We start from the raw sequence: 141,761 nt of genomic DNA on the forward strand, positions 1-141,761 counted from the left end.
CGCTAAATCGAGACGTTACAATACACTTTGACTTTACGTTCTATTGTACTTTAGCCGGGAGTTTGGTTACCGAAAGTCTTCCACAGAAGTTGGACAAGGTATACATACTATAAATACTTATTCCTGTCAAGCAGCTAGAGGCTATTGTGCTTTTCACCTTACCTACCGAAGTTTTGTCTTCTCCTCCATTCAGTGGCTGCCTAAAACTCCTCGAGCACCACGAGCGGAACTCAAACCCTTGGTACTTGGTCAACTGTTCGCCCGGAAGCCAGGCGCACCTGCGTCTACTTTTGTATTGTAATTTGTAGGTTTGAGAAGAATTATACCGCCCACTATCAATAACGCATGCCTGTCGCGAGAGCGAGCCAAATTTCCTGATTTATTTCCGAGTGTGCTCGCGGTGAACCGTGAATGAGTAAAATTAACCGTCTCGTACAACAGAATTTAGTGTTAATGACCCTTGACACTTGCACCCTGGGATTTACCTTGGCCAATATAACTCACCGCGAACGTACTCGGCTTAATAATAAATAAATTGATACGAGATAAATCCGTATTCCAGCATCTGATGGTATAGGTACAATGTTGGATTCACGAGTCTAACCGAGTTGGCCAAACGTGCTAATTAATTCAGCTATATTTACAGTATCTACACCATTTCTGTAGCTTTACAGTAAATGAATCCCACTCACGCGATCGGTAGTTAAACATATATATATATAGAATAAAATTCCGTTTCTTTATTGTTTATTTTATTTAATTTTTTTTATGAAAAAAACTTCTAACCAATGTTCTAAATTATACCGTGCGTCGTATATTTTGTTCTGCATTTGTTTAACCCGTGCGTTTAAAGTTGCATGACGCTGGCGGAAACCTTTTCCATTTTCGAGGCAGTGAATGGAAATCAAAGTCCGACCGAGGAGTTTTCGTCAAACAATGTATAATGATGATTAGAAAAAAAAAAAAAACGAATTACAGTTACAATTTAATAATTTTGGAACCATTTTCTTAACCAAGTTAAGGAAGTACAAGAACAAAAAGGTGTAGTAGGCAATCAGTTTTAAGAGTGAGGTAAAGAGTGCAGTGATGTATGTTCTTTATCGTTTGAAGGTGAAAAAAAAACACAAGGGTAAAAAGTTTGTTACACGAAGTTCTCTTTATCTTGGTCCAAATTTTCCGAATTCTCTCGTACTCCGATCATTATTTCTTTTCGTGTACTTCAATTACATACGAAATAATTTAAACTTTAATCTCCAGAGTCTGGAGGTATAAGACGGGGTAGAATAAAATGAAATCCAGGGGGGATTTGTAGTATTTCACTCTAAAATCAATAGCACAAAATACTACCCTACCGTCAACGACATTTATTAATATTTACATCAAGTTGTCGGTGTTTCGTTTCTCCTTTTCCCGGGTAACCTGGCATGCCGGTTGCGTTTTCCATACTTCGTGCGGTATAAAATTCCAGTCGACGAAATGAATTTTTCCTTGTCACGCGAGCAATCAGGGCAAGGTATTCGAGATATAGGATATGGAAATGAAGAAGTCAAGGTTGATCGGTGATTGCTCCTGCAGATATATCGCTTCGCCCGTACGCGCATTAAAGGTATACACACACACGTACATACATGCACACATACGACAGCCGTAGGAGTCGACGATCGGCGCTGGCAGCGATAGCCGCGAAATTGAGTAAAATAAAATTCGGGCCCACGGGACGACGGTAAGAATGTATGTGATCTCGACCTGCGGGCTTCCACCGCTCGGCTCCCAGGGAACGGAGATAAAATAAAAGGAGAGGAATAAAAATCAGAAAAATGGTCACAGAAGAGTTAGGGAGAGTCCGATGGTCGAGAGTCCCTCCTCTACGTCCCCTCGCATTCTCCGGCTCGCGGTCAAGCGAACGAACACGGCGGTCCGGTTGTCTGAGTTGGGAAAATATACGACGCCGTTGGCAAAATGTGGAAGCATCGGCTTGGTCTTCATTCCACACCTACACCTACGCCGTGCTCCACCTTGGAGACCGACCAGGTCGGCGGTACCAAGTCGCCGGAATGAGTAAATAGCGTAAGTCATACCCGCACAGAGTCGTTCAATGGTAACGTCGGGTCAGTCGATCTTCTTTGTCCGGAATAATACGTGCCTGACCGCCTGGGGCTTCCGCCATTTCGGTATCTCCATATGTACCCGTGTACACTGGTCCGCAGTGATTCTATACCCGCTAATTTTTCGGACGAGTTGGCTACGTTGGCAATGCAAAATCAGCCCGCATCACCGTTGAATTTTGTACTAGTGGGTTAGATTCAACGGTCATGGTTTACGTTACGTTTACAAAGATCAGGAAGTAAGAGAGAAGGAGATTAAAGTCAAGCCTGCTTGCCAGAAAAAATTGCGCCTATTTTTGGCGCAGATTTGGTAGTACCGATTTCCTCCAATAGCTGCGTTCCTGTTTTTCGTTTGTTCGAAATATGTTAACCAGGCAGCTGTCGACACCTGGTCAGCACTTAATAATCATAATATTTGAACGACCAAAGAACACAGACGGAATGAGTGGCAAAAATCTTCACTACTAAGTCTGTGCTGAAGTTTGGCCTAACTTTCTATTCCGGAGTTTTGTCTCCGGATAAGTAAGTTTTCTCTTACTTCCTGACACAGATTGAGACTGTTTTGCGGCCGGCCGGCGTTGGCGCTGCGGGCTGATTCGGTATTGCCAACGTAACCGACTTGTCCAAAAAATAAAGCGTCCCAGAATTACTACAGACAAGTGTACACGCCTATATGTAGAAGCCTCGTCAGGATCGCTAGAAAAACCGAAAGACCTTTGTGGTGGAATTTTTTTCTATGAAGGGACGATGTATGCCACAAAAATACGTTTTCTCAGCGGGTAAACAACCTTTGAAGCTTTGAAATATACGCTATTTTGCAATGTTAATTTGGGAAGCGATAAATGAAGGTAGAAAGATTTTTTCTTTCAGTCTTATTTATTATTTTGTTGCCGTTGATTCTAACAAAAAGAAACATCACAGACACTGACGTTATAGCAGTAAACTTTAAGCTGTAATTTGCGGTACGCTTGCATCCATCATTACTCGAAGGCCAAGATTCCGAAACCAATGACCGAAGGGTTTTACAAATCAAAGGATAATATCTTCAATGTGATCGAGCAAAATTTGTAAGTAACAAAAATCAGACAAGTCATGCCTATAAAAGTGCAATTTTGCCATTCTTTCACATAAAATGTTGAAAACTTTGGCTTGACAACAAAAATCACAAATCGGCTCAAACACATGGTAAATAATAGTTTTGTGTACCACTCCTTCAATTTTGATAAAAATTTGTCAGTCAGTTACCAAATGTCGTGGACGCAGTCTCGAAAAATGTAGCTTGTTGGAAATCGTATTCAGTCTAACGAGTCAAGTCTCGCGAGTCGTGCGTTCAACGTTCACATTTTATCTTACTTTACTTATCGAAAGTACTATCAGCGAAAATCCGCACACCTTTACACTTTTCGTTGCTATTTCATCAATTTTAAGAATTTCTGAACGACCGACCTCTCGAAACATATGGTAAGGATGCAATATTCCCAAAATCAAATTTTTACAAATTTTGAAATTTTTTTGTGTCTACCCCCTTAAACGGATGCCATATTGGAAAACATTTTTGAATATCAGAAATTCCTCGCGTTATGAGACGTCCTTTCATCGATATTGACGCGGTCCTAACGTTTATTTTATACCTCGTGGCTACGAAGATTTTCTGAAATTTCGTTATTCAATCATCTATGCGATTAGAATTTCATGCATAATCGAAGTGTCAACAAGTATTTGTACTCCCGATGTAAAAGTTTAGACTTTATTGACGCAACACAAAGTTACTGTTAGTATACGCTAGGAAAAATTGGATACGGTATAGTTACTAGAAAATCATAGTAAAATGGGTATCGTTACAATAACAATTTAAATATTCTCAGAATTATACATGAAAATGTGGTACGTGCAAGTAACTATATAGTATAATTACAATTATCAATGCTAAATTTTGTGGATATTGTTAAATTAAAACTGTTTGCTTAGCTTACTATATTTTGTTGGTTAAATCAGATCTCACAAAAGCAAATTGTAACAATGGTTAAAAAAAAAATGTTACGCGGTAACCGTGATCAAAAAAAATAGTGATCAGATGACGCTAAAAGCTAAACGCTTCCGTGACGAACAGGGTTGGAACTGAAGTCTGACCCATGGCGAATATGGTCTCGAAGTCACTTCGGGTTATCTAGACCCAATATCTATTTCACATTTTAGTACGCCGTTGTCTGTTCAGTTCCAGATCAATGATGAATAAATTTTTCCTGTCATGCGTTCGTTTTATATCCCCTCGCCAAATGACGTTGAGTATAATTCCTGCACGCTTTTCGAAGTGCTAGTGATCCAATGAATACATGATGAACTGTCGTAAAGTTTTTAATATGCCAATTGACACCACGAGAGGATAATGTAACCTTGTCAACCTGAACCTGCTGTACTTTGGCCGTCGATACTTGACAAAGATCACAACCAAGTGACCCAGAGACTGAGATATTGGATTTCATGCCGATCACGTCAGATCAGAATCGTCGCGTGAGAAAAATATTAAAACGCCGGTGTATAGATAAAACGAAGATGTGAGCGAACCGGTGAATAACGGCGATCGTGAGTCGGATCATTTTCATTCAAAGTCAAACTGTGGAGTTATGGGTGGAAATTTTTCAGTCAAAGAGTTGACTCCAAAATCCGTGAACAAAATAAAAATACCGTGTGGTTAACATTTCTGCGCACGTATGTATCGGCACGTTTCCGTTCAATTTTATTCACTTCTTTCCCTTTAGTGTGTCCCACCTTTTCTCGTCGTTTTTCTCTCCCTAACTAAGTCAAAGTCAATAGGTTCGTAAAAAGATGTTAAGTGGGGCAATAAAATCTGATGGAATCGCAATTGAAAATACCCGGCGGGGGAGATAAAAGCCAGAATTCCGAGACACCGTATACGGAGAACCGGCTCCACACATTCATTCTCTCTGCAAAATGATCCCTGCGGCAGGTTATTCAGCTCTTTCAAAGTTTTCTCCGGCAAATTCCGAGCGTGACAGATCTGAAGAACCCCAATCTCCGTTATCCTCGACTGAGTTGTGTTAGATTAGATTCTCGTTATCGTAATTCGCGGGCACTAAACTGTAAGATTTTACTACTCGAGAGCCTTTTTCGGTGTCCGAGTGAACAATGAGGAGAAGGTTCCGTCCTGCGTCGATTTACTCGAACTAGCGAAAATTTGCAGCGGGAGTATCGACTCTGTTTGTACAACATTAATAGACGGATGAAAGACAAAATGTGTCAGTAGAAACAGAACTCTTGTTTGGCCGCGGGTCCTTGAAAGCTCTCTCAAACCCTTTTCAACGGAACCTTTTCCTCCGAGCTCTTGTCGGTCACCCCTTCAAGCCAAAGACATTCGGCAATCTCACTCTCATTCTGCCGCCTGGCGAAAGGGGCGACATGAGACCATTGCGGGCTCAGCATTGTGACTTGAATAGCAATTCCACCTCGAGTAGTTTGCAGGACGCCTTCCGCATGGTTCCGTATCGCGAATGTATTGCGTTCTTCGGTTATCCGATATTTGAGACGTTGATTACCGAGCTGCGAGGAAACGAGGAGAAACATACTCTCGGTGACTGTTATTCAAGTTTAAATATCGGAATACGTCTTGCCGTTTAAGCCACGAGTCGAAAGTTTTCGATTAATTTTTTCGTGCGGAACGATGATTGAAAATCTCAGCGTTCAATTAACTTCCGGAATAACGTTGACGACGTTTTTAATTAACCTTTGGATTGCTCGGGGGATAATATTTAAGACGAAATTAAGGCGATAAAAAATGTGTTTTTGCGAGCTCCTCGTCTCTCCAAATCCGCCACCCTAATGTCCTAATGTCCGGTTGGGCCCTCCCCATTAATACATGTTGTCATACCGTCGCGCCATCCATTCATCACTGCTAAGTCTATATTTGACGCACAAAAACTCCGACGTGTCGGGTAACCCGGCCCCGGGTGGCATCGCACGCTGCTTAAATTCAAGGGAAAAACATTTTTCAAATGGTAAATATTATGGTGGTCAGCGCAGGGTGGAATGTCCCGTATGAAATATGTAAATAGGTTTAATTCGGCGGGGGTGAAGCCGACACTTCCACCCCGATTCGGGGTTGTGAACGCCTGTCAGACGAACTCGATCTGAAAAATTAAAAATAAAACGTTTGATCGATCGCATGTTTGTTTGGCGAGATGCCACCCTCGTCACCGAACCACCACTTTATTGATCGCCCCATCCATGCATACCACAAACAGACCTCGACCCGATGGTGACACATCGACTTGTGTATCATTCTCGAAGTTTAACTTACGTATCTACATAGGTATAGATATGATTTCGATTCAACCTAGCCCGATTTGTTAAAAGCCAACCATTATACACGTTTAGCTTCGCTATGCATTTACAATTGAGTTTTGCATGTACCTACTAGATGAATCCTCTGGAGCAGAAGTGAAAGGGTATTTATCAAACCTTGTACTCGATGTAAGAATTATGTGTCTTTGATAAAATTTGATGAGTTGCTGATGTATATTTGTGAATTGTTGAATTTTGAGTCGTGTTTTGAATTAACTGGCAGGAAGTAACTTATTTTAATAGTTCGTGACGGTCTGTAACTAATTGTTTCAGCAGGCATGATCGGCGTATTTGTAATGGGACCAGTATAAATTAAATATTTTTTCGCAGTATCAATTTTCCACGCAAACGAAGAAAACTTATCGATATGAATAGTGATTTAGATTTTCCGAGATTAAATATCGCAGTTCAGTGATAATCACAACAATCTATTTTAATTTTAAAACTACAATCATTCAATAAAATGCTTGTAACGATATTCATTGGTTATCAATTAACATCGACCTGCAATTAAACATCTCAGACTAACAATGTTCTAATTTTTGATGTGAAAAATGATTGGACTAAACGTACAGTCAGTATTTGCTCAAATTTTTTAAGTAAACCCTTACGGATCGTTCGCGAACAAGTTTTAATGGCCGGAATTCAATTGAGGATAAGTTATACGTTCCAATTTGAAATAACTTATTTGCAAAACTTGGTTCTAGGATTCTGTTAATCTGCACTTACAGTTCGTATCCTTTTACTTGTCTCTGCACATTCGGAGATTGGCACTCCTCCCATTCTGTAAAAAAATCATTGATTCGAGTGCCTTCGACATGTTTACACGGGCACTATTTTGCCTGTAAACACTTCATACATTTATAACAGTATGGAATTCAGTACAGTCGAAAACGACTGAGCGGAAGTACGCGGTATACAGAGGATGCTGACCCGCCACAGTCTGCGTCACGGAATAATTCAAGTAGCTCGAGTATAGCCTGCAAAGCTGTACTCTAGACTCAGACAAAGCCTAACGAAGCTTCTATTCAGCAACAGTAGGTACTGCAAGCCCAACTTCACTTCCATTATGCTTACTCACAACTCGGAATGTGCCTCAACGTTGAGGATGAATTGCAATGTGGGGCAGGGGGCGTCGCTTATAACGGCTACCCCCTTTTATCCCCGGTTTCCCCCTATTCCTGTCAAACAATTCGACAGTTTTTCAGGCCACAGCATTTCGGCCCACTGGCCGCAAGACCCGAGGGAGTATTCGAGCCGTGTGCGGGAAGGTATTTACCGCCCACGCTGTTAAATAGGTGCAAAAACCTGTGCAGGGTCGCTTGTTTCTCCTTTTTCATTTTACACGTGAAATGTGTATGTAACTCCGAAACTTTTTCTCACTTTTATAGTCGAACGGGTACAATATCCGTAGCGAGCATTCTTTGGAGGCGTTACATCGTTTAAAGGAGGCATCGCACCAATGTGTTCAACATCACCTGTATTCCTCGTTATGATATCTAATTGTAAGTGTACCGGGTAAGTCTACCCAAACGAAGGAAAGGCGCAAAAGAGGCTCTACGCAAAGAGAAGAATATCGAGGCACATCCCTGAGAGGCTTCCATTCTCGGAGGTACCGAGACTCCAGATGACGGCTTTTTATTCACGAATTATATTTCGTCGCGCGAGCAGTTGAGAGTCGAGACCCAAGAAATCGCACCCCACGAAAATAAATACTGAAATAACAACGTCGAACCGTGTATAAACATCTCCGTGAATCGTGTACGTATATATGCGATTCAATAACAAAACCAAACGTTTTTCGTTTTCCCTGTACCGATTGTATTTGCCTGGTACCTTTGGCGCTGTGTTAACAATACCTTGTGCTCTATATTTCAACTTTTTCTACACGAATATATTCGAAATGGTTGCTGACTCTGTAATCGCATACATGTTACAGGTACCTACCCACATATGTGTCTCTCATCGAGTACATATATGGCAGGGGTACTCCACTGCCGATTGTATCGTAGTGATTGCTTCTTGGTACGCATCATAAAACCCTTATATGGCTCAATAACGAGGGTTTGGTAAGACTTGGCTTCAACGAGAAATATTTACGACATCACCCTGATCGGGTGTTTCCCTTTTTTTGCTTTATCTCTCGGCCATCCATGGCGGAAATTAGCTGACCATATAGTTGACTTTGACATGTAACCGTTACTAAAAACAAGATATCTAGATGAACCCACGTATACAATGTAATAAAGAAAAGAGCGAAAAAAATTATCGATAAACATAAAAAGAACAAGTGAAATTCTACGATTAACGTAATAAAATCGGGCGGATGGAAGGAGAGGGGCGTTTTAGGAGGCTGATTGGCTCGGTCTAAGCACCCAATTAGAGCTGCTATTAACCCCGTAACTGTGCCCATCGTTTTACCACACCTTAAACGAAACCTGATCGTCCCAACGTCCGAGGCTGTATTAAGGCCTAACTGTAGTATCCTTAATGCCTTGGACGTATGTCGTTAAATCTTACGTGTTCCAAAATTGCTCCTGGAAATTGAAGGTAACGCGTTGTTTTATTTTTTAACACGCTTGTCGATACGACTAAAATTGAACAACTTGTAATACTACGTGACAATTAGCGTCTCGCGTACTTTTTGCTTCACAATCTTCAGGACATTACTTCTGCATCGAATCGAGGAATCAATTTGACTCAGTATTCTAATTAAAGTATATTCTAATATTGTTACCGTAAATTTATACGAATCTGTTGAAAAAGTATAACAAGTCATCTTTGCCGACGATCATCGTGTGACACAATGTCTGAAAATGCCTTTATTCCTCAGGTGTTGTGCATCATATCCCAGTAGTAAAAATCGATCGAACATCGCAATACGGGACGAAGGAAGAAGGGTACGGGAAATCCGAAGATCGTGAAGTGCAAACGAAGAAGTCTGTCAGCCATAGTAAAAGCAGTATAGAAACAGTAGGCAGAAATTGCATCAGCCGTTTTAAAGTTCTCTCAACGACCACGACAGCGACCCAGTCATTACATCGTACGCGAATCGTATATAAATTGCACGATCAAGCCAACCGTTCTCCAGTCTTCTTTTCCACCACCATCGTAAAAGTATATATATCGAGGGTACATAAGAAATCGACATGAGAAATAAAACAGCTGCACGTAGGACGGATGAGCAGCTATTTTTATTAGCAAGTATTCACCAGTTCACCAACTACCAACGTGGCCCAGCATCGAGCATCGAGGATACTTTTCTCTCTGCCTCCGGCGTCTCTCTTTTGTTGGAATTGTCAGAAAGCAGGAATCTGACGACCAAGGCCTCTGCCCGTTGATCTCGTTCCGGGTTTCGTTGTCCCTGGTCCCTTAGGAAACGGGGCAGCGACACCCGAATGTCGTCTAGAGTTGCTACGCGGGCGTAAAAATCGCACAACTGCTCCACTGGGCGATACACACGCGGAGGCAAGTGTCAACTTACGAGTGAGTTTCAGCAAAACTTTATCTTTTCTTTTATCATCGTATTGGCCAACTGTACTAACTTTCCACCGTGCCGTCATAACTTGTTACCTTCATAAATCATATTAATATAACAGCAACCGTACTGGCGACGTTGTTTTCGTACACTTTGTATAGTCATGGTTGGGACAATCTCAAGCCTGATCGTAATGGCTTCGGATAGTTTGGCAGTAAATTGTGTTTCATTTGTCACGAGCACTCTTGTTATACACTTGCAGTTATTATTGTATCAAACACTAAGGTAGTGCCGTGAAGAATCGGATATTATATCTTAAACAAATCAACCCACTGTTCAAAAGTGAAAAGATTTCGGCAAAGCACTGATAAGGATTAAGGCAGATTGATTTTCCCTCAAACTGAATTCTTTCCAACGTGAAGTAGGAAAATTGAAATTGAGCGATTCGTTTCACTTTAATGAGATGATTGGTCGCGTCAACTGATGCTCATTGGTATGATTGATAATCAGAGTTGCAATGAATCAAGGTTTGACATGAATTGAGCAGCCGGCCTTCTCGTTACAAAAGTTACGGGGCTGGCACAATGACTGATAGGGTGTTATTCAAGTTACGCAGAAATATGAGACCCATTCTCTGAAAAATCGGGATTTGAATTCGCTGTATTCGTTTGAAACCATTATACTTAGTTACAGGAATTGAAATTTGATGTACATGAAATTATGACTTGTCATATGTGGATGTTCAGGCGTAGAATAATTCATACGGTCACAATTTTTCAGAACCGATGTGCAAATTAAAAATCTCCATCGTGGTACAGCGGCGACTATTTACCACTGCATCGTACGATTTTACACACCAACGATACTTGCAGTCATCGGTAAGTGTAACACACTCCTGCCAGCTGCGCCCGTGCATTATCGAATGCCATAAAACCGTCAGGGCACGTCTCGAGTTTCATGGTGCAGAGGGGGTAAGTCTTATGCTAAATACGTGAGGTACTAACTCGCGTAACGGCTGTATCGTATTTTATCATGAACTCGTTCGCAGGTTCGTTCCCGTCGGCTCACACCGAGGGGGTGGTAATCATCTCGTGCACCCTGGAGGATTTCTTGAAGTATGAGGTATTAGATACAGCCACGTGGCACCGCAAGTCTAAAATTAATATTTCAGCAATTCAGCTTTAGTCAAACAACCTCTGATAGTTTTCATCATTGCGGATTCGCCACATGTACACGTTCAAGTATCCGAAGCCTGTAATATTTTGTCTTGTAACATAAATTTGGTACGCAGTGGGTAAGTTGTAATAATCCTTCCGCCATTGCCGCCTTGCCAAATCGAATCCTGCAGCTCGCGTTACATTCGAAGCGCATTGTACCGGGGAGACCGAAAATTGTTTCACACTGTAACAAGTCTGTTACTCGACGATGGAGCTCTGGAGAGGTCTGGAAGTCACTGCATGCGCGTACTGACTTTAAGGCCAAGAGTATTAAACTTAGAGGAGGCAAATACGAGCGATACAAGGATCACATACATAGCGACGGAGAAGATTTTAGCATGCAGGACGTGGAGCCCCTAATGCTAAAATATCGTCTGTACACCCGCGGCCAACCCTCCGCATTCCAAAAGCATGAAAGCTCGGATGGTTCTGTGAGAGCTGCCCAGTAAAAATTCGCATGCCAAAGGCGGTATTTCTTTGGTAACCGAACACTCACGTGTCAGTTGATTACAGACAACACGTCGTTCGCCATTACATGTGCTTATTCATTTTCGATCTCGTACGCGTGCTTATATTGTATATATATATATATATATATATATATATATATATATATGTACATCTGTCGATCTTTCAATTACGCAAGTAAATAGAAATCTTTTTCACCCGATACCGAACAATTCATGCCCATATTTCGGCCAGAGTATGAAACCAAATGTGAAGACTTCAACGTCAATGTTACCACTCGACTATGTATTACGGAGGTACAATCATCAAACGTCAGATGTGTCGGTTCAATATTTACTCCGTCCGAAGACTTCAAGGTAATTATTTGACGGCTGACCTGACAGCAACCAATATTTGATTACTCAACCAAAGCTAACGCGAGTTGTTACTATGAACCGTTTGCTAACTGGTTTCTTTTATTCTTTTACACGAAATTGTTTCTAGGGAATGCCTCGTTAGGTAAGATAGAGGTATATTATCTAGTCAATAAACTATGTCAACTTAATATTGTCTCGCTTGTTACATTTCTACTTTAAATAATTCACGGAGCATATACTAGCCATAAAAGAGACAGACAGGCATTTGAATGCCACGATCTTCACCTCATGTCGAGATTCATGTTAGTTTACAAATATCTTCCAGTCAACAAATGGATAGCAATTATCACCCTAATTCATCCTTGACAACCTAAAATTATAATAGCTGGATCGTGAACATGTGATTTCATTAGATTACTGTGTTACTTGAATTAAAAAAACCGTTACACGGTGCTATTACCTGTACGTCGTCATACTCGTAAAATCTATCACCCTGAAATTACCGATTCTGATCAAGCTGCGTGCATTGCGAGGGTATAATGGCGCGTTATGAAGATAGAAATTAGGACCTTGAATGCTGTACCGATCCATCATTGAATTTATACGGCTTATTAATCAAATATGTGAATGCAGTACACCATTAATTCTCGTGTTTGAAATAGCAATAAGCTCGCGAGACGAAACTAATCGCGTACCGCAGCATCCGTTGAATGTTTATACAGACAGGGAACCATGAAACTTAGCAGTTTGACGGACCGACTCAATCATGCACTTATATCAGTGAACGCACCAGCTTTACCGGATATTCATGCAGGCTGAACAACTCAAGCTTCAGCTGTTAAACTGGGCTTTGTGATTCGAGAAGGCTTGGTGAACTTTTCTATTTTCTTTTTTTTTTTTATTTGTCAACTGTTATCATAAAACATTATTTTCTTGGAACTAAAAATATTAAAACGGTACTATCGCGCCGACCAATAGAGTTGAATTGTTTTTCAGATGCGCAGTTGATCACTCAGCTTACCGAGTTTCACAGTTTGATTTCGCCCCATGGAAAAGTTGCAAAAAAACAGATCAAGCGCATTCACTTGCAGCTGTTTCTGTTGAACTTCGTCCGTATGTTAAAGTTTATTGTAATTAACGGCTAGACGTCTACCGATAGAAAATCTCCGTGGAGTGTCCGCGGAGAAAACACCAATAGCTGACCACAATCCCCGGTAAAGTTGAAATTGTTTTTACTAGGACGAGTCTAACTGCGAACGTCACAGCGATCTATTTGCAAAGTCAGGGAAGTCCCGGGGCGGAGGGTTTGCAGTGGCGGATGAAGACTCGGTTGGTACATGGGCTACCTACCCCTCTTAATCCCCTTTCGTGACAGTCGCTTGTTTTTCCCGGCAACCCCTCGCATGTCTCTCGTTTCACAAACGGCAATGCTGTTTGGTCTTTCACCAGCCCTAGCCTCGCGGTTATTCATGCTCTGTTGCACCGCGGCGCAATACACGAGCCTCAATTTGTACTGCGTTTCCGATAAAAACGCTCATGGCAAATTGGAAAGCAAATTACGCGACGCGTGACCATCTATTAAATGCTCGCCCGTCACTTTTTAGCTGCCGACCATAAATCAGACCCGCATTATTAGTCGCCAGCCATTGGACCACGGATTATTCTCGAGCTACGCATACGCCCGAAAATAAGTATTGGCGATTTCCACTTATGGTTAGGGTTGGTGTAAATAGCCTTGATATAAAAAGGTGTAACGAATGATAACATTAAAACTCGTAATCGAGGCTATGCCTTATGTGTCTGAGAGGAGCGAGAAAAAAATATTATATTCTATCACAGCCTTAAGCGCTGTGGGGGTGCGAGCGATAAATTAGACCTATTCTCTACGAAAAATGCTTTATTTCGCCAGTGGTCGGCCGCAATTTATATTTGTTATTTAGAGCTTCTGGATAGAACGCGTCTGTATCTTTGCACGACTTGAAAAATTATTGGCTGCTATTCTATTGTGTAGATCTGATTTTCTCACTATAAGACGAAGAGTATAAATAATTATTCATCTTTCGGAGTTTTCTCTTGACATCATTCATACTCTTTAATCAATTGACACCGTTGCATATGCAAACCAAACTTTCAAATCTCTCTTGATAATCAGCTGCTTTTATCAAATTATTTCCCTATAGTTGCAGGCATACCTATTTTAGCCACCGATTTTATCTAATATTTCGTATCCACAATAGTAGACCGTAAATCGATGTAATAATCAAGACAGTGACTAAATTTTTGTTATCGCGATATATTCATTGTATTTAGTAAAAAATATTGAAGAGTATTTGGTGGTTTTTTTTTGTCTTATTCGAAACAGATTATAGTTTCATTGTGACGTCACAACCCTATAAAATTACGCATTGCAATGCCATAACTCGGTAACCTTTAAACTGCAATATCTTCGTCAATTTTTAATATATTTAAATGAGAACCAATTTCACAATCTAAGAAGATAGATAATTCATTAAAATATGCAATTTAATTCTTTCGTGATACTTCCGAATTATGGCAATAAAATCGGTTTATTCATGAGGATAACGTGTAACGATGTACTATGATTGCGAATTCAATATGACGAAATTGATTTCCAATATTACGAATTTAAACGTGAGAATTACACAAAGTCCAATCAGAGACTTCGACGTGATAATTTGATTTCTTCTAGCATGTTTCCACGATCACGCTACAGGGCGCTTCGATCACATTTCAAACCAGTGCGTGACACTATGTACATATCGGTTTACCGGTGCGGTAATTCTACCTCACGTTTTCACGAGGGTTCTCTTCGAGTATAAAACAGTGAAAAGAGTGCTTTACAGAGCAATTTGTTAGTGAAATTATTCGAGTGAAAACTCGAACGCGGACCTTCAGCAAGTGTGCCAAACTCTATTGTTCGTCCCATCTGTGCAGCCTAACGAACCCGCCGGCGAACTCGATTCGCTAACGAAACGTTCGAAATTTGAAAACGCCGTTCGGACAGACGCGACGGTCGCGAGGCGTACAGTACAGCTGGCACCCGAAGAGCCATTATTCCGTGCACTATGGCCAGCTATTAGTGCAGTAGTAGGGCCGCTGGCGGCTGACCACGTGATCGAACTCTTCTGGCGGCCAAATTGAACGTCCCTAACCCCATAGCCGCCGACCAATTGGGTCATGACCTTTCCGAACCCGTACGCTGCAGCCGGACGGAACGAAAAATATCAATGGACGGATTTCACGTCGACCTCAAACATTTACCGGATATAAAATTAACCTTTAGTTGGACGGAAATATTCGCTAGTTTCGTTGGCGACTGGCAACCGTCTCAAGCTCGAATACAGAAACTGGTACCAATGGGAATCCCCTGGGACTCGGAGGAACGCCGAGCAATCGAATATTTTGTCGCGCTACGCTGCCGAACATCCCCACCCTTTCCAACTCGTGTACTCTGCGTACAAATGCACATGTCAGTCTCAGCGTGCCGTTTGTGGGTACCGTATCACTTGCAAGTTCATATGCTTGGGTGATGTTTTTGTCGAAACTACCCACGATCGGTGGGGAAAAAAGATGAGAGCCTGGTTCCGGTTTTCGTTTCGAAAGATCCCCATTATTGACTCTAGAAAAACCTGTGAAATATCGTTGAAATTAAGATTCCATCACATCGCAGAGAGATTTGCAGGACAAACTATCTTCGGCGGTTTTTTTTTCCATTAAAACACGATTCAGTACATTTTATAGGTACTTTGCCATGTCCTAGCTTGCTTGAATAATAAGAAGAAAAGGACGCCAGTCTTCCGTATGAAAATTTAATTTGAAAACTGTCTGATTCAAGACCACTTTGGCAGTATACGACGTATAGTTAAAATTAGCAAGCCAAGTATTCTTGATCTAATCCTGCAGCTAATTTGAATTTTAATATTTTATAATTAAATTAGATCGGTCGTTTCGGAGCTCGGTTATAACCTCAAAAATTGAAATATTTACCAGACAGCGGGGCTGGCTCTATAATGGCTTAAGATAGCGAATCTCTTTCGGTGACTTCGTATAAACCGTCTTCAACCGTAATATCGAACGCCTGGCCGATAACTCGGTGCGATATCGTCGCCTGTTGGTACGTATACAATATTTACAGTGTACGAGCACGGGTAATCTGAACATGAAACCCCCACCACGATTTTAACGGGTCATCGAACGTTAGCAACGAAATCGTTGTAATGATATTCGTTTCTGATGAAATTTATAAATATCGTAAGATAAGCCGCTCTAGAAACATGGGAACCGGGGAGAATCGTCTACGAAAAATACGAACTGTAGCAATTTTATGTTGTTGTAGAAACACGCCCTACTGAAAACCTTCAGTTTTAGATCATAAAATGTCTTTGAATAATTCAGCGTGTAAGGCATTACATGGTTTATCTTGTAAATTCGATAAAATGTGTAAGAAATCACATAATAAGTTACAAAAACACGAATCATCAGATATACTAGACCAAAATTCACATAGTTCACTGTTTGTGCATTTGTACTTTATTGCGTAATTTCTTATATATTTTATCGAATTTACAAAATAAATGATATAATAAATTGCATGTCAGATTTTTTTAAAACTTTATATGATTTGACATATGAACAATTTCAATAGGGCGTGCTTATTTTGACTCAGCCAATGCATTGGTACTTTTATGAGCTACTGACGGATAACGGAATTCAATGCAACTTTGTATTACTGTAATTATGTAATGAGTATCTATTATACAGACTCGAAAAGGTTTCGAATTAAAATACTTAAAAATCACCGTTTTTTCAAAACCATTTGCATACTGGTTTCCTACAGATTACATTAAATGTATATACAGTCATGTATTCGTTGCCGGTATATTTTTCAATTCTACACTGGTATATGGCTGGTATTCAGCAACGAATAAATAACCCTGTATGTATATATTATATACATTAACCAATGTAATTTAGAATGTATCCATCAAAACTCGCGAGGGTCTTAGATACATACAACATGCTTGAATTCCCCCCTTTGATTGGAGGGCGCAGACGGTCTTATTCCAACAATAAGGCAGGTTCTCTCTGTTAATTAGACATCCGACAAGTGTGGGTAAGTATGTCTTTAACCCAATTGAGTTGGGGTGAAAACGATATTGAATGAACGATTAAACAGATGACAAATCCCAGCGTTTGAACAGTTGACTTGCTCTGAGCAGCGAGTATTGAAATATTAATTACGAGACCGTTGACTCCTGTAAGATGGCAGGGAAGTAATTTTACAGAAGTCTAAGGAATGCATCTTAACTTCCATCTCATTTCGGGAGCTGTGCTTATAATTGTGTAATACTATTAGAATAGCCACTTATATGTAACGCCCTTGAAGAATTTCGAGATTCGGACGTAAGTGTAAAACTTGTACGTTCCAAAATTCAAGGCTTATTGACGTTCAGCTGAAGCTTCTTAACACCCAGAAGAACAGAAGTAAAAAATAAACCCGACGGACTTCTGGCTGTGCTTGAGTGGAGGGTAGGTATCGAATGTTCGCTCTGTATTTTTAATCCAACAATTTTCAGGTCTGGAAAATCCTCTCACGTGGTACTTATCCACTAAAAAGGCGGTAGGATGTCACCAGCTTGACCTACTGGATGTCCGAAAAATCGAAATCCAATCAATCGAGGCATCTCAAATAAGTACATACGTTTTGTAAATAATTGTTTTTATTTATTGTGTTTTTGCCTATTATGATTGATGTGGGCGGTCAAAAACATGTATCAATAGGATATATAAATAAGGGGACGGTGAAGAATTTGAATCTTTTGTCAAAATAAAAGAAAAGACGTGAAATCGATGCACAGACTTAGAAAAAGAAAATGACGAGAACGATAGTAAATATGACATTGATTATAACTGGGAAAAATTAAATATAAATAAAATATAAATGAAATATAAATAACACGTAATGCCTCGTTAAATACCGTCCATCGTCACAATAATTAAAATCACACATTCATTCCAAACATTCACAAATAAATTAAGATAAAATACGCCAAAATTCACACTGGGATTATAAAATTGTCTATAGTGATGAGGTAAAAAGTTGACCATCCATAAATATATTAAAAATCACTTATCCCTTTATTTAAATATTTGACAGCAGCTCCGTCGTGTAATCGTCCGTGTGATATGCGAGTCTTTTTATAAGCTTTGGAATCCACTATCTTTTTAACTTTTCTTCGTGGCGATTCCGGAATAAGGTTCAAATTTGTATGGATATTAACTGGCGAAGTCGATGTGTGAATTTTACTTTAATTCCCGTTTGCAATGAATGAATAATCGCTATTGGAAATTATAAACCAGTTGGTTGGGCGTCTTCCCGTAGACTCTTCAAAATGTTCAGCCGTTTCTCCCGCCTGACGCCTGGATCGAGATGGTTGTGTCAAGCAATGCGTCGCGGGCACTTTGAATTTAAAATATCGTTACAGTTTGAATTACAGGCTCGCATAGAAACAGACTCATTGTGAGAGTCGAAAGCTAAACCCCGCGTAATTTCTCATTTTGGTTTTATGTTCAGCAGCTAGTCTTATTTTAGGCAAGTGTACAAATCCTGGTGGATATAAGTTGCTAATGGTAAAGATGCGATAATTTGCTTTTCACCAAAGACCCGAAGAAAAGTCAGCTGCAGTGCTTTTCCCTGTTGCAGCATTCCCGCCAATGGTTATCTGTGCTACGTAGAGCGACAGCCTACAGCGGGAAAAAGATAAATTATAGTATTTACGTGAATCCCAGCAAGATGAAATTCCGCTCCCACTTTCCGTTGACTAATTGCAGTCTTTCTCCCCAACCCCTTTCCTCGTTCACCTCGACCTCCTTGAAGCCATCCAACGAACCCAACCGAGTTATACTTACCTCTGCTTACTTGGCACTCCCTGCGAACCTTAGTATATAGTTTATATAGCTACGTATGTAGGTACCAAAGCCGGTGTAAAGAATGGCCAAGGACTGAGTCAAGAAAATATTTCATTTTTATATGCATTTCTACTGCAGGAAATTAACGCCGGCAATACTTAGAACGAGAGAACGTGCTTTGTAGTCGAGAAATAAAATTAAGGAAACGCTGTAAAGCTGCACTGACTGCATTTGTTCAAGTTACTGTACTATGGTAGACATAGACGAACATAAGTGACATGAATTTTTTACGCGATTCAAATGGAAAATTATTAATCCATCTCTTTGTAAGACTATCACAAATACCATGTTTATTAATATAACGCTTTCGGTTATTTCTTTATTATATCCGTCGCTATAATTCAATGTCTTCTCCCAAGTATGCATCAGTATATTTTAAATCGAAGTAATTTCAAGTACAACATTTTTCTTGGGAACGCAGTAAGCTTCGAAATGTTCAATCACTTTGTGTTCATTCGTTTTGTCAGCGTCACTTAAATTGAACGTGTTGAACAGCTCAACCGCATCTTCACCAATTAAATTTAAAAATATCGCGACTTTCATTTCCGATTCGACACTTGTTTTTCCTGACACTTTCATATAAATGTCACAGCTTTGTTTAAATTTGCGCCAATTTTCACTGAGATTTCCTCCTACACTCATACACTTGGGGGGCTTCAAACAGTCCATCTTGCTTATCGCGTATCGTACGATTTTTTTTTTTTTTATATAGGTTATAAAACTATAACTCCAGAATATTTCTTATTCTTCACTTTTCACCATCATTTTATTTATTATTCGACTGCGCCATGTATTGTTTGAAAGGTTATTCAGCTTTAATCTTTGATATTTTATTGAAGATGTATTTATTTCGTACGTGTGTACATCTAGTGACATGCACAATTGATAGTATCTCTTAATGGCCGTACACGCACCTGACATTCTTAACGATGCCGCCGGTTTATCCACGGTTTACCAGCTATCAACCAGTGTTGCCAACTTACATACACTGCACAGCCACAAGCTCAAAAGAGATATTCTACCTAAGAATTCTACTATCAAGTTGGTAACTCAAGTATGTGGTCTTACAAAATACAACTTTCGACGCTAAATTATCATTTTCATCACTATAAATACTGAAGTTTTGGTTATCCCACACCTTAAAATGAGCGGCGGTTTTTCGTGAAAATATGAATGCAGCATTTGAAATATTTTACACACGAAGTAACACTACTTCGTGGTTTTATAATTCACTCTTTGGTTGGAGGCATCTTCCGACCATATGATTAAATCGCATGTTTCTTCAGAATCAAATCAATTACACAAGAATCAAAATGGAATTCATAGAGTGCTTTGTTCGATCTACGACGATACACAAAACTCAAAACGTTAAGTATATTTATGACATCGACTCATTCAAGAGGATAGCGATTTAGGGATACATTTTATTGGTAAAAATCAACCCGCATGGTTAATAAATTGATACTCAATTAATGAGACTGATGTTAATAACGTTAACGTAACTAAATATTGTGAGAAAAATCATTATTTTGCAATATTATGTAGTGACTGAAGTGGTCGTGTTTTCAAAATATGAGGATGCTTGGCTTTATTGTGGTTTACTACTTTTCAGACATGCGTAAAACTGTAAAATAACGATTTTTTAGAAACATGGAAATTTAATAACGTTACTAGTTTCAGCTTTATCCAAAAATCCAATGCAAAAAAAAAATCTCGATTTTTCAAATTTAATTCTCACTCCCAGCAGATGAAACTTACAATGAGTATTAAGCAATTAATGCCGCTTATACAACATCTTTGGAAACTTGCATGATATTCGACTCACGGTTTAATAATTAGTGACATACTGAGATTAAATTATAAATACATGACACACATACTTTCACAATTGGGAGGGTGGCCACGAATACCAAGAAAAAATATCTCTGTCTTGTTCCAGGTTTTCCAATAGTTTCTACTCGCAATCAGTTCTTTAATTAAGATGGACTACTTCTCCAGATTTTTTCTAACAATGGGGTAAAAAGTTCAGTTGTTCACATCCCTATAGTTATTGACAAGACGAAGGGATTGAGACAGGCAAACCTATGTGTGAAAACATGTTTAGAAATGTATTAGTACCAATGTAAATTATTCATAGTGCGTCAACAATCGTACCTTTTATCATATGTGAATATACAAATTTAATTGCGAAGTGTATTCAGATTTATTCTGAAAATTATTTCTAATTTTATAATCTGAATCATGACGTCACAATCAAACTCTAACACCTGTAACTTGAAATTTCACTAACAGTGCTTCATAAAAATGTGAAAAATTACTACAAAAGTTACATATTATCCATCATTTTGCAAAATTTTTGTGGAAGAACTCTTTAAACGTTACATTTTTGGATGATTCATTATCCTCATATCCTACAGCGGAATCAGTGGATGATTTCAATTTTCATGAATTAGAAAAACTAGTATTTTTATTTTTCTCTAATTACAATTTATATTCTATATCCTTCTCAAAATTCCACGACTTTTCTAGATTTTCTAGGTTTTTCCGAAGTATGGCCACCTTGATTATACTAACTCAATCTTCTTAGATTTAAATTGAATTTCATACTTTTGATTGAATGGCAAGTGAGAAAATATTATATGCTTGTACATGCAAAATTCATACTGAGATTATTTTCAATCATGTACCTTCAGTCATTATTTGTTGTTGATAATCCATATCACATTTCGTAATTTGTTCTTTCGCGTGAATTTTCTGGTGCCTTACTAATTTCGGTTTGGTTACAAAAGCCTTATTACAAACAGTACAGATGTAAGGCTTTTCGCCCGTATGCACCCGTTCGTGTATTTTCAAATGACCTGATTCGAAATAAGATTTGAAGCAAATTTTGCATCGAAATGTTTTTTCTCCGATATGATATCGTAGGTGTCTATTCAATTCTGGACGTGAAAGAAACGAAGTTTCGCAGAGATGGCAAGGATATTCACGTTTGCCTGAATGCATCTGTACATGCCTGGCAAGTTCGGAATTAGTATAATAACTTTTGCCACATGTCTCACAGACGTACCTACTACCTAAAATATGTCGTTTAGTATGCATCTTTAGAGATTGGACATTGGTAAATTCTTTGTTGCAAATATTACAAGTTGACGGAGTATCAGTATGTACGCCTTCGTGATATTTTAATTCAGACTTCTTAACAAAGCTTTTACCACAAATGACACATACAAAACCTTTTTCTCCAGTGTGACCTCGTTCGTGTTCTTTTCTCAAAGCATTTGTTATGAAAGTTTCATCACACGAAGTACACTTAAAAGGTTTAACACTGAGATGTCTCCTTAGATGTAAAGTTTGTTCATGCTTTTGCGTAAACGTTTTATCACATTGTGTACAGGGAAAATTACCGGTAGATCGTACCTTTACAAGGTCAGGCAAATACTCTCCAACGCAATAAAAAATGTCAGACTGATATTCAGTATTATTATCTAAGTCTAACTCTAATTCTACATCTAATGAATCACCATCCTTGTGACTATTTGTTTGAGAACCATGTTCACTAATGTTATCAATACTGATTTGAATCAATCCATCTTCGGCAGTGGATCCTGTAATCTCGTTTTCATAATGATTCTGTGTTCTTACTTCTGCTTCCTCGCTCTTTGGTACTCCCAATACATAGTCAGGATCATTGTCAATAATTGTTTCAATTTCGTCACTCACTTCTTCCCCTGCACTAGGTATATATGTCTCTGATTTAACACTATTAAGTCTTCTGCCGTTGGCGAAATGTTCAGTAATGTGATTTTTCAAATCCTCCAATGACTCAAATGCCTCAAAACACAATTCGCATCTGATTTCAATACTCGATGTGTTGAGATATTCGCTATCCTCAACATGTTCAATTGTGAAATGAGTATCCAAATCTTTATCAGTTGAAAAAAATTTGTCACATTTATTGCAAGGGTGAACTGATTGCAGCTGAGGTTCTAAATCTTGAAGATAAATTTCTTTAGGGCTCAGTATACGTTGATTATCTTCTAAATCATTTGGCTCCAATCTACCTTTATCCTGTTCCAAGACTTGGGACTTGGGACTTGGGACTTGTTCCGAGCTTATTAAATACTCGTTTTTAACAGATGTCGTCTCTTCCAAGTTGTCAGTATCTTCAGAATCATTGATACTGCATATATTTAACACTCTAGTGCCATCTTCAGACTGTACTAGAAGAACATTAATTGCTGTTGGATCTATATCAGATTCAGTTAAATTGGTGTCTAAGAAAAAATGCTCCAGACCGACATTTTCCTCATCTGCAGAGTCTACATTCGGATCAGACAATTCTTGCTTTATCATCTGTTCCGATGTCTCAACCTGAGGACTTTCCAAACAGCTGCGTAGTGTGCGATCAGAGATTTCGACGAGCAGGCGAAAGTTGTACGACTTCTCGACCTGATGACGACACGTGCAACAAATGAGCATGGGTAATCCATCATCTTCGTGAACCTGAGAAATACATCAATTTCTTACTCGTGCATAAGTTGGCTCAGCTGTAAAAATGTAATCACATTGTTCTATGAACACTGAGGCTCATCAGAGGTTGCATTTTAGATGAGATAACCTCCAAAAAGTACGGCAAGTTTCATACATTGCTAGAATTAGTATAATGTGGACTAATATTTTGGTAATAATCCTGACTTGTGTTAAGTACAGATTCATTAATAGTACTAATATTTACATATGCTTGTACGTAAATCCGATCGAATAAAAATGATTTCGAGTCTCTCGTTTTCGGTACAAACGCATCCCGCGGGACGCGTGCAGCTCACGATAGTCGCGATAAGATGCGTTTGCTCGATGAAGTGAACGTGGCCACACCCACCTGCACCCGTGCAATGGTAGATATTCTTTGAGCGAGTGAAAATTCTGTATCTTCCCCATCAATCGTTTGAAAAATTGATTCCATAACATCCTCCTGCTTTAAGCAAAGCCTGCATATTTCACTGAATTCTTGCGTGAACTCTTCTCTCCTCGTCGCCATAATATGCGGAAAACTAAATATATCTACGTTCTACATACTCTATGCTGAACTACGGAAGCCACCATTGGATAATTTTACATACCAGTTCAGAGTGCGAAGTGAGCCAAGTGCTAGTCGGTACTTTCAGTAGTTTGGCAGTCCGGTAAAAGCATACATCGAGTAGATGGTTTCGTCGGTAACTCTAGGTTTTTGTCTTCGTCTACAGCATGAGATAGAAAAGGACGAATCACTGATGTCGGTGTTTCAGTTGACCATATTGGCATTGCGATTTGCGTACTTTTTGCGATTTGGTTGGTTACTCTTTGAAATGCTGGCAACTTCAAGAACCGGAGATTTTAGTCTCAGCGAACGGTAACTTGTACGAACCAGCGTGACAAATTGTTTCATTCTAAACCCATGAACAGCCCAACGGAATCCGATCAAGGACTCAATAAGGGTGTAATTTACTTTCGTTGTTGTTCAACCGTTATACGTATTATCATTAGCACAGAAATACCGGTTAGTTACAAGGACTGGATTCAAAACTGAGAAAAACGCACGTGTAAACGGACCGTTAATGACGAAACACAGCTAACAAACATCGTTTCAAAATCAGCGGCCTCTCACTCGGGGGATCCCATCTTATTGGTATATACAGGGATATAGCGACAAAGAATTCAACGAATATGATTGGCCACAGTCCCCTGATTCTGACTTATTTGACACTCATGGAAATAAAATGTTCAATTTAAAGCCACCTTCTGATTGGTCTAGATGGCGCTTATCACGGCTTTCACGGGTGAAAAATAAGTTAGAATCAGGCTGTCATAATATGAAAGTATACTTTCACATGACGACACAATAAAGTCAACAAGACCTGCGTATTATGATTCAGACAATATTTATCTTCAATAATACGGCTATATTATGAAAATGGAAGAATTATTCATTTCGGAATGGGATTCTATTCGACACGCGCTCGATGACTTCCATAACATTAATATTCATAATTATTCCAACAACTTTTCACTAGCTCGCTCGGTCTTGAATTTTCGTAGGCATAGAATCGGAACGCTGTTTTAGCTAGTCGCAGGTAAAGTATCTACGTTGGGTGGGGAAGCAGAATTGTTTTCGAAAAGTGTTCGGATAGAAAAAAATTCAGAGTAATTGTAATACATCACGAAAGCGCTAATTGTGGTAAAGATGAAATGGATGCTCCGTATATAATACAGTATTTAACGCAGTGTCCTGATTTAAAGACCTAAATAGATGATTGTCGGCGATTTTTTTTTTTACAAGGAGAGAAAGAACGAAGCTTCTTTAAACATCAAGTGTATTTTAACACACATTTGAAAGGTACGAGCAAAAATTTTTATCATCCAACTGTCGCAGAACGGCAGCGTTATTAGCTGACCCGTTAACTGAAGAATATATCTTGAGTCAAAGGCTGACAATCGAACGGCCTAGCCGCTTAAATCAGCTAGAAAAATAACGTGCGTATTTCTTGTCTGTGATATGAAAACTAAAATCATTATACGTCTTCTCATATCATACATCGTACATCATACATGATGTATTGTATTAATGTTCGAAACCACAGTTTGGATGTTCGGATGTTCAGAAAGTGACGTCATCCAAAGTTTTTTTTTCTGGTAATCAGCTAGCCGAATTCCTCAGTCTGGAAACAACCGCGCAGTAGAGCGGGCGTATGAAAATCGCGCTCCGCAGATTTTGAGTGCCGGGTTCTCTACCTCCTGGATCCTGCGCTCCGGGTCCGCTTCCTCGTGCACCTGGAGTTCCAGGACGAGCGCTCCGTAGTTTCGGCGCTCCAGGTCCGCTACCTGGCGAAACTCGACTTCTAGGACGAGCGCTCCGTAGCTTTGGCGCTCCAGATCCGCTACCTGGCGAAACTCGACTTCTAGGACAAATGCTCCGTGGTTGCTGCGCTCCAGGTCCGCTACCAGGTGACACTCGACTTCAGGGACAAGAGGTGGATAAGGAGGAGAAGAACGAGGAAAACGAGGAGGTCAAGGTGGACTAGGAGAACGACGATTTCTGCACGGTGAGTAAAACATTTTTATAATATTTAATGGCAATTGTAATTACATTTTATATAAAATTTGTTAAACCTTTCATATTTTCAATGAATTATTTCAATTCATTTTTCGCGCAAGTCCAAATTCAGTAGCTATCAATGCGCTGATAAAATGTATTATATTATTAATTAATTAATTAACTATACTCATCCTTACATAATATTTTTGATGTGTTCTTATACTGAAAATATTTATTACCATTCAAGGTATAAACCGACGTGATTGTCGGTGGTTATGGGAGGTGGTTGGCGGTGGTTGGAGGTGGTCGGAGGTGGACGAGGAGAAGGACGAGGAAGATGAGGAGAACAAGGTGAACCAGGAGGACGAGGATTTGTGCTCGGTGAGTTTATCATTTTTACAATATTTAATGGCAATTGTAATTATATTTCATCTGAAATTTTTCAAACTTGTCGCGTTTACAATAAATTATTTAGATTCACTTCTCGTGCAAGCACAAATTCAGTTGCTATAAATGCGATAATAAAATGTATTATATTATTGATTAATTGATCTATTATACTCATCCTTACACAATATTTTTGACGTGTTCTTATACTGAAAATATTTATCACTATTCCAGGAATAACCTGAGGTGGTTATCGGTGGTTGTTGGAGGTGGTAGGCGGTGGTCCGAGGTGGACGAGGAAGACTAGGAGAACAAGGTGGACAAGGAAGGCAAGGATTTGTGCTCGGTGAGTTCAACATTTTTATAATATTTGATGAAGTAGGATCAGGATCAGGAGTAGGATCAGGAGTAGGAATAGGAGTAGGATTAGAAGGAGGAGTAGGAGTAGGATCAGGAGTGGTAGTAGGAGTAGGAGTAGGATGAGAAGTGGGATCAGGAGTAGGAGTAGGAGTAGCAGTAGAAGTACAAATAGGAGAAGGATCAAGAGTAGGTGTAGGATCAGGAGAAGAATTAGTATCAGAAGTAGTCCACCACCTCCTCCCACCTCCGACCACCTTCGTCCTCTTCGTCCACCTCGTCCCCGTCCTCTTCTTCCTCTGCCGCCTCGTTGTCCTCGTCGTTCTCGACTTCCCCGACCACCGCCGCTCACTTCCAACCACCGCCAAACACTTCCTACCCCCTCCTGCCCCCACCAAACACCGCCAACCATCTCCGTTCACCTCCTACCACACCCTGCCGCCTCTTTCTGCTCTTTTTAAATCATATTATTTACTCAGAGTAATTTTAGTCAGGAACTTTCTTAACTGGCGCTTATATCTTAATCATTTTTCTTCAACGTTGTAATTGCAAGATATAACTAATTTTTAATATTCCGCATTGCAGGAAAGTCCGTCAATGGAACGGTCTGCTAACTCCGAAGGATCTCTACTGAATGTGGATGAAACTTTGGAAAGAAGTAAGGGGGTTCTAGGATCACCATTCTACGAAGAAAGTAATAAAATCAAGAATTTTTAACTTGTATACTAATATCACCTTGTCTTCATTTGTATCAAAACATCTATGTTTGCACGGTCTTGATTGAAGTTGGAATTTCATGTTGACAATTGATTTCAGAACTGCGTCCGCTGTCAACTGGCCAATTAACAGAGCTTCTCGGTGAAATGGAATCCTTGGTCGGAGCGCTCAGCGAAACTTTAATGGCTGAGTATTATTATTATTAATATTAGCTTACTTTTGTAAGTATTTATGAATATAGCCTCCATGAATATTCATTGTTGGTATATAAGGTCTGGCAACGTACCAACTTTCTGTAAGAGATGTTAAAGATTTTCAACACAATTATGTTTCAATTCTGTGCCCCACCTAGTGATCCACTAGTACATATCCTCCGACGTGACATAGCTGTGCTACGTATAAAGAAGAAAAGATTTATTAAGATGCAAATTGCTCCTCTCTTCTTGCCATTGTGCTTTCAGCCATTATTGTGCTGTATGTTGAAAATATAGAACAGTTTATAATATAGAATAACAGGTACAGCTACGAATACAGCACTACAATAAATCTTGTAGAAATGAGCTCTCATTGAGATTTCTCTGTATTTATAACTCGACGCGAGAAGGCAAAAATCAATGTGATGCCATCTGTAAGGTGATTGAACTCGTATTTGCACTACGAGAACTCGTTGGGCATTTTGCGGTGAAATTTCAAAAATTGTTGTACAAGAAATTAAATAACTATAAAAATGGATAAAAAATATCATCTCCAATAGTGACTGTAGCTAATACAGCTTTAACCGTATAATGATTATGTTAATGATCTATTGTGACAAGATCGGAATTAGATAAGCTCTCTAAATACTCTTTTCCAGACTATTAATTTATATAATATATATGTAAATGTATATTTCTTCGGTTTATACAATCACTGCACTAGGATTACCCTTGCCATGTTTTATGGTGCGCTTGTGTAATTTGTATATTATTAACCTTACGTTTTACTCTATTTGCGACAAGTTGCGAGTGTTTCTAATTTCTTGGCAATTATTTATGTACATGTATGTGTATATATGTATATATATATACTTATGCATGTGTATATACATTTATGCACATGTTTAAAACTAGATTTTTACAATAAACACAGAGGTTTTAGTATATTCTCATACGGATTTCTGTGTATAGATATACTTAAACTAAAATATCCTTATCTCTAATACAGAGTTCTTCGTAATTCGCATTTGTTCTTGTAACCCAATGTCCTACATACGATGGCAAAAATCGAGATCCAACTTGACTGAGTCTCAAAGCCCTGTTAACATAAAAGCAGCTATTCGATAGAAATTATAGTTTATAGTTTACACAGCCCATTGCATGATATTTCGTTATAAATACATATGTTTCAATGTATTTAGGAATAATTTATCAAATATATAGAGGTGATGTGCAAATAATAAATGAATTGTTTCGACCGCAGTTTGATGTATTCATTAGAGCTTTGATAATAAATTTAAGCTTTGTTACTTCTTTTATTTTATTATGGATAATCAAAAACATTTCCGACTATTCGTGCTGTAGAAGCATGGGGATTCAACCAAATGTAGCAAAAGATTAGAAACAGTGTATGTAGAGTACGGCTATTTTTCTAATAATGCAAATAGAATAGAATACCACGCCTTGCGAATTAGCTTTCCAGACAGAGATGAATGATGAATTTTAAGGACTGCATTATCGTTGTTGAATACTTTATGGCTCATGGGAAAAGAAAATCTGTAACGATAAAATTGATGCACCGGATCATCGTCGACTTTAACTTTTGAAATGTCCTACCATTTTCGAACGCCTCCTACCTCCCCCTGCCACCTCCGACCATCAATGGCCACTTTCGACCATCCCCTATCACCTTCTGCCAGCGCCGACCACCTCCTACCATTTCCGAACACCTCCAACCATCCTATTTAGCTATATTACTAGATTAGCTATGATATGAAAAGAGAAGAATTATTCATTTCGAAATGGGATTCTATTCGACGCGCGCTCGATGTATTCCATAACATCAGTATTCATAATTATTTCAACAACTTTTCATTTGCTCTCTCGATCTTGAATTTTCATAGGCATAGAATCGAAACGCTGTTTTAGCTGGTCGCAAGTGAAGCATCTGCGTTGGGTGGAGGAGCGGAATTGTTTTTCGAAAAGTATTCTGATGGAAAAAAATTCAGAGTAACTGCAATACATAACGGATGCGCTAATTCTGAACGAGATGAAATGGATGCTTCGTATATGAGACAGTATTTAACACTGCGTAGTGATTTAAAGACCTAGAAAGGTGATAGGGAGAGAAAGAACGACGCTTCTCAACACTTCGAGTGTATTTTAACACACATTTGAAAGATACGAGCGAAATTTTTCATCATCCAACTGTCGCAGAACGGCAGCGTTATTAGTCAACGGCTGACCATCGAAGGGCCTGGCCGCTTGAGTCTGGAATCGGCAGGAGAGATAAAGTGCGTATTTCTTGTATGAAATGTGAAAGCTAAAATCATTATACATCATATCATATCATCATACATCATACATCATACATCATACATCGTACATCATACATCATCATACATAGTATCAAAGTTCGAAACCATAGTTTGGATGTCGGATGTTCAGAAAGTGACGTCACCAATTCAAAATCAGCTAGCCGAATTCCTCAGTCGGGAAACAACCGCGCAGTAGAGCGGACGTATCAGAGTCGCGCTCCGCAAATTTCGAGTACCGGGTTCTCAACCTCCCGGATCCCGCGCTTCGGGTCCGCTACGATTTCGAGTACCGGGTTCTCAACCTCCCGGATCCCGCGCTTCGGGTCCGCTACGCGGTGAAACTCGACTTCCAGGATAAGCGCTCCGTGGTTTCTGGTTCATGTTTACAATAAATTATTTCAATTCGTTTTTCGCGCAACCCCAAATTCGGTAGCTGTCAGTCCGCTAATAAAATTTCTCGACTTCCAGGATAAGCGCTCCGTGGTTCCTGGTTCACGTTTACAATAAATTATTTCAATTCGTTTTTCGCGCAACCCCAATTTCGGTAGCTGTCAGTCCGCTGATAAAATTTCTCGACTTCCAGGATAAGCGCTCCGTGGTTCCTGGTTCACGTTTACAATAAATTATTTCAATTCGTTTTTCGCGCAACCCCAAATTCGGTAGCTGTCAGTCCGCTAATGAAATTTCTCGACTTCCAGGATAAGCGCTCCGTGGTTCCTGGTTCACGTTTACAATAAATTATTTCAATTCGTTTTTCGCGCAACCCCAAATTCGGTAGCTGTCAGTCCGCTAATAAAATTTCTCGACTTCCAGGATAAGCGCTCCGTGGTTCCTGGTTCACGTTTACAATAAATTATTTCAATTCGTTTTTCGCGCAACCCCAAATTCGGTAGCTGTCAGTCCGCTAATGAAATTTCTCGACTTCCAGGATAAGCGCTCCGTGGTTCCTGGTTCACGTTTACAATAAATTATTTCAATTCGTTTTTCGCGCAACCCCAAATTCGGTAGCTGTCAGTCCGCTAATAAAATTTCTCGACTTCCAGGATAAGCGCTCCGTGGTTCCTGGTTCACGTTTACAATAAATTATTTCAATTCGTTTTTCGCGCAACCCCAAATTCGGTAGCTGTCAGTCCGCTAATGAAATTTCTCGACTTCCAGGATAAGCGCTCCGTGGTTCCTGGTTCACGTTTACAATAAATTATTTCAATTCGTTTTTCGCGCAACCCCAAATTCGGTAGCTGTCAGTCCGCTAATAAAATTTCTCGACTTCCAGGATAAGCGCTCCGTGGTTCCTGGTTCACGTTTACAATAAATTATTTCAATTCGTTTTTCGCGCAACCCCAAATTCGGTAGCTGTCAGTCCGCTGATAAAATTTCTCGACTTCCAGGATAAGCGCTCCGTGGTTCCTGGTTCACGTTTACAATAAATTATTTCAATTCGTTTTTCGCGCAACCCCAAATTCGGTAGCTGTCAGTCCGCTAATAAAATTTCTCGACTTCCAGGATAAGCGCTCCGTGGTTCCTGGTTCACGTTTACAATAAATTATTTCAATTCGTTTTTCGCGCAACCCCAAATTCGGTAGCTGTCAGTCCGCTAATGAAATTTCTCGACTTCCAGGATAAGCGCTCCGTGGTTCCTGGTTCACGTTTACAATAAATTATTTCAATTCGTTTTTCGCGCAACCCCAAATTCGGTAGCTGTCAGTCCGCTAATAAAATTTCTCGACTTCCAGGATAAGCGCTCCGTGGTTCCTGGTTCACGTTTACAATAAATTATTTCAATTCGTTTTTCGCGCAACCCCAAATTCGGTAGCTGTCAGTCCGCTAATAAAATTTCTCGACTTCCAGGATAAGCGCTCCGTGGTTCCTGGTTCACGTTTACAATAAATTATTTCAATTCGTTTTTCGCGCAACCCCAAATTCGGTAGCTGTCAGTCCGCTGATAAAATTTCTCGACTTCCAGGATAAGCGCTCCGTGGTTCCTGGTTCACGTTTACAATAAATTATTTCAATTCGTTTTTCGCGCAACCCCAAATTCGGTAGCTGTCAGTCCGCTGATAAAATTTCTCGACTTCCAGGATAAGCGCTCCGTGGTTCCTGGTTCACGTTTACAATAAATTATTTCAATTCGTTTTTCGCGCAACCCCAAATTCAGTAGCTGTCAGTGCGCTAATAAAATTTCTATAACTTTACAATCTTCTCATAATCTTTTCGGTAAAATATATCGATAACAAAATTATATTAAACCTCACACAGTATTTTTGATTTGTTCTTATGCTGAGAATATTTATTAGCATTCAAGGTATAACTCGAGGTGGTTGGCGGTGGTCGTTGGGGGTGGTTAGGGGTGGTTGCGGGTAATCGCGGTGATTCAGGAGGAGAGGGACGAGGATTTGTGCTCGGTGAGTAAAACACTTTTATAATATTTGCTGGCAATTGTAATTTTATTTATCCAAAATATTTCAAACTAGTCATGTTTACATTAAATTATTTCAATTCATTTTTCGAGCAAGCACATATTCAGTAGCTATGAATAAGCTTATACAATTTATTATATTATCAATTAATAAATTAATCAATTACTCAATTACTCAATTATATTAATCCTTACACAATGTTTTCGATATGTTCTTATACTGAAAATATTTATTACTATTCAAGGTATAACCTGAGGTGGTTGAAGGTGGTCGGAGGTGGACGAGGAGGAGGACGAGGAGGACGAGGATTTGTGCTGGGTGAGTAAAACACTTTCATAATATTTGATGGCAATTGTAATTATATTTCATCTGAAATATTACAAACTTGTCACATTTACAATAAATTATTTCAATTCATTTTTCGTGCAAGCACATATTCAGTAGCTATGAATAATCTTGTACAATTCATTATATTATTAATTGATTGATTAATTACATTATTCCTTACACAATATTTTTGATGTGTTCCTATACTAAAAATATTCATTACTATTCCAGGTATCACCCGAGGTGGTCGGAGGTGGACGAGGAGGAGGACGAGCTGGACGAGGAGGAGGACCAGGCGGACGAGGAGGAGGCGGGGTGGGTCGTGGGAGAGGACCTCTCCTCTCCTCAGAGGAGGGGATGGGGAGGGGCAGCGAAGGGGGAGAGGTGGGCGGGGAGGGGGAAGGGACGGGGCGGGAAGGGAAGGGAAGGGGTGGGATGGGGCGGGGAGGGGCGGTGGGCGGGAGGGGGGGGAGGGTGGCGGGAGGGGGGAGGGGGGAGGGCGGGAGGGAGGGAGGGAGGGAGGGCGGGCGCGGGAGGGGGGGGAGGCATACTGCTCCATTAACTCTAATGGGCTCACATCGACATCCGTCCTCCACTCTTTCCCTCCCTCCCTCCCACCCTCCCTCCCGCCCTCCCCCCCTCCCCCCTCCCCCCCTCCCGCCACCCTCCCCCCTCCCGCCACCCTCCCCCCTCCCCTCCCCGCCCCTCCCCTTCCCTTCCCTTCCCTTCCCATCCCTTCCCTTCCCGCCCCGTCCCTTCCCCCTCCCCTCCCACCTCTCCCCCTTCCCTGCCCCTCCCCCTCCCCTCCTCTGAGGAGAGGAGAGGTCCTCTCCCACGACCCACCCCGCCTCCTCCTCGTCCGCCTGGTCCTCCTCCTCGTCCAGCTCGTCCTCCTCCTCGTCCACCTCCGACCACCTCGGGTGATACCTGGAATAGTAATGAATATTTTTAGTATAGGAACACATCAAAAATATTGTGTAAGGATTAATGTAATTAATCAATTAATTAATAATATGCTAAATTGTACAAGATTATTCATAGCTAGTGAATATGTGCTTGCACGAAGAATGAATTGAAATAATTTATTGTAGACGTGACAAGTTTGTAATATTTCAGATGAAATATAATTACAATTGCCATTAAATATTATAAGAATATTAATTAATTACTTAATAATATAATAAATTGTATAAGATTATTCATAGCTAGTGAATATGTGCTTGCACGAAGAATGAATTGAAATAATTTATTGTAGACGTGACAAGTTTGTAATATTTCAGATGAAATATAATTACAATTGCCATTAAATATTATAAGAATATTAATTAATTACTTAATAATATAATAAATTGTATAAGATTATTCATAGCTAGTGAATATGTGCTTGCACGAAGAATGAATTGAAATAATTTATTGTAGACGTGACAAGTTTGTAATATTTCAGATGAAATATAATTACAATTGCCATTAAATATTATAAGAATATTAATTAATTACTTAATAATATAATAAATTGTATAAGATTATTCATAGCTAGTGAATATGTGCTGGCACGAGAAATGAATTGAAATAATTTATTGTAAACGTGACAAGTTTGTAATATTTCAGATGAAATATAATTACAATTGCCATGAAATATTATAAAAGTGTTTTACTCACCCAGCACAAATCCTCGTCCTCCTCGTCCTCCTTCTCGTCCACCTCCGACCACCTTCAACCACCTCAGGTTATACCTTGAATGATAATAAATATTTTCAGTATAAGAACACATTGAAAATATTGTGTAAGGATTAATATAATTGAGTAATTGATTCAATAATTAATTAATAATATAATAAATTGTATGAGATTATTCGTAGCTACTGAATATGTGCTTGCACGAAAAATGAATTGAAGTAATTTATTGTAAACGTGACAAGTTTGTAATATTTCAGATGAAATATAATTACAATTGCCATGAAATATTATAAAAGTGTTTTACTCACCGAGCACAAATCCTCGTCCCCCTCCTCCTGAATCACCGAGATTACCCGCAACCACCCCTAACCACCCCCAACGACCACCGCCAACCACCTCGAGTTATACCTCGAATACTAATAAATATTTTCAGCGTGAGAACAAATCAAAAATAATGTGTAAGGTTTGATATAATTTTTTTATCGACATATTTTACCAAAAAGATTATGAGAAGATTATAAAGTTATGGAAATTTTATTAGCGGACTGACAGCTACCGAATTTGGGGTTGCGCGAAAAACGAATTGAAATAATTAATTGTAAACATGAACCTGGAACCACGGAGCGCTTATCCTGGCAGTCGAGAAATTTTATTAGCGGACTGACAGCTACCGAATTTGGGGTTGCGCGAAAAACGAATTGAAATAATTTATTGTAAACGTGAACCAGGAACCACGGAGCGCTTATCCTGGCAGTCGAGAAATTTTATTAGCGGACTGACAGCTACCGAATTTGGGGTTGCGCGAAAAACGAATTGAAATAATTTATTGTAAACGTGAACCAGGAACCACGGAGCGCTTATCCTGGAAGTCGAGAAATTTTATTAGCGGACTGACAGCTACCGAATTTGGGGTTGCGCGAAAAACGAATTGAAATAATTTATTGTAAACGTGAACCAGGAACCACGGAGCGCTTATCCTGGAAGTCGAGAAATTTTATTAGCGGACTGACAGCTACCGAATTTGGGGTTGCGCGAAAAACGAATTGAAATAATTTATTGTAAACGTGAACCAGGAACCACGGAGCGCTTATCCTGGAAGTCGAGAAATTTCATTAGCGGACTGACAGCTACCGAATTTGGGGTTGCGCGAAAAACGAATTGAAATAATTTATTGTAAACGTGAACCAGGAACCACGGAGCGCTTATCCTGGAAGTCGAGAAATTTTATTAGCGGACTGACAGCTACCGAATTTGGGGTTGCGCGAAAAACGAATTGAAATAATTTATTGTAAACGTGAACCAGGAACCACGGAGCGCTTATCCTGGAAGTCGAGAAATTTCATTAGCGGACTGACAGCTACCGAATTTGGGGTTGCGCGAAAAACGAATTGAAATAATTTATTGTAAACGTGAACCAGGAACCACGGAGCGCTTATCCTGGAAGTCGAGAAATTTTATTAGCGGACTGACAGCTACCGAATTTGGGGTTGCGCGAAAAACGAATTGAAATAATTTATTGTAAACGTGAACCAGGAACCACGGAGCGCTTATCCTGGAAGTCGAGAAATTTCATTAGCGGACTGACAGCTACCGAATTTGGGGTTGCGCGAAAAACGAATTGAAATAATTTATTGTAAACGTGAACCAGGAACCACGGAGCGCTTATCCTGGAAGTCGAGAAATTTTATCAGCGGACTGACAGCTACCGAAATTGGGGTTGCGCGAAAAACGAATTGAAATAATTTATTGTAAACGTGAACCAGGAACCACGGAGCGCTTATCCTGGAAGTCGAGAAATTTTATTAGCGGACTGACAGCTACCGAATTTGGGGTTGCGCGAAAAACGAATTGAAATAATTTATTGTAAACATGAACCAGAAACCACGGAGCGCTTATCCTGGAAGTCGAGTTTCACCGCGTAGCGGACCCGAAGCGCGGGATCCGGGAGGTTGAGAACCCGGTACTCGAAATCGTAGCGGACCCGAAGCGCGGGATCCGGGAGGTTGAGAACCCGGTACTCGAAATTTGCGGAGCGCGACTCTGATACGTCCGCTCTACTGCGCGGTTGTTTCCCGACTGAGGAATTCGGCTAGCTGATTTTGAATTGGTGACGTCACTTTCTGAACATCCGACATCCAAACTATGGTTTCGAACTTTGATACTATGTATGATGATGTATGATGTACGATGTATGATGTATGATGTATGATGTATGATGATATGATATGATGTATAATGATTTTAGCTTTCACATTTCATACAAGAAATACGCACTTTATCTCTCCTGCCGATTCCAGACTCAAGCGGCCAGGCCCTTCGATGGTCAGCCGTTGACTAATAACGCTGCCGTTCTGCGACAGTTGGATGATGAAAAATTTCGCTCGTATCTTTCAAATGTGTGTTAAAATACACTCGAAGTGTTGAGAAGCGTCGTTCTTTCTCTCCCTATCACCTTTCTAGGTCTTTAAATCACTACGCAGTGTTAAATACTGTCTCATATACGAAGCATCCATTTCATCTCGTTCAGAATTAGCGCATCCGTTATGTATTGCAGTTACTCTGAATTTTTGACGTGACAACGTCTTAAATTAGGTTGGGGCTGGGAGTCACTTATGAAAAAGTGTAACGCCCGGTAACGTTACGATGAGTCACCGAACGAGAGAGAGGCCCGCCGAATGCCTTGCGTCTCTCTCCCACTCAACTATGATCGGTCTGCCGCGCGCGCAGCACTAGAGAATTAGGCGCATTGAATCGGCGCATGCTTGTGTCTCTGTCTTTTTTTAGTAAACAAAATATATTTCTATAGTTAAAATTTGTGCAATTCTTATTTTCATTCAATTCCTTGTTCCTATTGTGCAATTTAATTATATTCATATCAATAAATATTCTACCGAGAAAAAGACGTTGTCACGTAAAATCTTCGCCCGTAAAACCGACTTTACAGGCAACCATTTTTTTTCCATCAGAATACTTTTCGAAAAACAATTCCGCTCCTCCATCCAACGCAGATGCTTCACTTGCGACCAGCTAAAACAGCGTTTCGATTCTATGCCTATGAAAATTCAAGATCGAGAGAGCAAATGAAAAGTTGTTGAAATAATTATGAATACTGATGTTATGGAATACATCGAGCGCGCGTCGAATAGAATCCCATTTCGAAATGAATAATTCTTCTCTTTTCATATCATAGCTAATCTAGTAATATAGCTAAATAGGATGGTTGGAGGTGTTCGGAAATGGTAGGAGGTGGTCGGCGCTGGCAGAAGGTGATAGGGGATGGTCGAAAGTGGCCATTGATGGTCGGAGGTGGCAGGGGGAGGTAGGAGGCGTTCGAAAATGGTAGGACATTTCAAAAGTTAAAGTCGACGATGATCCGGTGCATCAATTTTATCGTTACAGATTTTCTTTTCCCATGAGCCATAAAGTATTCAACAACGATAATGCAGTCCTTAAAATTCATCATTCATCTCTGTCTGGAAAGCTAATTCGCAAGGCGTGGTATTCTATTCTATTTGCATTATTAGAAAAATAGCCGTACTCTACATACACTGTTTCTAATCTTTTGCTACATTTGGTTGAATCCCCATGCTTCTACAGCACGAATAGTCGGAAATGTTTTTGATTATCCATAATAAAATAAAAGAAGTAACAAAGCTTAAATTTATTATCAAAGCTCTAATGAATACATCAAACTGCGGTCGAAACAATTCATTTATTATTTGCACATCACCTCTATATATTTGATAAATTATTCCTAAATACATTGAAACATATGTATTTATAACGAAATATCATGCAATGGGCTGTGTAAACTATAAACTATAATTTCTATCGAATAGCTGCTTTTATGTCAACAGGGCTTTGAGACTCAGTTCAGTTCGTCCTCCTCCTCGTCTACCTCCGACCACCTCCAACAATTGCCAACCACCTCGAACAACCACCGATAACCACCTCGGGTTGTACCTGGAATAGCGATAAATATTTTCAGTATGAGAACACATCAAAAACATTACGTAAGGATTCATATAATCATAGGTTTTGTCTTTTGGCTGTAACTTCAGATGCGTTGATCGCAGCGTATTGGGACTGCGCCCAATCGATTTCTCTCGCAAAATTACGTCGGAATAGTGCCTAAAAGAATTGATTCCCGCACTTTTCAAAATCGCGAAAATTTTCGCCAAAAATACAAATGGGTTAACCTTCCTTTTTTTTTTACCAAAAAATTTTTCGTCTCAGAATTGATTCGTATGACTCTTTTCCGAACAATTGGACCCCAAGGAACTCAGAAAACGCAACGAAAAGAGCGTGGGATCAATAGAAAAGAAATGGCGAGCAAGAAAGCACCTGCTGAAAAATGTCGAAAACAAAGGTTCTAGTTTTTTGGCTGTAACTTCAGATGCGTTGATCGCAGCGCATTGGGACTGCGCCCAATCGATTTCTCTCGCAAAATTACGTCGGAATAGTGCATGAAAGAATTTATTCCAGCACTTTTCAGAATCGCGAAAATTTTCGCCAAAAATGCAAAGGGGTCAGCCTTACTTTTTCTCCATTTTTGGAGCCGAAAGTTTTTGGTCTCAGATTCGATTTGAATGACCCTTACCCGACTAATTTATGTTACGGGCTCTGATGTGATAACCGAAAATTGCTCCGTGAGATGTTCCAACGGTACAGTTGAGAACTCGTTGCAGAACATCAGAGAGTTTCCGATTTCGACATGATGCTGGCTGCATTCACTTTCTGAGTAACACAGTTTTCGCAATGGTGAGCCCGAGCCAGTACTTGGCCTGAGTGTACTTACCGACTTGTCGGCGATACAAGAAATTCATAATGAGAATAAATATCTTTCAAAATTCGTCCGAAAACAGTGATTCAATTAAAGTATAGGTACCCGAGAGAAGAATGTATACATAGATCACGAATAAAAATGGATTAGATGTAATAATGATGCAGAGACCAAAAAGTATAAATGTATATGCGGTTCACGTACGACATTGATATAGGTATATGATTCATTTATGAGTAATACGTGATGCATACTATAAATCTTATAATTTTCTAGGAAACATACTAGATTATCTACTATAATCAGCTATATTATGACAATAAAAGAATTGTTCGTTTTGATATGGGATTCAATTCGACATGCAGTCTACATATTCCATAACATTAATATTCAGAATTAGGAGTAGGAATAGGAGTGGGATCAGGAGTAGGTTCAAATGTGAGAGTAGGAATATGAGTAGGATCAGGAGTTGGAGTAAGATCGTAGTAGAAGTAGGAGTAAGATTGGAGTAGAAGTAGGAGTAAGATTGAAGTAGAAGTAGGAGTAGGAGTAGAAGTAGTAGTATAGGAGGGGGGTAGAGGCGGGAAGGCTTGGGGAGTGTAGGGTAGGGTACCTACTTCTACTACTACTCCTACTCTTACTCCTACTCATACTCCTACCCCTACTCTTACTCGTACTCCTACTACCACCCCTACTTTTACTCCTACTTCCACTTCTACTCCCACTCCTACCTATCAACCTCTACAACCTCCGACCACCTCCATCCTCCTCGATCGCTAAGTCCTCCTCCTTGTCTTTGTCCTTGTCCTCTTCGTATTCCTTCTCCGCCTTCTCCTTCGTCTCCAAGCCACCTTCTATCACCGTTAACCACCTGTGACCACCTTCTACCACCTCGAAGCACCGCCAACCACCTAAGGTCATACCTTGAGTAGTAATAAATATTCTCAGTATGAGAACACATCAAAAATATTACGTGAGGGTCAATATAATTAATTAATTAAATAATAAGATAATAAATCTGATTACCGCATCCATAGATACTGAATTTGTGCTTGCGCGAAAAATGAATTCAAATAATTTATTGTTAACATGACAAGTTTAAAAATTTTCAGAATAAATATAATGACCAACTGTTATTGAATATTATAAAATTCTTGAACTCTCCAAGTACAAATCCTCGTCCTCCTGTTAGACCTTCTCCTCCTTGTCTTTCTCGTCCTCCTCTTCGTCCACCTCCGATCACCGCCAACCACTTCCAGCAACCACCGATAACCACCTTGGGTTATACCTGGAGTAGTGATAAATATTTTCAGTATAAGAACACATCAAAAATATTGTGCAAGGATTAATAAAATTAATTAATTAATCAATTAGCCGTATAATAAATTTAATTAGCCCATTTACAGCTACTGAATTTGTGCTTGCGCGAAAAATGAATTGAAACAATTTATTGTAAACATGACAAGTTTGAACAATTTCAGATGAAATATAATTACAATTGCCACTAAATATTATAAAAATGTTATACTTCCCGTGCAGAAATCCTTGTCCTCCTCGTCCACCCTGTTCTCCTCGTCTTCCTGGTCCTCCGAGAGTCGAGATTCACCAGGTAGCGGACCTTGAGCGTAGAAACTACGGAGCGCTCATCCCTGAAATCGAGTTTATTCATGTAGTTGACCTTGAGCTCAGAAACTACGGAGCGCTTGTCCTGGAAATCGAGTTGCGCCAGGAAGAGAACCCGGAGCGCAGGATCCAGGAGGTAGAGAACCCGGTACTCGAAATCTGTGGAGCGCGATTCTCATCCGTCCGCTCTATTGCGCGGTTGTTTCTAGACTGAGGAATTCGGCTAGCTGATCACTATAGGTCGATGACGTCAGAAGAAAAAAAATGTTGGGTGACGTCACTTTCTGAACATCCGAACATTCGATTACCCAAACTTTAGTTTCGAACTTCAATACTATGATGATGTATGATGTATGATGTATGATATGATGTATAATGATTTCAGTTTTTACATTTCAGACAAGAAATACCCACTTCATCTTGCCTGCCGATTGCAAACTGAAGCGGCTAGGCTCTCTGATCGTCAGCTTTTGACTAAAGATATATTCTTCTGTTATCGGGTCAGCAGATGCTCCGTTCTTTCTCTCCATATCAAAAAAAAAAAATCGCCGACAATCACCTTTTCAGGTCTTTCAATCAGAACACTGCGTTAAATACTGTCTCATACACGGAGCATCCATTTCATCTTGACCACAATTAGCGCTTTCGTGATGCGTTGCAATAAGTCGGAATTTTTTTTCATCCGAACACTTTCGAAAACAATTCTGCTTCTCTACCCAACGTAGATACTTTACCTGCGACTAGCTAAAACAGCGTTCCGATTCTATGCCTACGAAAATTCAAGATCGAGCGAGCAAATGAAAGGTTATTGGAATAATTGTGAATATTAATGTTATGGAATACATTGAGCGCGTGTCGAATAGAACCCCATTTCGAAATGAATAATTTTTCTATTTTCATATTATAACCGTATTATTATAGATAATCTAATTTGCCTCCGGGAAAATTATAAAATTTATAGTATGCATCGCGTATTAATCGTAAGTGGATCACATATATTAATATCGTACAAGGACCGCATATTCATTTCGTATGCATATGTCAAAGGCTTGCAGTTTCATAAAGATCACAAACATAATGATTTGCGACCATCACGTCTAAGAGGTGGAAGGAAACTGAAACAACTCTACATGTTTTGGAGTTTGGTTGTAATTAAAACCGAGCACCCACCAGTCGAGTTTTCTCGGTTTCAATTGCAACAGTTTTCAATTTACAATTTATTGCAGCTAAAGACAATAGTTACACGACAAGTTATTTTCATGTATGGGTTGTTATATATTTTTACCTATTTTTTTTCGTCTCATACCACTTTCGTGATTATGTAATTGTGGATATTATTATACAATTTATATTGAGCTTAAAAATTACTAGATACGTGGGTTTCCGGTGGGTTAAATTTTGTATGTATTCTTACGTAACATTTCGATTCTTATAATTTTTCAAAAGCTACTACCGATCGATCTCAACCAGCTATTGTACCCATGATACTTACGCGGAAAGTAATCACGCATACGAAAAATAAAAAACGACGAAAGATCTTATGAACTGAAAATAATTGTAACACAAAGTAACAGGAATGCTATGCCCGATAGGTAACTTAATCAAAAAATTGCCATGTTACAATACACTTTGGAAATATTAAAGCGATATCCTTGTACAGTCACAAACATTAGTTCACAGAATCTCAAACAGTATTATGAAACCTTTTTTTAAATGCGAAATGTTATCGAAATGGACCCCAAGATTTTAAATTTTGATTGTGAATTTACCAAGGGTACTTCCCACCCAATTTCATGGACACAAAATGCAACTTTCACACCCTTATAATTGCTCAAATTTTATGTATGACTTAGCAATATGAAGATAGGAATATCCAAAAAACAACTACGAATCATTGAGTACCTTTCTATCTTTTCAAATTTTAAAGTACCTCATATTCCTACTATCTTTCGTATCCTGGAATATATTATGGTGCACTGTGTAATGATACCAATGCTTTTTATTACGATAATTTTACTTCATTTTTCGTAAGTCGCAGCTATCGTTTCTTATTAATTAGTATATTTTATAATAGTAATCTACATTTTTTCGCATAGATAATCGAATATAGAAAGAATGAACTATCACTGTTGTTACAAACTTAACGAATTGTGTACAGTAACGGCACGTGGTTATTGTACCTGTTTCTTTCAGCATATATACGAATAATGGTACACAATTGACGTATATTGTAAATGTAGAGAAAAAAAGCGCTCATTATATTTGCTACTATAACATTGCAAAAAAATAAACGTCATTTAGTAAACCGCAATGATTTTCAAAAACGATAAATCACAAATTATGACCCACTGTAAATACGGATATGTGAAGAGACCTATTATTTACTGAATACACCTTAGTTTTGGAGTAGAAAAAAATAACTACAAAATTGTATTCTTTCAATGCACAATTATTATACAGCTGTACTGAAATGAGATAAATTTTTGTTTTTAATATGTTTTGTTTCGAAGATCAATCTTACAGAAATTCAGACTCGTTTTTCACCCCATATATCATGGAACATAAAGTTTACAGCGCGTTCATATTCATTTATTATATGTGTATAGTAAATATTCATACATGCGTTTAGCGGTTTCTGTTTGGAGGCTTGCTTTATTTTCACCTAAAGTATCGTTAGCAACGACGTTCATGTACAATTTCTTCGTTATTACAATCTACAAATTAATAATAGTTTTTTGCTTTCAGTTACTTTATTATCATTAATTGGGTAAATATATAAATTACTGTTGTCATGTCACTAACTACAAGTAGATAAAAGTACAGACGCTTAGGGAAAGATCGGGAGTCTGTTGAGAATAAAAATATATTTTCCTCTTACTCAAATACTATTTCGTTTTTCCTTTCTATACCACTAAAAATCGTGAGATCCCACATAGCCAACACTTTCATAATTTCCAAGAGACACACATCAAAGTTACACGTACGTTCAGTCTTTGAAATAAAACAATATCTACAGGTCGCGTATTGTCAGTCAATAATATAACATCATTTTTTCGATTTATCTACTGCCATAAATTTTTCTTCTTTTCACACTCTATTTATTTGTTCAATCAAACCATCGACATCAAACATAATACTACAACTCACTGCGCACGGACTTCTGACTATGAATTATCGAGTGCAGTTTTGACCAAAGATTATTGGTACACTTCACTGGTACACAATTTAATTCGTATAGAGTCGTTATCAAATCATAAAGAAATAACGGTGTTATTCTCCCGAAATTTGTAATGTAATCATATACCATATACAATATATATGTAATATAATCACAGGCCCCTACACCAATCCCTTAGCGCCTCAGAGACACGATTCAAATAGTACCACTTCACATGTAAGCATTAAATGTGATTTAACAGATGTCTTAAATATCTGTAATAAATCGCTGATGAAGTTTACCACCACAAAAGATTTCTCTTTCGCTATTCCCAATATTCTTCATCTGCTGAGTGTATACGTGCAGTAGTACAATAAATTTAAGAAAATAATAATGATCATCGCGATGATAGTAATAATAATTATTGTAGTAACTAAAAATAATAAAATAGTGTGAGAAATGACCTTTACTAGGTTCAATCAACGCCAACAACATTTTCGCTAAAATATCATCATTCCGTATCATGTTGAAACACGCCGATTATATTTTGTGCAGTGGGCACAGTAAGACACACTAAACACAGCGTGTTCCCTTTGTAATTCATCATATTTTGAGAATCATCAAGTTATAGAAAGACATATCAAGGCTAAGAATAAGTAATTACATTACAATATTTTAATAGGTAATTACTCGACACATCAAACTATATTATTTGAGTTTTCACAATTATGAAGTACACAAAAAAGTTCTGGTTGTTATCGACACAACTGGCAGTAGTTAAATATTTTTTTCTTTTTTTTTTTCATATATGTTCATCGATTTCTTAAACAACCCTTATCAAATCTTGTATTGTCTCACAGTTCGATACAAGACATTGAATGATGTTATTTCAATAAATTTTCAACGACGGAGACATTCTGTAATTACTAGCGTTTATTATTTTAATAGATTTATTTTTATAATAATTAACGAACTGCAACAAAAAGCATAGCATATACAATTTATCCACGATTCGTATTCTTTTTTTCATTCTTTTCATTTCTTGTAATACAGCAGGAAATTGTGTGTATAATCCAATGGAAAAGAGGGGGAGGGAGAGGCGGGGAAGGGTCAGAGGATTCAACACGAGCGAAATAACCCCTAATATCTACGTTAACTTATGCAGATAAGGGGCGACCAGCTCACAAACAATATCTTATGTTATTTATCAATTATCAATGCGTACAAACTTTTCACTTCTTTCCCCTCAGAAGTAGCACTGATTTCTATGATAGTATTAATATTCGTTTCTCTCATAACATTCTCATCATAGCCCTGTGTGACTGTTTCCGTAACATGTTACATGAATAATAATCAATCATAATCATTGCATATGCGAGTTCCACAGGGCAAGCAAATTACACAACTTCGTGTGACTTCAGAAACAATTGTTTTTCACTACCATATTAGGTACGTAATAAAACAGACTGTAACTACCTGGTTCGATTTATACGTCTCATTTCGTATTCACATTCAATGTATGTACAGCAGAGGCTTAATTATTTTGCCATTATTTCTGCAAGATTTGATTAATTGAAAGATTCATTCCATATGTATAGTATGGAAATATTATAACAGCATAGTTCAGTCGGAATACCTCGTACACAAAAAACGTCTCTTATTATGGTATTTAACATTAAATGCATTCATTTTGCGTAATTGAATTATGAATTCGTCCACGAAAACACTTTACACATGGTCGTTCCTCTTAACATAGCCGAATATAGTCAATTCATAGCCGTTTTGTCTTTTTTCTCCATATCGAGTTTTAATACAATCCTATCAATATGTATATGTGTCGACTTTCTTGAATATGTGGAATCTATGTATCATTATGGTATATATGAAATACAAATTTACGAAAAGTCAGCCATATTGGGACAACATGATGAACAACTGCTGTTTATATGATTTTGCGCGAAAACTTTAGGATTTCATCAACAGTGAGTTCAAACTAATCTCGAAATTAAAGTCCGAGACATATTTTTCTCCCAATCATGAACCTAGAATCATGTAAAAAAAAAAATTTTCACGCGTGAAATCAAGTCACCATATTTCTAATCGAGAGCGCCAAATTCTTCCGTTTTGGTTCATCTTACTTTTTTTTCTCGTTTCGTCTGTCACATCCAAGATTATATGAATCCATAATTTCATCTTTATATTAAAGTTTAACTTTCATTCTAATCAAGCTAATCTTAAAAAATACAGTTCACAGTTTAGATTAATTAGAAAAAGAACTAAGTTCATTTATCTACTCATTTTGTTGGTTAACTTCCTCTTTATTCTCACCATCTTGCTGATTCACGTTGGCCTTGTTACCAGGTTGAGTGCCATTACTGCTCTCAGACAGTTTCTCATTGTGCGAATCTTGTTTGTCATTAGAGTCCATTTTCACATTGCCTGAAACAAAATAAACCTACAATTCTAAAGAGTAACTACGTTATTCAAAACTGAACATAACCACTGAACGACCTAGTACAGAAAGAGCAATTTGATGCTCTTTATGACCACAAAATACAAATTAAAGAAAATAACAAACCTTGATTACTGTAGTATTGTTGCGACATTTTCATATTACGTTGTTGCTGCTGTTGCTGTTGTTGCTGCTGCTGTTGCTGGTGAATGTTTGGCCTGTGACGATTCATTTGCGCCTGTTGTTGCTGCTGAGTAGGCATACAGTTTGGTTGTTGTTGACCTGGGTTGGGGTTTGGGCCAGGAGGAAAAGGAGTTGGCCGTTGTATTGGCGCTGGATAACGTTGTTGGGACGGTTGGATTCCCGGACGTGGCGGCGGCATGCCCATTCCACGTACATTCTGTTGTAATACCTGGGCATTTAGAGGAGGAAGAGGCCAATTTACATAAAAATTTTCGAAAAATGATCAATTCACATTATTTTACCATCATAAGTGTATATACTTCATAGTTTGGCTTATACACCAACAAAGTGATTAAGTCAGAGAAATATTGCTGCGTTAAGAAGTGGAATATCTGAGCCAAGAAAGGGTTGCAATTCAAAGATCCATAGTCTCGCGATATTCAACGGTTCAAGAAACTGTTCAAAGAAGGTGAAGTCTACTTTTCGAACTTTCAAAGTATGTACAGAAAGAACGATACAATTTTCGTTTTTATATTTAACAGAAAATTAAGCTATGGACTTACGGTGATCATATTGCAGGTAGTCATGTTTATTTAATTATATTTCAACTACCGAACATTCAAATGTCTGATGGTTGAGTTATTCATTAGGCAAATTTTAAGAAAAACGCATTGTATACAATATGATTTACCGGCATTGTGTATTCAATAATAATGCACCATAATATGATTAATGTATATACCGTGATGATTTGTGAAATGAACAATCCTGTTATTGAACATTCTAATATTATAAATCTAATCTAGAATTGATATTCATCGTTAGAACTCCCGATTTCTTGATTTGTTCAATAATCATTTCTGACGACACAGCTTGCAATCGTGAATTGATAGGTAGACTAAAAATAAATGAAGTAATGAATGGTACATACATAGTTACTGTAGCTGCTTACCAGAGCAGACTGAGTGGCGCCCTGATATTGCTGATACTTATGAATTTGAGTTGGACTTGGTTGCGGTTGTTGAGTCGGTGTTTGTTGCTTGCAATTCCGCGATTTTGGCGAAGGAATTTGAGAAGCTGAAATATTAAATCAGCAACACGTTAAAATCAAGGACATGAAACATTTATTTGCTTTTGTGAACTGGGTATATTTCCAAAACCAAATCCCCATTGACACACAACTGTTTTCCATAAATAAGCTGCAAATTGACTAAATTAAACTGAAATTAGCTTATATACTGGTGATATCAAGATTTAAAGAAACTCACTAGAGCTGAAAACGGAGGCCAAAACATCTTGTTGATTACCCGACGGGCTCTTCAATTGTCTAGACTGTTCTTGTTGCTGGTGTTTTCCAAGAAATGTAGCAGCAGCATTACCAGGTCCCGGCAAACCTCCAGTAGGGTTTCTATACTGCTGAGCAGCAGCTGCAGCAGCCATTTGTATTCCAGATCCAGAAAGGAACTGAGATCCGAAATTCTGAAGACCAACTGGCGTGGCACTACCAGTTGCAAGACTCTGACTATGTTGGCCAAACCCCTGCAGCCCGTAATGAGTCCCAGTTTGTTGTCCCGCACCACCCGGTTGGTAGAAGCCTGTTTGTGAACCAGGAAATACATCTGAAATCAGATGTATCAATCATGAAGTGTTTTACCTTTGAATACAAGCTGGAGAGTAAGTGTAAAACAAGAGCTCAATTTTTCTACAATTTGTGTTTGGGAAGCGCACAGATCTACAGGTAAACAAATCTACAATTGCAGGGTTCATGGAGTAGAATAAGATATTAAATATTTTTTTGCTATTATATGAAGCAAAATTATTCTGTTAGCAAAAAAAAAAAAAAAAAGTTCTAAAAATGAAGTATTAGTTTTGATTATAAAATATCCCACATTCATTTATTAAAACTGAGATAAATCGTTGGATAAAAAAAAAAATGTAGTAATCCTATAACAGGATAACATTATTTTCAGCTATATTTCATAAACCATCTCAGGATTTTCATATTGTACTGGAAAAAACCGTTCATACTGAAATTCACATTACACCTTGAATATATACATAGCCAAGACAGACCATTTTATAATAGTTTTCGATAAATGTAATAAAAAAATGTTCAAGTGCCATTTCTTAGCATGTGTGTTCTTTTTATCGAATAAGTCGTGTGAAATGACAAGCAAAATGTTAGAAGTACTGGAATGATTAAAATATGATAAGTAAGGAGGTAAGGCCAGTCAAGCTTACACAGAAGCGTGTTAGGTTTACCGGCGGAGGTAGCGCTGTAGTAACTGTTTGCAGACGGTTGAACGGTTGGTCCAGGTCGCTGCACCAATTGTGAGTTACCCATGTAGTTACCACTTACACCTAAAACCTGGTTCGGATCATACGGTATATAGGTTACCTGTAAGAAAATGATTATATTGTCATTAATGATGAGAATGATACTTTGCTATTACTTTCAATTATAATAATGGGTCTTACCTGATTCGGCTGTGCTGATGGAGCTTGAAAATGTGGTGCTTTGGTCCCAATGGCACCAATTGGTTGGGTAGACGGTTTTACACTGGCGGACATGAGAGAGTTTGACGACGAGCTGATCAACACTGTATTTGGGTTATTGCTCAGTTGTTGATTTTGACCAAAAGGCGGTGCTGCCGCAGTTGTCTATAACAATATGGAATTTTCGTTTTTCACATCTTGCTTCACATCTCTTCAAAAAATGAGAGGTCCCAATAAAATCATACTTACGATTCTGTACTGTGACATGTTATTCTGATACATGTCAGGAGTTGCACTAGGTGCATGCGGAGGCGGTGGAGGTTGTTGCAAGTAGACACTCTGTTGATTAAACGAGCTCTGAAGCGATTGTCCATAAGGAGCATATTGAGTAAAAGGAGATCGACTTTGATCTAGCTGGAATGCTCCATATAACCCACCAGCCTGCGCTGGTAATTGACCTGATCCAGTGTTGAATAAGACTGCTGGTGGTGAAGGTATAGCAGACATTCCTCCATATTGTGCAGCTTGGGAGCCCGGATACTGAGGAAACTCCTGATGAAACGAAACAAAAAATTGAAACCACTTTTTTTTACCACTATTAACATCTATTCGGAAATTGCTATTAATTGCTTTTCAATAATTATTCCAATTATATCAATTAAGTGATAAATGAATTTTGTTCAATCAGGTTATACTGTTATATAAAACAATAGATCAAAGTCAGGATTATATTGAATAAGAAGTGAATGAATAGTGATACAGTTTTCTAAAATGAGAAATGATTGCAATGCAATATTACAAATGTGATAAAACTGTTCCAGGGTATGAACCATTCTTATTCTATGCTTATTCTTGCAAATCTTACTGGATAGTTAATGTGGGATGGTTGTCCAGTTGTGTTAAATGGAGGGGGGCTTAGCTGACCCTGTAAACTGGCCGAAGGATGACCAATGGGACTTTGACCAGGCCGGATTGGACTTGGGCCAGGAACTGTAGATCCAGGTTGGGCGCCAGTACTTCCAGAGGACTGTTGCTGCGGCTTCACCTGCGGGGGAACCAGCTGCGCATCAGGCAAAGAGTCAGCATCTTCCCACAGGGGACTTAAATTTCACTATATTTACATCTAGGGAAAAGCAAGGCAAGTTGACAAACAAAGCAGGATGATGACATACATTTTCTTTGAAAATAAATTTTCAAATCAGAGATTATTACAATTGTCATTTCAATGAAGCATAATCAAATGCAATGCACTTTCCAACTAACCACTTTGAAATATTTGTCAAGTTGCCCCAATATGCTCATCATATTTTGTTATTCATAATTCATATGTCATATAATATGTAAAATTTACTGAATCACTTTTTCTTAAAAAGCTAGCATCGCATACAAATACGATTAGAGAAAAATTAATAGAGATAGCACAGTGCTCTCAATTTTCCTCTGAGTTCTCTCCCACAAGTTTACTATGACAGGGTGTCTACTTTTATCAGCGGCCAGGAAACCATGACATTTAAGGTCTTTTCAGGAATAATATAAGAATTTTTTCATGGCCTATTTGACGATCCACAACTACATTACAAACCTTAACAATACACGCAATAAATATAACACTATGTTCCATACACAGAAAGAAAAATATCAAATTTTCTTTAAATCGATCTATGTATGCCAGACTCAACATTAAAAAGAAAAATGCAAATGAGTATGAATATTCCGTATATTACTGATATGTGAGTTAATAATTAACCTAAACATAAAATTTTCAGGTTCATTAGTAAAATCTCGTGCCATTTCATGACTTTTCAAGGGTTGCATTGAATTTCATGATATTTAAGAATATTCAAATTCTTTCAGATCGTTAGACACCTTGTATGATTTTCAAACGTTCTATTCAGCTTGCCAAATCAATTAACGAAACTGAGGCATGGAAAGTGAGATATAACACCTTAAATAAGATCAACAAACTATGTATTACCTTAAAATCAAATTAGTGAATCAGTGTCAGGTTGCAAAATGGATAAATTTTTAACTGTACAATGAATACTTATGCATCGAAAATTAATATTATTATAATTAGTATACCAGATTATTTTGAGTATGTGCACCATACGTTCATGAAATAAATTGATGATCGTACGAGAGCTTCGAATTTTTTTGAAATGAATAACCCAATAATCCTTCTGATGTTTTTTCTTGTGTACCAAAACGTTTTTCTACGTTGCATTAGTGTTTTAGTACAAGTTCTGGTGAAATACCCAGCAATATGTGGAAAATTAACAAATGCACAATTCAATTATCATAAAACAAGAAACTCACCTTGCATACATTTGTCGAAGTTGCTATTTCGTTTTTCATATTGCTCTGGTTGTATTGCTGGTGAGGACTGTAGCTGTCGTCGACATCATTGCTCTCAAAGGGTTGAGGGAAACTATTTGCAGTGGCAACAACGCTTCCATCTTCATGTTCGACCACTGTTGGCATTGGGGGTGCATTTTCCCATACTTTCTTCACAGATGCAATTTTTAGATTAAGTTCTGCTGTCGAAGGAGAAATAGTACTTTGACCCCCGGTCATGTGAATCGATCGTGGCATTCCCAAAGATTTACTCTTAGCATCTTCCGTCAGTTGTGACAGTTCAGAATCAAATGTAAAGTCCAATTTCATATCAGCATTGTCCTCGTTTTTGCTAAAAGTCAATGGCATCTGAATTGGTTCTTGCGATTTATCTTTCATAAGTTCGTTAGATTTGTTGGAAAAGACAGCAGACAGAGCTTGTTGCTGATGCTGTTGCAGCTGACCATCATCTTCGATTTCGCCGCGTTTATCTACTCGCTGTTGAGTTTTCATATGGTTTGAAAACTTTGATTTCAACGTCAGATCCGATGGTCCAGATTTTGTGGTTTTAGAATAGTTTGTATTTTCGAAAATCAACGTTTGGACAGGGGGTGAAGTTCCGTCCGAAACATTTTTTTCAACAATAATATCCTTCGCTGTTTTATTAACAGTTTTTTCTGTGTTTGGTGAATTCCGTTGACTACTACCTCTAGAATTGACCTGTTCATTGGTCTCATGATTATGTTCATTTTGACCAGTTATTCCAGACATAAGTTGAATGTCTGCAGGAACTGTTGATGGTGAATTGGACCTTATTTGACTGGTAAATGGTTTATCCCAAGCATTGACTGATGGTGGTGGAGCTGGCCCAGCAGCTGAGTCTTTTGAAACATAGATATTATTAGAATTCACTTTATTTGTGTCGTTACTTTCGCCGATTCCCATCTGTTGTTGCTGTTTAGCTAAACGTGCTTTCTGGAATCGAGGGGCCAATGTTTGCCGATTAGAATTTCTTTCTCTGTCAAATTGTTTCTGTGGCAAGTTGGCAGGCTGAGGAATTGGTTGTCCCAACAATGGTGGAATATTTTGAATCTGCTGTGGGGTGGGCTGAGGTCCGTTAGACTTTGATTTTGAACGATCTCGTTCTCTTTCCTTTTCTTTTTCACGTCTCATGGGTTTGGCTTCTTCTTTCTGATTATGCCTAGACTCCTTTACATTCTTCTTGGACCTAACCTCTTGAAAGCCATCCGCATCTATTTTATCTTCGTTACTGTTCGCCCCATCGTCTCCACCGCCAGAATAATTGTTTACTTCCAACTCACTGTCGATAACTTTCTTCTCTTTTGAGACAGATTTTTTATTTATATCATTCAAAGCTTGATTTACCAGATTTAAATCATTTAACTTTATTTCATCAACACGATTAACCGTGCTTTCTTTTATTATGGCTTTATTGGAAGGCCCGCTATTTGCTGATCCTTGACTTCTAGGGCGGCCATTTTGTTGAGTATTTTGCATCAACGGCGGGATGGCTCCAGAGTGGTTCCGTTGATTGTAAGAAGCGTTCTGCGCATTCCTTTTCTCAGCTCCAGGAGCACGAGATGCCGTACTGCTGGGTTTGGTTACATTTCGTTCTCTTTGTTCCCTGTTGTTTATTGATTGATCATTTCTTCGAGATTGTTGGTTGTTGCCGGTCGGATTCTGGTGAGAGCTTTGATTTCCTCGACTTCCATATGATTTATTACGTGTGTTTCGAGATTCTTTCCGATCTTCAATGTGTTCTTCACTGTTATCTGAAGTTGTTTCCCAGTCGTCGTTACCAATATCTGATGAATTTTGCTTCGGTGCATTGCTGGGGTTGCCACGGAAACGTCCGTCACGATGTTCTCTCCCCTATTGGCACAAAGTATAATATTAGTGGCTTTGACCAAGTATGTAAATAATAGTGTTGTGTGATTAAAAAAAACATAGATTTTCTTATTACTATCGAGTAATTGTTTCTTTCATTGCGGTATTATTAATGATTCGTCTTTGTTATTAAACGAACAACACTAACTAGCCGCGTGATTGTCAAAGTACTTCATATTTTCCTTTTATTTCCGACAAACTCTTATAGATGTACGCGTAAGTGTCAGAGAAGGTAAAAAAAAAATTAAAAGTTTTAATTAGTTTTTGCGATAACTACTTTGTTGTAAATATTATACCGTATTGAAACTTACTTGTGTTCGTCTACTGCTGCTGTGATTTCTCTTAGTCCTCCCTTCATCTTTTCTGACTTGTGACCTCTGTGGCACTGTGTTCTGATTCTGAAGTGAATCTTGCTTATTATTACCTTGCTGCTGACTTTGCTGACTTGGGGATTTAGTATGTCTTCCAGTAATACCAGCAGTCAGCGCTTGCTGTTTGGCTATGATCTTGTCATCAGTGGACTCAGACAACTGAGGACCACTAGCTGGTAATTCACTTTCTGGCGTAGGTGATGAGGGCTTCTGTTGGTTAGGTTCTTTGTCATCTGCATTCCGTTCAGTTGAAAAAGGGCTTTTACTCGGTGGTGGACCATAATTGGTATTCATTCGTCCGCCTGTAGTAGGACCACGGTTCCGAAACCCCCCTCGACCCCGTCTTGAAGGTTCCCCGGATGGTGCAAACCCTTCACGACCGGATCTACTGTCATAGCTTCTTTTGTCACTGCGAACTTGAGTATAATCACCGCGTTTATCATCGCGCCTGGATACTTCCCGATTGCGATCGTCTTTGTCCAATTTTTGAGAAGACTTGGGAGAGCGAGCTGGACGCCTCTCTTCCTTTCCAGATTCAGTGGATCCGGAGATTTCGTCTCCGCTAAGTTCGGAATCTGTGTGACCATAAGAACCACTTCTTGCAGAACCAGGTCTGCCCAGGGACCTTGGTCCTCCTCTTCTCCCTCTCTGATCCGCGCCACGCCACCCACGAGTAGTGTACACGCTATAACCTCCGTACTGCCTAGCACTACGACCAGATTCTCGACCTCTTGAACTTCCACTATTGGTTCTATTTCTCACATTTTTATCCCGCTTCTCATCTTTCACATCTTCTTTAACTTCGATGCATAGGGCATCGTCCCGTTTGTTGTCGACACTTAGTTTTTCCATACTTTGTTTCATTTCATCAATCTCTTTTTCATCCTTCATAGGTTCAAGAAAAACCTTCTCATCTTCCATCTCCAAAGTTGGAGATATTGCATCAGCCCACGCTTTCGGCGAGTTATCACCTCCTCTTTCCACGTTTCTACTGTTTTCTGAGCTCAGTTCCAATTTCCTATTCCACATGTCGAGTTCCTTCTTAGCCTCGGTAGGGCTATCTTTGCTGCTGTCTTTTTTATCCAGCTCAGATCCAGAACGCTTCAGCTGCGTCAAATTACGTTTTTCACCTTTAAGCTCGTCAGCTTCCAGTTTTTCCCTGGTTACAGGTCCAGGCGGTTGCCGGCGATCTCTGTTATCTTCGCGGTAAGGATCTCGTTTCTTTTCTTCATAATCTGGTATATCATTCACCCAGGATCCGCAATCTCGTGACTTATGCATGTCGTCGTCGCGAAGAGAAGTTCTCGATTCTCGAGATGCGCGACTGTCACGAGAATCCGGTCTTTGAGGACGCTCACTACGATCAATACGATCATCTCTGGGTGGATCACGACGACTATCAGTTTGCCTTTCTTGGGTTATCCGATCATCGCGCATGTCCCGTCTATCATCTCGCCACTCGGGATTCTCTGGGCGCTCCCGAGTGGGTTCACGTTCGTCAAACGGATCTTGTTGTGGCGAACTCTGTATCAAAAAATGAAGAAAATTCTATTCCACTCAATTATGTGTTAATCAGAAAAATACAGCTACATTTGAATAAATTACCAAAGATAGTATTGACAAGATGAATATTGTTTAAAAAAAAAATTCTGTTTTGCAAGTACACCTCTTTCTGAATTATTAGATTTTGTTCTACTATGTTGAAACTTGAAAGCTCATTGTGCTAACAAGCTGTGTGTAGTAGATTCTTTATTTTCCTGGTTATAAGATATTTGCAATGCAACTAATCGAATGGCATGCGATGCGTATACCAGGATTTGAATTGAATAATTATTGCACTCATCTGTTCGAGCCAAAAATTTAAAAACCCTGTCTCGATTAATCAATATGCTCTCTAGGTCATCTTACCTTGGAATAATTGTCGTAATCTTTCTTTTCTCTTTCTCGATTATCTCTGTCTCTATCATCGTAATGCCTTTCACGTTCCCAAGAATCACGAGAATGTCTATCATCATATTCGTATTCTCTATAGCGTGCATGATCATCATAATAACTACCGCTAGATGGTTTGCGACCATCGTACGATCTGTGGGACGAATGTCGGTAACGATCGTCTCTCGGTAGTCCTCGATGATCTCTTGAAGGAGGTCTATCGTCCTCGATTGGACCAGACAATTCTGAATCAGTTCGATTTCTACGTTGGGGCAGTGGCATGGAATGAGATTGCTTCTTGACACTGTCTGCAATTGCCAATTAACATTATATATGAATACAGTGTAAAGGCCACAATGTGTATATTTTATTATTACCTATCTCTGTAAGACTCAAGAGACGCTCCAGTTACGCGCAAATGTAAGATCAAATACTATATGTCAGTGAAAAATTGCAATTTCTTTTTACAATTATAGAAAAAAACTAACGACTTTCTAGCAAGCGTTAAACAATATTCACAGATTGCTTCATGCTAAACAACTTACAAATTTAAAATTATTTCTGGCTCTAGTGGGAAGCTCGATTACATGAAAAAGTAAAAATAACGTCAAACATACTCGGCACGTTAGGGTGACTGCTGTGCACCCATCTGCTAGGATCATATTGTTGAGAGAAAGGTATTGCTTGAGGAGCGGGCCGCTGCTCTGCATTCGGTGATACCCTGTTATAGGCTCCACCAGTTCTCTCAGCCTGTTGTTTCTGGAACCTTGGGGGTAAGTCGTTCTGAAAGTGCTTAGAAAATGCCGGTTGCTCCCTTTCTCTAATCTCTCGTTGGTCGCGATCGCGTTCCCGCTCGTTACGCGACATGTCTTGAGACCGCATGAAGTTCGGACGCTCAATTTGAGTAATTTGTCGAAATTCTGAGACTGGCTGGTCTCGAGAATCCCGAGAATCTCGAGTATCACGTACATCTCTAACATCTCGAGTATCACGAGCGTCTCGGGTATCCCGGACATCCCTCGTATCCCTCGTATCCCTCGTATCACGAGTTTCTCGAGTATCTCTTGTATCACGAGTTTCTCGTGTGTCGCGAATATCCCGAGTATCACGACTATCGCGAGAGTCTCGGCTCACAGGCTTTTCATCTTTGCCCTCGGATGAAGTACGAGATCTGTCTCTTTCGCGACTTTCTCGATTTTCCCTGTCTCGCTCCCAGTCGGGTACTGGAATAATAGACGAAGGTACACTGATTAAAGATTTCGGTTCGGATGAAGATCCTGAATCGTCATCTTTTTGCTTGACGTATTTTTCCTTAATTTTTTGCTCCAAGTCCTGTAGTTTTTTATCTGCAGCTTGTTTAATGGACTCTCGGAATCTTTTTTCTTCTTCTTCTTTACGCTGGCGGGCCCGCTCCACAGTCGAGGCCACCCATTCTCCTTGTTCTCTGCGTCTCTGATTCCATAATTCGTCTTCCTCGAGACCTGTCGGAATTTTTTTTTACCAATGAATTCTATGAGAACTAAATTAAAATGTTGTTTCAATTGAAACTAATTCTAGGACCTAACTTTAGTTCAAAGTGTTTTCACGAGATGTCTATTTTGCTGCTAAAGTCGCGTTTATCAGTTAATAGTTTTTATAATTTTTATAAACATCACCATTGAAATCATCAATCGTTTCCTAATTTCAATAAGATGATATTACGCATGTACTATCTGGTAGATCAGCGCTCACTCTTTTCAGAATGGCATGCTCAGAACACCTCAAGTAAAAAAGTTTCATCATACCCCGAGGTGGATGTGGAGTTCGCATTTGCTGTTGCGGAGGATGATTGACAGGACCATTTGTACCACGGAAATCACGAGATAACGGTGGAGGTCCTTGATTCCATCCACGATGAGACTGGGACTGTTCACGATTATCCCTAGGCTCCCGTTCACGTTCTCTTGACTTCTCTTTTTCCTCGGGTTGACTTTCCTCGCGTTTGTCATCTTTGAAGTCTTTTTTTTCATCTTTTTTATGGTGTTCATGTTCTGTTTCGTCATCGCTGAAAGCTAACTTTTGGTTGTAATCGATATCGTCGTGGGCTGCCCACCCAGCATCACGTGAAATGTCGTCCATTCTTGACAAATCTTCCTCTTTAATTATTGGACGGGTGATTATTTCTTCATCTGCTGGGGGAGGAGGACGTTCACGTTCTTGCTGGCGCGGGGGAGCTGGGAATCGTTCCTGGGGATGGGTGAATCGTTGTCGAGGGCCATTCGCACCCATATTTGGTGGGAATTGTGAAGGAAATCCTCCAGGAAAGCTGCCTCGGTACATCTGTAAAGAAATACGTATATATATATATCAATTGCATAAATGCTGAGATCTGAAATTTGTTGATCTTGCCATATTATGAAGTATTGCAATTCATTTTGCTCACAAAAACTGATGTGTAAAAATTTTATTAATATTTAATATCGTAAATCAAAATATCTTAGCTCTTTTTATTTGATGAATAATCATTTGTCAAGGAATCAGACCAGTAGATTGAAAAAAATCTTTTAAAAATATAATCTATTTCTATTTTCACGAATAAAAATTATATTTGATATTTGATACAGAAAAACTATATGAGACTAGTCAATTACTGGAAAATAGTGCTGGATTTGACTAATTTATGTGAATCTTTATAATAACCTCATGAAGTATCTCTGTTGTGTACATACCAAAAGGCGGCGTAAGTATATCCAATCTAAATCTTTATAACTGAATATTGAATCAATTCAAAGTCAATATAATGAAGTTCTTCAATATATAATCTTATGTTTTGAATATGATGAATGAGATGAAGCTGAAACATATTGCCATATAAAAATACGAAGTACATCATGCAGAAGGAAAAAAAAAAAAAAAAAAAAAACCCCAACAACATGCAATACTTCATTCATCTTCTAGTACTGAATTCTTATCCCCCAACAAGTGGAAAAAGAAAATCTGTGCAGACTTTAATCAAAGATCATGGCGATCATGTTTCTTATCTTCTACAATGTTTAAATGTCATCAAGGCAACTGAAGTCTGATCAATTTTAAATGGCTACTTACGAAAGGAGGAATTAATCCTCGATAGTTATGCAGGCTAGGATTTTGACTGGCGCCAGGGGTTGTAGCCGCTTGGGCAGCTGGGGAACCATTAGGGCCTGCCTGGGCCATGCCCATGGGTAGCGACTGGCCCAAGTTGGGTCGCCCGCCAGCGGGTCCCTCTGGTAGTCCACCTACGCCAATATGCGGGGGGCCCTGGGCCCCCGGAGTATTCCCATTTCCTGGCCCAGGTGTTCCTGCTCCAGTTCCGCTTGCTGTACGACTTCCACCTTGAATCCAACTGCCTTCCGCTACAAAAATTCAAAATATTAGTATCATCATCATTAATAGAATAAGTAAATCTGTTTTAATAGAAAACAAAAATTTCGAGACTAGGTACACTAGGGTGGTCCTTATTTGGGGTGTTGACGAATTCCGATAAGTGCGCCCCCTAGACACGTTTGAAATAAATTAAAAAAAATGTGTGCGAAAACGGAGCGCTGTAGTCCAATTAGAAGACGTGCCTGTAAGCTCGTTTTGTTTTTCATTTGAATAACATGGGATTTTCAGACTACTTCAGTCATTATGTTTTTGAGTTGTCCCCATGAACGCAAAAAATTCTTTTTTCACATAAATCTGTTGTTCATGGGTACAACTACGCGTATATTTTTCCACAAGTCGTTATCACAACCTTTACGCCCCCCATCCCCCTGATATTATACACGACGGCAAATTGATCAACGTGAGAATACCTCTTTTTAGCCGCTTGGTGCTTGACAGTATTTCACCAATTAAAAGGCAGTCTTATTTACGTCATAAGTTTGTAAAAAAAAAGTAATTGTACATGTGGGAAAAAATATGTATTTCAATTAGTGTATTTAAAAACACATCGTTTATACTTTATACTTTTTTAAAAAGTAATAATTAAAATTAAAATGTTTTGATCGCCGTCTGTTTTTCTGGATCGGGAAAGATTTTACAATATTCCGAGATCCATGAACAACAGATTTATGTGAAAAAAGAATTTTTTGCGTTCATGGGGACAACTCAAAAACATAATGACTGAAGTAGTCTGAAAATCCCATGTTATTCAAATGAAAAACAAAACGAGCTTACAGGCACGTCTTCTAATTGGACTACAGCGCTCCGTTTTCGCACACATTTTTTTAAATTTATTTCAAACGTGTCTAGGGGGCGCACTTATCGGAATTCGTCAACACCCCAAATAAGGACCACCCTAAGGTACACGTATAAGTTACCACTGACCAATTTACCTAAGATTAACGATTAGGATGGTACTTATTTACTTTGAACTGCGCTCATACTAATAATGAATGAATCTTAATTTGTATCGTAGGTTTGTTAATCAAGATGTGGAGTAGCCAAATATTGCAGATTCACCCTTAAAAATTAAAAAGATCAGTACCCAGTGACAAAGAAAATCCAACTGTGCGAAGAAGTCAATAGATACTATGAAAAAGCTATGATTTCTGCTTACTTTGTGGGCGTAGACTGGGTCCTGGACCATATTGTGCAGTCAATTCCCTGGTCTGTTGAGACTGTGCCTGCTGTGACCCGGCTGTGCCATCGCCTACTTACATGCAATTAAACAAGTTTCTGTAATTAGTTGTATGAATGCAATTTTTACATAAAAAGATATGTGTACATAACAACAGCAAACTAAAATTAAAATATGTTAAGGATCAAAAATTCGTTGCATACTGAATGGTAATTTTTCTAAATACTAAAGAAATACAGAAATATGCCATGATGACACTTCAAGCTAACGAGGAGACCACGTACGATTAGCACAGTTTCATCAAGTTTTATAGTGTAGACTTAAAAGATATATGATAAAGAACGGGCTATTCACACTACAAAAAAAAAACATAGTCACAATAAAGTAAAGGACGAACCATCTAATAATTAAATTTCCTCTTTAGAAAATGTGTTATGTGTATGTGCCATGAAGAATTAATAAATTAAACTACATTATGTTTTTTAAGATAGGTTTACATGAATCTAATTAGGCGTAAAGGAATCTAATCAATTGGATTTGCAAGTAGCATTTGAGATTTTGATACCATTACAGGAATACGCAGATCGAATTAATCAGAAACAAAACTTACCAGAATCATTACTCCAAATTTATAATCCCCTACACATATCATGAACATTGGAGACATTTATAATTTTTGAATATATTTACTTATGATTTAATTCAAAAAGACAACTATTTAAACGTTCAGTGAAAAGAAAACAATGGTTGTAATAAAACATTTCTCAGCACTTCAAACTACATAAGGCCTCGGAGTGCTAATTGAACTTCGTCCTCTGGTTTCTAAGAAATTTCAGAAAGATTTCAAATTTACGCTACTATTGCATCATAATTAGTTTAAATACGAATATAAAGAATTTTTCAAAAATAACAAATGAATTTAACTGGGAAGAATCATTTGTCCCAAGATCCTGAAGTTTATTGACGTTACGTTGCCAACTTGCATAAAATATGGTCGAAAAAGTCTTCACCAGTAATGAGCCATGAAATTTGTAAAGTTTTATTACCATTTTGGCTACAAAGTGACAACCATCTAAACTTGTAAGAAAAATTGATCATTACTTTAGGACTGTTTTTCACTTTTTATGAAATTTAACCTAAAATTATTTGAATGGCTTCCAGTTAGATCCAATTTTCCATAATTTTCCTTACCCTCACTTGAAACTGTTAAATATCTTAGCTGATTTGGATCGAATTGGAATGAAAAATCTAGTATGAAATAAAACAGTGGTGTAAAACTTGTCACCCTACGATCCCTTCTAACTTAATCAGCAGCTTCCCAGTGCAGGCATTTAAATTACAAATGTATCAATGGCTTCAATTCAATCTGATTTAACTCCACCCATATCTTAGCTTTCAAATGCAAAAACATTATCTTTAATTGCGTATAATGGCATATTCAGTGTATTCATCAGATCTCGATTTTGAGTTTTCTCACTTATACAAAATTATAATACATTTGTGGGCGAATATGAAATTTTAGAGAATTTAAGAATTTAGTGATATGTCTGAGGCCTTTGTATATGTATCCTATTAATGCATCAATACCTCAAGAACTACTCTAGAATGATATTTCACATGAAGAACTTTAAATTGATTTGACATTGACATGAAAAAATGAGTACTCAATAAATATTTAGCAATGCAAATATTGACTGACACAAATCAAACTTCCTCAACCGCAATGCAGTAATAAAAAGTAAACTGAGCAACTACTATTTCAACATGTTAATTAGAGTGTATACAGAGAGAGGAAAAATGATTTTAAAAATATATATATAATAATAATATTAATAATAATACCAGAAACTGATGAAGTAAAGCATTCCATAAGCAAAAGTGGGCGATTTTTATCCTCGTGAAAAATTCATTGAAAATATGAAATAAAATAGTTCCATTATTCGTCGCATATGCAAGTGAAATTCGAAGAAAGTGAATTTACAACAAAACGCTTTGAGCATCAACAACTTTAAATAAACAACTAGTAAAAGAATGTTCTGTGTTATAGATATAAAAGCATATCCATTTGATCAACAACTTGGAGGAATTTGAAGAGCGCTTTACACTGTGTGAACTTCTTCAGAAGACTTATGAGATACTACACAGAAAAAAAGAAAAATCGGAACCTCTGGAACATCGATACAGACTGTGCTTGACATCTAAATTCGTGTTAGAGAACGATTGACCATATACTGTTACGCACAACTGGCTATTTGAAAAATTTGAAAAGCTGATCGACTGGGACAAAGAAGAAAGAATAACTGATAATTGAGAAACAAGATTTTTGGTAAAATTTGTAGCTACAACTGTTTAGCACCAATAAACAATGCTTCGATAATACATATAGAGAAATTAAGCAAAGAGGAGCACTACTAGGGGTGAAGTCAACATTAGCAGCTACTGGCAAGCAGTGCCCCACCTGAGTGGCTGTGGGATTGGGACTGCTGCGGCAGCAACGACTGTTGTTGAGCAGCTACCGATATCGCATTGGAATTTGCGTTCGGCGTTGTCGAGGACGGTTGAGTCTGACTCTGATTGGAGATGGAGGCGGAGGTCTGGCCACTGAGGCTGGGGAACTCGTGTTGGAACTGCGGGGACTGGTGGGCGAGAAAGCTCAGTCCAAGGGTACCTCTTCCCCCTCTCCCGCCCCCCACAAGCCCCGCGTAACCAACCACTGCTGCCACGACGGGCCCACCTATTAATTGATTATACCGTCCGAACGACACGACCCAATTTTACTTACAATTCATTTGTTTGATATACTGACACCAAACTGAAGATGAATCATGCGTGATTTATCTTTCCTTTTATTTTTATCGTATCATTATTAATTTAAAACCATCTTAACTTAAAGAAATAAGTTATGGTGCTTGGTACTTATACGTTACAATGTCATTTGCGTCCCTATATTTTTATTTGGGAAGCTCTATGATGTAAAAATGATACTTGTGCAAAGAATGATCATATAAATTGAGATTAAAACTCTGTCGTAAGATCTATTGGAAATTTGAATGATTTAATAAAAATGAGAATGCAGTTGAAAATATCAATACCAAAGCAAATTTCAAATTGTATGCACTAAAATGAAAACTCAATGATTAAATTCATGAACCATGTAGTTTATATCTAATTTGCAGTTTTAAATACTGAGCTAACCGTTACTATACAAGGTTTGAACCACTGGCAGTCGTCATACAGATTGGGAGTGGAATCTGAACTAAGAACATCAATCACTATTGATCACAGCTGAACCTCAAAATTCTGGGAACTGTCTTTCGAAAAGGATTTATAATGGTAAATTTCATCACAAAACAAAACCACCACTCAGTCTAAACCGAATAGTCAAGAAATAGCTGATATTCACTTCATGAAGCTTAACTAGTGGGATTGTAACAAGCTTATATTTTAAACATATGGAATGTAAATCAAACGTAATAAATAATTCGGACCGTGATATTTACATTACAAGCTTGATCAAACTACAAGAACTATACGGTGGTATTAAATTAAATTTAATTTTTCAAATATCCCAGTGTTAATCATTACTTATTAGTTGTTACCAACACACCAAAAACATATCGCAGTCCAACGGATAGAATACTTGTGACTGCATCCTATGCAATATTTCCCCATTCAACTTACAAATTACATCATTTCATACCGTATTTGAGTATTGATAAAAAATGAAAGTTGATAACATTTACTTGGACAACGGTGATGTTTCTAATTTTTGAATACATTAAACCATTCAATATTTGTGTATCATTGTGAACATCATTATAAATTTTTTAAGCCTTTGTAACATTACTTCTCTTATTGTAGTCTTAGATTTAGCTGTTAGGATGTCATTTTCATATACACCCATTTGGCTTATATTGGATATTTTTACTACTTCTGTCACAGTATTTTGTTGCCTTCTTAAAATGATGGCGTGAAATAAAGTAACTCATGTGTACAAACGCAAGGATCGAACTATTTCATCTATATAATATTTGTAATATTATACGTACCGGCATCTCCTGGTCTGCTCATAATTGCGCTCCATGAGGGCGCAGTGGAGTGTGATGTCTGTGAAGTATTCTGTTGTCCTGGTTGTGGTGGTTGCAGTGGTGATGCCGTTGCAGGAACAGCTCCCGTTGCACATTGTGGCGAGGGTGTGTTGCTCTAAAATCACACGTTTCCGGTCATTACGTTAAAAATCTTATTTCACTGAATTAATGACAGCTGAGTGTATAAAAGATGAAAATCGCAATTTTATAGCAATATTTTTTGTTACTATGCTCTCGCACACCCGTTTTGATATGAAAAACATTGTTAGAAATTTCACAGATTCAATTTTTGCAATACCATAAGTCAAAATCAATAAATGATAACAGAATAATATGCGTACGGTGGTAGTATCGGAGGTTGTAGGTGGTGTAGTAGTGGCGTTGCTAGTGGTGTTGGTAGTTTGTGTGGCAGGATCTTTAGTAGTGGCCCAACCGCTGCCACCGCTTGGTACAAGACTAACTGCTGGGTCGCTGCCGCTGTGCTCACTTTTCAGACTGGGCAAGTTAGCAGGTGGCCGCCGTGCCGAAGGCACCTTTCCCAAACTCTGCATTCCATGTTTCCGTGGTATTGTGTTTTTCTGTTGATGTTGCTCCAAGGATTCTCCCTAAATAATTTTAAAAATTTTACATTTTTCCGTATTCGAAAGAGATCCGACAGTCTTTCTCCGTCGCAAAAATTTATCACAGCATGACAAGGTGTGGAAATGTTAAGTAAATAAGAGTAGTAAGTTAAGTAAGGAATGGTAAGCATTATTTACACCCTGCGGTGGTATTAAACCTAGCATTTTTTTAAAACGATTTTTGTCTATTTTGTTGGTGCACCATACTCAAACTTCTCTCAACTTTTGCAAACTGAAAATTTATCGGAGATGTGGCTAAGTGCACAGAATGAAGAAGCAATGCACCAAATTGTAACCTTGCCTTTAGGAATTATATTTCAAACACTGTTATCAACTAACATCCACGATTTGAAAAAAAAATACGTTTAAATGCCAACCATCATTAAACCTTCATTAAATATGAAGGAAATGTTTGTATTATTTGACTAGTTAATTTAATTGATGAAGCTGACAGCCTGTTAGCACCTAAACACACTCGAATTCTTTCAAATAGAATAGTACAGTTCAGTTTTATGCCCATTATTCTTTAAAAGTTTTAGAGGCTCAAGGTATTTGAGAAATCTTTGATTGTCGGGCTTCACTACCTTAGTTTAATCAACATTAGCACATTCGAGTGCTAATTGTGGTTTTTAGTTCCAACTTTGTGTTTAATTGAGATCAGATCTATATTACGATACAGACTCATATGTATAAATTTTCACTGATCCCAAAAAGAAAGTCAATATTAACAAGAACGCAATTTCTAATATCTTCCATCTAATTATAAATATAACAGACGTCAAGTCATGAAATTTGAATCTGATAATTGGAAAAGTGAAAAATCTTCCTTTGGAGAAGTGAAAAAACCGAAAATCCTGCTGACAGGTTTATTAATAGAAACGACAAAGGACAAATCACTTGATGATAGTGGCTTGAGGTATAGTCCTTGAGCATGCCCATTTATATTTAATTTACATAGCAGAGTCAATAAGTAGTACATCGTCATAAGTGAACATTTATTTACGCTTAGGACAACACATCATACCAGCATCATACAACAAAATACTGAAATACTTTTCAAATCAAGATTATTGCATGTAGCACAGTATGCTAACAAACGAAAAAAACTTAATAATTAAATAAAAAAGATGAATAAGAACAAAAACATAATTCATAACTTACCCTACTTGTCCTGTATAAATTATTGATGTCTAACGATTGAAACTTGGATTTTCCTTTCTCCCCCTTCGACACATTCCCCGACAGAGTAGACATGCTGTCTGCAGGCAACCATTTAGTACCACTCAGACCCAACGAACGAACCCTTTGTCTAGAAAAAGAAAAAAGATAGTATTTATTTTTTCAAATAACTAATTTTCATTTGGAATGGAATTTACTTAATGAGAATACAAAGTTGACAGAGATATACTTGGAATATCAATTTTTGCAAGACAAAAAATGTTAATGCTAACATAATTGAGTACTTTGGTAACAAAGAAAAACAAAAACTATTTTAAGTAGTACAGAAACTAAAAAACAATCTTTAATATTGAGAGATTTAAAAAAATCGCTCGAGTTGCAATACAAATTTTTATACTTGATGTAAATAAATATGGGCAGAATTAATAAATGAACCATAATTCACTTGTCCTCATATAATATTTAATCAACATGAAAAAGAAAACGATCGAGATAATACACACTTAATATATTAAAAAATATCACGACATATATGATCTATAAAATTAGATTTCAATTTCTTTGTTCATTAAACTAAAAAAATATAAGGCTTAAATTATGCCTATAATGATAAAAATTGGGGCAGATTCAGTAACATAGAAAAATGGTAATAATTGATAAAAGAATTTTAGGTGGCAAGAAATGTTTGTTTATTCATTTTCTCATTTGAACATTTTGCTTTACTGATGAATTATCAGTTTATCAAGGCGAGTGATGACAAAATGCAATAATCCAGGTTTGCAACATAATTGCTACTTTTATGTTTACGAGTACCGATACAAAGAATAAAAAAAAAGCATTATGAGATGATTAACTTTAGTAACTTCTTTTATTAATCAGACATTATTTATCCACTAAAGAAGTAAATTTGCACTCATGCTACTTCAGATGAGTATTAAATTAAACTTCTGAATCTAATAATATTACCAAGTTGACTTGGTCAATCTTAATGCAATCAAAAAGAGTCGAGGTGGCCCCAATTGGTCTAGACACATATAGGGCAAAGACCTAGGACGAATTTACAGACACATTGAACCCCATCAAAACAAAAATACTTTAGACCTGTCAAAGATTTCAATGGGCTTCTCTACAAACTACCTGACGATTCATCGGGTTGTTAGAGAATTTTCAAGAATTTACCGAAACGACTGTGACTTCTTGGAAACAACAAACTATAGGTATCACTGACTGACTCATCCTGATACTACCTTTCTCTTTGTCTCGATTATTGATAAATAGAATGATTCTACTATTTGCACAAATCCCACAAACTGTTAGTTTGAAAATTAACTATAAAAATAAATATAAAAATAACGATTGTAATAAGGTGCAAAAACATTCTCAAAATTTTATACTGTCTGATTCCTGACTCGGTGACAAAGAAATGGATAATGCAACTTTTATTATCAGGCTTAATTTTTCAACAAATTTATAATAGCGTATTTCATGAAAAGAAATAAATCAAGGTAACCTCGGGTGGAAGTTGAACAATGGATTCTGAATAGCATACTAAATTGCATGATGGCATGCAATAGCTCCAGATCTGACACAATGAAAGTGTGACTACTTCAAAGTCAAAATGATAAAATAAGCTACTGCAAGATTAAATAAATACTAAATATCTTGTAATCTGGTGCAAAATTTAATTGAATTTGAAGTAAAATCTTGCAATTATACCAGCTGGAGAAAAATTGTGAAGATCTTCAAACATTGTTTTGAAAGTAATTATCGCATGAGGACCAAAAAATTCATAGATTCAAATTCGTTAATCGAATGAAAAAACTTTTGCAGTAACACCGAACTGATTCTGCAACAATTGGTGCGATGTTCAGTGAATAGCTGTCGTCTAATACTGTGTGAAATAATTTAATCAACAAATTCAGAAAGCAAGGTGGAGCTTCAGACAATGGATGCCAAATTTTGCGAAATGATTGATATTGTCTTGGTCAATAAATATTTTTGGGAAGCTATGGGAGAACCAGGAATAAAAGAGTCATTTTTGTAGTAAATGCACTGAGACATTATTTGTAAATCGATGAATCATCTGAAAATGAGGTAAGAAAATTTATTTCTACTCTTTGATCAAATGAATAAGTTTATCAAAACCATCAAACCAATGCCATGAAAAATGTAATGACTGTTGAGTGAATAACTGTTGCCTGATGGCGTGTCTGGTTACTTAAATAATCATTATAAAGAGCAATATGCAGTGCTTCAAGAAAAAATGCCCATACGTTGTGAAATTTAGTTTGACAAATGTTAACTACGAATGTTGGATATCAAGTGGAGTTGAACAATGGCTTTGTTTATAAATGTTTTTGTCGGTTGTCGGGAATCCTAAAGTGTAGGTAGCGAACGAAGTGATCGAACGCAGATCAAAGCCCTCATTGAGCAGAGTGATATGAAAAATAAGTTTGACGTTTTTATACATCCTGTCTGTACAACGTTGGATGAAGAAAAGAAATAGTTGAGGGAAAAAAACGGCGAAAAACCTTCGCCCGAAAGTTCGTTTGAGCAGGCTTTAGACGAAGAACGTCCATTAAACGACGATTCACTTTGGTAACCGCGAGGGTATATAGATAGGTAATACGTTTGATCGGGAATGGAATACCTGAATCTGAAAAGGACGAGGTTTTCGACGTTTGCAGGGGACCACCCAACCCCCCGTACAATGTCAAAATCTTGTTACTGCCAAAACAATAGACGCTCGTCGATATAGAAATATTGAATTTTCAAGCTCCCGTAGAATTTCACAATATTTCAGGATCGCGGGGGACGACGAACCCGTAGACGCCGAGGTAACGGTACCCGGCCGTTCCGTCCCAAGCCAACAGACAACGAAAAAACCCGCAGAATCCACGTAGAAATAGGACCTCCCGAAGGGCACGTAGCACAAAACTATGGACTTACCTTGGTCCGTCCAAATGGGTAAACAGTTCACAAACGGATATGAATCCCTTTAAAACTAACTAACTGGCGGATTGCCGCGGATACAGTTCAGTAATTATTATATCGCCCACGAAGCACAAACTTCTTTTCCCACAATTCGTCCAAGATGGCGATTGCGCGACTTTCGGCTCTTCTTCCGCGATCAATACAATTACGTCATTCAAACAAAGTGTCTCGCTCGCGCAGACCCTCCGGATCTTAGTGGTACACCGTCACTCTGAAAATTCACAGATTTTTTTACCCTCTTTAACTATCCCAATTGAGTTTCATTCAACTTTTTATATATTACACTTAACATACGTATTTACTATTCCGTACTAGGCTTCGCACGTAGAAATCATTACGTTGTGTCTCTCAACTGCGAACTACTTGACAGAAGCCCATGTACCGGCGCGAGCGGAATATACCAACCACAAGCGTGAAATCACTTTGGAAATTCCTGACCATGTACTCCCAAGTCATAATCATTGAGGTCCCAACATTTTAGTCAACAAATGCTGGTCGTAATGATCCTAATTCATAATAAAATTGAGGATGTTATTTATTAAGTACTCACACATTTATTTTTTAGCTGATTAAGATTATAATACAATTCTGAGATGTGAATTTGACTAGGCGCCTGCACGCTCATGGCTCCCACCACGCTCCCACACTACTCATGCCCATGTCCAATAGAACAAAAAATACAATATGGCCGATGTTTGACGTCTCTTCTGATCACAATTTAGTGTTGAGCATGAACCGTTGTGATTTCGATTTATGTATTTATCGACCTGTCCACGCTTAAAATGGTTATAAATTCTCTGTATTATCTCCTTTTGATGTTTACTGCAAGTTCAGCTTGAATACCTCACACATTTGTTTTTCTCATATTTCAGAGCGTGACGCTACACACTGATGTAGGTGATATAAAAATTGAAGTATTTTGTGAACTATGCCCGAAAACATGCGAAGTAAGTATAAAAATTTTTCGAATCTTCTATTGAAAAATCTCCTACCATTAACCAAATACTCAGTTTTATTCCTTTCACTGGGACACTTCTTCATTGTATGAAGCAAAGTGACAATCAGAAGGCATATTTTTGTCTGTTTCTAATCTAACCTAGTGGTCGAAAAGCAATAAATAATCTACAAATGATACGTTACTTCAAATTATAATTAGTCATCACACGTTTTAGCATCACAATCAATAATGACAAATTCATATCATTTATCGGCCAGAAGAATGATCTTTTATCTCTCGTATCTGCACCAAATATTTTATTTTCTGATTCTTCAGAATTTTTTGGCATTGTGCGCGAGCAACTATTACAACGGATGTCTATTTCATCGAAACATCAAAGGCTTTATAGTTCAAACGGGTGACCCAACACATACTGGAAAAGGCGGTACCTCAATTTGGAATCGTAAATTTGAGGACGAGTTCAAAGAGGATTTGAAACACAATGCAAGAGGCCTTGTATCAATGGCCAACAATGGACCCAACTCTAATGGAAGTCAATTTTTCATAACATACGGACCTCAACCACATCTGGACTTAAAATATACCTTATTTGGAAAGTAAGTATTAAAGAACATCTTGTGATAAAAATGAAAGAAATACTTGCAACGGCTCGTCAGTTTGATGTAAGCAGAATTCTTAATCTCATACATTTTTCAGGGTGATTGATGGACTTGATGCTCTTGACGAGTTGGAAAAATTGCCCACTAATCCAAAAAATTTCAAGCCACTGACTGAGACACGAATCAATGGTATAACAATCCATGCCAACCCACTCGCGGGATGATTCAACTTTACAAATACTGCTTTAGAATGTAATTCCAATTTTTATCGTAGCTCAGGTAGATAAAGCATTGTGGCTTTGACAACTGTTGAATGTTACCGTTTTTTTTTTTCAAAATATTTATTTGAACAAAAATGTTCGAAATAATATTAAATAAAGATTTGTTAAAAACTAATTCAGACAACTGCTGTTCTCATAAGGTTGATCACAATTCATCACCTCTTTTCTTGCTCTTTTCCTCTAACTATTATACATTCACGTTGATTCACAGCCTTTCAACTTACACATACTGTCTGTGTTGCACAGTGATAGCATATATGGTTTTACATGTTTGCTATAAATGGATTTAATGCTAAGCTTTTCTTTGTATAATTTAGCTAGTTTTGAACGAAATATTCAAAAATAATTTAATTACACCAGATTTCCGTCACAATTAAAGGAAAAAAATTGTAATCAATAATTTAAAAAATCTTAATTTGTATGTATATTAGTCATATATATCACGTAGCCTTTTATTTTCTGGATCGAACGGACTATGTAGATGTAGTTTGGCTGGATACTTGTGTCCCATAATTTCAATTTCGTAGTTTCCAGATTCTAAGTAATGTTTCGTTACGTTCTCCCCTTCAGGATGTGTTACATATCTTGAAAATAATTATTTACTTTAATAATTATTAAAGTACCTTTATTTCGTGTTGTCATTCAGATCATTACAGTTTACAAGGGAATTTTTTGCACTTACCCTTGTCCAATACTGTTTTCAAGTGCAAAAGCATATTCGCCTCTCCTCAAGTACCCAACGTTTCTTCCATTTCTGTAAATCGCTTCCAAACCCCACAAAGGAATTTGCCTAAAAAATTAAAATTGGTTTCACACCTTAATACTACAAAATGAATGAAAATATTCGAGTACCATCTCTTCTATAATGATATATAATCTGAAATCTAGCTTATATGATTTTTAAATTGTTATTACGCGTCTATGAGAAAATATGCCATTTTCCTCTTGACTCCGTTTTTTCTAACATAATCTATTTTCTTCTTCCCAAGGTAGTCTCCAGATTTCCGACAGACAAAGCCTAGACCTGCTTCAATTGGATTGTCATCCATCCTGAGATCTGAGTGCCATAGGTGATAGCCTGAATCACAATACAAAGGTATGCATTATTCGGTGCATTCTAGGGAGTATTTTAAGGCTACTTATTGAAACCAATCTAACAATGTGACTAAATAGCTATCATCGTGTATCTACTTTCATATAATTTGTACATTGATCAATAAAAGAAGACGACCTTTTTCACTACTGAGACTGTACAGTGCTCTGTACCCAGCTAATTTCATTTTATAAGCTTTTCCAGCGTCCATTATCGCATGATAAACTTCCATACATAATTGCGACGGGATATACAGCTCAAACCCAAGCTCTCCTACGAAACTTAGTCTTAATACACGCACTGAATTTCCCTTGATTTTCAAGAGCTTTGAGGTTGAGAATGGAAAAGCTGTATTTGATATATCCCCATCCACAATACTTTCCAATATTTTACGACTGAAATATTATAATATATTAAAGACTGCTGTATATTGAGTGCACTTTCATTTCGATCAATTACTTAATGTTTATACGATACGCAAGTATTCATATATTTGAATATACATACCTCTTTTTCCCCTGTATAGCGAGCACACCAATTTGTTTGGTAGCATCGTGCAAAGTGACCTCAAACCCTTTCTGTTTGACTACTTGATTCATGTGTACCCATGTTTGATATCCAGACATACCACCAGCAACTAAAATGGAATCATTAATTTCAAGTCGTGTCATTTGTATCTGTCTTTTTATATGCTATACATCTCAGTACAAAGAATGAGATAGCAAAAACTAATCTTACAGTGAACATTTCTAGCACACCCGACTGCTTTGCTTTGAACCCCATACTGCGTTTACATTAGGCAATTTCTCTACTTTGCCAGTCATTAGTATTATTGTATTTTCATACTACCTGTAGATCATATCCAGCAACTTTGAAAGATTCACATTAATAAGAAATAAAAGTAATAATCAATAACTTGTGTATTCTCAACTGTATGAATATGCCAAGCTTCTATTGGAAAATCATAGGCAGAAATGTTTGAGTAAATAATATTTCAATATATGTACCAATAAGAAATCCTTTTCCCTTAAGAATTGGATCTACTACAGTTCCAGTTCCGCCTTCTATACATGTAACAGTACAGTCTGCTTCGACACCACCGTGTTTGTTAAGCATACAAGTATAGGTAGTCTTGTTTACTTCGCGATTAGTGTCAGCTGTAAATAGATAATCGACAGCCTTTTGAGCTTCTGGTCCACAAAGGTAGAACTTTCCAAAGTATGAGAGATTAAACAATACCGCATTGTTTCTACATGCCAGAGCTTCGTCTTTGATCTGTAAAACGTAATTATTTAGTGAATGTATATTTCAATTGTACGTATAATCTATTTTTAATGTACATTCATGATTTGATAGTAATCAAATTAATAAGGTCTTCAGAAATTATGAATTTAATGAGGCGTAAAAAGATAGAAATTACTTGAAATACAATCATTATTCTGATAGTTAATTATATTCATATCATTATACACTCACAATTCGATGGTGTTCTGGAAAATTGAATGTATAATCTTGTTGAAGCAACTCGCTGTATTTATTATTTTCATTTTTCGGTGAACCATAACTTCCATAATAATCATATGGTGGAATTGTCACAGACCCTTCAGAAAGAAACCATCCTGGTCTTTCCCATCCTTGCCGTTCTTCCATGACTGCACCTTCTTTTAAGAGAACCTACGTACAAATAGTATTTGTAACAATTCAAGTCATCATATGATTACAATTTTCACTTGTGTGTAACTGGGTACAAACTATTCCATCTTAAATCTTTCAAGATATATGTTGTTTATACAGTAAAGTAAAAAATCTATTTTTAAAATAAGTTCAAAATAGTGAAGAATATCTTACCTCATGAAATGGATCTTTATTCAAATTTCGTCCACTCAGATACTCATCATGAGGAAAAACTATACTATAATTTTTTGCATATGCTTCATGAGACCTCTCATTTGCCCAAAGAGAATCACTTGTTTGCTCTGGCGTAAATCTACAAACGGTGATTAAGAGGTTGCAACATTGTTTTTGGATTTCGTCGAAAATTTTTACACTCAATTCCAGTAGTATTTTAATTACCTTCTAATATCATAGCTGTACATGTGCTTATCTGGTCGTCCATGAATTATCCACTTTGCTATTTGATCCCCACAGCCACCTCCCAGCATCATTCCAGCACTGTTGTAACCACAGCTGTGAAAAAATCCCATACATCTGGGATCCTCCCCTAAAATCATAGTTTGTTAACAGTGCGTTGCATTTACTATAATAAAATTTAAATATCTCATAGACATGGAAGGAATTTAAAATGTTTATTTGAAAAATAAGAGCAAGTCTCATTGTTTATATCTGTCGACTCACCTAGAATGGGTTTGTGGTCTGGAGTGAAACTCTCAGGCCCACATACAGTACTCCTTATGCCTGCCGTTGAAAATTGAGGAATCAATTCCACAGCTCCTTTAATGTGTGGGCTAAATACATTCCAGTCTAACTCATACAATGCGAAGTTGAAATCTTTTGGAACCTTGAAAGATGACAAGTCTATATATAGATATAGTTAATATACAGTTGTATGTGTAACGTAGAATTCGAACTTACGGACTGCAAAATAATAGGGTTTGACTCATAGCCTCCCATGCATAGAGACGAGCCTTGTATTCTAAAGTACATGTTTCTATCATGGTCCCTTATATTTGGACAATTCTGTACACCTTCAATAGGTTCACTGACAACATATGCGTGTTTCATTGGAATTAAAGGAATCTGGAGACCAGCCATGTTAGATATACTTCTTGACCAAACTCCTGCAGCATTCACCACGCAGTTCGTTTTTATAATACCATATGGTGTTTCCACACCGGCAATTTGTGAGGAACCTAATTGTGTTTCTTTTTTCAGTATTCTAGTAACTGGACAATCTTGTACTACCTGCAATTTGATGAATAAATTAGGTGGCGTTCTAAAAATCTAAACATTGCTTGACGGACCGAATGTGAGAGTATCTTACCTTGGCCCCATGTTCCTTGGCATATTTTGTCAATGCGTTGCATAGCATCGCAGGGTCAACTACACCATCCTTTGGAGTGTACAGCGCCCCAAGAAATGCTTGTTCGTTCAAGAGTGGAAAAATCTTATTTGCTTCTTGGGGAGACATTAGATGTGAATCTACGCCGCATACTTTTCCTGCTGTTGCCAATCTTTTGTATTCGTCCATTCTTACCTACAAATTACATCAATACTCGTATCATCGAGTTCATTCAAAATATCAGAAATACGTTTTTCAACTTGAGAAATTAAAAAAAATTTATATACACGTCCTTACAAAACTCTATAGCTAACAAAAATTTATTCGCGAAGTTATAAAAAGTTGGCATGGCAAAACGGTTAAATGCCATCTTTATAATTATTCAGAAATACAAAAAAACTGACCCTGAACTGACTGAACTCTTGTGGTTCCTAATCAGTTCAAAATTCGTAAAATTGTTTAACGCTACGACTGAGACAGAAAAGGACCTCAATGATATGCTACACTTCGTACCTCCACAGGCCATACTGCTCTATCAAAATTTACGTCAATAAAACTGAGTTACTGTACTGTCCTACAGTTTTTCCATTAAAATTTGACAATTTTGTCAGCAAATTATGTTCATATTGGCACTTACACCGTTTTCGATCCCTCCCTAGCTCGCCAATTTGCTCCGTAATATTTGAAAATCTTCAACCGCATCTGAGCAGTTAAGATTCAAACTTTCGATTCATGTCTGTTTCGTCGTTTTAATATCGCAATTGTGTTTGTAATCGGTATTCAACGTTAAAAAAAAATTCGAACGATCCACGAACTTACACTGGCACGGAAAAAAATAATTTTCGCAAGTCATTTTCTAGAAGGCGGATTGCTCTATCGAATCGAGGCTCAGGCCATTTGAAGAGCTTGAAAAAAAACTCTAAAACATACTTTTTGATTTCTTTTAAAATTAGCTAATCGTATTTTGGGACAATTTTTTCACCTTCTTGAAACATCATAATGATGTCACACAGTTTTACCGTACCACCCTTCATTAATTATGATATGAAAAATTTGAAAATTACCAACATCAGAATGAGCAATATACAGCCCTCCATTATTAATCCATCCAGGGTCTAATCCGGTTTCTGCTTCTAGACGCATTAGCAACTCTCTTGTCGTGTGCAACAATTGCATTTCCACATCGTTCGGTCTCAGTTGCCAAATCAAACCTGCGGTATGCCATGTTGTTCCAGCTGTTAACTTTGCTCGTTCCAAAAGTATTGCACTGACTCCATATTTTGCCAAGTGATAAAGCGCATTGCAACCTGCACTACCTCCACCTTTCAAACAATTGCGTAATTTTTATAGCATATGAATAATTCAAATAAGAGTTATTAATTTGTGCAATATACACGTGTAACTCATTTAAAAATAATATATTACATAATTAAGAATACCTATCACTACTACATCTGCAAATTCAGGAACATTTATTGTTTGGCTACATGTACTATTTTCTTCTGTCGGTTTGGTCAGCAACGTTCTTTTAACGTCAATGATTGTTTTTCTGTTTCCCAGCTAAAAAATGCGGCTAATGAATTTGTGATTCAAATTCTTATCATTTTCTACGTATGTATGCAATACATGAATTTCACGATGGTTAACAAAATACCACAGTACATTATCTATGGGTCAAAAATATTCCGTCAATGCCCTGATACGTGCAATATTTCTGCAATGTTTGAATGAACTTTGTTGATCAAAATTAGGTAGACATCAACAACTGCTTATTTTTCAATGAAAATAAATTTAAACAATACAAATATCAGACTTAAGTTTCACTGTGAAGTAATCAATTATTTGAACAAATATTTTAATTCATACCTTAAGTGCCGCTAAGCGGATCATGTTTTCGGTTTTACTGATCAATGTCTTGAATTTTGTGCGTGACTGACCGCCAGCTTTAGAACAAACTGATTTGACAAGAGTCATGATGGATGCTCTGTTTTGTAAAATTTCTTATCAGAGGCTATGCATTATTACTCTCTGTTCTTTGCACATAATACGTCACACTGCAACACATGAACAAACATTACAGAATACTTAAATTTGGAGCTGAATTGCTGATAACTTGGCTTCATTAAAAATCAAAAGCTGAAAATATTAAAATGCTGCAATTGTGTACTTAGCTTGTTTATCACAAGCTAATTTTAGATTAAGTATCATTGAGAAGAGCTACTGGCTGCACTGCCAAGTTTAGCACTCGATTTCATAAAGTTGGAATATTCCTGAATGTACACCGTATTTATTTTTGATGAATGCAACTGTATTTTTATACCTTTACGTAATCAACAAGGGTAAAGTTAAGAAGGTTGAATTGTAATCAAATCTAATTATTTTGAAACAAGTAATTATGGTATGTTGAAATAGCTGTTAGAGCGTTGATATTTTAATGTTCAAAGGGCACAATGGTAATTTCTCAGGAAGTCATATCTGTGTTACAGCAGCAATAATTCCATCAACTAATTCTTTTTCCTTTGCTGGAGAAATCAGTTATCGTTCGTTATCACGTGTACTACAATCGTTATTAGTAATTCATAATCGTTATTAGACTTACTCTCTATACAGAAGAAAATAATGGATACCGTAGAACATGTATAATGTATGATATGTATAATATGTACAATAGCCAGACCATATTGTCTTAGCACTGATGTCATTTCTTTGATTAGGATGCAAATGTTTTCCACAGTTCCATAATAACGAAGTTCAGCTGTTTACTAATTCGAAGTTCAGAAACTTCGTTCATTATTTATTACCGCAATTGTAAATAAAACAAAATATCAAATTACCAATGTGTGAACATTGTGTTGAACTATTTTATTTTTCTAGCATTCTTACAAAGTGATGTTACAAATAAACGCACAATTGAAAGCATCACATTATTTATAATGCAATAATCATCGTATAATGCAGTAATGTCAATATTTTTTCTGTAATCAACTGGTACTGTGATCGTGTATGTAAGTCAGCACTTTGGACATACTTAAATATATATTGTTTAAAAACAAACTTAAAAAATATGCCGAAGTGCAGAGATTCTATGCATATTTAGGCATTTCAAATTCAAGGATTTCGCTTAAGACCAGTTTTGAACGCGCGAATTTTGAAACACGCGGTCCAGTGTGTCAACGCTATATGTATCGGAACTTTGGACGAATAATTAAGTTATTCGTAAAAACTTTACCAAGTAAACGTATTTGCATTGGTAATTTTACTCTAATTCAAAGGTGCCTCCCACAGCTCGATGTTATACCTACCAAATTTAAGCCTATATCGTACAATGATGCGGCGCTCATGTATTCGAAGAACGAAATATTATTTTACTGCAGTTTCGCGATCGCTCGGCTTCAGAATGTGGAATTTTTTCTAACTCCGCATAGCGTTTGAATTGCACAGTCGCTCTTTCAGTTACACGACAATTCTCAGCCACAAGCCCCGATATGCTTCATCCGTATGCTTAAAATACGAACTAGACGATGTTTAGAAGTCTTACTTGTGCATGCATGGACATACTCAGTGATGAACGCGCTGCACGGGCTCATCTAAAGTGTTTGAAAGATGGGGCAGAGGTCACGTATCTCGTCCCATATATAATTCTCGCAATAGATCCGAGACTACATCTAAGGCAATTGTGTTCAATTATATTTTACGATCTACTTATATCTCATAGTCTTATTTGATAATCATTGTGTTATATTGCTGATTATTGTGTCTTGTAATTATTACGCGGAATTTCACGCGTTCGTCTGTATTATTGACCAACGCTGTTAACGCAACGGCGATTGTTTATTGAAATATTACTGTAAAATCTTTTGATATTTAGCTGTACGCCACTAAATTAACAATCAAATTATTTCTCTCACAATTCTAACTGAAAGAAAGTTACTGTTTAATTCTTACCCTGCACTCGCCTCTACACTATTGTATATACCATTATAACACGTGCGTTTCAAGAACGATTTCACAATCCGAAAATGTATTCCTCACAGCACGGTAGTACAATACGCACTGTGTATTGGATTACTGAAAAAACGTAGCAGGCGACCTTGGGAAGAGAGAAGTTGATTCCCTACCTACATATAGTGGCATGGGAACAGCTATTAGACATATGAAATATATGATGCTTTGAAAGTTGTATATGCAAAAGTCCCGTTATGTTATAATACGGTATTTAATGACGCAAAATTTCGTTTCCATTTTATGAAAGTCTCATTTCATTTTCAAAGAATTTCTCGTCTTCATATTTATTCGGTTTAGATAAAACTTTGTCCGTCGGTTTAATTATAATAACATTATCGATCGTTCCAATTTGACAATCTATTCAATTTCGCGGTGAACCTGATGCGCTGACCTCAATTTCGAAATAACATCACTCGTAAAAAATGAAGAATGCTATCTATAAGATATTACGCAAAGCTGAATAATTTCACAACAATTCGTTTTGTTGAGCACAAACTGGCGATATAATGTAATATAAAAACATTTTGCACAGAAATTAACACTCAGATGAAAGCTATTCAAAATGAAAATACCTTTTCCTGTATTGATTGTTTACGAAGTAATGGGTTTACCTTCAAAATATATCTAATAGCCCAAATCATACCTACTTGGTATTCTAATATTGTATTATTTATTTTTTCCGTGAAATATAACACAATAATCTTAACAGATCGCAATGAAAAAAACTGTTTTCTTTTACAAATAATACATAGTACATCATTTTCTGGTAAAACTTTGCGATAAAAAATTAATACCAGACAACAGAATTGAGACACAAAATATGAACCAGGTACAAAAATTTTTATGAGTCACGTTTCATCTAAACAGATGATTCTCTCTACTTATAACAACACCTGCGATCAAAATTTAAACTTTTCATTCTATGTAAGAATATCACTATATATAGTAAGTCCATGCAAGTACCAATTATCATTCGTTTGAAATTTTTTGTTCCTCTTGCGTATTATTCTAGTCCTATACATCAAAAACATTTTCAGTTATCACACGTTGACAAACTCTTGAAGTTAGGAAAAACTCGAGTAAAAGATTTAAGACGAAGCTTTCCTTAATGTGAAATAAGAATGGTAAGTTTCAGAAAAAGCTCGTTACATTACTAGCTTGATGAATATAGGTGAAACTTATGTAGGTAAAGATCATTTTTCGAAATACGTTTTAATACATGATTTGCGGGCCAACTTACGCAACAATATTTCCAGTTTAGTAAAATTTCAACATCATCTTCGAAACATCAGTCCCTGTATGGTGAGCTTGAAGAATAATGGTAGCACACAGTAGGTAACAGATTTCATAAATTAAAAAAAAACTGAAAGAATAATTTTTTTATCTTTTTAACCCCCCAAATTTTTTTTGGAAACGATATCCGCGGATTATTTAAAGCTCTTGATACTGGAAGTCAAAGTTTTCTAAAGAAGATGTAAATACTGGAGTGTTTCTATATATATATGTTGTAAAAACACTAGAGCTATAACTTCTGTTATTTAAGTATGTGTTACAGAAGTTATAGCTCTAGTGTTTTTACAACATTTGCTCACTTTTAAAGAAACCATGTAACAAGAGTAATTCAAATATGCAGAAGGCTCACGTATAATGCAGAATTTATTCTCTACCTCAACTCGTTTCTAACTGTAACATGTGACTAGTATTTTAAATTGAAAGTACATCATCCAGATAATTGAAATAAATAGTTTCTATCATAGAGTTTTAACCCATGACAAGCTGATTTGCGAGATCAACACAATTTTTTAGCTAATCAGCAATCATAAGACACTGTTTATAACAACATGATATTTCAACAGCAAAAATTATACGTATGTATACAGAACAATAAACCGAGTGTCGTAATAATATAGATTATAGCTCGTTAGTGTCAAATACATATTCATAGTATTTTCAGAAATAACAACAGATAATCTTACTTTCTGCACAATATGTACAAGGCATTCATTCGTACGAAGGAATCACATTAAATTATCAGACGATTAAAAGCAAATTAGGCCGGTTGTGAAGTACATAATCAAACGCCCCAAGTTTTTAATGTTTTCACAATTGTGTCTAAAATTCAATCTACGTTGAACGAAATTTAAAATTCACGAATGCCTTGTACTTCCACATACATTCAATATATCACAAATAATTTTACTCACTAGAGCACAACATGAAAAATAATTTCTAAGGCCCGAATCAAAATAATAAATGTTGAAATAAATCATTCTTTCTTCAAATTGTTATCATTGCACAACATTCCAACCCTATGCAAGCTTTTCACCTTATACTACACTTAGGATCGCGTAAATTCATCGCTGACGAGTTACAAAGACGTGTGCTCTTCACTAGCAATACTATCTGTATCTTCTACGTCTGAATTTGTAGCTGCCTGAACCCGTGCATATTCATCCGTATCGATACTCTTACAAAAATGTATGGCGTATTTTAATTTTTGACGTAGTACTGGCTTGCAAGAATATCTCGGCATTTTTAATAAAAAGAAACACGTGTAACTCTCTGGAAGGAAATGATCTGGAGGACTGTATTTGTCGAGTACCTAAAAATAAGAAATATGGATTAAGCATCCTAGTTACGTATAGATGAAGAAATTTCATAATAACACTGACAGAGCCTTTATAATTAGTACTACTCAAGTTTTAGTACAGTGATTTTATAAATTATTTGTAGTTGGAATCGATAAATCCATTACGGTTCAATTTAAATCGTTTAATTTCATACTATAATTATCTGACCAATCGATTATGAAGGTAACTTTTCTCATCATGCAATATCCATAACCGAAATTCTAAGAACGGCAAAAAGAGTATAATAATATACTATATTTATTATTATATTAGAACTATCAATTTATACCTGTAAAACAAAGTCTCTTCCTCTGAAATCAGCAATTGTGCGTGGCAGTCTTGTTCGACCCCAGACAAATCGAAGAAATAGTGATCTTTCTTGATTTGAAAACTCTTCCATAACTTCCCAAAACCACTGAATTAGTGGTGCAGTTCCATCTACGCCTAGATTATGAATAGAATTTTTTCTCAGCTCTTTATAATATTGTCAAATCGGCATTCCAACAGACTGTGACAGTTAGGTATAAAATTGCAATGCAATTTCATGCAGGTATTGAAACAGTACCTTTGTAAGTTGCTACCGATTTCAACAGGCTAAGTGGAATGTCTGGACTTCCACAAACCATTGTTTCCAACTCTACTCCACTAAACAATGCTAGAAGAGGAACAGGCACTACTTTAGACATTCCTTCCCTGACAGCAGCTATTTGAGTATCAAATTCGTGAAGTCTGTAGTTCAATGCTAATCGGACATACTCATGTCGATTTTCAGGAGTTATTTTTCGGTATCTGGGAAACAGGAGAAAAAAAAATTTACATTTGCCGAAGCTATGAAGATAGACTGCAGCGTATTTATGGTAAAAGAACTTTTTGATAAACTAAATAAACGATAAGAATCATGGAATACATATTATATAAAAAAAAGTATTCGTTTACCTATTTGACAATGGCACATCAACACCAACAGCAGATGGAGTAGAGAATGGCATTTCTAGAGTTTGAAATACTTTTTCATCTGGATCCATGTCTCTGATACATAGTAGTCCAGGAACATAGTCTCTGTCAACCTCGGTAAGATCAGCAGGGGTTAAAGAAATTCCAGCAAGTTGTTTCCATACTGGTTCCGCTAAATTTAAGCTTAGCGGGCTCCCAGTTCTAATAGCGATGCCTATCAATATTCCTGCAAAAATGATGAGAATATATTAAATTTGAAAATGAAAGATGGTACATAGTCTTACGTTAAACATTAGTGAGAATGCAAGACTAATGAAGTTACCTAAAAATTGGAACATGTTTATATGCAGATCAGATGTAGCCAAGGGATTCAATAAGAAGCAATCTCTGTTAGTTCCATTGTCTTCACGACCGTTAGGTGTAGGAATAAGGAGTGGTAGTGATCCATTTTGAAGTTCATCACACATTTCTGCAATACTTTCGCTGTATCCCCCTCCACAATCATCAACACTTTCACCTGTTGACATAAATATAAATTAGCTGTCATAATTGGAGAAATTTATAAATAGAGCTACTTTGCAACATAGAATACTAGTAACTGACTCTTGCAAAGAAAGTGATGTTGCGTGTGAATTAATCAAAAATGGTATGAAAATTATTTAACTATTTATCTATTTTAATTATTTACTCACCAACAAATTTAACTTTCCAAACTCTGTGTGGCAGAAATAAAACATCCTGTGTTAGCAACGGCATCTTAGAAACCATTTGTCCAAATACAGATTTTATCCCGTCAGGTCCAGCAAGACCTCCTTTACTCCTTGCTCTCTTTACTTGAATTCGATTCAATTCAATAACAGGTCCATATTGTCTATCTCTGACCATCGTAGCTTGGACAACTTTCCGAAACGTAGCTTCCTTAATACTATATACTAGCATAGGCGCTAATTTATTTAATCCAATATGTCCGGTTGTTTGGAACATAGGTAAGGATGGACAAAGTAATTCAGCAAAGTGATGTAATAATACTAATCTATTGTGCAGGGCAGAAAATGGTAGGTCCTTAACAACATCATATTCCATAGGTGTTGTGGCTGGCAGTCGGCTTTGGGGAGCTTTTGTAGTGCTCCAGGCTAAAGTATGGGCGCTGCCACATGCAACTCGGGTTATTTTCTTGCCCTGTAAGGCATGAACAAGCCTGGGTCTTTGCAAAGCATTTGTTGTACCGTCTCCTAGTTGCCCCTCGTCATTGTCACCCCACGTAAATACCTCTCCTTTATCAGAACATGCTACACAATGGAGAGAGCCTGTTGCAATAGAGATAATTTTTTTCCCTTGCAGAGCTGCAACCTTTCGAGGCCTTCGGACGTGATCATCTGTACCATGACCCAGGCGATGGTAATCCCCTTTTCCCCTGCACAAATGTTGTGAATAATGTAACTACATTTTTTATTTTAATTGTTTTTAGTAAAGACTAGACCCTATTTTCCCCATTTTTTCGGAAAGCTGAATTCATAAAAGAGCCGTTTACTCTTAATTACCACGTATATACAGCCCCTGATCGCGTTAATGCAACCGAGAACTGGCTGCCACATTCAACTTTAATGACACCTAACCCGGCAAGAGACTCAATTTTCATCGGTACTTTACATCCATCACTTCCACCTCTACCAAGTTTCCCATAGTCTCCATCACCCCAACTCCAAACATTGTCATCATCGGTAACGCAAAGTGTTTGTGCATCCCCACTGCCACAAGCTACATCAACCACTTTGTATCCCTGTAATGCTGAAACTAATTTTGGTCTCAGCTGATCGTCGCTGTCACCGTGGCCCAAGCGCCCATATCTCCCTGAAAATGTAACGATTAAGTTATGTCAAACGCACACAAGAGGGGAATCCTTGCTACTGCTTATATTATTATACCTTTTCCCCAAGTATATAGCCAGCCAGCATTAGTTATAGCTGCACTATGGTGACCTCCACAAGCAATATCAACAATTTCCATACCAAGTAATGACTCAATTAATTTTGGTCTGTCGTAAGATAATTTATTGCCGTGTCCTAATTTTCCATCTTCACCCTCACCCCAGGAATAGACATGGCCTTCTGAACTCAAGGCTAAGCTATGCTTTCCTCCAGAATTAACGGCAACTTTCTTGACAAAAACATGTTGAATTGATTCTAATAATGTCGGGGTCAAAGCTGAGTCTGTTCCACCAATGCCCAATCTCCCAACTGCACCATACCCTAAAATGTAAATTTATATTTGTAGCAGTGTAGATACTGCACAGATGGAAATGGATACTTCATGTGCAGAATAGTTTTACTTATTTTCTATTTTTAAGCATTTTGCTCACCTGTTGCATAAATTTTTCCATCTGCGGTTACTGCCATCAGTGTCTGTTCTCCGCCAGCCAGTTGTACAGGTCGCAATGCTGACAAGCTCTCACACGGAGACGGCAATTTTATCTTTGCACCTTCCAAACCCCCTAGTTGCCCTCTATGATTATGCCCCCAGCCATAAATGGCGCCAGACCCATCCCATGATAATGTCCAATCTTCAGGTCTTCTATTCAGCCATAACAATAACTGTTCGTCGTGTTCTTGTTTAAAATAATCATGATTTTCGTGATCTTTTGTAGTACCATCACCTTCAGTTGTCATCTCATTTATTCTCTTAGTTACCTCAATGCAAAATGGCTTGGGTAATAGAGTTCTATTTATTAACGATTTTGCTACTCTAGCTGCAAGGCAATATCTTCTGAACCATGACCACTTATGCATTTCTGAACAACATGGCATCGCATCCAGTTCTAAATCACAGGCCAGAGCTATAAGTACTTTGAAAAAATCACTGTGCATTAGTTGTTTGCCACCTCTCACTGCAGGGTCCTCATACTCATATTGTCTCAATAAAGCTTGTGGCAAAGAATCCAATAATGTCGATAATGTATCTTCTAGTCGAATACCAGGCCCATTTAAATATACAACCTGCAATTTCTTCAACGCCCACATCCTTTGTGAAGCAGTCAAGATACTCAACTGACTGCATTGCGCTAATGTAGCCGCTAATCTTGTAACAATATGTCTGTCGGTATTTGATACACTGTTTCCGAGCAAACATTCAGCTAAAGCTATGGAAGGTTGAGATAGCACAGCTCTATCTGAACCTAATTCATGCGGTGCCAATGTAGCCAAAACAGGGTGCACAGTAAATCGCCATCCCCATCCATTCACTGAGCCATCAGAAGAAAATCTCCACCGTAACTCGTCGCCTTGGACTCTAATTTCAGCTGCCCATTCGCTCCACTCTCGACCAGATTTAATAGCAAGAACACGACCTGTAGCATCCATTATGGTAAGTGGATCGTGTCGTCTCTCCGTTGAGCACTGACGATCAAACTCTATTCTCAGTGCTTCGGCCCCTGGGATTTTTACATTTCCTGTCAATGTGGTGTCATCAATATACGGATGTGTTGTTTCTTGAACAATAACCTGTGGTGTCATATTCAAAGAGTTAGAATTAGCTGCAGTGTCTTCTAGCTCTGTCACACAAAGTTCCAGCAGCATATTGGCTATTTGCCGATTAGAATTTCCCAATGCCACCAATACTGATGAAATTGTTTCCTTCGCACCTTCACAAACGCGATTGGCGACTGCCAACTTTAACAAGTCAACTAACATTCTTGCATCATCCTCTGTCAATGTTGATGTAAATTCGTCCAAACCAGGTTCAGTAGTATGTCCGTCTCCTACAACTTGAGCATTCGATGTGAGTGTAGCAGCTATTACACTCATAGCACTGGTTGACATTTTTGAAGCTTTTGATGATAAACTTGCTGAACTAGACATAGAAGGGAAAGTTGCTAAGAGGCATTCTTCTGATTCTGGTGTAGCCCTGGTACTTGAAACAATGTTTGCAACTTCAGCAACATTAGCAGGCGCTTCACCCCCACCTTGGGCTATCTCTCCAACATTTTGGTATACTGTATGACCATGCCCTATGCTAGAGCTCATTGTACCTTCTGGAGGAGTATCTGGACTAGACACCGTTCCGCAGGATGCTAGTGTAGTATGACTGTGTAAGGCGATTACAATAGCTGTTCTTGCCTGCATGATGTGAAGAGCATTTATTACATGCTGCAAAGCTTGCTGCTTAGCAACATTACTCTCCAATGAGAGTATAATGTGTGACAAAGAAGGTCGGACGCTCTTTGATGTTGCATTGGTGTTTGATTCATTTGTATCGAAGAAACCAAGAGTTGCTTGACCCAAAGGATCCTTGTCAGTCGGAAATGTTACAGGTTCTTGATTACTAGTAGCTGGTTGATCAGTTAGAACCCATGCAACGCTGTGACTAGATCCACAAGCCACTCTGTTCACCTTTGCATCCTCCAAACCATGTACCATAGAAGGTTTTCTATTAACAATAGTTGTGCCGTTTCCTTGCTGCCCATGGTCGTTGTCTCCCCATGCATAAACTTGTCCAGTATCAGTTACTGCTAAACAGTGCAAGGCCCCGACAGCTACATGAACAACTTTCTTGCCACGCAGACCTTCCACAATTGTAGGCTTTCTAATATGATGATCATTTCCATGCCCCAAACGAAAGTAATCTCCTTTACCCCATGTCCATACTTCTCCATATTTTGTAAGAGCTAGTGAGAATTGTGCTCCACATTCTACTTGTATTACACCTAAGCCATTCAACCTATCAATAACTAAAGGTGTATAACATCCGTCACTACCACCACGACCCAATTTTCCAAAATCTCCATCGCCCCAAGAATATACAGACCCATCTTCAGTTAATGCCATTGTTTGCGCATCTCTGCTCCCACAAGCTACTTGAACAACCCTCTGCCCAACCAGTGCTTCAACCAATTTAGGCCTGAGTTGAGAATTTGTGTCCCCGTGTCCCAATCTTCCATATTCTCCCAAGCCCCAAGTATATAACTCTCCATTACTTGCAATGGCAGCTGAGTGCCCTGATCCACAAGCTACATCTCTAATTCTTCTAGACTTCAAGGCTTCGATGAGTCTTGGCTTGTGTAGAGACAGGTGGTTACCATGCCCCAACTTTCCATCTTCGCCTTCGCCCCATGAGAATACTTTTCCATCCATTGTCAAAGCTAACGCATGTTTACCGCCGGAATGTACTGCAACTTTTTTAATTACGTACTGACTTAAGAATGGTATGGGTCTAGGCTCATACACATTATTATTATCTCCTAACCCAAGCCTACCATTTGTGCCCTCACCACAGGCATACAACTTTCCTTCTTGACTAACAATGAATAGTGTTTTACTGCCGCCTGCAATATGGATTGGTTTTAACTGAGATAAAACCTCACTGTACACTGGGAGCTTGACCTTAGACCCTTTCAGGCCACCGAGTTGGTCTTTGTCATTTAATCCCCACACATAAACAGCCGAATGCTGGTGCATATCTCCTGTGCGCTGAGTTGTGAGTTGTTCTTGAACAGCTTCCCAATCAGATGCCAAAAATGAAACCGATGTTGCCAGCTGGTTTTCAAAAAGTTTCTTTCTGCCCACTATATGCAGACCATGTATTTTACAGTCAATGCCTCCATTGCGACACTGTTTTATTGATATTTCAATGCACGGGTAGTATTCTCTCAAATCTTGGATTAGAGTGACGATTTTATCGGTATTTCTCACAGTAATCGTTGCAAGTTCTAGTAAACTAGCAAACGAATCACCCGCACTAACTACAATTAAACATGGCATATAACTACTGTCCTCTGGGTTCACAGTCATTTTCAAAGAATGTATCAAAATTCCAGGGAGCATTTCTAGTCGAATCCAATGCTTTCCTTGTGATCCACAACTTTGCCAATATTTCCCAGAACCATCTACTAGTCTGGAAGCCCAAGTTTCGCGGGATGAAACATTCAGAGTTCTAATGCATTTAGACCAGTTTTCTATTAATGCTGGTTCAGATAAATCTTGCCGGTGGTATCGCCCTGGTTTTCCAGCATAAACTGCTGCAGAGCCTGGTTCAGCAATTCTATTGAAACCGTGTCTGTGTGACCGTTTTGTATAAAAACAATTTTCACACAGGTTGTAATTTTCACAAGGCTTACATTTGAATCTTGGTCCCGAAATTGGTGATAGATGGCAGGAATCACAAGAGACCGCATGGTGATACGATGGAACTCTCTCCATTTCTGCAGCACATCCAGTCCAACTGCTTTGTTGTGGAAAATCGACAGATACGTCATGCCCATTGTTAATTATCCCAGTAACTACACCTACGCTCTGATGATTAACCGAACCCCACTTGTACTTGGGTATTGCAATCGCTGCTTTAACTCTCACTTTATCTCCAACTTTCAATGCAGGTAAACCAGGTAAAGTAGGTGGGTGTCCTAAAAGTTCAATGTGAATGAATCTAACCCAATAAGTGCTACCTTTTCGTTGCCACGCAACCTGGACATTTAGATCATGCAAACCTTCTGGGTCAATTTTCACAACTTGCCCAACATCACCATAAGCAACTTCTTCGTAACGCTTGCAACAGCGAACAAACATGCCAGCTGTTACATTATCACGAATGTAAATGGCGTATTCGTCAACTGATAAAAAATCAGCACGTTGCATGTAAGCCTGTGGGGGAGGTGCTCCCACTTCATGAGCCGATGTAGTATCGTCTACCTCTTCACTTATAGAAACATCAGAATCTGATAAAGGTTCAACACTTGATATCGTTTCCGTGTCGCTACATCCAGCATCAGGATTTTCAAGAAGCCAGCCTACTACTGTTTCTGGTGTAATGTTTGCTTCTGCAATACTTAAGCTTTTTATGGCCATTTCAGCACTCTTTTTATGGAAACCCATTTCTATTAACTGTGTTACCAAAGGACTGCTGGGGGGGCAGTTCTTTTTTGTGCCACCCTTACAATGTCTCAGTTGACTTGACGTTAATGATGCTAGTGAACATTCAGAGGTGGGGGTTGCAGGTTCTGATGCGAGTCCAGGAAGTTGAATCGGTGTGTGTTTTAATTCAGATGTCAAATACTGTGACACTGCCAGAGCTGCCACTTCCAATTCTTCACGGGTAAATATTGGTTTCAATGGTTGAGGTTTAGTAGCACGAATTAGCATCTCTTGTAAAAGAACGGTTTGATCTTCTTCGCTTTCGACGATTGGGCATTTTAAAACTCGTCTTAAAAGAGTTTGATGAGAAAGAAGAGCTTTCCCAGCATTAAGAGCTGCCAATTGTTGTTGCTGAGTACGAAGTACTGATGCATTAACAACACCTGCTATAACTGGCATAGAACCAGGGCGTCTATCTATGGCACAATGGCCTAAAAGTAAATTGGCCCAAGTCATGAGCAAGTGTTCTGTCATGGGCATTTGATCCAAGCGAAAATGTTCGTGAATATTCTTCACTGCAGATAATGGTAGTTTCTTTTGTATTCCAGTGTCACGCATTTGTACTAATAACTTGGAATGTTGGGTAACCTTACAAATTGTTCCAATTTGTCCTTCAGTCTCAATCATACCTCCAATTCTTGGCTTATTGTCCAAACCTCCGACGACCGAAAGCGATGCTATGACAGTTTGTTGTATAGCGAGGCTATTTTCACCATCATTTTCATTCATTTGTATGTGAAACAAAGGTCCATCATTTAGAAGATCTGAAGCTAAAGCAAGTTTCGCGGTAAGAAATGTATTTAAAGTGGCGTTCCAGCCAGGTAGAGGATGCAAGTTACGAATCAAAGAGATGATTTCTTCAGCTATGGTTGAACTGCGCGCAGCAGTCAGGGATACTCGACATTTATTCATTCGAATCTCTGTATTCGATCTTGTGTCAATCATGAGTGTAATTTGCCCTAAGAGTTTAAATATCTTGTCTAAAAATGAAATCATTTCTGGACTTTCTTCACTCCATGAGGGTAATACAACTTTTAACAATCTTAGTGCCATAATTTGCTTCTGCAGATCTATGTTATTCTTTTCCTCAATCATGCTCAGCAATAAATCAACCCATGGCTGAGTGCTTAAAGCTCTACATAGCATTGGTGAGTTGGCCACTGCTCTTAGAAGGCCCAGACTAGCCCAAGTTTCATGATGGTCTTTAGCCAACAAAGTTCGCGTGCCAGAATCTGGCTTATTGGCAGCTGATATAATTTCTCTGATGACAGATGCCAGGAGCTTTATGGCGGATGGTTGAACTCTGTTGGCTTCTATTCCACAAGAAAGTAAAATAATACGAAATAGCGCACCAGATGCAGCTTTAAGGTACATGGTGGGATGTAGATCGTTTATTCCATCTCTGTAAACCTTGTTCGCATCCAATGGGGACTCACTATCTGTATCACTGTCAGGTGGTGTAGGTGGCTCAGCTAGTTTCAAATCGTATTTACCCTCCTTGCCCATTCTGTAAGAATTCGTATTTCCATTATCCCATTGCACTCGAATCCAGCCATCTTCGCCTAATTCTCCCACAACTCTACCTTCACCAGGAGGTGGTCCGTCTTGGTCTCCCCACTTCCAATCGACGCCGCGCACAACTCGTGTACCAATTTTCATTAATGCAGCTAGTTCTGATCCGTTTAATGTCACTGCAGGTGGTTTAGTTTTTTGAACCGAGTCTTCATAAATGGCAGTAAGTTCCTTAGGTTTCAACATCTGAGTAGGTAGCGAAGGTCCAATTTGTCTGAGCAAAGTCAAGATGCTAGACAGTAATCCAGAATTTACTAATAATCCAATTTCATTAGCATGTTGATAACCGGTCAACATTCCTAGAATCGTTAGCAAAAATCTTGCTCTTGGTAATTTTCTGAGCCAGGTATAAGTACCTTGGTTCAAGCTACTTTTTCCATCAGCTTTTGATTTATATTTTAGTTCGGTTTGCACAATGTGTTCTCTTAATGTTCTAATTGCCCAAATTGTAACTTCAGATTCTGCCAAAATTATCTTTGATTTTTGATAAGGAGTAACAAGTTGAATATTGCTCAAACAATGGGTGATCCCTGTATTATTGGTTTTATCATTATCAGTTAGTCCAAGCCATCCATTAAGCAAAGGGTATTTAACGGATGTTATTAGGTAATCTTTTTTCAACAGTTCTTGTATCATTAGGATTCCCTGCTCTCGCATCTTAACTCGTTGAACTTGACAATACATCGCTCTACGGAGAGTTTCAACATCTCCACCTTCTTCGGTTGTTGCAAAATTAATTATACTTGTCATCAGCACGCCAGAGTCAATAGCCAATGGTTGGTATTTAACTTTTTCAGCTATCTGCATTATTACTTTTGTTAAGTCTGGGGTATCATGTGGTTTAGGTGGCATTATTGAGGCAGGCATTCCAGTTTTCGGTGATAAATCTTCATCTGACTTATTTTTTGCTTCAGCATTTTGAATGGAAGTATTTACTATATCTTCTGGTTTGGCTAGAGAGTCTTTATTCGATCGGATATCTGACAGCAATGATTGTACAGCTTTTTTAAATCGTGGAAAAGTATGCAAAAGTTTCAAATCCTGCAGAGCTTTGACTTCGTAGCTTGTTGCTGGTCTGACTTCGTACAATAAGAATCTACACCTTTCTTGTGCCGGTGCACAGACTTCTTTGTAACTTCTATTCTGCAATTGCCTCGATCTGATCAAATTCCACTTTGTTTGATGTATTGCCCTTATCATATCAATCAGAGGTTTAGTCAACTTAATATTTCCATCTGTCAATTCTTGGTCAACCAATGCAATAACTTGATATCCTAGAGCAAGATGTTTTATTATAACTGCCATGAGAAGTCTTCCAATCTCTTCAACTGGATGATCACCGCAAAAATCAACATGAGATAGTAGATTATTCATTTTACTGTATTTATCAACTATGGATAAAAATGCTTGAACAAAAGTGTCTGTTTTATGCGTTTCCGCTAAGGCTTGAATGAATGCAGCTATTCTGTCTTCCATTAATCGTTGAGGTTCATCTTTGGTACATATTGGTACTAGTGGTTCGGTAGGGGAATTGGCAGCTGTGGAATTGTTACTTCTTGCTTCACCTTTCTCTTCTTCGTATGGATTCGGCGGTTGCATTATTTGTAATCCCCCTCGTAGAAAATGAGCGTTAACCCAAATTCCTGCCTCTTCTTCTGCAGGCTGGATGGATAAGCTCTGGCGCATTTTGTGCGCGTGTAAGCCTAAGAGGAAGCTCAAGGCTCTTTCCATATCCAATAAGCACGAACAGACATCGGTTTCTTCAATTGTAAACTGTGTGGTATCAGTCTCGGCATGGCAATAGCATCCCACAAAATATGAGTCCATCATATTTTGAGCTAACTGAGAGTGAGGTGTACTTAGAAACATTGCAGTCGCATCTCTACCTGCATACCTTTGGAGCAATTCCGGTGCACACGCGCCCTCGTATCTGAAATCCTGAACGTCATAAACTTTGTCCTGTATTACTATCCACAGACCCCCATCACGATTGTGATTCTCCAAATCTGCCCATCTGATTAATGATGGCTCATCATGCACTGGAATTTTGTTTCCGTGCTGGGGTGCAATTATACCTGGCCACGACAAGTCATCCGCATCATCCTTTTCGAGGGTCGGAGCTAATCTGTTAAATTTATCCAAAATATGTAGAATAGGAGATAGTACCTCCATCCAATTCATATTACGCAGTAACATGGGGTAATCAACTTGTAGAAGAATCAAGCAAATGATCAATTCTGGGAGTAGAATATTCACAATATCACCTTTTATGATGGATGCTACAAGCGCAAAATTTTTAGTACTGGTAGCAGCAGCTTCATTCGCTAAAGGTAACGTCTCTGTAACATGGTTGCACACTTGGCAAATATACTTTTTCAGAAGTGATTCGGCCCCAAGCATCTCTTGATCCTGGGGATTCTCTGAGGTATTTTCATGGATGCATTGATACAATTGAGCTATCAACAGACGCTGAAATCTCAGTAATAAGTTTATGCTTGGTGAATTGTCAAGTTTAGGGGCATTTTGATTTCTTGAAGATTGTTGCAGGGTTTGAAATTTAGACTGGCTGATACAAGATCCATTTCTTATCAATTGCTTTACTAGTTGAAGTAACGGTATTGTAACATTATGTTTTTCTGAATTGAATTCTTTCGCTTGTTTACTTTCTACAGTCTTTCCAGCACTAGAAACAACAGGGAATTCGCTATGATCCGAAACGTCTGCAACCTCTGCTTTTATTGCTGCTTTCAAAGCGAATTCTAATCCACCATCAGCCATCAAACTCGACACTAATAGATCAGCCATAAACTGTTGCCCTTTATTCGTGTTCGATTGCTCCAATCCACTGGAATCTGGCAAAAGTCCAGACAGCGTTTTTGCACGCTCGTTAGCTGTAGGTAACAAAACACTCCATCCTGTTTGTAGAACAGCCTGGGCTGCCTCTTGCATTGTAGCTAATATTCCTGCACTGCTCGCAAGATGAACGCACCGTTGTTTCAGTGAATTCAGTAATTGAGTGTTTCCAAGACCAACAGTTTTATTGTCAATGTTATGTGTAATCATTGTGTGCAGTTGTAGCCTCAATAAATTTAAAGCAGCCACGGCCAAACATTCACGGTCCTGTGTTGGCGGTCTAGTTCCTGGTAAGCCCTCGCAAGATTTAGCCAGTAAAGTATCCAAAAGTTGAAATGTATCTTCACAAACATCAACAACAAAGGCAACTTTACTTGCTACTGACCACGTTGACCTCATTGACCAAGCAAAACTTTGGGTAGGACCACAAACTAGTCCAATGACACTTTTACCCGTTAGTGCTGAACACAAAGTTGGTTCTGGAACTGTCGTACCTAAACCATGATCGATTTGTCCATAATCATTTCTGCCCCAGCCATATACTAATTGATCTTCAGTCAATGTTAGCACATGTACATTTCCAACAGCTAGATTTTTCACCTTCTTGCCTTGCAAACCTTCAACTAATTTCGGGTATCTAACGTGTTCTTCGTTACCATGTCCTAAACGATAAGTATCTCCTTTTCCCCAGGTATAAACTTCGCCATAAGCTGTTAGAGCAGCAGAAAATTGTCCGCCACAAAATACTTTTACAACATTTATATCCAACAGCTTGTCAACAATTTTGGGTGTTTTGGTTCCATCCGAACCACCTCTGCCAAGTTTCCCATAATCTCCGTCACCCCATGAAAACACAATTCCAGAATCAGTGACGCATAATGTTTGTGAATCACCACTGCCACAGGCAACATGTACGACCTTGTGACCATTGAGAGCTGTTACCAATGTTGGCACTGAAATATCGTCACAATTGCCATGTCCTAGCCTTCCATAATTTCCTCTTCCCCAGGTGTATAAATCTCCGTTTGCAGAAAGTGCCGCAGAATATGTACTGCCACAGACAAGAGACGTTATTTTCTTATCAGTTAAAGCATCTATCACTTTTGGCTCATCATAAGAGGTGTTGTCACCATGTCCCAATCTACCACCATCACCGTTACCCCAAGAATATACCAACCCATCTTGAGTTAGTGCTAAATAATGTTTACCATCTGAATGCGAAGCAATCATCGCAACAGGCACCTCGGAAAAACCATGGACTCTTTGAAGATACTGTGTATCGGAACCATAGTGCATCATGTAAACTTTTCCCTGTGATGATAGAGTCATCAATGCTCTTTCGGAACAGCAGAGCTGCTTGACTCCTCGTTCCGCAATGGTGTCACAGTAAAACGGTGATGTACCATTTCCTAGTTTCACTCCACCCCAGGCTAAAACTTCTTGATACATTTGAGCTTGATTCTTAGAGAACCCTCCAGAAACAATAGGAGGTAACAAAGGACTAGCCAAGCGACTTAAATGGCTCATTATTATGACCGCAGCTTTTCGCAAATCTACAGCAACTGTATCATCTTCTGGTAGTCTTAAATGTTTTAATAGAACTTCACAAGGGCCGGGTGTGGCTATTTCATTCACGGTATGTCTTGGTTGAGGTATAGCTTCCAGCCGTCGTAATAAAGGAATGAGGGGTGCAGATGTACCAGACGGCATCACACGGTTGTCTTGATGCTTTGTTTTTCCACTGAGATAAAGTAACAGAATAACGGCATCTAGGAGACTCGATAATGTGCCTTTCTGTGTCGCAAGTTCCAGTAATAAGCAAAGTGCTGTATGTTGATCTGAGACTGGAACTGGGCACCATGACTTCCCAGCAACCACGTCCCTGACAAGCATAAATTGAGAAAAAAAATTATCTACATTTATTTTGCATTTTTTGTTTAGCACTGGTAAGCATGCATATGACTGGAAAACTTACCCAGTAACTACTTGTCTCAAAAATTTGGCAGATCTTTCAACGACTTCCAGCCAGACTCTTGATACATTTGATTCATCAAAAAGAGTAGCTTCTGGTAAAGATTGGAGCGCCTCGAGCGATTCGGTTAATAACTCGCTGCACAAGTCAGCATCTTCTCCTGAGCGCCACGCACGACGTAAGAATGCAAATGAAAAGTTCAATGCTGCTCGTGAACCAACTCGAGCAAGGCCTACCGTAGCTTTTTCACATGGTTTGATGCTGGAAAACATCAATAGTATATTGGAGTCAGGAACCCTTTCTTCGTCATCTGAATTGTTATATTTTTTACGTACATTTTTTGTGCTTTCACCACCGTCTTCAAAGTATTTGCATCACTGGTTTCTTGCGGTTTATAGCGAGATAAAGCTGAAAAGTATCTTCGAGCAACTACCAATCGTTGCTTTAATCTTGTGGCGAAAAGCGTACTGTTAGCTACTTCGTAGCAACGCTTTCTCTGTTCATCAATAAGGGATTCAATACACGTGACCAAATCATCGGTAGCTGAAAATTAGTGCCATTTATGAATAGTTTATGGTAGACTTATTACACAAACAGAGTTCTCTACTCTTTAGAATATCTAGAAAGTACAGTTAGACATTTCAGAATTCAATGTATTGATCACATTTGTACTGATCTTCCATCTACCACATACAAAGTACGAGTTCCTTTACAATAAGAGCAAATGTTAAGAAGAAAATTTTCAAGGCTGACCCGCAAAGTTTTGTCCTTATTTTCTCTAACTGTACATTATAGATAATAAATTATGGCATTCCCATAATGATGTCCACTCACAAGGCTGAGGTCCCCACAGCCATGAATCTATTAAACTTTGCGCTGGTATCGTTTTCTCAGTCAATGTTGCAGTTAATGCTGCTTCCTCAGCATCTATTTTTTGGCAGGGACCACAGTTGCATCCACTTTGTGGGCCACAAATACCATCGCAGCAGAGGCATGATAATACCCTTAAATTGCAGTAATAATGTCCGCTATCCCCTATTAACACATTAAATAAAATTGGTTATTACTGCTCGAAAGGTGTATATTGGTACCTTCATACCCTGGAAGAATTAATTTAGTATTTAATTATTATAAATATTGAATCCCTCTCTCCGAAACTTCATACAAATATTTGTTTGGTGAATTCAAATGATATTAAATGACGAAGACCATTTTTTCTTGACCTTAGTGACTTGTTGACTAATGTTATTCTTGGATATGAAGGTCAGAACTCAAAACAGTTTTTTTATAGTGTTAACGTTTCAGCCCTGATGGGGGCCCTCCTCTGCGATAATTGAAAGTGTCAAACCACACCAGGTAATTCTTCTCACTTATAGTGCATAAACATCCTGGCTTATTATCTAAACTATTCATGTTATTTTGTTAAAAAAGGAGTTGTGCATTATTTTATTATTTTTGTTCGTGACAGATGGATTAAATAAATTGGTTCTGAGGAGGGCCCCCATCAGGGCTGAAACGTTAACACTATAAAAAAACTGTTTTGAGTTCTGACCTTCATATCCAAGAATAACATTAGTCGATATTAAATGACATTGAATGTCAAACCTTTTCTTGCCGTGACTCCAGCTGAATTAATAAGACCGTCACTGAATGATCCAATGATTTCTCCATCGCGTACCATTTCATTCCAAAGATCTGCGAGGCCATCGCGGCAAAGGGCACGTTGCAGATCCGTCTTTAACCACTTGTGGTCTAGACGAATTTCTGGTCTGATCCCTATGTTAAATTTTCCTGCCATGTTTCTTGATTAATGAAATTACCTTCCACCTTTATATTTTTCACTTCAAGTCCATTGGTCAGTAAAGCTGTAAACACCGTTGTTGATATGAGAAGTACAGCTGCAAAAATATACGAATATGAAAGTGAGGTCGTATTTTCATTCTCATTGGATATTAAGTATTTAGAATTGTTGTATTTTCTTGTATCTTTTTAGTAAAAACTGTAAAAAAGAAGCGGATGTGAAAATTCATCGAAGTATCAAGTTGAAATAGAACAGAACAAATAAGTTTGCATTTATATTAATCAGATTTTATAAGGAAGCAAGGAAATTATATCGTTCAATATTATAAAGCAATTATAAGTGATGCTGGGTGGACATATATGTGAAGAACTAGCTAATGAAAAAAAACATGCGTGTGATCGAGGCATAACCATGGCTGTTAAGTTCAACATAGATAATGATGAGATAGGTAAGGAAAACCAATAGCAGAGATGTCCACTGACTAATAAGGATATCAACCTGTACGTGACCACGTCTGATTTTAATCACCATTCACGTAAATCAGACATATTCTGAGTAATTTATATCACAAGTTTTGCCGATATACCTGCATGCCGTGCATACACATAAACGACGCATACGTGCTATAGCTGTATGTAACGAATTCTCACAGATATCTATGAAATTTTAGAAGTATACAAGAAGTGCAAAAATAATATACAAAATTAGTATAAGATTGACAAAATCAGTCTGGAGTTATATGAAATAATTGCTATTGAATAACACGATAATGTATAACATTGACAGGGTTATGATACGAAAGGAGTATAAAAATTCGAGCCGTACTCACTGTTCGTGGCATTGTTTGAAACAATTCAAGGTTCATATCTTTTTACCAAGCACAATCACTTTCAAATCCTGTTCTTAAACCTTCGACATTCATCAATTACCATTCACAGTTTAATTATGCTTTATATTGTATTTTTTAAATCGACTGACAGTTCCCCTGTTGTGACCTGGGCCATAAAACGATTGTAGCGCGCTGACAGGCTCTGTCAACCCACTCTATATTTCGTAGCCCTTATACCACCGGAGTATAATTTCTACAATTTCATACGAATTATGGATTATCTTACTTCGTTAAACATATTTTAATTACAACGAATCGATGGTTCGTGTATTGATTGACCCGGAATGTAAATATTTACGGTTCTGTAACTGTAGCAGTAGCACATACGCTACGGTTTAACCAATGAAAAGGCAGGATACCAGGAGCAGCCTCAGAAAAAATTTCGTCTGCCTTTTCGGAAGGAACACATCGCCGTAATATTTTGCTTGGCAAAATGATACATATTGTTTTCTCTAAATTTAATAGCCTAACAATTAGATTGTGAAAATGTTCTGTACTTTTGGCAGATATGTTCTAAAAGGATGTACAAACAAATCTGGTAAGTGCTCATTTCACAATGCATTCATTCCAGCTACTAACACCTTTCGAATTTACGGGTTATGTTGCGTATGCCCCCAGTGGATTTAAATATTCACATAAAATTTCACAATAAAGAATCCCCTTTCATATATTTCATTTCTACGTAGAACCTGTTATGAAATTTCAGTGTTCAATCGAATGAAAATGTAAACAAACTTACTTTGAACACTACACCCCGAACTACATTACGTCTTTTGATTGTTACTTTTTGCAGCTTTAGGTCACCAGATTCTCGTGAAACACTCAACAAACACAAAAACATCGCGAAATTTGGCATCAACCCTAAACCAAAGCAGAAATTTCCTGCAGCCCAGGTATGGCCAACCAACGGCGGCAACCCATCCCCACCTCGTTAGGGAAGGTGAATTACTACCCGGCATACCGCTAGAAGATTTTAAAAAACGAAGAAATTCTTTGATGGAAAAAGTTCTTAAGGATGCATTTTTAGCCAAGATTTCAACTAATCATATTTTAATTATACCGTCAGCTAGCAAAGTTTACATGTCGGAAAAGATACCCTATGTATTTAGACAAAATACAGATTTTCTTTACTTTACCGGATGCCAAGAACCGGACAGCGTCTTAGTAATGACTTCAAAGGGTGATAATTGTTCATCCATTTTATTCGTACGAAAGAAAGACTCACACTCGGAGTTGTGGGATGGTCCACGGACCGGAATTGAAGCAGCTCTTGGCATGTTTGGCGTAGACCAAGCCCTTCCCACTTCGGAGTTTGAGAGTTATGTCAAGTCTTTTCTTCAAGAAAATAAGAACACTATTGTCTGGTATGATAACACAGAGATAATACAACCTGAGCTGCAAACAAAATTGCATATTTTTTTAAGCCAATCTACTAAACAGGTATTCGATTCGCTTAAAACGTTTATGCACGAAATTAGATTGATCAAGACTCAACCTGAGATTGAACTCATGCAAAAAAGTTGTGAAATCGCTTCTACAGCCATTGCAAATACAATTGAAGTATCAAAACCCGGCGTAACTGAGCATCAGATATTCGCTACTGTGGATTACGAATGCAGAATGAATGGTGCTGAATATCTTGCATATCCACCTGTTGTGGCTGGTGGGAATAATGCAAATATAATTCATTACATCACAAATAATCAGATTGTTAATAATGGCGATATGGTTCTCATGGATGCTGGTTGGTAAACATAGGATTTTCATTATACCATGCTTTGTATCTTATTAAAATTTTTGTGCTTATGTAAAAACCTTGTAGACAAAGTTAATTATCGAATGTCCTATTGCAAATAGGTTGCGAGTATCATGGTTATTCATCAGACATTACACGTACGTGGCCAATTAATGGTACATTTACACCTCAGCAAAGGATTTTGTATGAAATCGTACTCGATACACAGAAGGAATTGATAACAAAGTTACGAGAAATGCCTACGTTAGATTACATATTTCACCAAATGTGTTTCCTGATGGGACAGAGATTACAAGACGTTGGATTGGTACCTAAAGCATTTGTTCAGGATAAGCTAATTGCAGCTGCGTATTCCTACTGTCCTCATCATGCTAGTCATTACTTGGGAATGGACGTTCATGACACTGGAAGAATATCGCGAGCCATCAAGCTGCAACCCGGAATGATTGTTACCATAGAACCAGGTAATGTACCCAACCCTGAACGCCGCATTTGTTATTCACTTTTATATAAATTATAACGTACAATTGCGATAATTTTCACGTAACTAACATAATAATTTTACAGGTATTTACGTTAATGCAAGAAACAAACTAGCCCCTGCGGAATTTCATGGGATGGGAATCAGAATTGAAGATGATATTTTGATAACAAACAACGGTCCAGTTATCTTAACGAGACATTGTCCGAAGGAAATTGCAGAAATTGAGGCATTAGCTAATAAAAATCAATGCTAGTGAAGATTTGCATCCTAAAATTTGATTGTTACGTATGCATTGTATGTCAGCTACTTATACATGAAAGCTGAGCTCTTTTATATGTTGAAAGATTAATAAAAATATATTTTACACCTTAATCAACCACATATAGTTGTTATTTTAGCAACAACATGATACGCCAGCAGATATTGTTTTCTTCTCAGAGTTGACGATTCTTTTAGTATGATACTCGCAAATTGTTTGTAACATAGTAATTTTATTTTAACAACCGTACAATGTAAATATGTGATAAAAAGTCAGGCACTTACTGTATTATTCAAAGATTTGTCTAAATGGAAGCACTCTGATATTATAAACTTGCATCCAATATAAGACTGCTAGTAAAAATAATAATATTGCATATACCAGTACAGCTATCATAAACATCTACAAATAAGCAAGTAATATATCAAATGGAATTAATGCACTCGAGTTAAAATTACCATAAAATGAGATTCGAATTGGAATTCATACCTAATCTGATGAATGCAATAACAGTAAAGCAGAATGGTATTGTAGCACAATTAATTAGAAAAAAAAGATTATGTTCTGCTGTTATACAATTTAGATTGCTACAAAAAAAGTACAAAATTCACACTTAAGAAAAGAAGTAAGAAAGAAAATGTGGAAGAAAAAAAAGCTTGCTGATTTACAGAAATTGTTTTCAATTCATCTGGAAATTCTTTCGATTAGAAGATGTAGCTATCAAGATTATGAAAGTAGAAATATTATTTAGTATAAATCTATTTCTGCAGATTTATAAGTTGAGATTTCGGAGTTTCTTGTCCGCTTTTTTCAGAGTGACGAAGTTTGTAAGTTGTTTTACTCGAAGACGTGACCAAACAAGATGATCGTGCAAAGCATGAATTTGGGCTGCTGCCAAAGCTGCACTCTCTGGATACAAAACTGTGGTACAACCAAGTCCTGCAATTAAAAACGGAGAATTTTTTTGTGACATCAAGTTTGTTTTTTTTTTTTTTTTTCAGTTGAAAAACCCTCGTTTTAGTTGATAAGTAGTTTGAGACTGTAAAAGGAGACTGACGAAGTAGATCAAGAACACCATGACGGAGTAAGTATACCTAGACAAGCAACCTTTCAAGAATGCTAACAAAAAATAAGAATTTGTGCAATAAAATTATAACATAAAACTCTATTAAAGCAACACTAAAAATATTGATGCCTTGGTCAAATAATTGGATACGAATTTCTCTTTGTGAGATAAATCTCTGCTGAGCCATCACTTTTATCTATTCTAGTTCCATCAATAATTTCGTGGATAATTCATCACCAGCTAAAATATAACATTTTTCTTCATCTCTAGATAATCACTTCTAAGATTTATTGATATTCATTGATCCTATAACTTGAATATTTTAATCAATCTCTGGTAGAATATACTATACCTGTATTTCAGCTACAAAGAGAGTCCAAGGATGTAAGCTTTTTTATATAGTAACCACAATATTTTGAATCCAGAAATGAATATGCACTTACATGTTATACCACTTTGACAAAGTGAGGATTCATAGATTAATAGAGTGGAAACTTACCAGAAGGTACGTTAAGCGATGACCATATATCTTGAGAAACGCTGTCAGGCTTGACCGGAGGACAGTTAATGACAGGGAAGGGAGTATTTCCAGAGAGAACTGGACCCAATCCGTTACTTCTCCCCGCTACAGCCACTAGCACCACCTCCATAGAAGATACGATGCAGATAAAGTATACACAAACAATGTTTCTTGTTATTGCTACTTGCTTTTAATATTAGCTTTCTTCAGAGATTACGTTATCTCCGAATGCAACCAACTCAATAATTTCTTCTGTGAAATACTTTCATTTGAACACGACTGATTCTCTTGACCTGCACAGATTCTGAATCGCTGAAATTTTCGTTTTATTATACAATCAATGTCTTTCTCAGTTTTCATTATCTACACACTGGCTCAGGAACAGATAAACTCCTTTTAGATCATAAACATGAAGGAAGAAAATTAGAATGAAAAAATAACTAAAGGTCTTCTAGCATCAGAATTTTCACAGAATAAATTATAACTTCCGCTGTATGCATTGCTAGTACCTTCTCTCCACTTCCTTCGTATTCTGCAAGTATGCGGAGTGTTTCTTCAGTGGCTTTATGAGCACTGCTAACACGAAGCTGAGCTCTCAAGCCTAAAGCCATTGCATGTTTGGCTATTTTCTGACAATGTTCTTCATCAGATGGCGAACCCATCAGTATTACAACCAAAGAACTTGGCGGTGGGACAAGATGATCTAGCTGATTTGCTATCCACTTGAAATTTCGTTTAACTGTTTCTAGATCAGCTTGTGTCACTGTTGTCAAATTCCTGTAAACCTAAAAAATGTGGTATTTATTCTGTTAATAGTGGTCAAAGATTTGTTTTTAACCGTTATTTTACCATATAAAATTCTCTATATTTCAAGTATCAAATTTTAATTTAAACTAATTACTTCACTTTCGAAAATCCTGATAGTTACTGAACTAGCTAGAAAGAGTCATAAAAACATATTTACAATCAAGATTAATGAGAGACTAGGAATTTTATTCAATTCCCAAACTGCCTGAGTACACATAATACTTTTTACCTGTTTATCCTTCATAAGCCTTTTGTCACCGGATGGCCAAAGTCTCCAAGAATCACTGTCAATAACATCAGCTACCAGAATTTCACCCTTGTTATCGACACCAAATTCAATCTTCATATCAATAAGCGCACAGTCTCGTGTAGCCCACGCTCTTTCGAGTACTTCGAACACAGTTATGGTTGTATGCCTCATAATATCAACCTCATCTTTGCCAATCAAAAGGTTGTTTACTTTGAATTGGGCTGATATTATTTGCTCTTCAGACCACTGGGGATCGTGATTAGCATCATCCTTAAAAAACGTTTCTTGAAGAGGTGGATTGAATCTGTATCCTTCTGGCACACCTGCATTGGGAAGGGAACAAAAATGTGCTTTGTTGAATATCACTCATGGTCAAGTTTAATACCAAGTACTATTATTTGCAGCTGAACAATACGAAAGTAATAAGTCCAACATGTTTTTGAAATGAGTGAAAAAATTTCATGGATTTGGAAAAACCACAAGTGATGATGAGGAGTAGAATAGTGATCACATCGGTTGAAAATTTCTAAAAATGTATTAAGAACCTCAGTGAGAATTGTTTCGTATACCTGCATGTCTTCTGATGAAACTGCCAGTGGCCAATCTTCTGGTAACCCATTCTATGGGAATCATTTCACATTTTCTAGATATAGATGCAGTTTCTCCAGCGATTTGAACAAAAGCTGTTTTAATTCCAGCCTGGTTCAGTAATTCAAATACTTTTCCATTTGTTGCATTACTGATAGCTGCCTTCCCTTCTAAGTCATGAGCCTTCACTCCATCTCCAGCAGTAATGCGATCCTTGTTTTGTAGTAAACATAATTCTGGATTATCCACTAACTCGTAGACCTGTTTTGTCTTACCTTCGATGATCAGCTCACCAAGCTTGTAATCTAAAATATAGTAATGCGTTTTAATCTCTGACCAAAACTTAAATGATAATGTAACAATCAATCATTAAAGTAATAAATTATTTTGGGAGTAGAATACATGAAACTTTGTATTTTTCATGTACAGATTGATGGAAATTTTTACAGAATTTAAGATGCTTTATCATTATCATACATTTCAAGAAACGAAACTGAAAAAGTTGAACTTAAAAACTTAATATGCAATTAGTCCTAACTTGACTTGATTTAATGATTCAAGCTTCAGGTTATTTTTCATTTGTTCTTAGATTTAATTTTTTAGAAAGCAATTGCAATGCAATTAAATCTGTATATAGACGGTATATTTATCACATTTAGCAAAATTAACTATATATGCAGGGATGTCGAGTTGAATTGAGCGGATTTGAAGGCCAGGGTAAAACGCCCTTTCATGCGTGTACAATGTGTTTCTACCAAGCACTTTGACGTGGTAATGATGAAGTAAAAAATACTCTGAATAGTGAACATGAATACCTGTACTCGGAATACCTGTTTAAATTAGCTGAACTATATCAATGCCGAGGGGTAGGCCATATTTTTATCTATGGTATTAGTGAATGATTCGTGAAAAATAAATGGACAAGTTTGATGCGGTTTAAATATGGATAAATTAAATAATCAAATTATGTGGTCGCCAAGCTATGACCCATGCGCGTGTGCGACGGTTGGGTACAGTCGAAAGAAAAAAGTCTGGGATAATGGCGTGGAATTTTCATTTGCTTCTTCATCCTACCAATGCGGTAAAATCTCTACTCTTTATTTCGTATAGTTTGTAAGAAGCTGAATCCTCTGAAGGACTTCTACGAAACAATTCAATTAATATAATTTATCAACTCACTATGAGACATAATGATTTGCCTGAAAGACGTCGGGATCTATGCTGAACACACAGTTACCGCACCACGATTGTCGAAGACGCCGGATAGTCGTCGAATACTATCGCAACAACTCCCACCAACGGCCACAGCGTGATTGGCTCGAATTATACGTTATCGTCAACCCGATACATCCATGTATGAAATGGGGTGATACCCCCTGCCGAGAAAATATATGTATGATTAATTTTTATTTACCGACAGGCTAAAATTTATACTATAATCACAGGTCTGCGTCTGATTTTTTTTTTTGGAAACAATCGCGTTAGCCCGATTAATTCAAAGCCCCTGAAATCTCAACATGACTCGTTTGACCTTACATTTGTATCGCATTACTCAAAGAAACGTATTGATAAATTTACAGAATCGTGGGGTAGTGATACGTTTTCGGTTGATGTAATCATGTCTGAAATTTCGGGAGCAAAATTATTATATATGCGCTCCTATTAAAACTTGAGATTAAGAAAATCATTAATTGTTTCCAATCTAACAATAAGTAAAACTTGAATTTATCCTGTAGTTGTATTCGACAATTATACAACTGTAATAATATTTATACAACGGAAATTAAAGCTCTCGAACTATAATAATTCCAAAATTCAGAATATTTCAATCTCTCCTCGTGAATGGAAATTTTTTTTGGCAAATTTCATGATGAATTTGAATTACCCCGGATTTTCAGAACAACTGATTACCCAAAAAATTGCTCGAACGAAATTTGGGTAATAGAAATCAACAACTTTTCCAAAAATTTTCAATGATTATAATTTACCTTTAAATATAGCATACTTGTATATTCCTCCGCGTAAAAACTATATTGCCTTGATAGCCCATAATTAGACCAGGGAAAAAATGTCTAAAGATAATTAAAATCAGAAAACAACGTATATACTTAATTTACGAGCTGTAAATCTACATTTCATTTGTTCACAACACAATAATAAAGGGTCGCAGATCAGTAGTGTTGTACAATGAAATGTTTGTCAAGTTTCGATCGTTGCGGGATTGCTTCATTGATTTAGTTTCCTGCGTACATGTGACAGCTGGCGATAATTGTCCTTACATGTAGTATAAAAGGAGATAAATAATATAATACGCACGACGATGAAGGAGGTTGGCGCGAGATGCCCCTCCACTCAAAAACTACTTCCCATTGGTCTTTACGGATCATTCTAACCCACGCGAGCGCTTGGCGTGCACGTTCGTTTTGGCGCTTTGGTAACTGCATCGTATACGCTAAAATTTCGTGAGTATATGAATTAAACTATTCACTCATGCATTAGCGGGTAAGAAATATTGCTTCTGCGTCAAATTGGGCTGATTTTCCACAGCTAATTTATGAGCAAATACCGACACTCGAATTTGTGCGAAAGTTATATTTATGTCGCAGCACGAATTCGACACGCGATTCGGCAACAGGTGTCCATTGCATGTTCTGTACCGTCTCGTACAAAAGTACGATCTCAATCATTTGATTTTCGCATAACCTAATCAATTCCGTTCTGTTTTATCTAATATGTAAGAAATACCAATATTATATTTCTATTTCGCATTGTGTTTTGGTATATTTCTGCAATAGAAAATATACTGTATAAGGCAGAGAGAGTAAATGTTCACGTTGCAGAATAATCAAGTACGCCATATAGCATGCACAAATTTTAGTTTTTTTCGTGCGCCCGTGCCGTAACCGATGGTTTCGACTCGCATTTTTATAAATTTAATAATTATTAGTTTACAACGTCGGACTTGGGTTACCATAATATGAATGTTACTAATACTTTCCACGTCACATGGGTGGCTTTAACCTTACGGATTTCGAACCACGTGGGCGTTGGGTGTGCTTGTCATTAATTACATCATGTCTAGAGCCGATATCTACTGTTACTAATTTACAGCTTCAGATAATCAACTTAATCGTTTATAGCTTAGTACTTTATCGTACAGCGGACGCATAATTACGCACGTTATACGCAATCTGTAACCACTGTACGCGATTACGTAGCAATTGTGTTATAATAATAATGATGAAAATAATAATTTCATCATTGTTCGAACTAGAACTGTCGCAGTCGTTGTCATTAGAATTTAGAAACAGATTGACGTAAAATCACGCAACTGATGACAATTATGCATATCACTTCAAGTATCAGTTAATATTACAATCATGACTGTTAGTGACAATGTTCAATTCTTGTTATATATGTTGCGAAAATTTCTATACTATAATTAGTGGTAATTAGTAATTTAAGAAGAAACTGTAATCATAAGGTAGGTGAGGATAACAAATGCTGGAACACTATCTGGACTACATGTGTCGTCAGTAGAATATTATTGTATATAAAATGATATTGTGAAATTGCAAGAAATTATAAACACGTATGCGATAAAAAATGAAATAGCAAAGATGCCTTTGCAGAGGTCAAGAAAATACACAAGTTGCTTGATAATGGGGCGGGTTAATTCACCATCACTAGGGGGTCTCGTTATCAGAATGGAATGTACCAACGCTTCAAGTTGTGATTTTGCAACTGCTTTTTATGCATTCCGCATTATCAAAGATTCTGTTTGCCACTTACAGGCTATATATGACTTATTTTCTTGCAAATTTATATTTCAATTAATTTATTTGGCACTTGCGCATGGTCAGTTAAATTGCATGGAAATAGTAAAATTTTAGCCGGATAAATAAGAATTTTAAGGAAAGGCACAAGTTAAAGTAGCAACTTAAATATGAAACAGTAAAATGTGTCAAATTACATTAATGCTAAAGAAAATATGAATGTCTACTCATTCAATAATTGATTTTTGAAAAATTGATCTTATTCATTTTCTAATATGTATGTGCAGCAAGTTTGATGAGATGTGATCAAATAATTATAAAGTACATCTACAGCCAAATCTTTCGAAATTGTAACTCTCAAAATTATTCAAAGAACTTTGAAGATGTTTGTCAACAATAACAAGATAAATTTCCAATACTTGATAACTGTAATGAATTTATTGAACCTACGCACTTTCCTGTTTTTTAATAATTCTTTTATTACGCAAAGCTGTGGTTTATATTCGAGGCAGTTCAAGCTGTTTATCTTTCGACTTTGATTCCTCTGTTTACAACTACGTGGGAATTACGACATTACATAGCAAATTATGCAATTCCTGTTCAACATTGTCAACATTAACTTTGTGCTAGTAAATTTAAATGTGGCAAAGGTCTTATACTGATCAATTACGTCAGAAATAATACTTTCGCAACTCACTATGCGCATGATAATATCAAAAGCGGATTGATCATTTCATTCACAGACACAAAATTCACGATATTTAATTCTTCATTCACAGAATCATACATTAAATATGTCCTGCAATGAGCCGCAAGACGATTGCACTAAGGCAATGTCTAGGCTTGCTGTGCAGACTAGACAAACAAAAAGACCTCACAGTAAGGGTGAAACACGTGGACAAAAAACTTCTGGATTAACACACGAGTGTGGTGTGTTTGGATGCATTGCTGCTGGGGATTGGCCATCACAAGTTGACGTGGCACAAGTGATTTGTTTAGGTAAATTTTTTATCTAGAATGACGTGAGCTGCAATGCTAATTACGCCCTGAATTATTTCTGACCGTGGATAAGACCGTGCAAACATCTTAAACGTACTAAACACTCAAATAATATTTAATAATTTTGATGTGCTAATTGAGTTCTTCTTTGTAACAGGACTTGTAGCCTTGCAGCACCGAGGTCAGGAAAGTGCCGGCATTGTGACGAGTAAGGGCCTTTGCGCAAAATCATTTCATGTCCACAAGGGAATGGGAATGATTAGTAATATTTTCAATGACGAAAATATCAGAAGATTGCGAGGAAATCTGGGAATAGGTCACACGAGGTACAGTACAAGCGCGGCAAGTGAAGAAGTTAATTGTCAGCCTTTTGTTGTTCACACAGCTCATGGAGCACTGGCTGTTGCACACAATGGAGAGCTTGTAAATACGGAATCCCTCAGAAAAATGGTAGGCTTCAATTTTTCCCTGAAATTGCACCACTATTAGTTTAATGTAAGATTAATAACTTCATTTTCATTTCCAATATTCGCAGAATTTATCACTCAAGCTTCCAAGAGTATTAAGCAATTTACTGACAAATTAATCACAGTGTTGAATTACGTTTTCTTTCTTTTTTTTTTTATCACAGGTACTCAGTCGAGGAGTTGGATTATCCACACATTCTGACTCAGAATTAATTACACAAGCATTGTGTCTCAATCCTCCTGAAGGCGAAATTAGTGGACCAGACTGGCCAGCGCGGATTAAACACCTTATGCAATTAGCTCCCCTATCATATTCTTTGGTTATTATGCATAGAGACAGAATCTACGGAGTGAGAGATCCGTATGGCAATCGACCTCTGTGCCTGGGAAAAATTGTCCCCATCGGTAATCTTGGTGGGTGGTGGTGTAGAATGCAAGTGGTTTATTGTAGATATTTATTCGAACATTGTCTCGTAATTTAACACTAAACGTCCTGGCACTTTAGACTGTTGATATATTAATCATTTTAATAGCAATTTTCATATTTTGAAATGGCGTGTATTTTTCAACGGAAGAAAAAAATGTTCGTCAGATTGTTTTGTTATATTCGAGTTTTTTGAAATATTCCTTAAGTTCGACCGGATACAAATGTCTAACAAATACCTCCATAGTCTTGTCATATGTTGAAGTAGATTACATTAAATTACACGAAAACTTCAGTGCAGAGATTAAATAAAGCAATTAACCTACTATATTGATTTCTAGTATTTCTTTTGAGCTTTTTTTGTAAAATATCTGTATAGAGAACTGAAACTAGAGAGCATGCAAAATTCGCAATATCACTTTTCATATTTGTACCATTTACTAAAAAGAAGTGTTTAATTTATAGAGAATTTTCCTGATCCTACTGCAGATTATCATTTTTCTTGCAGAGTATTCAGTTTTATCAATTTCAAATTTGCGCTACAAATAATTTACTTCGTTGTTAATTAACACAACGATAATGTATCATGAAACTCTTCATCGTATTTCTAATACGTGTAAATAAGAAATATTAATTTACTTTTCCTTCAACAGCTAATGAATCTGATGATGAGGACGAGGCTGATGGTTGGGTCATATCATCCGAGTCTTGTGGCTTTCTTAGTATTGGTGCAAGATACGTCCGGGAAGTTTTTCCAGGGGAAATTGTTGAATTAACCCGTGAAGGAATTAAAACAATTGACATAATAGAACGACCGGATAAAAAGCCACAAGCATTTTGTATATTTGAATACGTGTATTTTGCACGGAGCGACAGTATTTTTGAAGGTGAATAATTTTTTTCATATTCCTTCGTTTTTTGCAATCATCAAGAATTCATAATTAGAAATTTCTCTTATTCTTTTATTCTAGGTCAAATGGTATATTCCGTTAGGATGCAGTGTGGAAAAGTATTAGCCTTGGAATCTCCAGTAGATGCAGACATAGTTAGCTCAGTCCCAGAGTCAGGCACAGCAGCTGCGCACGGATATGCCAGACAGGTGAATAATGATTCAAACAATTTTGTATATCATCCATCAAGCCTTAGTGGTTTTGAATCCATTTCTTGAAAATATCGATATTTGGTTTTCAGTCAATGATACCCTTTGCTGAGGTTTTGTGTAAAAACAGATATGTTGGTCGTACTTTCATTCAGCCAAGCACAAGATTGAGACAATTAGGAGTGGCTAAGAAATTTGGTGCACTATCTGCAAATGTTAAAGGAAAGAAACTTATATTAATTGATGACTCGATTGTTAGAGGAAACACAATTGGCCCGATTATCAAACTACTCCGAGATGCTGGTGTTAAGGAGGTATAATTGGCATATTATATATATATGTGTTAATAAGATTGTTTATATTATACTGTAAACAACTAGATAAATGTAAACTTGGGAACATTTTTTGCAGGTTCATATTAAAATCGCGTCTCCACCTCTCAAATATCCTTGTTACATGGGTATCAATATACCGACACGAGAAGAATTAATCGCAAATAAATTGGATAGTATAAAATTGGCTAAACATGTTGGTGCAGATAGCTTGACTTATTTATCAGTTAAAGGGCTTGTTCAAGCAGTTAGGCATGGCATGGATAACCGAGATTGCAGTTATATCGGACATTGCACTGCATGCTTGACGGGTGAATATCCGGATGAATTACCTGGTGACTTGGACTGGTAGACACTGGCACCGAAAAATTACATATACAATATTTTCGACCGATTTGATAAAATTCTTTGAAAGTTATTTCGCTTCAATAACATTTTCCATAATTTGTCAATTTCATAATTTACATATGACCAAAAATTGAATAATGTTTCTCGTTTGGATCTTTGATACAGCAGAGCCCAGGATTTTGATAATCATTAAGCAAGCAGATGTAACACGCTGCGTAAAATATATCATTTAGAATGTAGATAAAATTGACTATTTAATTTAATTGTAGAATTAAGAAAGATATATTGTCATACTGTAGTGATCTCATTCGATCTGATTGAATGTACTGTTTTGTATCAATTATTCTGCGCTATGATATTAGCAACCTTTATGTAACATACACATGTTTACTAATACATTGTAAATTACTTCTAGAACCATACTTTTGTAAACTTTGTGATTACGTTTAATGTTACGTAATTTGTACTCCATAATTTGTATATTACAAAAATGAAAAAATATATTACATCATTTGTTAATGATATGATTCTTGTTTAAATAAGATACATTTACCCTTATACTTATACGCACACCAAAACACTACGTCTTGCTTTGAAAAATATGTATAATTATTAACAATTACTCTGAAAAGTAATTGTCCAGTATCAACTGCGAGAATTTGCGAGATTAGAGAGCGAGTTTGATTTGAGTCGATGAGGAACGACTAGAATTGATGCCAATGCATTTATCTATTACTTGAAGAACGCGACAGAATAATTAGTTGCGAAAGAGCCCATATGTCGTAATACTTTTGAATTGAGATTTTCCTTACGAAATACTTCTGAAACTATTTTTACTACCATTACAATCGACATATTCACAACTTCATGAAAATCTGGTCTCCAAATTCTTTCAACCCACAACAGTTTCATTTGCTGAGCACTTTACTTTTGCAAGTCCTGGCACAATGATGATCAATATTTAAATTGTTATGATAACATCATGTAACAGTGATGAAAGCTATTTCAATGTGTCTTGCTTCCCGAATCTTGACGTGCATTAACATGATGCTGGGACTTGAGGAACTCATCTTTGTGTGCCTTGAGCCTTCTTGAAATTTCTTTCATTTTAGCTTCACGTTTTGCTTGTTTTTCTAATCTCTTTGACATTGAACTAACCGACTTTCTACTCATACTTGCTTCATCAGCTGCTCCTAAAGTTTTTTCATCACTATTATCTTCTTTGTCCGGTACCTCCAATTTTACTGGAACTCGAATTTCGTCAAAGTCCGACTCTACCACTAATGAACTAACTTTACTCGTTTCATCTGAGCTGTGGATTGTTGTTTGAGATTTTTTTGATTTAGGAGCTCTTCTGTTCGGTTTTTTAAATACAACTTTTGACTTTGATTTGGACATTGCTTTGGATGACGACTTCCTTTTTTTCATAGAAGCCAACAACGGCATGTCAAGATGAGTTTGTTTAGAAGTCGAAGGGCCAGGATCTATTACCGTCAATTTTTCACCAGGCTTTATCTTCCAACCTTCTTCAGCTGCGTCTACACTCGAGTCTAATTTCATTACTTTATTCAATATATTTGAAATATCAATGTCTTCGGATTCAGAGATATCTGCAGCAAAGTTTGAGGTGGTATGTTGAGGCTTGGATTGTGAAGGTGCACTGTTTGCGCCTTTCATACTTTTTGACTTATACATAGCAAACGGATTGTCATCATCTGATTCTGAGTCAAGTTCAATTCCTTTCAACCGTTTTTCATCTCTGATTTCTTGCTTTTCTAAGTAAATTTTTAATGCTTCCATTCTATCATCTCGCATCCTCTCCCAGAATTGCAAAGCTGTAATATTTAAAGTATGAATAAGTATACTACTATCACTATTATAAATATAGCTCAAATCTCAAATCTTGATCAACGTCACAGTACCATCGTCTTGATACTTTGGCGGAACACCAGCCTCTTTGATGGTACTTATATTAGGCAGATAGTGCAAATGATCCGAGTCTCCTAAGACCTCAGTTCTTTGCATGGTGAATACTCTCTCCATTTTCAACAGCTTCCTAGTTTTGGCAAAATATTTCAATGTTGCGGGTGTTTCAAAGGCAGGATCATCTACAACTGGTGCTTCATCTCTTTCAAAGAACATGTAAGTTCCCGCCGCATCGTGATACGTGCCTTCATAAAACTGTAAGATCATCCAATCAAGTCATTTGACACTCATTTGACAATGTCTAACAATTACAGGCAGGTATAATTATTTATCTATTACATAACGATTTGAGAAGATAATTTTATTTTACTATTTCTCTCGTGTTTTTACCTCTATGATTTGATTGCATGAATAAAAAAAATTTCAAACTTTGATAACAATCAATTTTTTTTTGTTAAATTTATGATATTTTTTGAGCCAATTCATATAAAATATCCACTGTATTTTTTATGAGAGTGTATCAAAATTCCATCATCTGTAGATTTGTAGTAATTAAAATTTTCAGACTTCATGGATTGAATCATTGAGTTAACATTAAAATTTTACTAGTAAATTTAATTTATTATGTAACCGGTTCTCAAATCGTTCGAAGTTGATGCCCTCTTTTATATGTATTGGATTTTCACTCGAATTCATACAAGTTGGGAGTGAGACTTATTAAAAGTGTCACACTTTACCTTTCCGTTGATTTGCATGATCGGATGGTCGGAGTCAATGCCGATAATGTCGAGTTGAAGTTTGTCATTTTTAAATATGCTGCCGTCAACGTATCCCTCACATTCGACGTACACCAGTACTTCACTTTCATCTTCGGACAAGCAACTTTCATCATCCGACATGTCTAACCTATTTTCCTATTATAATTCGTTCTAACATCAACTAAAAGAAGTATCAGATTTTGATCACCTCAATACCGCTGAGATAATCAGAAAATGCTGATCTCAACTCAAACCGTACATTTCAATATCAACGCACGAATAAAACAGGATGAAAAAATGAAAATACCGCTATTTGAAAATTAACGCTGGCACGCTGTGAAAAGGAATAGAATACGGAACGTTCGCCGTAACGCAGCGTTGACCGAGAGAGTAAGGGCTCCCCCTCTCCTTCACTAATATGGAGAATATTTGTATCCTTGTTTAAATTTGCGCGCGCCTATCCCATAGACTTGTCCAGTATTACTATATTTCAGTGTAATCACCAGATTAGGTACTGGTCACAAATGAAAAACAATGTCACCGGAAAAGTGTTGATGGGTATTAAATCTAGTAACAAACAAACCACTGAAATATATGTCCAAACTTCGGACATATTGTTATATTTCAGTGGTTCAAACCTTACGAATAACGAGAGTATTAGGCTGGATTTTCACGTGCATGCTCTGATTAGCCAATTCGCCAAAATCACCATTTGCTGACATCTCACGCTTGGTGATTCGGTGAATTGACGGATCAGAGTAGCTGTTTGGTGCACGTGAAAATCCAGCCTTGAGTGTCCGTACCTTGCACCAGCGCTTTCCAAAGCTTATCTGAAGCCGATAAATACTATATTTTCCATTATTTTATGCGTGTACGGTAGACTCTATCAAAAACATCACCAATTTTTATTTTCAAAATCAAAATAGAAAATATTGTTCCAAATGACAAAAGAAAGATGGTACCCAAGTTTCAGCTCTTAATATTAATATCAAGAGGTCGAATTTCTATTTCCCATGCTTACCCATTTCGCAACGTATTTTTGTAGGGAATTGAACGCGATACAAAAAAGGTCTCTTATCATTTTATGTTGAATCTACTCTTTCAAAAGTTACTTAAGGACTTTGAGATAAGCACACTATAAACTATATATAACCATTGGTACCTAGCCGTAGGGAGAATCAAGGTATTCAAAATTTTACCTAGGACCTCGGAAATGCATACCTACTGTCACTTCGTGAATCACGTAATCGACAGAGTTTGTGATCAAGAAATTAGAACACCGCTATCAAATGTAATCGAGTTCGGAAAAAGCATACAGATAGTTACCTCTCGCTGCCGCACGCTGAACAATCAATTACCACCATTGAACTGTATAAACATACACTTGAGGTATTCACTCTTTCAATTATTTCCAATGATACTCAATCATTCAGGAAAGTTTACTGTTTATCGGTTCGAGAATATATCTGGATTTAAACATCTGAAGTTGGCAATGTTGCCGACCAGAAGACGGGAAAAACCGGTGAATTGTTCAGATGGTTAGCTTGGGATGAAAAGTGTGTTAGATAAGATTTCGCACAACCAGCGAAAGTTGAATACGCGCGCGTCGGTAATACAAGAAAAAAGTTTAACTTGATTCTGAAAATGATTGACAGACTGAACTCTATTTATTAGATCAACATAACGTAGAAATAAATGATCGTTTATTCGTCATTGCACAGCAGGCTCGACACCGACCACTTGGCAATGCCGTGAGCCATTCTAGTCTTTACAAACATTGTATTTGGTGTAGAATCCCATATGCTTGGAAAATACAGACTCATACTGGTCTTATAGGTTTACAAATTCAATTACTCGACCGGACTGAATAAAAACAATAATCTCGAAGAGTTTTGCAAAACATTTGCAGTACTTTACTGTTAATAGATTATCAAGGGAAAAACAATGAAATCCAGTGATTATACAAGATTAAAATGAACATTGTATCTGACATGCAGATTAGAAAAGGAAATAGTTTGTTGCTTACTTTATCTGCTATATCAAATAATGCACATGCGCTCATGTATATTTAATTATTTATGCTCATATTAATAAAATTATTTCTTAGTTTGCACCGGTGATATAATGAATCGTCCGTGAATCGAAATCATCTAATCGCCATTTTGTTTTTTTATGTAGCACTTACATAATATATCTGATATGACAGACATTTGATGCTAACTGATGATTGATTGAAGCCGATTTTGTGGTTTACTAAAAGAAAATGTCTAGAAATATAATATATTGAGTAATCAACAGAAGTTTGCAATTTCAATTTGTAGATCGTTGAGTCCCACTGATAGAAAGTACTTCAGTCCGTCGTTTTACTAATATTGAGGCTGGCCGTTTCCAATCTGGGAAAAAAAGAAATTTTCCAGCATTTCAAACATTACACATATTCCTAATTTTCAGGTTTCAAGAAGAATATTCATTGTCGAACGATTTTCTTTGTTGTTGGAAATATCAAGCCAAACTGAATTGCAAAGTGTAACATAGGTCTGAAACCAAAAAACTTTACAGGTTTTTTATAGATATGCACTCGCTGAAACCGGGAAAAATAGTCAAAAAGTCCCATCGCGTCAGGTTTTTTCTTGAACTCGTGTTTGTAGTTTCATTTGGAGTGAAATTCCCGTTTAATTCGAAATCTGGTATCCTATTCTTGATTCTAAGAATCCTGTGCAAAAGTGATTCCTTACTTCCATTTAACATGTATGATAGTAAGACTCAACAATAAATACATAAGTACAGGGAAACAGAAAATGGAAAGCGGAAGCGTGTTCGGAGGTGTATCAAATAGAAGAAGAAAAAGTTTCATAGGCGAAAAGACAGCACACGGAGCGTTAAATACATCTCATAATGAAATTGTTTGTTTAGCTGTATAAGAAATATTGTTTAGGTCATTGTAATAAAATGGTAGTTTTTTTTTCATTATTGTTATGCTTTTTCTTTTATGCAATTACCTTGTATTTTCCAAGAATACTGTACATGATGGAGGAAAACGGAAGTCATTTTTTTGCAGACCTGTGTAATTTGAAACTTTGCAAGTAAATTTTACTTGGGATCTCTGCCACTATTCCAACAAGTTCAGATCCAAGAAGCTTAAAAATATCTAGTAACTCAGAATGAGTTATCAACGATATCATAAGTGTTTACGTTAAATAGACATTTATTCAAATCTTGAACACCCAGGCGTCAACATGAAAATGACGAATTTTCAATTTTTTATCATGAATTTTGACTACAACAAACCTTTGTTAGAAGTTCCCCGATGGAATCCTTTCTCGTATCAAATCCTACAATAGGACAGACGTTAAAATGGCAACAATAATCAATATGACTATGATTTTTTATGCGATCGATGAGAATCAGCATAGTTCGAAGGCAAATAGTAATTGAAATTGGGTATAATTAGATGACTGTGGTTAGTATAAAGCTATTGTAAATAAAACGATTGATAAATTTGCAACAAAATGAAAACAAATGTATAATACTGAATACTTGAACGTTACAAACAAAGGCTGTCTCACTTGTCAGCAGGTCCAATTTCTCCGCCAGCATCCTTCTTTCTGCTTCCGTTACTCCCCAGTTGGCATATATCACATCCTGTTGTATGATCCACCCGTTAAAAAATAGAACTAATACTTTAAACTATACTTTTTTATTTACATGAATATTTAACCGAAAACACGGTAAACTGACAAATCTTTCACGGTGATAGGTGGTAGGCACGTTAAACCGTGAAGTATTACCTTCATCGTTTTGCAGAACTGCGTCCAACTAGCTTCTCTAGCTTCGGCGGATAAGTTTTTATCATCCCATGTTGTTGTTAGCTTACGTATCCCATGCGACATTAATATAGATATCGTTTGTGTCGCTGACTCCCTGGAAATATAGGTATAAGCACCTCAATGTTGTGGAAAAAAATAATCAACGACATATGAAATGGCTTCAACTACTTGTTGTCTGAAAAAACTGACTCAAACATGCGAAAAATAAAACGTTGATTCCTTGACTGTGGTATGATAAGAAAATTTCAATGCTCAAGTTCACATCTCTATGAAGATAGCCACTCCATTTTCTAAATTCAACCTCTTTTTCAGTTTCGATAATTTGCTCATTGTTTGCGCATTCACTGTTTGTGTTATCAAAAATGAATTGCTTTTCAATTAAATGTTTTTTCTTTTTCAAATTTCCAAGCATCACCCTAAATAATATTTTGTAACCGGAGCTGTTTCACCGCCATTTCACCTTGGTCGATCAAACACAATTGTCATACATGGAGAAAGGATTACCATGTTACCGTATGAAAATCAAAACAGACTACAAAAGATAAGTCGTCCTTGAATCACGTGATTTTTTTTTGATTGTTGCGTCGCTGTATACACCTGTAGTGTCTGCAAACATATATCGGCAAAAGGTCGTGACAAGATCCCCTTAAGGTCGCATGACATTAAGAACGCGATAAACTGGTCGCAAATATTCTGATCAAAACGAATAAATCGAGGTAATATATTTTCAATACAATTTTGTAGGGTTTTGTCTTTACGAGAAATAATCCAACCATCACACAAACAAGTGTTATAACGTCGAATCTCTTTGAAATTCTTTAAAGTTTTTCTGATGCAGCGGTCTCAGACTTTTTTAGGCGCAAAGACGCATTCCCGGGATATTTGTCATGCCGCTTGGATCTTACATAATTAATGCATTGAACGATTTGAGAAGTTTTGAAAACATCCAAACGACACATATTGTCTGTGTCAAAGCTAGCTGGTAAAGGAGACAGCAAACTATACTTACAAAAGATCTGCCATTTTTTTCTTATCTCGATCACAAGATTAAAATTCGAACAATATTATTAACTGACAGAATATATCTTCTAAAATAACTTTAAACAGTATGAATTATCGAACAATTTAAGATTTATATATTAGCGCGATCCGTTGGAGCAGCGGGCCACCAAAGAGGTCGGCGGATCGGAGTAAAAGAGAGCAGTTTCATCCCGCGCTTAGGTTCCAAGCCGCGGTCAGGTAGATTAATTTAGGGAATAGCCGGCAGGCAGCTGGCGCAGGCTGCGCTGGTGTTGGCCAATAGGCGCGATCGACGCATTTGAATCGCTTTGAACGATAGAGTCGAGTAAGTTCTGTATATTTTCTCTGTATATTTTCAGATGGTTAATTTAGAGATTTTCACGGACTGTGGCTGTAAAAGATGTTTCGAACATGCAGCGATATTTCCTAGAATTTGAATTGTACACACTGAAATGAAAGCAAGAAACAATGGCAGACTTGTGTGGTCGATTAGTCATCGTTCATTTGTTCAACAATCCCTAGCCTCTTCCTCGTTTCATGATATTTTTAGTAGAATATAGGGAGCGGAATTTCGCTTCGACCGGATATCCAGTTGGTCTATATATCGGCGGAATGAACTATGTCGTTTTGCGACTAACGTTTTAGTACTGCGTTACACTAAAAGTGCCGTTCTGTACTGAGCGGATTATATTTATATTAGTTTGCAAAAGCTTCGGAAATACCGTATTCCTTTGTTCCACCCTGCCGTTCTGACAATCCGAAACTTACTGAGCAGCTCAAAGCCAACGGAAAAGATACTCCCCACTTTTTCACAGCCCAGTATCATGTGCCTGATACAACATACATACACACAACTATGTCAGCTACCGTTTGCAAATTCGAATTTTTTTTGTAGGGTACATAGACGATTACAAAATATCAGATCGCGATTATAATAAAACACAGTGTTTGCTGAAATCTGTATACAAACGTTTCGGACTTTCCCTGAGAAAGAAATATGTAATTACATTGAAACTTCTCTTAACGGACACCTCCCAACAATGGATTCCTCTTTAGAACGGACAGTCTGAAAGTTTCCAGAAGCACTATTTACACTTTAATATTGTTCTGGATAACGGACACTACTCTATAACGGAAAATATTTTTAGTCCCGAAGATGTCCGCTGTTGGGAAGTTTCACTGTATTGGTGACTTTCTATGGATGGAAATAAAATTATGTTTGATTGTTGAAAACTCAATTTACCAGTGCCCTGCACATAACGTGTAGTAATAGTTTCCGAAATATGCATTTCCGGGGATCGTCCTGTTTTTTTGCAACAATTATGAAATGCCCTAGTCGTTTCAATCGCATCCAGGTTTAGTACGCGGCCCCATGTGTAAAATATTTTGATACCGACTGGATAATTTATGAGATAAAGTAAAGCAGAAAGTACAAAAATCCTTTTAACGATTAGAAGATTTAATTTGTTCTGAATTAATCTTTCGCAGTAAGACAAAAATGTATCCAAAATACAATTAGCTATACTAATTTTTTTACAATCAGTCTTCTTTATGCAGAGTATAACTCATGGTATAAATCAGCCGTCGTTTCAACCGTTGTCGGTATTCCATTAATTCACAATGTAAAATCAGCTTCGAGTACTCAAGACTAGTTTGCTATCAGACGTAAATAAGTTGTTGAATATACAGTGCGTGTACCAGTTGAACAAAGAGGCACTTATGCAAAAGAAAGAAAAGGAGAAAATGGGGGTTTAAAGAAGCAAGCCCACTGATCTCTAACACTCCAAGCTCTCTGCAATTTGACGCACGAGTGCGCGTGAGTCTCGACAGTCGACTCAAGAAGGTGCTACGCGGGAAACTATACGAGTTTCAAGGCTGTGTTTTTAAGGTTTATCTTTGCTAGTAAATCCGTTCCTTGTGAGCTCGAAAAGGAAGCTCCACTTAGACAGAAGTTTTTTTCAAATTTGCATTAAAAATTTCAAAATTCTAACGGAATCATCTCAACTCTAAACTTCTTTTCATTGAGGTTAGTTTTATCCTTCAACCACAATTTAACATTTTCTTTAAGCCTACCATATTCGATTCAGACTTCTTTTAGACACGTATTAACGAAATTTACGCATAATATTTATATTTCCAGGCGATATTTCGATAGAATGAGTTCTCTACAGGAAGCTCCCAAAGAAATCTACAATTTGTATTTGCAAACGGCTTTAAATATCGTGACTTATTTTGGTAAGTTATTATATTGCCCCTCTGCTCGTATTTGGCTCTCAGCCTTTTCAAGCTTTTGTGATTGCTATAGTTTCTCAATTTTTAAGTTTGATCTTCTTCAGTTTTTTTTTTTTTTTTTCATTTCTTCATACTTTTCAATTCACTGCTTTCATTTGGTACAATTGGTTGCAGAAGATGAGTCCCAAGAAGAGAGGCTGAAAGAATTAACAGACCTAGCTGAGGTCAGCGCTAAGCTAGATTTAAAACTGAAGAAATCGTGTGAAATTTTACAACGCCTATCCGCACCACAGGATGATTTCAATGGAAATCAGGAAGTAATTGATCATGCGCAAACACTGGAGGTATTTACATTCAGTTTAATAAATTCTGTGAAGAATATATTAATGAATATGAATCAAGTTTTAGTATAGAGACCAGTGAGTAGTATCCAATTTTAAATTTACCCATCTTTGGTTTTTATCTGTGAAACAACATTCTATTTTATTCCACACAGTTTACTTGTTTGACAAATTTGCTTTTCCTTAGTGAATTACTCAAAAAATTATAAGCCATATTGTTCTGCCAATCATTAATACCTTATTTTGAAGTTAGTGACTGTTGGAGGATTAATTTAATTAGTTGAGAAAGACTTTTCTCTTCAATTGACCAACACTCAACGAAAATTACCCATCATCAATCATTAATACCCTAAGAAAAAAGTGATCCTTTTTTATGTATGAAATAAACTTTGCTAGCTGTAAATAATTAGAATTTTCTACTTCATTATGCATCTTTACGCTTGTTTTAGCAATTTACCAATGAAATAGAAGGTATTGACACGGATGTTAATAAGCACAAGAAATTTCAGGATTTTCAACAACAAGTCCAAGTTCTCTTAGAAAGTAAGTTTTATCAGGACTGACAAACCCATAGAACTTTGATGAACCGTATCAGTCAAGAAATTAACTAATGAAATTTTTGCAATACATTTGCTTAGGAACTTCAATTTTTCATTTGGTAGGATAGTATTGGACCGTATTTCAAGGGACGTTTTATTTGTTACAAATTGAAATTTTCCAGCGGATTCATAGAAATAGTTGGCTAAAGGTTTTCTATAATTTCACTTCAGTAAAGCTAGCTGTTAAGAATTTCATAAGTGTATGTACAATTAGATGTCTGTATAACTTGCATGTTTGTAAAAAAGATACAAGATTGAACAACGCAGCCAACGTGAATGATGACGAATTGGTGCTAACTCAAAATGATATAAACGTCATCGATCCCATCACTAAAAGGCGAATAAATGATCCTGTCAGAAACACAGTTTGTGGTCATGTTTATGATCGAGGAAGTGTTGAAGCTTTGTTAAAAGCAAATAAACAAACAAGGTAATTAAATTATAATGCAACTCAAGAGAGTCTCTCGTGAAGTGAACTTGTCACGCTCAAGCAAAAGCCACTGACAACAATCAATGCAATGCATGGAGTCACCTAGGGCAACTTAGAAAGGCTCGCTTCACCAGATACTCTCTGTATTTGATGTACTGGAGACAAAATCTTTAGCTTCAAAGTTGAGAATTGATTGTTTCAAAAAGTTGTGTAAAATTAAAACAGCTTACACTTTGCATAACATTCAAGCCCACAAAGAGGGGACTTTCGAAATGACAGTAGACAGGTCATTTATATGAGAATCAATTTAAACAATATCATAAAGTAACAGGTGAACAACATAACAAACGTTGCATCAATTTATGGAATATTACACTCACCATCTGTTGCTTTCACCAGTTATGATTATTTTCAAATTGTTTCTCATGTAAATAAGCCTGTTTACGCTCATCTGAAAAGGGCTCTATAGATTGAAATATTATGCAAAAATATTACGAAGAGTTTTAATTTTCTACGACCTTCAAAACGATCTCCAAAATCAATCATTTTTGAATATTACTGAAGGAAGGATCAATCAATCACGTCCGTCTAAATTTATAAACCATATATCCTATTTACAGATGCCCAGTTGCCGGTTGTGCAAATAAAAATTACTTACAGCTGGACAATTTTCAGACGGATATTCTTACCAAAAGATATTTAGACCGAAATCCTCATGCGGATTAATGTGTATCCAGAAAACTAAATTACTCTTAACACCATCCAATACTTACATCACGGATAAACACTATGGATGCGTGCTCAAAAATACGATGTTCTTGAAAATGAATTTATTTCACAAGTGTATGGTAAACAAGCAAGGGTTTATTCATATGTAATTATTCATACGCAATCTCATAGTCATGCAGATTAAACATATTATGTCTCCTCAAACTATGTATCGACATTTTAAAAAACAAGCATAATGTTTCAGCTATATAACCAACCGAATTAAATAATTACCTTTACTCTTCGGATCACTCTTACCCAAAAAAACACTGTTATACGACCGGTGAGTCCAACAACGATTAGAATGTCTTGCAAAGCAATGTACTTGAAACTTTGAATTTTGACGCGACTTAATTAATGATGTTTGATAGCGTGGCGTCAGCGATGTTTTTCGAACATCGATTAATCGAAGCTGAAAAATATCGGGCGAATATAATCGATTACTGAAAAAAAAGAATCGACAGTTTCGATTAATCGATAGACGTCGCCCATCCCTACAGTTGACAAATGACAATTCGTAACCCGTAAATACGACCGTGAACTGCTGAAAACGTTAAAGTAAAAAACGCTGTAAACGTTATGGACGTGGATACTGCCAGCGATAATACTTCAATAGATGACAAAACGGAAGATTTTTGCGAAAATCCAACTCGAGATGCATTGACGGAGGGACTGATGGGTCTTTTGAAGCCTACAGTAGATCAACTTGATGAAAGAATACGCGCTACAAGGTACGTACGCGTTGTAAACATTCGCTAGGTTATGTCTTTTTTTGAGAGGGGGTTTGATAAAATTTTGAATGCGTTAGATACTAATTTTATTCAAAAACTAGAAGATATTTGATCCTTTTAGTTCCTACAATCTTATAGATGTGAAAAAAATGTTAGTTTTCTACAATGAAAAGGTATGAACTATTTATTGGAGGAACTACAGAAGGCTGAATTTTATTTGGGAAATACACACTTTCACGGACTAGAAATTCGTGGAAAGAATTTTTGACTAAACTTCTTTTGGTATGGCAATAAAAGAAAAATGAAAAAACTACAATTTTACTGAAATTTTGTTTACATTTTTGCACTGCGACTCATAAGCAGTTTGTTAAGTCGCTGTTGAACTGAGTGGACGTCATTAGTATCTTGATATGTTGTATTTCGCTTGGTTCTAGAATAAGTCAAATTGAGCTAAAGCAGCAGATCGAATCATTGACAGAGGAATTATTAAAGATATCGGAAACTCTTCAGTGCCCTCATGAACTGGATGTTTACGTTAAGAAGCTCATCAATACCAAACATAAGATTACTGTTGTAAACAACATTTTACAAACAACTCAAGATCGACTTGGCAAGCTTCATCTAACTGTAGATAGGAGTTTAATTCGACAAAGGGCTTTTCTGGAAAGCACTACATTTTACGATCCGGCGCCAACCATAACCGCCGAACAATTAGCCAGATTTGGAGGTCCTGATAAGTACTTGAAAGAGTGATGAACTATGACCGAAATTAGTAACAAATAATTTTTAATAAGGCAAAGAAATGCAGCTTTAACTTATGTTGACACAAAAATGGAGACTCCTATTGTCAAACTAGATATTCAGGATTTAGAAACAGTCTATGAACCGTCTGAAGATTCATTTTTACTTATAGATGCGCTAGAAGCGGATTTCGAGAAATTGAAAAAAGCTAAGCCAGTAATGTGCTTAGAAATTGGCAGTGGATCTGGTGTAGTTATAACAGCATTGGCAAAGGCATTAAATCGTTTTTTTCCCGCTTATTTCATGGCAGTTGACATAAATTCTAATGCATGTAGAGTCACTAAAAGAGTTGGCCAAGATAATTTGGTTGATATTAACGTCTTACAGATGGATTTGATCAATTTAGTAAAGAAGGAGAACACGTTTGATGTTGTAATATTTAATCCACCATACGTGGTTACAGAATCCTTAGAAGTTCTTGACCAACGATTAATATCAAAAACCTGGGCAGGGGGAATAGATGGTCGAGAAGTTATGGATATGCTATTTCCTCATATTCCAAATATTTTATCGAATAATGGATTGTTTTATTTAGTCACGATCAAACAGAATGATCCGATTTCGATTATAAATGTTTTTAAGCAATGGAAAATGAGTGGAGAAATAATATGCGATAGGAAAATTAGAGGAGAACATTTATACATTCTACGGTTTGTAAAAATAACACTTTAGTAATCTTATGATATTTGCACTGTATACTCCATCAATCCGACTCGAATAATTTTACCAACAATGAAATTCCAAATTAATTGAGCTTACGTTTTTGAGATGAAGCTAAAATTGGCAGTCAGAACTAGCAGCTCAATATGCCAACTATGAGTAAAATGAGGAAATAAAGCTCAATAATCGAGATTTCGTCTAATCTGATTAAAAACTAATACTTTTCAAGTATATATAGGCGTCAAAGTGTAGTGAGTCAATAGTTGTTTAATAGCGAGAATTCTAGCGCGTTTCGCTGCTAAACTTGGCTGCTAGCTTCCGCTTTATGACAGGCTATTTAAGGAGTACACTATAAGGTAATATATTTAAAATTGATAATCATTATATGTATATGTCAAACATCAGTAATATAGTCAGCTCTTGTTATAAAAGATGCTGTATTTCCCTCTATCTTTTCCTTAAAATATGGAATTATACACGAAAGTGGGAATAAAACGCGCCTGTCTCTTATACCGAGAGCCCTTCGTAGTAAAATTAATATTTTTTAATCAAAAGCTTTGAATGAACATTCTGTAGCAATGAGCATATAATAATTATATAAGATAATATTTAGTTGTATATTTGTTTAATTTGATATTCAATAATTTCATAATCGGTATCGAATATTGTGTGAAATAAAATTTCAAGGCTATGAAAAGATTTATAATTTATTTAAAAAAAACTCTACATTGGTATTTCATCATCCTGTTAAAGATAACCCTCGTGTAGTTGGGACTACGATAATTCATTGAATTTACAAAGCTCTGTGCTTTGATACCAACTGCATACAAATACTGCTGTGCAGTATAAAATATATTATTTATAAATACGCTCACTTTTTCAATATTTTCACGGAAGATGATGCAATCGTTTGATGGATCTATTTCAGTACTTTAGAAAAAGAAAATGCATCCTGATTAGAGATTTCAAAGAATTTCCTTCTTACAAGTAAAAAAGATTCATTTCTGAATCCGACCATTTTTAAAATTGCATCAAAAACGATATTCTTGAGCGTATCCAATATAACGGGTATTTGGATAATACGATCAAAATCGCAAAAAAATCAGAGAATAGAGCAGTCCGCGTTTTTAATCTTAGAAGTATTTAAAACCGAAGATCAGAAATAAGGATTACACCTTTTCCGTAACTTGTGTGATTTGAGCTCAGCTCCATGTGTATCACATTTAAAGGAATTACCTAAAAACTGATTGCACTGCGTCTGAGGGAGTTCTATTTTCTTTTAATGCTCAGCAAATGGACAAATCTGCGTGTGAGTGTAACAGCAACTCAATTCCCCTCCACTTAATGCAACATCTTGGCTGCACGAATTCTCTGTAATTTCAAATAGAATATGACTGAACTAATGGTAGATGCAACGAGCAAACTCAACATCAAAGAGAAAGTAGCATAAAATCCTGCGTTGCTCATGCAAACGTTCCGAGTGTTGCTGAACTCTTCTACTGCCATCTCTTCTATTTTTTCTAGCGCCAAATTTGAGGCCAAGCTCAGATCCTCTGGCATGATTACTCTAAATCCTTTACCTACACGGACTGGATCGGATAAAGCGCCAGATGAGTTCGTAGCAGCGTAACTAACGTCACGGCGTCTACGACCAGGGTCAATTTGCTACAAAAAAAAAATATAACATTTTTGCTGTTGAACCTTAAAAGGAAATTTACATAAAATCGCTAGACGTCGCAAGTCGAGCGCTATTAAAAATATACTTTTTTTTGAAGTGATGCACTATTTTTTAGATATTTCAGGAGAATCCTTACTTGGTTGGGCTCTGGGCATGCTTCACAGTCCGTTTTGCACAATTCTATATTACATTCCAAGTACAAGTCCATAACATCTGGAAACTTGAAGGCTTGGAAGAAAGCGTAAGCAATGATGGACGCCCCTGTATTACCAGTGTCTTTAGTCTTTTGGAAGGCTCCAAATAATTTTGGCTTCAGAATGCAACCACGTTCGTTCGTTAGTTGAACAATGTTTGTTGATGTTTCGTCACGAGCGATACAGTCATGTACCTAGGAAAAAATATGCTTATAGTTTTCATTCCACATTTTCGTTGTACACTTGCAAAAAACTAAGATTTTTACCTGGAGATCAAACCCAGGATCACCTTCAACGGATACGACCAACGTCATGGTTTCTCCAATCTTTACCAAACCGTCGGCGGCTGGAGCAAACGGACCTTTTCCCATTTGGATATCCAGTCTTGCCGTTGCTGTGTCACCACTAAATGTTACTATTTCTTGGTTCAACATATCGACGGACAGGCTGACAGACAGTGCTTTGTTGATGTTTCCTTCCCATAGGCAACGTACTCTACGAACCGTATCCCAAACTTCTTGAATGCCTGGTTCATTCTGAAAGGTCCGCGCGGTAATTAATAATTGTTGTAACTTGACCGAATTCTACAAAAAAAAAAAAACTACTCGTAGATTAAAAATAGACACTAACCTGTAGCACTAAGACGTTTTCTAAGTAAGCTTGGCCTGCTTCTCCCTCGAAATCATTTATGAATTGCGTACCGCATGAATCCAAACTAACGGTGAATGAATATTTCGTCTGACCCGATCCTTGAGCAACGTAGCGGCAGTTTTGATCCGTATAGAATCCCTGAAGTGTCGCAAAATTTGCATCAAATTATTATTCCCCATTAACGAATTGGTTTTGGTTTACGTGCAGACGTACCTTCGAGTAAATTACACCGTCGAAGGCTCGGTTGAATTCAATATTGATAGTCATCATAGTTTTGCTGCATTGAACGTCAATCTCATGAATATGGGGAGGATGTTTCAAGTCTTCCTCGGTTATGCTAGATCCAGCTTCCGCCACCGAATTTGTTTCTACACTGGTGAAAGAACTTTCACTTCCTGTCACGACCGTACCTAGTATAAATTCGTTGTGTGATTACCTGAACCTTTCGTTTACCACTTGGTCAATCGGGGACCATTGCGTAAAATTTAGGTATTCATAGTTACCGGAACCACTGTAACCACTGGTACTCGAAGGTTGCGGTGTTGGAAAGCTCGGAGTTGGTGTTGCACTCGGAGAATAGTAGCCACCGGATCCACTAACCGAAGCGCTTCCAGACGCGCCTACGCTTACCGAGCCTCCATAACCAGATGAAAATTTATTTTGCGACGGTTGGGATTGCGGGGTCGAAGGTTGATAACCAGCAGTTTTAGGTGGTATGTAACTACCGATCGGTTGATACGAGGGCGAAGGTGCTGCAGAAGAGGGAGGATTGCTGGGAATTGGTCGAGGCTGGGCTACCGAAGAGCCATAGTTTTGCGAACTTGCGAAACTCGAAGAAGAAGATTGACTGCTTGGCGCGAGGTAACTCGGCCTCGGAGTTTGGTACGTTGGCTGGGAAGAGTAGCTGGGCGACGATGGTAGGCTCTGGGAGAATCCAAGATTCGGGGGGGAGTAAACCGATGATTGTTGCTGGTAGCTTGGATAGCCCGTAACTTCGTTCAAGCTTTGCGACGAGTAAGAGGGTTGTTGCGGCGTTGAAGCTGGTTGAAAAGGTCGAGGTCTCTCCGGAGGTCTCTGCGTACTGTAGGGTGGCAGGTACGCGTCAGATTGTTGACGAACTGTAGATATATGGAAAAAAAGAAACAGATTTTAATGAATCTAATTAAAAAAAGATGTAGCGGTTTTCATTAATCAGGTGATTAGTTAACTTGATACAGTTATAAGTGTCGCGTATAAGCTTGAGTAAACGGTATAAATAAACGTCTTTGTAGAGTATATCGATCTACCTAATGGATCGTTGTGCGTCTAATACGTGTAACTGAAAATCAAGTTGTGCCGGTTATCCCAAAAGTGTGTCGTACGGGGAACATAATATGTAGTTGGCATTGTATGTGCAAATTTGGTGCACCTGGTTACGGTGATGTAATTTTTACAGTACGTGACATTAAAGTAACGTTAGCTATGTACATCATTAAATCACTTTTCTGCTAGCACTCTAACAGCACATAATATCCCACGAATATCTTTTGGATATCCATCGGACTCGTGAATCCAACTACATTGTTTTCCCGTGCATGAATGGATTAAAAAATTATCATTCTTGATTAGCAGATGGTGTGCAGGTCGAATCAGATGTCATGCAGATTTGGTCGTCATGCTGGAATATTATGCGCTTGTTGTCAATTATAAATGGAGTGTTATGACATTCTTTTTGTTTCAGCCAAAACCTACTTTTCCTCGTGCCCTGACGATAGACGCCTTGAATCCACTCTAGAATATTTCGCGCCATCACATCTGCTGGGGAATCTCCCGTAGCTCTCACAGTTCTCGAATGAGCTGAATGTAAATGGTACACAAAATACTTTTGAGATGGGAGAAATTTTATAACATTAAATGAAGTAAGAAGTAACGATCAGATATCCTACGAGAGAAGAATAATAGTAGATGGTACTAACACGCTGATGCCTTTACAAATAGTGCCCGGTCTCCATTTTGAGCTGCTACGACACCCAGCAGCCCGGCAGCTAATACAGCAATAAAAAATTTCATCGTTCACCTGAAACAGAATAGAAGAATTAGGTTCGACAATATAAAAGTAAAGTGCATCGCATGTACATCGATGTAATCATTTGCTTTCCCTTTTTAGCAATATAAAGATAGCAACCAGCGATAATTAAGAGTATGAAGACGCTTCGTTTTTTGTTCGTTTCAATACGTTGTAATATTGCTAAATACTCGCGCCGCCATTTAATCGTTTTATAATCATCGAACTGTAAGATGATAAATTGACGTGAAAAGAAAATATACATAGGTATAATATAATCGAACACTTCACGTGAAGTAGTGCCTTGAAAGTGATCCACGGTAAGGGAAAAATAATTAAATAATGTCTCGAATAATGTGATTAGGCTGTTTTATTACAAGACGCAGTCCTTGGCCTAGAAAAGTAATAATGACAGTCGATTTTGCGGCCATTGTATTGTACTGTCATGATTGTCATAAACATTGACACAATTTCGCGGTGGTGCATGATTAGGCGTAAGTTAATGAAAAAGATCTTGAAAAATTAAACTTGAATTAATCCTATGAAAAGTAAAGTTTACGGTCAATCAATTGGGAATTCACTGTGCCTTTTTTACACCGAATGAATTTCTTTCTGTCGTATACATTTTTTATGTTCATCCAAAGGTTAGTTAACAAGACAAAATTGCTCCATAGTTTAACAAACTACTCGCAGGATATGGTTAACATAATGTCTGTTACCTTGATTGAGAATCAGTAAGTAATTGATATAGATTGTAGTTGAAGTGGAAATGTTACATCATCATTATAAATTCGAAAACGACAGTCCGTAGATTTCTAGTATCAATCAATCAGACTTTGTTCCTGTTTTACATTTGCATGCTCATTACATAACCACATATGCATTGCATCAAGTGCGGCAAGTCTACGCGAGGCTAATGACTCGAGTGATGCCTTTAAAGTTTCTCGCATTAAAATATTGCAACAGTTCACGGTTCAAGGTATTCAACAAGCATTTCTGTATTCTTTGGAAAAAATAAGTCGTTAAGAGGATTCTAAGAAGGTGGCATAGACGCTTCTTTTTCTTACAAACTATCGCTTTCGTGCACAACTTTCGCCACTCTTCCCAGGACGATAAAAAAAAACCGTCTAAACGCGTCTCGGTTAAATTTTGAAAATAATTAGTACCATTCCGCAGCATCAACTGTTACGGATAGTTATCGATTCTTTCTGGAACGAATCATGATTATCATTGTTTTTCAACTATGAATATGGAAATATGTACAGCGCTGTAAACTCAAATATATTACCTGTCTACCATTAAATTTTTTTAAAGTAAATAATTCGCAACGGAAACAAAAATATTAAAAGTAACTCTCAAAACTCAGACAATATCCCACAGTTTTATAGATTGCACAACGTGTAACTAACGCACTCCGAATTCATTTGGGACTGTTTTACCGAGGTGAAACATCAAATAAAAAAAGTATCTTACTTATTATGATGGGATTCAAGGATTTGATAATACCAGTTGGTCAATGGGTCAGCTTTTTTGCTTGTGCCGAGGAATCCACGGTCAGTCTCTCTAATCTCTAATTTCAAATACACCTAAGGGCGTCTACTATCGTGTCTCAAACCAATATCTTTTCATCCATGGATCCTACCACTCATCAATTACTTTGACGATGCTTTGAAGCCGCTGATGAAAGTTCCTGGACTCACACAAGTCGCTTCGCTCAATATATTTACCTCCGGTTGTTCAAGTGCAATCGAATATACTTGGCGGCTTCGCACTCTTGGAAAGCTTTCGATTTCGACGAGTGCATCTTGGTCCGAATTATCAATTTTGCACAATTCTTGAATCTTAGATTTTACTGCGAGAAATCAAAGGCCAGTATTGACGGACTCGCAGATTCTTGGACGAATGTGCGAATGAATCTGGCGATAATGAGACGATAAAATCAACGGAAATAGCAACGGTAGGTATAATAATACAGCGTACAAGCATATACCTTACATACAAGGATGGCACATCGTAGGACGAGGTGAAAGGTGAAAGTCATGCCATTCTCAGCGTGGTAGCCTCGAGCAGATGACTGTATCACGCTTGTTGTGAAGATTGCAATTTTTCAAGTATAACCATCGATTAGAAATCCTCGGCTCTAACGGCGGCGGGTGAATTTTTTTTTTTTGTTGGAAAGTTCATTGAAATTTTCGAAACTCACAGTTGAAAGAGGGTATCACGTCCGCTTAGGCAGTTACGTGTGCAAGTGTCTGAGACGGCGTCAAAGATCAGCGCGATTCAAATTGCAAATTAATTAATAACCACGATGTGAATAATTGCAACACCGTTAACACCGCAATGAGATAATATGCAGAAACGCTTACGCGGTGTGTTAAAATGTTTTGCAATCGTATGACGCGTAATTAAGACTTTATAGCTACATCGTTTCGCTGCATAGTTTTCAATTATTGTTATTATACGAATTCGTGAAATACTAGACGCGTAATATAGGGTAGCTCAGAGCTTGCGGTTTCGGAGTATGGCGCAAATCCGCGTGCACTTGAGACGCTGCGGTTAATCTTCTTAATAATAATCATTTTAATGACCGTTTATTAACGAAGAAACGCAACACGTGTCATAAGAATTGAAGGATAGCGCAATGACACGCCGAAAATTAAGACGCAAAAAGCCAACGGTGCAGCATACACGGTGCAATTTTATGCGTATGAATATGCGTACAGTGATCACATGAATGTATAACGTCTGAACTCAAAATTAATTAATGCGAATTTTGATCAATATTGTTGAATATTTTTCGTCGTCTTCCTCAATATAAATCTGATCTTTTAATGCTGGGATGTGTTGAAAAGAAATGTTGGAAAGTGGCTTCATCGATTCGTTTAACTGCGTACGAACATAAATGCATCTTGAAGATTATATTATCCTCTAAAAACTTTTTCCGATCTGCGAAAGTAATAGTCACGTTTCAAGATATTTTTTTAAAGACAATTAGCATTCACCGTGCTACGTTATAGCTTTGGTCGAATTTCCTTGAAGTTATTTTTCAGCAAATGATATGGTGCAGGGTGAAATTTGTAAAAAAGATAGCACAGTATTACAAATATCGAGGTATGTTATCAGCATGCCATAGATTTGCATACACAGTGAGCATACAATACGTCCCACGGGGTTGTCGAAAAAATTCTTTTCTGCTCTATTACATAAACGGTAGTCAACGGAACTTGTACGTTCTGTAGCCAGATTGTTATAGAACTCCCAGTATTGTTGAGTTGCAATAGAAATTGTATATTCAAAGTACGAATTTCAAAATCAAGTAAAAAATTTAATGCGGAAGTATACCGTTAAAGACGATTGTTAAAACGACACCGTTTCAAAATTGCCCACGCATACATAATCATCTTGAACTACACGCATAAACATCAAGAATTAGAAAAAAAAAACATACTCCTCGCATATTTTACCTGGATAATTACGCAAGTGAGACTAGAATACATCTTTTACAGCGATGAGTTACAAAAGAAAAGAACGAACAAGTTTTTCTTCCTTGCAACTGTGCTATACTGTTTACTATCTGCATTCGCAGGAAATGTAAATTTACTTGTATTATATTTACACCGATACAAAAGCTTGAGAATAATTCGTAGCTGCAAAAAGATTTTCTACAACACGCTTCAATTACTTGGCAGAAGTACGTATGGAGTACAGAAATTCCGCAAGCGAAAAATTGCATAATTACAGGGCACAATGTAAATCACAATTTTTCATGTCAATTCTGACTAGATTTACTTAATGTTTTCAAGATTTTCAAGCCGTATACCAAATGCCGTAATAATTTGGTAAATTATTTCATTCGTGAACGGGAGCATGGTAAGTATGAAAAAATGAATTGTCGTTCATTGTAAATTACCGTGCATCCGCTCTCTGTCAGACGGGCTGGCACTCGTTGCAGTTTCTCAGCCCTATAAGTATCATTCGATCACCATCTCATACATACACGTATACCTCCAACAGTATAAGATTACCTCGTGAGCCGCAGCGATGCTGTTTGTACTCGACCTCTATAAATCTAGAGGCTAGCCTAGCTCCAACTCGAGAATTTCTCTATAGAAACTACTTCAACCACCATTGGGTCGGGGTCATGGGGACATTGATTCCATCTAGGTACATCACGCGTATATGTATTTACGCTGCATATACATGATTTCACAAAAGTTACTACGACGAACCGTTTCTCGCGTGGAAAAGAAAGAGCGCGGAATATATTATGTGCAGCACGTGATATAAAAATCCCGATGAAACTCGGATAGGATAATTAAGGTCGAAGTTCAACGAGGAAAAGCTGATAATGTGAAATATATTTTTTTTCCACTGACTCATTTTTTTTCGACGGTACGTATGACGGCACGAAAGAGATATGCAATTTGCAATTTGCCGTGTTTTACGGTCTCAGATATCGTCTAATGACTTCGACGATCGTCGAAGATAATTGTCAACGGCTGTTGAAACTCTTTGGCGCAAACTTGGGGCACATGCGCCTATACTTTAAGACCTGCATGCAGCGATTATTAACGACTACTGCAAGTTAACTGCAGTTAATCGACTGTATGAAAAAGTCATTTGGGACGTCTTTAAAAGGTAGCTATAGAGAAATTACTTCGAAAGAAAGTTAACTTCAAGGAGGAATTTACGAGTGATGGTGCGGTGCATCTTTATGGCAAGACGAAAGATTAAAGCAGTTGATTCGCCGAATGAATAATCAGAATTGGTGCAAACTACTTTCATTTTCGAATTTATGCAACTTTTTCACATTCTATACATGTATTTTTTAATAGAAAAAACTTTACCTACTTTCAACCAAAATAAAACTCAAAGATACGCACGCTTAAACATTTGAAAAAAATTATTCCATTCGTTATTGAACTGTAACATAAAATGATACGTGTATCATGATTCTAACAGTATTTCGAGAACGTATGTATCTAAATAAAAAAAAAAAACAAAATTAATGTTTTAGGAACCTAGTTCTTACCCTCTAATTTTAACTTCAAACTATCCATTTACACAATCTAACAAGCGCCACGGATCATGCGTATATAAGTCATAATCGAGTAGATGGCAATTTTCAGTCGTTCCTTTCTCGTAATTTAATCTATTTTAAAAATGGCCACAAGCCGAGGAGTGAAGTGTGTCGAGAAGAAATTTTCAACACAAAGTTGTATTTTGTCCGAGCGAAAAAAGAACTGTTGCAAACGCGGTGAAATTTATCGTGATTGATGAATCCTGTACGTTGGACGGATCTTTTTGTAATTGTACTAGAACGACACGAAGAAGTGAAAAAAGTAAGAGTTATACAGGTATATTGACGTTCGGAGGATCCCTACAGAGAGTAGAGAGTGATTCGTGATTTTCGTTTATGATTTAAACCGTTTCACGAAAATCTGGGGACACGTATGTACTGCGTATGAACATGCAAGTTTGAGTTTCTCCGTGGTCAGGACGTTCTTCCGCGTAATTAAAGTTGTTTGTAGGACAGTATTCGAGGCATCGTTAGCAAAGATCGTTTGTATTATGTACCGTCGCCCAGAATCGCCCGAGGATCGCTTTGAGCATCCGCAACGTGAAACTCCGAAACGCACGAGTCTGCCTACGTCGTCTCGTCACTTTCTTCGCCTGTACATACATACATACGACATAATCTCGAGACCGAAATACAGAAGTATAGAAAACTACTACGAGGCTTTCAGAACTAACAATAAGACCAGTAGTCCAGTTGGCACTTAAAGGAGAGATTTATTTTCACAGTCTACTGTGTACGATGCTCGTCAATTCTGTGATGATCACATTTTTCCGACTCCTAACAGCGGGAAAAAGAGATTCAAACCAAAAGCTCGTTTCACTGTGTAGAAATAATTGTTTCCAATCACTATGGCGAATTTGAAAATTGACGCTGCCGATTGACGAGGAAACACTTCGGTAACGATGGCATTCTAAGTCACTGTCACCACTGGCGTAATATCATAGGATCACTGTGAGAATTTCGAGCTAAGAATTCACAAGGAGAAGCTCGATGTTGAAAAACGTGATAATTGCTCACCGAAGATGGAAAAAAATTGACTGCATTTGAAGAGAGTGCGAAGTACGACGAAAGTCAAAACTCACCCGTGGAACAGAGATATCCTGTTGGGTCGAACGGTTCACTTGGATTAGGTTGGCGGGTGGTGTGTTGGTGGTGGGACCGTGTATCTTGGCGGAGCGGATTCTGGCGTGCACGCGGTTTGCAAGAAAGGTGAGAGTGAATAGCTGAGAGCATCTTCATTCAAGCTTTATATAGGTACATCGTCCAGGGTGAGGTGAAGTTAGGTTTGGCAAAACCGGGGACCTGGGCACCGGGCACGTTATCCCCTTTCCGTATAAAGGTAACCGCTGCTGTTGTACACATACTGCCACCACATCAGCATCCCATACGTAACGCTAACGATAAGTGATGCACTGATATAAAGATGCACACGCATCGCTGAAGTCGGTGGTGGTCAGGGTGAATTTGGATATCAGGTCTAACATATTCGCGAAAATTGGGTAACATATACTCGTGATACGTGTCTCGTCTCTCGATCAATTGCTTCTTGGGAATTGGGGATAAAGAACGAAAACGACCGACTGCCCATGCGGTTGTTAACAATCGGATAAGACTTTTGTCGCACAATTAGGTCATGCAAAAATTCGATAACTCCAATGCCGTCAATTTCCATCAATTTCCATCAATTTTTCTGATACACACAAACGTCATGATCTGTGGTTGTACCCACACGTGGGATGTTGTCGTAAACCTTTAAACTTTCTTTCTTCGTGAGAATTGCCAGCTGCAAACACGAACGCGAATATACGCGTACATGACCATAGGCTCACAGCTCGGTTACGCCATTTATCATTTTTATCGTAATATTTCTTCTCCTTCTTCTTCTAGCGGCGACCTTCTTCACCCACAATAACCACAGGCAACAATTTTCTCCTGTTGGAAGACGTGGAATACTTATTAAACGAAAAGCATGCATTATACGACTGTATGATCAGGTCTCACTTCATCGTTCGGTAAACCATTGATTTTAAGAAATATTCAACTACCGTAGAGAAATAGAGATCAATATTGTCGCTGAAAGTGTCTGTAATCCAACCTTTCGTTTCATCGCATCGTACACGAATACATCCATAGATGTACCCAATGTCTTTCGATCAGAGGTTTCGTTTCATTTGCTTTTGACCACCGCACAAGGCTGCGTACCTCGACGCAATGGGTCAACGACTATGATTAGGGTTCTCCTTCGTCAGTGGTACAAGGTAGCAGTGAGAGTGTGCCAGCTGTAGGCGTCTGGTCGGATTGCTGACTTGTTCTACTGAGCGACGAGGGTCGTAATTAGGATCATAGCGCGGTGATCAAACCGCGGCGAATTTAAGATGAAACATTATAACAAATTGGGTCGGTATTGTGGAGCTGAATTATTTTGTTACGGCATTTCAGGGATCGGATTAAGAGAGACAAGCGTGAGAAGTGTAATACCCTGCATCGCCCGCGGAGCAAAGTACACAAGGTACAGTTACAACCGTGGACAAACTCGCTTTTACTTTCTTTGGCGGGAGTGTTTCATTGTTTCATCTCTTTCAAAGTTTCTCGCCGTCTAATCTCAAGCCTAAAGATCAACGCCTCATCGGCATTTCGGCAATCCGATCAATTGTTTACATTTCGTGAAGTGCGCTTCTTCGGAGAAAGGAGAAATCGACGTATATGCACGACTTGCTCATTGATGCACGCTTCGCATGTCTAGTTCGGGCCCTCTTCTTGCTCATAGTACGTATTAACTAGGCGATAATTTGTCGCATGTGCCTATATTATATATAATACTCTCTGTCATAATGTTTGCTCGAAAAGAAATGATTCGCCGATGGTACGTGACGCGGAGTTCAACGTTAACGCGGTAATTTTGCAATTATTACGAGATACTAATTCGCAACTATAACTCTAGAGTATAACATTCAGAATGTTGCTCCACCTTCGTATACATGTGTATCGTCCCTGACTCCACAAGCGTAACTTATACCCACGTTAGTAATTTTCAAGTACTATGGTAATAATTATTCGCACCCTGAAAATACCTCGAATTCGATCGGCAATTTAAATACGCAAAATTAATCGACTGTCTTTCGCAGCCAAGATCCATGGTCAGATAGTTATTGAAACTGAATGTTCCTGCTGCAAAGATAACTTCTGAATACACTGTATACCCCGGTGGGTTACTTTTTTTTTAGAAATTACTACGTTCTTTAGTACTTAGTTGTTTTTTTTTTCGCAATTTTTATGTATCTATTTTAACCTTGTCATGTTTACCTTAGAACGTGATGAGACCACGATCTCTAAACGTTGCCGGAGGCTAATCGTTTGTAGTAAAAGAAGATTCTCGTTCACAAGATTGTTTTCCAAGCAGAAGCTGCGGCGATTACCAAACTGCGTTGTCTATTATTATTGTTTAAGAGCTGGATTGCGCCACTTGAGGGATCGGAGCAAGGTTTGGTTAAGTCTTATAATCTTCTCTTCACGGTACACTGTACATTTTGTTAACTAACAATAATAACAAAATCACGTGATTCCGAGTTCGACCAATATGAAAATCACCAGAGGTGCACAAATTTACACGGCCCATTATGGGAGACGTGTAGAATGAAGTGAAACCACGCTTGGCGATGGAGGACATATTTTTTTATGGTCTATTCGATGCCATGATAATTATGTACAGTAATAATGCCGAAGGTCGGTCGATAGATATTCGATATTGTTTGGATGAATTGCAATTAACAAAACCTAAATTGGCGCGATTAGGGCACGATTTAGTTTCAAATTATTATTCACCGGAACGCACAAATACCGAAGGATCAAAGCACAGCAGCTTTCTTTTAATTTACAACTGTGTCATTCGTACTTATCCTGCATGATAACAATAACATTATCTTCTGTTGAGTATATTGCCCAAGAATACGGTGAAGATTAAATAATTTTCTGACACGTAACTGGATAAGAAGCGTGCAATTAAGCTGCACGTACGTGAAAATGTATAATAGGTGTAATTTGTCGCAGCCGGTTAGACGCAGGTATAATGTACGTGCTTTTCACTTTCAGCATATCCCGTCACTTTCTCAAAGAATTTTTACCATCATCGTCCCATTATATGGTATTATTTATTCGATTCTCTCGATGACGGATCTTCTTACTTGTGTCATTTCAATCTTCCGAGACGATCGGGGGTACATCAATGCCTGACCCATGCTCGACGCCTGCACCGTTGCCCATTCTAAGTTTCTCATTTCACTTTCGATAAGGTGAGTACAGAGTTAGAATGAATTGCAAGTATCCGTTTCATCACTTTTCGACTGGAGTTTAATCGGTTCGCTGAGACCTGCTTGTTTTCAAAAACAGCAAATAACCGAAAGTTCGCTCAAGTTTTCTGCAGGTGCACGCATATCATATTTAGGTATATCCTGGTAAGATTCTGTAATCGGGCAATTTATTAGCGACGTGTAAATTTGTAATAGTTACGAAGAGGAGGGAATATTTACGTATTATCATACAGTAAAAATTCTTTAACGTGTGGTGATGAATAAAAATTCACGCCTCGAAAATAAATTCTTCAACAGCTTGAGGTTTACACGCGGCTGAATAATTTCTCTAATCACACAAATGTCGTCAATATTCAAATATATTCCCATATTGGCCGCAAATGTTTACAATGCCGTTCCGTGACTATTGCTTACATGCGATGAAATGCAAAATCAAGGCCCTATTAGTAATCGTTAATTAACATTGGCCATGTACGAAATATTAAGTTTGTTTAGAAATGTTCACTCTATTGCCAAACGTTGATCACCGTTGTTAACGTCGCATTCTAATTCAATGTACATCAAGGAGCATTTGCCTATAACTTGATAATCGTTTACAGAACATTAAACTGACTCAAAATGACGAAGTACAAATTTTTTTAAATATCTCCGTACAAAAAACTATTGCTTCCTTGTTTCTAGTTTTATTCGGTACCTTTTTTGCAGTGTCGCCTCACTTTTTCTTTTTTGCGTAACTAGCGGGTATTTTAGGATCGGTATTGCAAGTATTCAAAGACACTTTTCTTGAAAGCATATGATACTTCCAAAAAGTTCGGTGTCAATAGTTTCAAGATACGTTAAGACGGATTGATCCGTGCATATAGAGGCTACGCGTTGTTCAAACATTTCAGTACCAAAGTTTATCTACGTGCTGATTTAAAGAACAAGATTTTTCGTACCTACGAGTCAAAAATTATGAAATATTTCTAAAGGATGTTGTATATAGTGTTGTAGCAAAAACTTGCATATAATCACTGGTTTCACTGGTACAGACAAAAAAAAAATCCGCGCAAGTACAAATTCACAACGAAATCTTTGATTTTGTGATAAAAAATGTAGAGAGCAAGATTGATATTTACATTAGAACATTTTTGATTTCACAATGCGCGTAATGTACTTCTTTGAAAGTAGGGTAACGGCTATTGGTACTGGTACTTTATTGGTTTTTTAAGACGTGTAAATAACAAATAATGATTTCTCCTAAAGTGTAATTTATACGGTGAACATAATACACTACTCGTTTGTATTTTGCCCGTGGGCCGCGTCAAATACTTGCGTTTATCAACGCTTCTAGGCACTCCTATTTTCACGCAAATTTTAAACGCAAGTGAACCATTTCCTATTACGCAAAGTTGTGAGGAAGTTGTACCCGTGTAGGTAGAAGAAATCACTGAATACAGTGATCTCTGGCAGACCACATCTCTAACAATAATTACGTAAGGAAGTAACAGCTCGTGGCGAAGCCGCAACAGAGTACAAGTTATACCTGCATGGTTACTACGAAGTTTGCAGTCAGAAAGTTAGATAAGTTTTTTTGACGTCACGAATATCGTTCGAAAAAAAAAAGAAAATTTCAGAGTAAGGTTGAAGTCACGGTTTTAATATTTTCTGACAAAAGTATAAAAAATATCGGACGCGCAATTAACTAGCAGCCAGGGATTTGAAAAATAATTTTAATTCATTGATCATCAATAATTGATGAAGACAGTCGCGTCGAACAAGCGTAAGAACAAGCTTCCTAATTGATCTTTGATCAAACTTAAAATGTCCAGATCTTTGAAGGACGAATATGTTTTTTTTTTATTTTTTTTTTTATTTAGCGAAATGATGTCCC

General features: G+C 37.5%; 14 protein-coding genes and 2 long non-coding RNA genes across 39 annotated transcripts; 9 read left to right on the plus strand and 7 right to left on the minus strand.

Annotated features, from left to right (window-relative positions):
* The first annotated feature begins 9,303 nt into the window (after positions 1–9,303).
* LOC124300687 (uncharacterized) lies at positions 9,304–11,723 on the plus strand. The gene is made up of 3 exons (XR_006907283.1): positions 9,304–9,950; positions 10,723–10,913; positions 10,991–11,723. It is a non-coding gene; the product is annotated as an uncharacterized LOC124300687 (long non-coding RNA).
* A 7,899-nt stretch (positions 11,724–19,622) lies between these two features.
* LOC124300433 (zinc finger protein 420-like) lies at positions 19,623–24,070 on the minus strand. Of its 2 annotated transcripts, none has more exons than XM_046754533.1 (2): positions 23,853–24,070; positions 19,623–23,476 (listed from the first exon to the last, which is right to left on the minus strand). In XM_046754533.1, the coding sequence occupies exons 1-2, from the start codon at positions 24,009–24,011 to the stop codon at positions 21,653–21,655; spliced, it is 1,983 nt and encodes a 660-aa protein (XP_046610489.1). In that variant the 5' UTR covers positions 24,012–24,070; the 3' UTR covers positions 19,623–21,652. The 2 variants fall into 2 exon arrangements, with proteins under 2 accessions (XP_046610489.1, XP_046610490.1); XM_046754534.1 differs by having other exon boundaries at positions 23,709–23,992.
* A 1,239-nt stretch (positions 24,071–25,309) lies between these two features.
* Positions 25,310–26,358, plus strand: LOC124300563 (uncharacterized). The gene is made up of 3 exons (XR_006907245.1): positions 25,310–25,483; positions 25,651–26,052; positions 26,293–26,358. It is a non-coding gene; the product is annotated as an uncharacterized LOC124300563 (long non-coding RNA).
* Positions 26,359–26,753: 395 nt separating this feature from the next.
* Positions 26,754–28,226, plus strand: LOC124300562 (uncharacterized). Its single transcript, XM_046754780.1, has 4 exons — positions 26,754–26,778; positions 27,375–27,483; positions 27,606–27,690; positions 27,841–28,226. Exons 2-4 carry the CDS (start codon positions 27,387–27,389, stop codon positions 27,995–27,997), a joined length of 339 nt encoding a protein of 112 aa, XP_046610736.1. The 5' UTR covers positions 26,754–26,778; positions 27,375–27,386; the 3' UTR covers positions 27,998–28,226.
* Positions 28,227–43,477: 15,251 nt separating this feature from the next.
* Positions 43,478–69,559, minus strand: LOC124300369 (protein PRRC2C). Of its 11 annotated transcripts, none has more exons than XM_046754407.1 (21): positions 69,433–69,559; positions 69,094–69,349; positions 66,127–66,274; positions 64,687–64,950; positions 64,307–64,460; positions 62,716–62,991; positions 60,237–60,329; positions 58,763–59,049; positions 57,463–57,997; positions 56,296–57,159; positions 55,655–55,986; positions 53,687–55,270; positions 51,450–53,360; positions 49,999–50,178; positions 49,383–49,685; positions 49,116–49,298; positions 48,879–49,035; positions 47,906–48,256; positions 47,569–47,714; positions 46,581–46,866; positions 43,478–46,441 (listed from the first exon to the last, which is right to left on the minus strand). In XM_046754407.1, the coding sequence occupies exons 3-21, from the start codon at positions 66,217–66,219 to the stop codon at positions 46,293–46,295; spliced, it is 8,148 nt and encodes a 2,715-aa protein (XP_046610363.1). In that variant the 5' UTR covers positions 66,220–66,274; positions 69,094–69,349; positions 69,433–69,559; the 3' UTR covers positions 43,478–46,292. The 11 variants fall into 11 exon arrangements, with proteins under 11 accessions (XP_046610363.1, XP_046610366.1, XP_046610364.1 ...); XM_046754410.1 differs by having other exon boundaries at positions 47,590–47,714; positions 48,900–49,035; positions 49,999–50,193; XM_046754408.1 differs by having other exon boundaries at positions 48,900–49,035; positions 49,999–50,193.
* Positions 69,560–69,773: 214 nt separating this feature from the next.
* On the plus strand, positions 69,774–72,218 carry LOC124300377 (peptidyl-prolyl cis-trans isomerase-like 3). 3 transcript variants are annotated; one of them, XM_046754430.1, is made up of 5 exons: positions 69,774–69,923; positions 70,011–70,085; positions 70,412–70,692; positions 70,793–70,947; positions 71,966–72,218. In XM_046754430.1, exons 1-4 carry the CDS (start codon positions 69,921–69,923, stop codon positions 70,917–70,919), a joined length of 486 nt encoding a protein of 161 aa, XP_046610386.1. In that variant the 5' UTR covers positions 69,774–69,920; the 3' UTR covers positions 70,920–70,947; positions 71,966–72,218. The 3 variants fall into 3 exon arrangements, with proteins under 3 accessions (XP_046610386.1, XP_046610387.1, XP_046610385.1); XM_046754431.1 differs by having other exon boundaries at positions 71,970–72,218; XM_046754429.1 differs by having other exon boundaries at positions 70,793–72,218.
* Positions 70,429–80,592, minus strand: LOC124300370 (sarcosine dehydrogenase, mitochondrial). 7 transcript variants are annotated; one of them, XM_046754416.1, is made up of 17 exons: positions 79,034–79,453; positions 78,391–78,753; positions 76,955–77,142; positions 76,528–76,648; positions 76,157–76,410; positions 75,071–75,283; positions 74,662–74,991; positions 74,425–74,587; positions 74,143–74,290; positions 73,918–74,056; positions 73,546–73,743; positions 73,077–73,344; positions 72,577–72,706; positions 72,208–72,464; positions 71,892–72,054; positions 71,659–71,766; positions 70,429–71,560 (listed from the first exon to the last, which is right to left on the minus strand). In XM_046754416.1, exons 3-17 carry the CDS (start codon positions 77,060–77,062, stop codon positions 71,404–71,406), a joined length of 2,757 nt encoding a protein of 918 aa, XP_046610372.1. In that variant the 5' UTR covers positions 77,063–77,142; positions 78,391–78,753; positions 79,034–79,453; the 3' UTR covers positions 70,429–71,403. The 7 variants fall into 7 exon arrangements, with proteins under 7 accessions (XP_046610372.1, XP_046610373.1, XP_046610370.1 ...); XM_046754417.1 differs by lacking the exons at positions 78,391–78,753; positions 79,034–79,453 and adding an exon at positions 80,334–80,592; XM_046754414.1 differs by lacking the exon at positions 78,391–78,753.
* On the minus strand, positions 79,747–98,818 carry LOC124300368 (E3 ubiquitin-protein ligase HERC2). Of its 2 annotated transcripts, XM_046754401.1 has the most exons (15): positions 98,607–98,818; positions 97,582–97,874; positions 96,811–97,011; positions 96,312–96,519; positions 95,980–96,237; positions 85,037–95,886; positions 84,603–84,926; positions 84,219–84,528; positions 83,370–84,091; positions 83,000–83,194; positions 82,660–82,903; positions 82,289–82,512; positions 82,013–82,167; positions 81,420–81,695; positions 79,747–80,400 (listed from the first exon to the last, which is right to left on the minus strand). In XM_046754401.1, exons 2-14 carry the CDS (start codon positions 97,772–97,774, stop codon positions 81,462–81,464), a joined length of 14,118 nt encoding a protein of 4,705 aa, XP_046610357.1. In that variant the 5' UTR covers positions 97,775–97,874; positions 98,607–98,818; the 3' UTR covers positions 79,747–80,400; positions 81,420–81,461. The 2 variants fall into 2 exon arrangements, with proteins under 2 accessions (XP_046610357.1, XP_046610356.1); XM_046754400.1 differs by having other exon boundaries at positions 79,747–81,695.
* Positions 98,819–99,011: 193 nt separating this feature from the next.
* On the plus strand, positions 99,012–101,704 carry LOC124300373 (xaa-Pro aminopeptidase 3-like). The gene is made up of 4 exons (XM_046754424.1): positions 99,012–99,204; positions 99,460–100,410; positions 100,524–100,886; positions 100,990–101,704. Exons 1-4 carry the CDS (start codon positions 99,153–99,155, stop codon positions 101,157–101,159), a joined length of 1,536 nt encoding a protein of 511 aa, XP_046610380.1. The 5' UTR covers positions 99,012–99,152; the 3' UTR covers positions 101,160–101,704.
* Positions 101,378–105,731, minus strand: LOC124300374 (multifunctional protein ADE2). 2 transcript variants are annotated; one of them, XM_046754425.1, is made up of 6 exons: positions 105,576–105,731; positions 104,378–104,701; positions 103,788–104,131; positions 103,261–103,536; positions 102,731–102,875; positions 101,378–102,104 (listed from the first exon to the last, which is right to left on the minus strand). In XM_046754425.1, the coding sequence occupies exons 1-6, from the start codon at positions 105,583–105,585 to the stop codon at positions 101,938–101,940; spliced, it is 1,266 nt and encodes a 421-aa protein (XP_046610381.1). In that variant the 5' UTR covers positions 105,586–105,731; the 3' UTR covers positions 101,378–101,937. The 2 variants fall into 2 exon arrangements, with proteins under 2 accessions (XP_046610381.1, XP_046610382.1); XM_046754426.1 differs by lacking the exon at positions 101,378–102,104 and adding an exon at positions 102,143–102,259.
* A 971-nt stretch (positions 105,732–106,702) lies between these two features.
* LOC124300372 (amidophosphoribosyltransferase-like) lies at positions 106,703–112,363 on the plus strand. Of its 2 annotated transcripts, none has more exons than XM_046754422.1 (8): positions 106,703–106,858; positions 108,952–109,171; positions 109,329–109,621; positions 109,803–110,052; positions 110,716–110,949; positions 111,034–111,161; positions 111,254–111,475; positions 111,573–112,363. In XM_046754422.1, the coding sequence occupies exons 2-8, from the start codon at positions 108,967–108,969 to the stop codon at positions 111,843–111,845; spliced, it is 1,605 nt and encodes a 534-aa protein (XP_046610378.1). In that variant the 5' UTR covers positions 106,703–106,858; positions 108,952–108,966; the 3' UTR covers positions 111,846–112,363. The 2 variants fall into 2 exon arrangements, with proteins under 2 accessions (XP_046610378.1, XP_046610379.1); XM_046754423.1 differs by having other exon boundaries at positions 109,803–110,043.
* LOC124300375 (uncharacterized) lies at positions 112,025–114,910 on the minus strand. The gene is made up of 3 exons (XM_046754427.1): positions 114,505–114,910; positions 113,764–114,022; positions 112,025–113,676 (listed from the first exon to the last, which is right to left on the minus strand). The coding sequence occupies exons 1-3, from the start codon at positions 114,664–114,666 to the stop codon at positions 112,847–112,849; spliced, it is 1,251 nt and encodes a 416-aa protein (XP_046610383.1). The 5' UTR covers positions 114,667–114,910; the 3' UTR covers positions 112,025–112,846.
* A 6,173-nt stretch (positions 114,911–121,083) lies between these two features.
* LOC124299729 (E3 SUMO-protein ligase NSE2-like) lies at positions 121,084–123,952 on the plus strand. The gene is made up of 6 exons (XM_046753036.1): positions 121,084–121,398; positions 121,513–121,607; positions 121,779–121,948; positions 122,395–122,488; positions 122,791–122,974; positions 123,595–123,952. Exons 2-6 carry the CDS (start codon positions 121,529–121,531, stop codon positions 123,698–123,700), a joined length of 633 nt encoding a protein of 210 aa, XP_046608992.1. The 5' UTR covers positions 121,084–121,398; positions 121,513–121,528; the 3' UTR covers positions 123,701–123,952.
* A 231-nt stretch (positions 123,953–124,183) lies between these two features.
* On the plus strand, positions 124,184–125,226 carry LOC124299730 (SNAPIN protein homolog). Its single transcript, XM_046753037.1, has 2 exons — positions 124,184–124,473; positions 124,908–125,226. Exons 1-2 carry the CDS (start codon positions 124,322–124,324, stop codon positions 125,224–125,226), a joined length of 471 nt encoding a protein of 156 aa, XP_046608993.1. The 5' UTR covers positions 124,184–124,321.
* A 78-nt stretch (positions 125,227–125,304) lies between these two features.
* On the plus strand, positions 125,305–125,947 carry LOC124299728 (methyltransferase N6AMT1). Its single transcript, XM_046753035.1, has one exon. It carries the CDS (start codon positions 125,305–125,307, stop codon positions 125,944–125,946), a length of 642 nt encoding a protein of 213 aa, XP_046608991.1. The 3' UTR covers position 125,947.
* Positions 125,948–126,049: 102 nt separating this feature from the next.
* LOC124299725 (uncharacterized) lies at positions 126,050–136,791 on the minus strand. Of its 2 annotated transcripts, XM_046753030.1 has the most exons (9): positions 136,664–136,791; positions 130,413–130,513; positions 130,189–130,293; positions 128,961–129,575; positions 128,671–128,867; positions 128,437–128,595; positions 128,073–128,342; positions 127,749–128,000; positions 126,050–127,599 (listed from the first exon to the last, which is right to left on the minus strand). In XM_046753030.1, the coding sequence occupies exons 2-9, from the start codon at positions 130,504–130,506 to the stop codon at positions 127,276–127,278; spliced, it is 2,016 nt and encodes a 671-aa protein (XP_046608986.1). In that variant the 5' UTR covers positions 130,507–130,513; positions 136,664–136,791; the 3' UTR covers positions 126,050–127,275. The 2 variants fall into 2 exon arrangements, with proteins under 2 accessions (XP_046608986.1, XP_046608987.1); XM_046753031.1 differs by lacking the exon at positions 130,189–130,293.
* Positions 136,792–141,761: the final 4,970 nt, after the last annotated feature.

The sequence above is a fragment of the Neodiprion virginianus genome, chromosome 3, assembly GCF_021901495.1.
Source record: "Neodiprion virginianus isolate iyNeoVirg1 chromosome 3, iyNeoVirg1.1, whole genome shotgun sequence".
NCBI lineage: Eukaryota > Metazoa > Arthropoda > Insecta > Hymenoptera > Diprionidae > Neodiprion > Neodiprion virginianus.

Bases quoted from the DNA above. Each gene is read 5' to 3' on its own strand.
- LOC124300433 (XM_046754533.1), bottom strand. From the start codon at position 24,011: ATGGCGACGAGGAGAGAAGAGTTCACGCAAGAATTCAGTGAAATATGC. The intron at 23,477-23,852 runs GTGGGTGTGGCC...TGTATTTCTCAG, and splicing joins CTACCATTGCACGGGTGCAG to GTTCACGAAGATGATGGATT.
- LOC124300562 (XM_046754780.1), top strand. From the start codon at position 27,387: ATGGAACGGTCTGCTAACTCCGAAGGATCTCTACTGAATGTGGATGAA. The intron at 27,484-27,605 runs GTAATAAAATCA...AATTGATTTCAG, and splicing joins ATCACCATTCTACGAAGAAA to AACTGCGTCCGCTGTCAACT. The intron at 27,691-27,840 runs GGCTGAGTATTA...AATTATGTTTCA, and splicing joins GCGCTCAGCGAAACTTTAAT to ATTCTGTGCCCCACCTAGTG.
- LOC124300369 (XM_046754402.1), bottom strand. From the start codon at position 66,219: ATGTCTACTCTGTCGGGGAATGTGTCGAAGGGGGAGAAAGGAAAATCC. The intron at 64,461-64,686 runs GTACGCATATTA...GTGTGATTTTAG, and splicing joins CAACCTCCGATACTACCACC to AGCAACACACCCTCGCCACA. The intron at 49,686-49,998 runs GTAAGATTTGCA...TCGTTTCATCAG, and splicing joins CATCCCACATTAACTATCCA to GAGTTTCCTCAGTATCCGGG.
- LOC124300377 (XM_046754429.1), top strand. The intron at 70,086-70,411 runs GTAAGTATAAAA...CTGATTCTTCAG, and splicing joins TATGCCCGAAAACATGCGAA to AATTTTTTGGCATTGTGCGC. The intron at 70,693-70,792 runs GTAAGTATTAAA...TACATTTTTCAG, and splicing joins AAATATACCTTATTTGGAAA to GGTGATTGATGGACTTGATG.
- LOC124300370 (XM_046754417.1), bottom strand. From the start codon at position 77,062: ATGACTCTTGTCAAATCAGTTTGTTCTAAAGCTGGCGGTCAGTCACGC. The intron at 74,057-74,142 runs GTAATTAAAATA...CACCGTTTGTAG, and splicing joins TACAGCTATGATATTAGAAG to ATTTACGCCAGAGCAAACAA. The intron at 71,767-71,891 runs GTAATAACAATT...TTAATTTTTTAG, and splicing joins GCATATTTTCTCATAGACGC to GCAAATTCCTTTGTGGGGTT.
- LOC124300368 (XM_046754401.1), bottom strand. From the start codon at position 97,774: ATGGCAGGAAAATTTAACATAGGGATCAGACCAGAAATTCGTCTAGAC. The intron at 96,520-96,810 runs GTGAGTGGACAT...ACTAATTTTCAG, and splicing joins GCTGTGGGGACCTCAGCCTT to CTACCGATGATTTGGTCACG. The intron at 82,513-82,659 runs GTAAACGAATAC...CCTGTTTCCCAG, and splicing joins GATGTGCCATTGTCAAATAG to ATACCGAAAAATAACTCCTG.
- LOC124300373 (XM_046754424.1), top strand. From the start codon at position 99,153: ATGTTCTGTACTTTTGGCAGATATGTTCTAAAAGGATGTACAAACAAA. The intron at 99,205-99,459 runs GTAAGTGCTCAT...TACTTTTTGCAG, and splicing joins AGGATGTACAAACAAATCTG to CTTTAGGTCACCAGATTCTC. The intron at 100,411-100,523 runs GTTGGTAAACAT...TATTGCAAATAG, and splicing joins TATGGTTCTCATGGATGCTG to GTTGCGAGTATCATGGTTAT.
- LOC124300374 (XM_046754425.1), bottom strand. The intron at 102,876-103,260 runs GTACTAGCAATG...TCTTCTATGGAG, and splicing joins ACGAAGGAAGTGGAGAGAAG to GTGGTGCTAGTGGCTGTAGC. The intron at 102,105-102,730 runs GTAAGTTTCCAC...TTTTAATTGCAG, and splicing joins ATCGCTTAACGTACCTTCTG to GACTTGGTTGTACCACAGTT.
- LOC124300372 (XM_046754422.1), top strand. From the start codon at position 108,967: ATGTCCTGCAATGAGCCGCAAGACGATTGCACTAAGGCAATGTCTAGG. The intron at 109,172-109,328 runs GTAAATTTTTTA...TCTTTGTAACAG, and splicing joins GGCACAAGTGATTTGTTTAG to GACTTGTAGCCTTGCAGCAC. The intron at 109,622-109,802 runs GTAGGCTTCAAT...TTTTTATCACAG, and splicing joins CGGAATCCCTCAGAAAAATG to GTACTCAGTCGAGGAGTTGG.
- LOC124300375 (XM_046754427.1), bottom strand. From the start codon at position 114,666: ATGTCGGATGATGAAAGTTGCTTGTCCGAAGATGAAAGTGAAGTACTG. The intron at 114,023-114,504 runs GTAAAGTGTGAC...ATGATCTTACAG, and splicing joins TCATGCAAATCAACGGAAAG to TTTTATGAAGGCACGTATCA. The intron at 113,677-113,763 runs GTACTGTGACGT...TAAATATTACAG, and splicing joins GCCAAAGTATCAAGACGATG to CTTTGCAATTCTGGGAGAGG.
- LOC124299729 (XM_046753036.1), top strand. From the start codon at position 121,529: ATGAGTTCTCTACAGGAAGCTCCCAAAGAAATCTACAATTTGTATTTG. The intron at 122,489-122,790 runs GTAAGTTTTATC...TTTGTAAAAAAG, and splicing joins AGTCCAAGTTCTCTTAGAAA to ATACAAGATTGAACAACGCA. The intron at 122,975-123,594 runs GTAATTAAATTA...TCCTATTTACAG, and splicing joins AAAGCAAATAAACAAACAAG to ATGCCCAGTTGCCGGTTGTG.
- LOC124299730 (XM_046753037.1), top strand. From the start codon at position 124,322: ATGGACGTGGATACTGCCAGCGATAATACTTCAATAGATGACAAAACG. The intron at 124,474-124,907 runs GTACGTACGCGT...GCTTGGTTCTAG, and splicing joins GAAAGAATACGCGCTACAAG to AATAAGTCAAATTGAGCTAA.
- LOC124299728 (XM_046753035.1), top strand. From the start codon at position 125,305: ATGGAGACTCCTATTGTCAAACTAGATATTCAGGATTTAGAAACAGTC.
- LOC124299725 (XM_046753030.1), bottom strand. From the start codon at position 130,506: ATGAAATTTTTTATTGCTGTATTAGCTGCCGGGCTGCTGGGTGTCGTA. The intron at 130,294-130,412 runs GTTAGTACCATC...ATTTACATTCAG, and splicing joins ATTTGTAAAGGCATCAGCGT to CTCATTCGAGAACTGTGAGA. The intron at 128,596-128,670 runs GTACGTCTGCAC...GCGACACTTCAG, and splicing joins ACGGTGTAATTTACTCGAAG to GGATTCTATACGGATCAAAA.